Raw genomic sequence first — 122,544 nt, 5'->3', positions numbered from 1 at the left:
CTTGGCCGGCGCTCGCGTTCGAAACCGTCACATCCCTTGGAAAACCCGCCGCCCACGGGGGTCGGAGTTGGGGTCAGGATGCCTTTGCAGCCCAGTGTCTATTTTCCGGGCCTAGAGAACGCCCCATTCCTCAAAGGGCCAGCGTCTTCGGTTACCTAAAAATAACCAGGCCACACAGACGCTTTGCAAAGTACAAGTGTATTTCACGCACCCAGAGTGTACCATTTCACTGAAAGTCTGAAGCATTGCTTTCAAGGTGACAGAGCATCATTGATAATCCTTAAGAATCAACGCTTTCTTTCCCAGAAAAACTGCCATCAAAATGTGCTGCTCTCTAACTCACTCAGACGGGGCCGAACGAAGACCAGGACCTAATAAGGAAACTGATTTCCAGCCCACGCCGCCGTACCTCCCTCTCCTTGCTGCTGTGTGCCAGCCTCAAGACTAAGACAATTGATGGCTCACCCATCGGACCTGCGACGACCTTCTGGACGGCAGGATGGGCTCAGCCCACTCTTGTCTCTCAGAGCTCAAGCAAGGCACTCAGTCTCTCTACAGCTCGGGTTCTAACCTGTTCCAGTAAGAGATTGGACTTCAGTAATTGCAAGATCCTTTGCCCTGCGGAAATGAGATGATTTCGTCCAGCCCCAGACATCCCCGGCATTTTTCTATTTCGGAATACGATGGCAACACGAGTAGAATGTGACGATTCAGTGAGGGATCAAGACGAACGCTGCAGAGCGAGAGGACATGAAGGGCTGTTTTTCTTCATTCTTGTGTGGCATGCGAAAATCTATTTATGAGGGTTAAGGGGAGGATTCAGCCCACAGCTGAGAAGTGCCAGGCCCATTCTCTAAAAGGATTACTAATATCTATTTATAGAACCCGGCAGGTCACATGTCCTGGATCAAGATACACACAGTCACAAGCACAGAATAGGCAGCAACACTCCACAGAGTATTTGTGTAATATTTTATTTGACACTGTCTTAAGCTTTAGAGGAAAAACTTGTAGCTTAAAATTATTAATTGGAGCACACACTATTTAGCATTGGATTTTATTTTTAAGGCAAAGGAGTAGCACAGGTTTTATCTTATTGAGGAGATTGTACATAAATATGCGGGGGGGGGGCGATAAGCCAATAAATAACATTGCTTCAAACGCTATAGAGTCCAGTTTATTTCCTGCAGTACAAAACGAATACAGAAAACACATTTGGAAGGATCACAGTGTTTTGAACATTGGAACAGCCGTTTTAAAGACAGTAAGGTGCATCTCTAAGCTTCTGACTCAACCCTGCTTCCAAAGAGATTTCATTATACACTGCACTGGCTGTGAGCAAAGAAATTTCCCACATGAAGGGAAGGCAACACCCACGGTCTGTAGCACTTCCCCTGCCAGGAACCACCAAAAGCAAAAGCTACAATCTGATGAGCATTGGCAAGTTGATCCTTCTCGGTCTGCACACCGCCTGACTTGCCTCAGTGACCATGTCTTTGTGTATTATCGTTTGCCATTGTGTCCTTGAGAATAATGGATACATTCGAGCTTATGTTTGCTAGTTTCCCTGTCAAATGCCTAGATGGATTTTGACTAAAGATCGATTTAATGACATGTACTGCATTTGACTTTCTTGCTAGGACTGAAATACCCATTATTTTCTTAAAAGATTAAGGACATGATAATAGAGTTCTAGAAAGTGGGTTTTTTTTGGTATAATAATGTCATATTACCAGAGTATTTGAGAATTTGGTTTTATTATAAAATACAGTAGTCTTAACATTTTGTGATATAGTAAAATATCTGACAGAATGTTCTGCCCTAAATTTAGACCTAATGTCTTTGAAAGTGCCTCAAAGTACCCCTAAAGAAATATAATAATTAGCAGTATGTCATAGAACCTGTTGTAGGCAAAAGAGAGGGGGGGGGCATTTCTGAAGAAGCCTCTTGAGTGCAAGACTTACAAAATTTTAGTTATATACAACACATAACTTGGGTTGGATTCAGTGCTATTGGAAATTAGAATTTTAAAGTCATAGTCATCTATGATTTGGTGTCTTTTATAATAAACAGGTTTTTAACTCTGCATTTGTGCTGAGGCGAATGAATTGCCAAGAGTACAATTTTATTAATACTAATTTATTGAGCAGTTCTTCAACATTCAATAGTACATTCATAGTATGTATTCACTTCTAAATACAGTGAATATAAGCAGTTATATTTTATGGACAGATTATTGTTTTGTTTCCACCCCAAATAAATAAGGAATTGCACTAGTTTACCAGTGCATGTGAAATGTATCATTAGGGAGGTGAGTTTTTTCCCTCCAATGATATAGTCATATTTCTGTAAGTATTGTGAATTGTGCAAAAAATCTTTTTTGATGAAGTAAATTCTATTACCCTTGCGAAATGCACATTCCAAAACCAACATGTGGTGCTTGACTATTCCCCAGTATATGGCTCTGCGAAGTGATTTCCCCTAATAATGGGATTCTACTAAATCCATTTAAAAATTTTGTGTTAATTTAGCGCCACTGACTCCATAAGATTCAAATTCAGACTTTCTTTCTTAGTAGAGCTCCCCCAGATGTTCAAAGTCGGGAAGGCTGTTACCTTTTTAGAGAACGGACTGCCCTTCCTAATCAGATAGATTCTACACCCTAACTTTTGCACTTAGAATGTTCGGCTCCTACTTCTGGAAAGTCTACATAAAACTCATGGCCTACTTTGCATTTTCAAGAGCTAAGGGATTCTACCGCTGCTATAGTTTTCAGAAGACATCTCTAATATTGAAATACTAAAGTCCTAAAAAACAGACAGAAGTGATCATTTAAATCACTCTTCTTATTTGAATACATCCACATAGGAGGGTTAACGGGGACCAAGTTCAGCGACAGCAGGTATTTAATTGGCAATTGCCACTTAAGCGCGGATCGTAAGACAAAACTTATGGGGCAGTATCAGAGGTCTCACGAAAACAAAGGCAAAAAGATCATTCGCTGAAGATCAAGAGTCGGTAAGTAGAGTGTGTATCTTCTCTAAGCTGATTGCTAAGTCATAGATAGCTACTTTATGCGGTTTACAATCAGAGGACACATTAAAGCATGGAAATGAACACCACGCACAAGATTTTTTTTGTTTTGTTTTTTTAAAGAGCATTAGCAAGAACGGTATTTACTCTACTCAGGAAACTGGATTCTGTGTTCACACATATCCACATTCAGACGTTTCTCCCCTGCTGTTGGTAGGGTGCTCACCATTACTGAGACAATGAGAGGAAGGTGTGTGGCTCTGGGCCCGCGTGCAAGATATCACAGCCATCTATCTGCTGGTTTCAGTTTAGCACTGGTTGGAGAACAAGAACACATTATCTTGGCTCTCAGGGGATTCTGGATACAAAGAATGAGAAGAGAGAAGCTCCAACAAGAGTGGAGAAGGAGGGCGAAGATATAAAGTTTCTCTTAGGGAGAGATACTTGTGGCAATTTCCAGACGTCTTGTCCCCCAGAGTGTCCTAAAGCATGACCTGGGGTCTTTGTGAGGCCACGATCATTCATAGGACTTGATACTTGGGAACAGAACCATTGTTCTGGTATCTTTCACGGGCCTGGGGCGGGGGCAAGGGGTGTTGAAACACCTCTGTAGGAAAAAAAAAAAAATACTATTCTAAGCATACCATAAATGTACCATGCCGGACCAAGCATGGGTTTATAGTGGTATCCAGATAACAGCCAGGATTGGGAGGTTGAGTCTTAGAGACACGGAGCTCAACAACGTCAAACAGGTTCCTTGACCCAGAAGGATTTGCCCAGGGTGTGTGATACATCAGCGCGCCATGGACCTCTCCAAAAGGGGGTACAGGAATAGAGCCTTCCTAACTTATTTCTCACTGCATCTGTTTCTCCACAGGGCAGCTCTTTGGGTCCCGGTGTTCTGCATTGGGGGAAACCCTGCAGGACTCAAACAGCAAGCGATGTTTGGTTTCCATCACCTCATGGAACCACGCAAACATGCATGTGCTGAAGGCGAACCTTCCGATACTGTGGGACAGCAGAGGGATGCCAGCCCTGCTGTCCAGTGCGGTAGCCACCCCATGGGTGGCTCTTGGGCACGTGCAGTGTGGCTAGTGCGATCTGAGATGTGCAGGACGTGCAAAAGACACACCAGAGTGGGAAGAGTCGGTCCCCCCAAATGTCCAGTATCTCAATAACTGTCTCGCAATGACAGGCTGAAATGATATTTTGGCTAGACTGAGGTAACTCAACGACGTTATTAAAATGATTTTCACGTTTTGGAAACTTCTGCAATGTGGTTACTAGAAAATTTTCAAGAGACATATGCGGCTCACATGTGCGACTCTATTTGTGAAACTCACATCTCTTATTATCGTCTACAGATGGCTATTAATGGCTTTAACCTGGGAGAAGAAGTTTTAATGAAAATGAATGCTTCAGACAGACAACTAGAAGTGTAACTTAGGACCCTCAGTAATGATGTGCTAGTTTATTAGAGAGCAGTTAACACACAATGAAGAGCCCTTCATTCATCACTTTAGGCCTGCATATACCTGTTCACTCAGATATATTTAAGAGTTAAATGCTGGGTTTCGTTTCATCTGTGATGCTGACTTTAACTCCGTCTCTCTTACACACACACACACACACACACACACACAACTTCCTACAGGGACTAACAAAAACCAAACAGGAAGCAAACAGGAAGTCCTTGCAAACCTTGTTTTCACCGTCTGCAACACTCAAGCCTCCTCTATCTTTTCTCCCTCCCTCCCTCTCCTTCCAGGATGTCGTGCGGAGGAGAAAGGCAAGAAGACAAAGAAAGGGTCACCTGCTCTTTGAACCATGCTCCTCCCCAGCCCTCTCCCCACTACCCGAGCATAAAATATGGATGATCTGGTTTTCATTTTAAAGAATTGCTTCAAATTCAGTTCAGAGGCGTTTAACAGGTACACAAAGCAAAAGCAGGTGCAGGAAATTCTGCAGAGAGGGGACTTGGCTGTTTGTGGAAATGTCCCCCCGGAAATGACCAGGTTCAGTCCTTTGAGCAAACAAAAACAAATATATTTTCACCCCCATAGGCATCATCCAGCAGGCCTCAATTCCTTAGCACTTTCAATGAACGAATGACCCAAGGAGAGAGAGGGCACCCCCTCTGTGAGATTTATGATAATGCAGGAGCCCCAGATAGTTCATGTAGCATGAACTTGGGTTTGGGGGTTGTTTTTTTTTTCCCTCCCCCAACAGTACACATGAAATGATCAGGGTTCTTTGTAGAGGAAAAGCGGGATGCCTGCAGCTGCTGCTCTCCTCTCGTGAACAGCTGCACCCTGGAGTGGGCTGACGGCAGAATGGGCCCCACTCCTTCTGCTGCTGACCTTGAGGTCGCCCTTTCCATCCGGAGGGGAGTCCAGCCTTCCTGAGCCTGGAGCTCTTAGCCACCAACTGACATGGATGGCCGAGATAAGGAGAGCGCCTGCCCTCCCGGGCGGAAAGGGGGTCACATGATTCAGCAGACGCGGGGCAGGGATGGGGGGGTGGGATGGGGACCTGTCAGAAAGTACTCTTTAAAGAGGAGGAGGACAAGAAGTTGCTGAATCAGGGGTGGTTTGGGATTAGCGGTCCCAGGAAGTAATAAAACCATGAAGAAGAGGACTGGTTTTGAGCAGCCTTCAACATGCCTCCACAACTCAGGCTGAGATGCTGAGCTGCGAGGCAGCCAGCTTTCCCCACCCACCCCTTTGCCTGCCTTCTCATCTGCTTTCCTTGCCAGGTTTATGCCCCAATCACCCGGCCTTGGTGAATATGAGGCTTAGTCATTTTGCTATTAATTTGGCACCGTGTTGAATAAATAACCCAGGTCCCCAAAGGAAGGCCTTATAATGCAATTGAGAGTATTGTTTCTGTCGCCATAGGTCAGGCAGGCCAAACTCCACCCCAAGTGACGGTATTGCCCAGTTCATTTTTTGCTCTGCCCACCTAGCCTGCACAGCTCCTTTTCTCCAGTTACTGATATTGTAATCCTGTTACCAGTGAGCCAAATAAATATTTGCATTAAAAGGAGCTCCGAGTAAACCAGCCTATTTCCATGTATTCAGCCCCGGTGAGTCAGAACTTTCTCAGGCACAAAGGTACAGTCAAATTTGGTTCTAGAATATTAAAAAAAAAAAAAAAAAACCCTACTTTGTTTTTACCCATCAAGTGATCCAGACTCCAAGCACTGCATTTGGCTGAAATGCTTATTCAAGGTCATAAGTGAGCACGATTTCCTATGTGTGTAGTAGGGACTTAAAATATAGCTTTCCCTTTTAAACACACAAAGGACCTGCATATTACAAAACTCTTTTATATCCATTTTATCACTGACCACCCTGTGGGGTGGGGAAGGTGATGGTGATGGCAATTGCAGTGGGCCGTGGAGGACGAGCAAGGGTTTGAGATTTCCAAAACGAGGCTCTTTGCGTGACGAAGGTTTTTTTCTTTTAATTGTGTGTTCCCTGAACATGGTTATAAGTCACACATTTCCAGTCGCTGCATGGAAATTACTGAGATTTGCTCTCTGCAGAAATGGAAACCATTTGAGCACTGCCTTGATGAAAATCCCGAGTGTGTCAAAGAAAGTTAAGGGAACGAATTGTCAGGGAAGCGCTCCCATTTAGCACAGACCCAGAAAATGACTCTGTTTCTCCAGGTATCGGAAAGCGAATGTTATCTTCATAGTGTAGCCCATTCCCTGAAGAAGCACAGGGGAATGTATGTGGTCAAACCTCTGTTCTCAGTCACAAAGGAAACGAAAGAGGAGTTCCCGTCGTGGTGCAGTGGTTAATGAATCCGACTAGGAACCATGAGGGTGCGGGTTCGCTCCCTGGCCTCGCTCAGTGGGTTAAGGATCCGGCGTTGTCGTGAACTGTGGTGTAGGCTGCAGATGTGGCTCGGATCCCGAGTCGCTATGGCTGTGGTGTAGGCCGGTGGCTACAGCTTCGATTCGACCCCTAGCCTGGGACCCTCCATGTGCCGCGGGAGCGGCCCTAGAAAAGGCAAAAAGACCAAAAAAAAAAAAAGGAAGAAATGAAAGAAGTAAAATCTGATGACTAAAATGGGATTAGGTGAAATAAAGATATATAATATTTGGAGGGTGTGTGTATGTGTGTGTGAAAGAGAAGATACATAATTGTGTTAATGAAACAAAATACACAGGGTTGTAAGATTTGCCAAAACGTTCCGTTCTCTAGGCATGAGGCAGTGTCCCCCATTGCTGAGTCTTTCGGTCTCTCATCAAATTTTTCCACGGCCACCTTCAGGGATTGTAATCGTTCCTGTCACATACCATACATAATATTAAAGTCATACTAGCGGTGGTGAAAATATTCTCACAGCCTCCCAGAGGCAACACACTTCAGCACTATTCACAAAAGAACGTTGATACACTGAAGGGAACGAGCTGGTTAATTCAATAAGAAGCGACAGGCGACGCTTTTCAACAGCAACCCTCAAGGGTCACTTTCCTCCTTCTTGGGAAATAAGATCGATGAGGACCTTCCCTTTAATTCGCCTCTCAGGAAAATGAACACTTTCAACACGTCTAAGTGCTAAACGAGCGTACCCTGGTTTCTCATTTACGGAGATGTCAGTTCCTAAAGACACAAACACAGTCTTTTCTTGGAGCTGACACATGAAAACGCTGGCCTCTTCACAAGGGTCAGCACAACGGCACCACAGTTGCCCTACCGGACCTTAAAAGTGTGGGCGAGCAGGAAGGAGGCCAGTTTTTCTGAAGTTCCTAGACGTGCACCTGGTATGGTGAGCCAGAGGATCACTTCGGAGGGCTCTAGGTTTAGGTGTTAGGTCTTAGCGGTGAACGGTGGAAGGGTCAGCAGACAGGAACAGCGGCTAAGCTAACTTCTAGGTGTATTTTGGTTACTGCTCTACCCCCAGGTTCTAGTCTAGACTTCTGAACAAATGCACTTGGGAAGGGACACCCTGGGTCCGAATCCTCATTCTTCCCCTTCCTAACTGTGAGACTTTGGATCAATCACGTAAATGACCTTGAAGTGTTGCTGGACGAAGAGAAAGGCGCGCGTTCTATGAGGCCCTGTCTATTGAATGCTTATGACCTTCAGCCTAGAGGAGTCAGACGAAATGAATCTGAAACCCAATGGTGAAGACCAGGTACACACACCATCATCTCAAAAGGAGGCTGCTTTGTAGAAGGCATTTTGTCTTAAGGCTTTCCGAGAGGTCCATTCATGAAAGAACTTCCAGAACCCAACTCTGGGAGTCACCTGAAAGCTGCTATTTATGTGGTTCTGCCCCAACCTGAGCGTGTTCAAAGATGAACAATGGAGGCCAATTGTCCGAGCATGTGAAGATGAAACAAGGAGCTCAAAGGGTACGTGCTTTTCAGAAGCATTTTGTCCTAGTCGGTTCTGATGAGTGCACATGTAAACAGAGTCACAACGTATACAAAGACGCTTCCTACCTTTCTTTAGCCACAGGTTCTTTGAGAATCTTAATGAATGCTAGAGATCCTGCTGCCAGAAAAAAGCACGCACACGCACACACACAAACACACACACACACAAACACTCGCCATTTGTAGGCAACAGGGTATTCCCCAATTCCTCCCCAAGTTCATCTATGAATTGAGAAGTCGGGAACTTCTGAACTAGATAAGGGCTTAGGTTTACATGGAGATAGATGCAGAACGAATATATATATATCTCTCTCCCCATGTAAACTTAAGCACTGATTTTATACGTATATATTCTACATCTATCAAATATATCCAAATACTTAATGACTATTTAAATAACTGTTAAATTCATACAGTATGCAATTTCCTCTTCACTCTGATATGTGAAATGGCCGGTGACCCAATTCTAGGAAACGGGTAAACTCGTCTTCTGAGTATTGAAGTGACAGATGTTCCCACCGTATTCTGCAAATCACTATGTACTCGAAGCAGTTTTACAACTTCTGTGTGTTTACAGCAGGGCTGAATTTAATATGGCAACCTGGCTCAGCGAGTATTACAGACAAATTCTAGTGGAGCCTGTGTCTTAGAAGGTAAGGGATCAGCCAGGGAGTTCACGGATCTCTTAATCTCAGAGAATAAAACTGAGCGAGGTTCTTTTTTTCACCATCACGGGTCCTTTTCTAGGCCAGCATGTGCCTGTTCTAGGGGACAGTGTTCCATCAAAGGCAGAAACGACCCACCTTCATAGTAGTTACCCTGATCTTTGAGACGAGTGATTTTTACCACAAGTATATTGTACAGTTCAGCTAATAGCCTCGCAGGGATTACATAGGCATTTTAAAAATTACTAACAATCGACAATACACAGCTGAAGCTTCAGATTGAGAAAAAAGTCGACAGCAACACTTGCTGCAGTATTTGTTAGCCTAGGAATTTTACGATTCTAATTGAGGTTTCAGAAAGAAAAAGGAACCAGGAGAAGAGATGCTCTAATGCCTAAGGAAAGCTGGAAACTGAGGGTTTAAACTAAGTTATGAGATGCTTCCTTAACGTGCCCAGGGTAATGGTAAAAAATAGAGATTCATATGCAAATTTCTCCACTCATTAAAAATCACAAATTTCAATACGCAAAGGCAAAGGACAACCAAGCGTTTCCCTTTTTGTCCTTGGGCAACCTGACGCTTAGCCCTCCTAGCAGTTTTCAGCTGGGCAATTACTTTCGGTTTCTGATTGTCTTTGCTTCTGAATTTGGGGGTGCGGGGCACCCACAAATGGCCACATTCTCCCTCCAAGGGCAAAGGTATTTTGGGCCTTTCATTGCCAGAGCCCGCATTTCAACTGGGTTTTCCACGCCATAAGTGAAAGACAGGTGCTTTCTCTTTCCCTTTTCCCTCTGCTCTCTGGCCTCACACCTATCCCCTGAAACACTCCATCTCTATGAAACCTGGCATCATGTTGCCTTCACCTGCCTGCCCCTTTCCTTCCTTCCGACGGCAATGTTAAGGCTCCTGGCTGTGATACCATTGAATGTGGCTTATGTGCAAACTGCCTTGGGTAGTAGGCTCAGGAAATCTCAGGGACCTTCTGCGGAGCCACGGGAGGGGTGGGGGGGGGAACACGGAGCCTTCTAAACAAAGACGCTGAAGAGCGGGAACTCAGCCTGGTTGGGCTGCAGCAGATCGATCAGGAAGCACACGGTCCCGGAGAAGCCTTCGTACAAGCTGTATATGCTTTCAAGGACCCGGGAACCGGCCTTGAATTCCTCGGTAAATAAAAATTCAGCAAACCTAAGAGAAGAAGAAGAAAATACAGTTTTAACATGAGCGGTTCCATATTATTGGCCTTGGGTGGCTTCTTCTCCTCTCAGGTTCAAGTGTTCGCATCATTCCTTTTCCAGAATCTCTAACATTTCAGGAAAGCCTTTTTCTTTGTTAAAAAAGGGAGAAGCAAGTTCTTACGTCATTGTGCCTGTCTCACGACAAATCACGTGAGCAAGCAAATTCAACTAGTTTCAGCATTTGCAAAGCAAAGCCATTTCTGAGGATTTCATTCCTTGTGCCATTCGATAATTAAAGGTAAAAAAATAAATCCAGAAATAGCCATACTTGTATTTGTCTCGAAGAGAAGCGAGCCGATATACATGCCTGTTCCTTTAAAAGAATAAATATGCTGTGTTTCTATGTGACAGAGAGCAGAGACTGTGAAAATAAATGGGCAAGCGTTTATACAATCTGTGCTCTGGGCAAACAAAAGGATAAGATGAATGGGAAAAGGCAAGCAACATTTTATAATCATGACATCAAATGGCAAACTCAGCTACAAAAGAGAGTATTTTCAGGATGTCTGCCTTAAAAATAAATCACCGCCATCTGAATTCTCTATGAAAGATCTTTTTTTCTTTTACCTGTATTTGCCTCAAATGCTATTCAAATTATTTACAATGGGTAACACTTTTAGTAGGTTACAGCTTTTAAAGTGCTGTCAACCGAGTCGTCTCTTTACTGACTTGCGCTACTCGTCCCCATCAACAACAAACAACAAAAACAATCACCAATTCAGAGGCTAGAGCTCACAGGTTGAAAAGGCCTGACAGCTGGTTCTGCCATAAATTTGGATTACTGCTACTACATAGGCGGTGCTATGAAGAGTAATTACGTATTTGATCTTTTCAGGGCTCTTGGAATTATTACCAACTTAAATCAGCAGGAAACATATTGCCATTCTGTTTGGGACAGTTTTTTATCAGCTGTTCTCCTGAATACGCAACCATTTTTAAATGGAAATTAAAAATGTAAGCAGGAGACTAATGACGCATCTTAAGCGTTCATTCGAAATTTGTCATTACACACTGAAACTTCGTGGTATAGCCTCAAGGAGTCAACCTTTTTAGTGCTATGGATCATTTGGCAGTCTGGATTCCTCAGGAAAAATACATACAAATACATAATACATAAAGTAAAACACACAGGCTTCCCAAGGAAATTAATTCTATTAAAGCATGGGTAGCAACCTTTTTACACTAAATTTGCGATATAATGATACATGGATCCTTTATTAACACATTAAATAACAAGATCTAGTAGTGCGTCTGATAACCCGCCGACATTTCTAATTAGTGATGGGAGTCAAACATTTCACCTGCAACAAGAGTAATACGACATGAGAAAAGCTATGACTTCTACTGGTGACAGAGTCACAGCTACTGCTAATTCAGAATCGGAAGAAATGGTACATTTCAGCTTGAAATGTAATGCTTTTCTCAAGTAGGTTCACAAACCCTAGATGAAGAAGCCCTGGTACAGTAAAAAGAGGAAGGGCTTTGGGGTTGCTATACCCGGCCCTGATAATTTCATGTTAGATGACCTTTGGAAAATTTCTTAACCTGACTTTAAAATGAAGTTGCAGAATTGCATAAGATTATCTGTAAAGATCCAAAGATTAAAGATCCATAAAGATACCATATGGTAGGCTCTGAGCAAATAGCAAGCATTTGATACATGGTAAATATAATTTTGTCACACAGATGCAGTACAGCAGAATATTTGTCAAAGAGACAACCGTTTCCCCACACTTTCAGAGAAATCCGCAGTTAACTCTGCTCCCTCTTCTGATCTTTTTTTCCTCCCAGGGCTTGATTTGTTTGTTATACTATTGAAATGATGATCTGTATAATATTTAGTACCTTACATTTGATTTACTTAAAAATAAATATGATAAACATTATTGTGCTTTTCAAAATAACCTCTAAATGACATATAGCAATTTACAAGAGTACTAGCAATGTGTGAGGGCAACAGTTTCATTGTATTGTGACCTATGGAGTGTGTTATCACATTAAAGTGAAAATAATTGCTTCCAAAATCTAGCCAGTAGGGCAAAATCAAAAGCAGCAAATTTGTTTTTCTAAAAAACTCTGTCAAACAGAAGTCAGAATGGCAATTATGGAACTAAAAAGAATTATAGACACCGAGAACATTACATATCAAAACCTATTAATTACGACCCACTCTGAACTCAGAGGAAAATTCATTGATCTGAGTTGTTATGATTATTAAGATGAAAGGTATTTTAATTAAGCACTTCTAAAAACTGTAGAAAAGAACAAAATAAGGGAAAGGAACACCGTGAAATCAAAAATAAAGGCAGAAAATCATAAATTAGGAAGCAAAAGAGGAAAACAAAAGAATAAACAACAACAACAACAACAACAACGGAGTTCCCGTTGTGGCTCAGTGGTTAACGAACCCAACTAGGAACCGTGAGGTTGTGGGTTCGATCCCTGGCCTCGCTCAGTGGGTGAAGGATCTGGTGTTGCCATGAGCTGTGGCATAGGTTGCAGATGCAGCTCGGATCTGGTGTTGCTGTGGCTGTGGTGTAGGCCAGTGGCTACGGCTCCAATTCGACCCCTAGCCTGGGAACCTCCATATGCTGTGAGTGCGGCCCTAAAAAGATAAAAGACAACCCCCCTTCCCCCGAAAGCCAGCTCCTCAAAAGGAGAGACTACATAGACAAGATGCTGGTGTGTCTGGCCAAAAAGGAAAAGCATTAGGAATGTGAAAGGAGGGCGTGTAATTGCAGACATGGGAAATTTCAAATATTATGGAACTATTCTGTTACATCTTTACATCAAACATTCGAAAATCCCTATGAACTAGATGCTTTCAGATGAATTACATTAACTACCAAAATTAATCCAAAAAGAGATAGAAAACTGGAATGAAATAATCATAGAAGGAACTGAAAAGGTTGTCAAATATTGTTCTGGAACCATAAATTCCATCTCTATGTTAAAAGAGCAATAGACAAGGACCAAGTAATTCCAGGAAGGTACATATTGTTTGACTTTACTGTTCTAGGAACTGTCAAAATTAGGGAAGTCTCCCTAATCTGGGCCACCCCATATTTAACTCTGAGTTATGATGAAACGGAAATTTCAGCACAGTAAACAATTTAGTGCAATGCCCAAACAATGTTCAGATGTTACCCGAACATTTGCTGTCTTTACCTATAAGTGAGAAATTAGTCTGAAGGGCCCGGTAATCCCAGACCTTATAACTAAGACTCTGCAAACTAGGACTGGTCTGCCAGAAAAATAGAGAGGTTGCTCTGATTCTTTTTAATAGGCTTTCTAGAGCATGACAACCTCTGATAAAATTTATCCCAAAGGTGATATCCCATAAGCCTAAATAAGATCCAAAATGACTTTCTTTTCTATATTTGGGAAATAAAGTGTCAGGCTGCAACCTAAATAGATTAGGGAACCATGAATCAAAGTATGTTTTCAGAATCCCTAAACAATACAGCAACAAATATGGGACTCAGTATTCTTCCTTCAGTGCATGCATGCAATGATCATAAAGGGTATTTTACAGTTTTTTTTTTTTTAAAGATTGAAGATTAGATACATTGGCTTGGGAAGGCCTCTCTGAGAAAGTGACTTTTTTTTTCCTAAATGACCTGACCTACAGCATATGGAAGTTCTTGGGCCAGGGACAGAATCCAAGCTGCAGCTGCGACCTATGCTGCAGCTGTGGCAACGCTGGATCCTTTAACTCACTGTGCTAGTTGGGGATCGAACCTGTACCTCTGAGCTGCTGCAGTCAGATTCTTGACTGTGCCACAACTCTTGAGAAAATGACATTTGAGTGATGGGCGGAATGAATGAAGTGAGAGAGTTGGGAGAAAGTGAACATCATTGGCCTTGAGGTAGATCGTACCCAGCACCTTTAACACAATCACAAAGAAGCCATTGTGGTGCAAAGAACCAGGAGGAAGACAAGTAGGGCAAGATGTCAGACGGGGAATGGGAGGCAAGAGCCTGTTGTGTCTTTTGTTTGGAGAACAGGCTTTGGCTTTTACCCTGAGTCATATAGGAAGTCATCAGATTATTCTGGGCAGAGGAGTGCCATAATCTGACATGATACATATTATAAGAAGCAGATTTAAAAGATCACGGTGAATCATAGAAGCACTCCTCAATAAAATCACCATAAAGGCGAGGATGACTACTGGCTCCCTTATTACGGAACATTGTTATGGGGATTCTGACCCATGCAATAAGGAAACAAGCGAAAACAAGAGTATATAGTTGAGAAAGGAAGTAACGAAATTATAATTCTATATGAGAGAAGTGTGTCTAGATTTTGCTAAACTGCAACAATATGTATGTTTTTAAAAGCCTTCCTAGATGCCAGTGATAAATGACCTGAAACTGTATGGAGGAAAAGATTCCACTAACGAACCTGGAAATGTAAAATACATAGGGAAAAAATTAACAAGGAACATACAAGTCCTTCTTCACAAGATCAAAATTTACCTGACGACATTTCTAAAAACTTGAAGTTCCTGTCCTGGCGCAGTGGAAACAAATCCAACTAGGAATCATGAGGTTGTGGGTTCGATCCCTGGCCTTGCTCAGTGGGTTGAGGATCTGGCGTTGCCATGAGCTGTGGTGTAGGTCGCAGATGCAGCTCGGATCCCGCGTTGCTGTGGCTGTGGCGTAGGCCGGCAGCTATAGCTCTGATTAGACCCCTAACCTGAGGAACCTCCATATGCTATGGGTGTGTCCTTAAAAAGACAACAAAAATAAAAAATAAAAAATAAATAAAAACTTAAATAAACGGAAAACACACACATGCTTGGATGGAAAAACTTAATATCCTAAAAATGTTAATTGTCACTAAGTGACATATAAATTCATGGAAATTCCAGTCAAATGGCTATAGAATTTGTTTTTCTGGCCATGCCCGTGGCATGCAAAAGTTCCTGGGCCAGGGATCGAACCTGCACAACAGCAGCGACAATGCCAAATCCTTAACCAATAGGTCACCGGGGAACTCCTCCATAGAATTCTTTTTTAATTTTTGAAAAATTGCTTCTAAAATACAACTGGAAGAATAAATGAAAGAGACCAGCTAAGAAAAATTAGAAATAAATGAACGATGAGATATAGACAGACCAGAAACAAACCCATACATTTATATAAATTCAGTTTGTGATAAAATTGGAATTTCAAATCGTTGGGGGTAAATGGTCAACAGACGTTATGGTAAAGTTTTATTTTTTCGTTAAAAAGCACAGAGATAGGAGTTCCTGTTGTGGCACAGTGGAAACAAATCCGATTAATATCTATGAGGATGCAGGTTCCATCCCTGGCCTCGCTCAGTGGGTTAAGGATCCAGCGGTGCTGTGAGCTGTGGTGACGGCTACAGACGTGGCTCAGATCCCGCATTGCTGTGGCTATGGCACAGGCTGGCAGCTACAGCTCCGATTTGACCCCTAGCCTGGGAACCTCCATATGCCACCAGTGTGGGCTTAAAAAGACAAAAAACTAAATAAAATAAATAAATACATAAATAAAAGTTAAGATAACTTTTACAGGGGCGGGAGCATTGGGCAAAAGGGGATATATTTATTTTAAAACTTAAAAAATCATAAAGTACTAAAAAACAAGGTAAGTTAATATTTTTATAATCTCAGAGTAGGAAAGGTCTTCGAAAGTATAACACAAAAATCTGTAAATCTTGGAAGTTTGCCAACTTCGACAAGACAAATACTTAACATTTTGGTCTGGCAAGAGACCATGAACTAAGTTGAAAGAGAAATGGCAAAGTAGGAAAATATTTACAGTATATATTGCCAAACACTACAGTCCTCAAAATGAGCATCACAATAGGAATAAATGGGCGAAAGATAAAGATAGTTTAGAAATCCCTCTGGTTTTTGTTTTTTGGTTTTTTTTTTGTCTTTTTGCCTTTTTCTAGGGCCGCACCTGCGGCATATGGAGGTTCCCAGGCTAGGGGTCTAATTGGACCTGTGGCTGCCAAGCCTACACCAGAGCCACAGCAACTCGGGATCCGAGCTGCACCTGCAACCTACACCACAGCTCGCGGCAACGCCGGATCCTTAACCCATTGAGCGAGGCCAGGGAGCGAACCCGCAACCTCATGGTTCCTAGTCGGATTCGTTAACCACTGAGCCACAACGGGAACTCCACTTCTGGATTTAAAGACTTCAATTTATCAGTGCAGAGAAAGCTATGTGTTGGATATGTGGAAAAATTCTCTTTGTATTAGTAAAGACCACACATGTACCAAGTGTCCATCACTTAAAGGCTGGTTAAGCACAACCATAGTAAATAACTATATAGTCATTAAAACAATGAACTAGATCTACACAAACTGAAACGATGTCCCTTAACAATTATTCATTAAAAATTAAAAGCTGTGAACAGTATGTACTGTTATAGATATGCAATCGGAGGATCTTATTAATATATACATACAATACATATATACACACATAGATATATGAACATACATTTATGCAAAGAGAAATGTCTGGAATGATATAACGCAAATTTTTAGTAATAATAAAAACGAACCCTTCTGTTACAGTTACTGTGTGCCAGGCACTCTTCTAAATGATAAATGAGAACGCTATGCTAAGTGAAATAAGCCAGTCACAAAAAGACAAATACTCCATGATAACCCTTACATGAGGAATCTACAACGGTCAGACTCAGAGAAGCAGAGAACAGAAAGGGGGGCAGGGGATGGGGAGTCTTTGCTGGTGGGTGTAAAGTTTCTGCTATGCGAGGTGAATACGTTCTCCAGATCTGCTGTACAACACTGTGCCTAGAGCTAACAATATGTTACTGTACACTTTAAAATATGGTCAAAGATCTCCTATTATGTTCTTACCACGATTAAAAAAAAAATCACAAGTATACATACCCTTTGGCCCAGCAAATTCCACGTCTAGGGATTTCCTTTCAGACATACCCGTCCGTGTGCAGAATGATATATGTACAAGGTTATTCACCACAGCACCCCTGGTGATGCAAAATATTGGAAAGAATCCAAATGGCCCTCCATATGGGGCTGGTTCAAGAAATTATGGCTCATTCATAAGACGTAATACTGTGCAGTAAGAAAAATGACTGTTACAGAGGTCCCACTGTGGCACAGTGGGTTAAGAATCCGACTGCAGCGGCTCAGGGGATTCCCCAGCCCAGAGCAGTGGGTTAAAGGATCCAGCATTGCTGCAGTTGTGGCGTAGCTTGCAGCCGTGGCTCAGATTCCCACCCGTGGCTGGGAACATCCATATGCCACGGGTGTGGCCATAAAAAAAAAGGGTTAAAAAAATGAATATTAGGCAATAATAAAAACGTTTTCATTTTAGTGCACGGATTTAGGGTGATCCCTAAGATAGCAAAGTGCTACCATTTGTATAAAAAGAGGGGCAAAGTTATCTTCATATATATATATATATATGAAGATAACTAAGAAACTGGTCACACTGGTTGTCTCCTGGGAGGTGAACTATATTGCTACACTGTACCATGGATATATTTATTTTGACACTTTTTAAACTTTGTGAGTCTATTACCTATTCAGAACATTAATCAGATTAACATTTGGGGAAAAAAACAACAACATATAAAGAAGGGCTGACCTTTGGGCTCGGTAGATGTATTTAGAGTTTCCTGTGAGCCGGTACAGCAGCAGGAAGACGTAGGCACTGCCAGCTACCCCATGGCAAATCCCTGGCCCCTTCTTTAGCAGGCCCTTCTGCCACGTGAGTTCCCCACACCGGATACATGTGTCCAGGTACTGCGGTTTCTTGGAAACCAGATAAGCTTTGGCAAACAGGTAGGCAATTCCTGTGAAAACATCACAGATATTACAGGTGATTTTCAGGTCTTCATACCACAGAACAGAACACCTTCTCAAACTGGAAAAGGCTCACAAATCACCAGTTTATTGATCAAAGATCCTTTCTAAGCTAATGGGTCTGAGGGAGGGCCAGAAATACTGCGTGTCTAACAACTGCCCTTCCGGGGACCACATTCTGAGTAGCAAGGCTATAGAACCTTCTCCAAGGGAGTCTTATGTTACCCGTGAGACTTAGTTTCAGTTGTTTGAACTGTATCGTGATATGGGCCCTGAGACAAAGAGCCCTAAGGAAATAGCTTGCTGAGATCCACAATTCACAAATTGGTTCATATTTAATGGTACAGACCGTGTTAGACATTATGCATATCTGGCTATTTGGAATGGCTGAATGTTTATCCAGTTGGCCCATTCCCCCACAGATGTGCAGAATTTGCACCGTCGAAGTGCTTATAACGCTACACCTTTTCTTAGGAGCTAAACCGGGAGTCCTTCCAGAAACAACGATCCCAAACCACCCGCGTCAGGACTCCTGCTTCAGCTGTCAAGGGAGTCCTTCCCACCTCGACTGTTCCAAGGAAAGAACAGTTCCTTCAAAACCCCGCAACAGAGGGCAGTCGCAATTACACAGGCAGGAACCAAAACAAGAGAAGTGACAGCTACTAATAGAAACGATGTCCCCAAGCTCCAGGTGCTCCTGTTCCGAAAGGAGGTTAGCAACACCCGGTCCGTCTCGCTCCTCGCATGGCCTACGCTTCTCCGACCGAAAGTGGGCGAGACTGGGATGGAGGAGATATTCGGACTAGCTCATTCAGGAGGGTTAGCTCTGCTTTTGCCTTTGCCTAGGCTGTTTTACGGCTCTGCAGAGACAGAAATTACCGGGTAGAAAAGTGACAGTAATGTCAATAACCCCTGTCTCTGGACACTCACACGCTGTCTGGCAGACGCTGGATTGACTTCCCTCAGCCTTCCTGGAAGGAGCTAGTTTTGCATCTATTAAGCAAGTCATGTTAGTTTTTTCTTTTTTTTTTTTTTCCTTAGGGCCGCACCCGTGGCACATGGAGGTTCCCAGGCTAGGGGTTGAATCGGAGCTGTAGCTGCCGGCCTGCACCAGAGCCACAGCAATGCCAGATCCAAGCCTCATCTGCGACCTACCCCACAGTTCACGGCAACGCCCGATCCTTAATCCACTGAGCGAGGCCAGAGATCGAACCCACAACCTCATGGTTCCTAGTCGGATTCGTTAACCACTGCGCCACGATGGGAACTCCCATGTCAGTGTTCTTCATGGTCTATAAATATGTCTGCTCTTTGGATTTTCCTTTGAACCAGTTGTGATACATTTCTGGTTCCCTCATTCATTTATGAGCTAAATGAAATAGCTGACATAGGTTTGCTTTGGATTTGTATGAGAGTCATGATTTGATTCTCTTTTAAAATTTATCCTTTAACTCCCCCCCCCCCATGAACACATAACAACGGGCTCTCCTCAGCTGGTACCACTGACCTGGACACTATGGTACTGCCCTCCTGTAGTTTTAGGAACAAAGTTTGTCCCGCAAACTAATGAATGATTTTAAAAGGACTGGACTTATTTAATTATACATTTGTTCATTCATTGTATCCATTTACTTGAATGCATTCGCTAATGATCTACTATATGCAAAGCACTAGGCAGGACCAGCTTCACAGGCATATGAACTGTGTGGTCTCACAAGGGTCTATAGAAGGCTCCCACGGTGGATTTGAACGCTTTGCTCCTTCCCTCTTGAAATTTTTTTTTTCCCTTTTTTTAGGGCTGCACCCATGGCATATGGAAGTTCCCAGGTTAGAGGCCGAATTGGAACTACAGGTGCCGGCCTAGGTCACAGCCACAGCAACACCAGACCTAAGCTGCATCTGCAACCTATACCACAGCTCACAGCAAAGCCGGATCCCTGACCCAAACTGAGCGAGGCCAGGGATTGAACCTGAATCCTCATGGATACTAGTCGGATTCGTTTCCGCTGAGGCATGATGGGAACTCCCTCTTGAAATTCTCAATCATTTTTTAACGAGGGGTCTGCATTTTTCATTTGTACGAGGTCCCCCAAATTATGTAGCCAGTTCTGGCTCTGGGTGAAATAAGACAAATGCTAAACACGCTTCCTGCCCTTCAGGAAGGCACTGTCTAGAAAGGGAGAGCAAACTATGTCCATGTGACCGACACACAATAGGACATGTAGTTCGTGATGCTGTGGGGGCATAAAACGAAGGGTACTGTCAATAATACCAGAGGAATCAGAAAAGTGGAAGATCCCTGAGGGAGATCCATGAGGGGGAGCCTTGGGCGAAAGAGGGCTTTCTTCAGGACTGTGTAGGATGCCTAGGAAACTCAGGCCCAAGGAGAGATGGAGAGGGAATTCCAGAAATCAAAATCAGCAGGGCAAAGATTCTAAGCCATGACAATCAAGCCTTGTGAAGACCAGTGGGGCAGGGTTCTAACCAACAGGACGATGGGCTGGATGGGTTCACATTTCGGATGGCTTGGATAGTTTTACAAGGGCAGTTGGGCAGCTTGGACTGTATTCGTGGACAGCAGGGAACCAGTGGGAGTGTTTTATTGTGAATTGTTATTCATTTATTTATTCGGGGGGGGGGGTTGGCCATGCCTGAGGCATACAGATATTCTCAGGCCGGGGATCGAACCTGTGCCGTAGCAGTGACCAGAGCCACAGGAGTGACAACACTGGATCCTTAACCCATGGAGCCACCAGGGAACTCCTGGTTTTCATTTTAATGATGCAGTTAGTATCATAGGCAATATGTCCCACTGTGGGGTCAACCAAGACCTAAAGAAGAGCAATGGGGTAGCCATTAGCTGATCCTGTTGGCAGAAGGCTGGTAAAGAAGCAGATGAAAGAGATAGCTCACAGGATTAGTGGCTGTTTAGATTTTCACTGAGCACCTATGATATGCTAGAACATAATACATGCTAAGGTTTTAAAAGGTTCCTGACTTCACAGCATGTACAATCTAACCTGGGGCATTCATTAGGTTACGTGAGGGGAAAGAGAGAGTTTTTGGAAGCACACAGGAAGGTTCCAACCCACGCCTGGAAGTAGGAAAGGCCTACGAGGGGAGTGACACCATCCAACCTGGGTACCGACAAGGAGGAGGAGGAAGGGGCCAGGTGAACCCGAAGTGTGGGATGTTCCACTGGATCCCTTTGACTTTACGGGCAGGCGCCCCACTTCCCAGGTGCTGTGAGTTGGATGCTCACAAAGTTCACAGCTGCCCTCTTCTTGGGAGCTTTGCCCTCAGCCAAAGGGGAGGCTCAGCACCCGCCCCCCCCACCCCCCAGCAGATTTCAGCCAACGACTGACTAACACAGACATACAAAGGGTCAGAGCCCTCTGCCTCAAGACAGACCAACTCGGTGGTGTCAGCTGTGCTTCTTAGCCTCCCTCCCCGTCCCTTCACCTCCGGAATCTGGGTGAGATGAGCCTCCAGGAGAGACAGAGAGCCCTTTGCAACCCAGCTCCTACGCTGTCCAAGTGCCACTTCTCCCCCATTCCCTACATGAAGCTTCCTGCTTCAGTAAAACCAAACCACCCTGTGCTGCGCCCTCCGTCCCCATGTGGTTCCGTGCCTCTGACTTGCCTTGGAACAAACCTGCCACCCTTCTTCGTCTGGCCAACAACTTAGAAGGCATCACCTCCTCCAGGGGGCCTTCCCGGAACCCGGAGGAGGACCAGAAATCCCTCCTCTGACCTCCCATGATTCCTTATACAAACCTTAGCACTTAAACAGTATCGTATTAAAATGATCCATTTTGGGATATAAATAATGTTTAACTGAAGCATATTTGATTTACGATATTATATTCAAGGGTATGGCCTAGTGATTTAGGATTTGTACAGACTCAACTCCATGCAACATTATTATAAGATAATGACTATAATTTCCTGTGCTGTACAATATATCCTTATGGTCTATCCACCTTACACATAGTAGTTTGCATCTCTTAACCCCATGCCCCTCGGTTGTCCCTTCTCCCTTCCGTCTCCCTACTGGCAACCACTAGTTTGTTCTCTAAATCTGTGAGTCTGTTAAGATTACCTGTTACCATGTCTGCTGCACCTTGCACAGTGCCAACTACCCAAGGGAGGTACCGTCTTGTTCATTTTTTCTCCCCTATCTGTGGCACAGCATGTGACACATGGCGAGGCCTCCACAAATGTCTGCTGACTCTCTATGTCCCATTTCTCACTCTGGCACAGGCTGATGCTGAGGCAGAGATGAGAGACGTGGAAGGAAGACGGGCTGATACGGTCCAACTGCTAAATGAGGCCATTAGCCTCAGGCGGCTCAATAGGTATTGATCCTCTGGTTCCGGCCAGAGGGAAAGTGCCTCTTCCTGCAGCCCGGGTGGGTCACAGAAGGATACACGGAAGGGACCCTGAAAAACTCCTAAACCTATGGTCTCCTCGCCCGACCTAATGAAATCCACAGCAAGGCAGCTTAATCGAAAAGGAAAGAACGCTGGATTTCTTTGCTTTTTGATAGGAATGGTGTCATTTCGTCATGGAAACACTGATTCTTGTGCACTGATAGGAAACGCCGAGGCAGCAACGATATATGCCTTTGCCAAAAACAACTGGGAAAAGGAATGATTCCTTAAACATGGTTCGGGAGGCTAAATCTTTGAAAACATGCCACGCAGCTGAGCCTCGTGACAGCCCGACCCGGCACGTGTATGGTTTCTCAGCACCCGGACAATCTGCACGCAGGTCCATTCTGGGATCTGTGATTTCACCGAAGCACGCACTCTAGGGGGTGTGCTACAAGCCTTAGTGACCCAGGACACCTGCGCTGCGTGAGCCCTTGCTGTTCTCTATTCAAAATCACCTACCCAGGAGCCCTCGGGAAATGATTTTAAAAAAACAAAACAAAACAAAAACACAGCCGCACCTGTGTTTCACACCGAGTAAAGGAAATGTACTGTCAGTGTGACCGCAGTAATGATGTAACATAAGGCGACCTAGAGTTTATTTTAGCCACCGCACTTGTTTGAATGATTTTGTAAATGACTTTCATCCGGTATTTCAGAATCATTAAGGCTAGGGACGGATCAGGTGACTCTGCCTGCTCCACCTCCTTGCATCTAGTGAGGAAAACGCCAGGCCGCACTGGGTATTTATACATGCGGGTGTCTGCAAATCTTTTGGAACACATCCCTTAGGAAGGGCAAGGGCCCCCAGGTTAAAAGGGGTCTGTGGCGATAAAACGACGGAGGTTCACTGCTCCATCTCAGTGTCTCACTTCACAGGTGAAGAAACAAAGGCACACGACAACAGTGGCTTTCTCAAGGTCACTTAGCTGGTTAGTGTTGGAACTACAATTAGAACCCAGAGTTATTCGAGTCCAGAAGCATGTCCACACTGTATAAGTGGTAACGAAGCCTGTCACCTGGAGAGGTGGGCTGAAGGAAAGTCAATAGGAAACAATTACAGAGGGAGGAAAGGCATCATTGATGAAGTTCCACATTGTGGATTATCTCTGGCAGGTTTTTAATCATGGAATCGGTCTGCTTTCCCAAACCATCTGCACTGTTCATAAATCTACTCTCAAAACAAAACAAAAAACCAAAAAACAAGAGCCATTTTCCTTAAACCAGGGAAAATTATTTTTCTAGGTCAACTCCCATTTTAGAATTTGGGGAGAGCTGCCTGTTGCCAACTTCAGAGGAATCTTGATGGTCTTCGACCTGCACTTATCAGATTTATAATCACTCTCGATGCTATTTTTAGCCTTTCTCTTAAAAGGAAGACCAATACCCTTGAGATGGAAGTGCAGGTTGGCAGACATAATGGGCTCCATTTGGTTCTGCATCCATTTGTGAATTGGTTTATTTTTGGTAGGCCAGTGAATACGTGAGTTGAATGATTTTGCTTTGCGCCATATGTTTCATCTTACCAAGATACCAAACACGCATGATATATGAGGATAAATAAAGCCCCCAAGGCGATGAATCCAACGCTGTGCTATTATGGTACCTGATTTACAAAGACAGATATAGGGATGTGATATACAAAAAGAATGGAAAAACTGCTCTTCAAGACACCCACAATAATTAACTGACCCAGCCATTCGTTTGAGTGGATTATCTTCCCATTCTTTACAGGGCTTTTACTGTACATTAAATCCTCTTAAAATGTTCTGTATTTAATTTGGGACATCTCCAAAATTCAAGGATCCTGGGGTGTTTGGAAGATATGCAAAGACCATCACTGAAAATGATTAAAGGGAGCGGGAAATGAGAGGGTGGAGCATAACATGAAGACAGAGCATTTCCAGAAGGTAAATAACTGTTGTTTTTCTTCAAAAAGTTCAAAGCAAGAAAAAAAAAAAAGGGCTGAAATTATTGCTGGCGGGAATTAGCCTGGATATAATGCACAATGTCTGGAGCTGGTACAAGTACACACAGGAGCCTTTGATGTCCTTTCTTAAGTAAAGGTAGCAGGCAGAGCAGAAATGGCCAGTGGACTAAGACTTATATTATGCATCACCTCAAACTGTACTAAGAAAAAAAATCAAATTACAGGTGGATTAAAGAACATTAATTAGGCACGGAGGGAAAAGGAAGTAATAAAAATCAGGTAACAAACCAAAGGGAGATCAAATATATTGTAGAGCTGTACTCACAGCATTGAAGCACAGCTTTGAAAATTAAACACACTCCTAATCAAAAATTCGCATGCTATTTTGGTATTTAAAGTCTCTCACTTGCCCCATCGACCAACGTCAATTGTTTGAGTTTAACTTCTTTTGAATTGCCCCTTCTCTAAGGCCTAATTAGAAATATAATGGGATTTTTTTTTTTAAGGAAAAGATGGGGTCTGATAAGCTTCTAGGCTCAATTCCAGAGAGTTCACTACAGATGGCTTCTCATTTCTTTAGACTTTTTATGAGCTAGTGATGGAAACCCTCATTTGAAGAAGAATTATACAACAGTCCAACTTCAACCTTGATGTGCATACGAATCACATAGGGGTCACGAGGCAGATTCCTTCAGTGGGGCGGGGTGGGGCCCGAGCGTCTGCATTTCTAACACGTTCCCAGGCTGCCCCTACCACTGGTCCAGGGACCACATTCGGAACTGCCAGCCTCCAGAGCTGCACTGTCCAATGCAGCTACCGAGCACCTGCAAAGTGGCTAGTCTGCACTGAGATGGGACGCAGGTGTAACACATACAAGGGGGTTCAGAGACTTAATATTGAAAACATGTGAAATCACTCAATTTTTAAATTGGATGCATGTTGAAATAATATTTGGGATAGATTGGGTTAGATCTGTTATGACAATTACCTTCCTCTGTTTCTTTCTATGTTTTGAAGAGGGCTACTAAAAATTTAATTTCCTATGTGGCTCATATATTTTATGGGACAGTGTCAATTTAATTTGTATCTAAATAGATGCAGATCTCATATATACATACATATATATATATATACATATATATATATATGGCTGCAGCAATGCTGGATCCTTTAACCCACTAAGCCAAGCAGGGATCGAACCTGTGCCTCTGCAGCAACCTGAGCCATTGCAGTCAGATGCTTAACACACTGTGGATATACATATTTTGTCATAACACAGGATCATTGTTAGGTATCCTTTACAGATGGAAACTTCGGGGGCTTCAAAAAGTTTCATCTTGACCTTATCTCCCCTGGTAATGGCATAAGGTGGGAAATACCGGCACTGCTCGGAAAGGGCACCTGTCTCTGGCTAAGGCCAATGAAAGGCAATGGCTTCAGATAATAATGTGAGTGAGACCTGGGGCTCCGTGGCACCAGTGTACCAGCTCGTTCTCCCTCTCGATGGCCTCGCCGAGCTCAGGCGGCCAGTTGCAGTTCTGTTCCTGCTCCATCAGGTAGTCCACACTCTGCCACACCAGCTCCTGATCTGAGGGCTTGAGGTGCTCATGGTAAGAAAGAAGCATCTGGAGAATGGACGACAGGCCATGAGCTGCTCCTGTATAGACAAGCAAAGCATCATAAATTCACACAATTGGAAGGAGAACCAGTTTAATTTAGTGAAAAGACAATCCCAATTAAAAAAAAAAAAAGAATGGCAATATTACCTGAAAGTACGCATAGTAATATGATAATTGAGTTGCCTAGGAACTAGGCTTCTGGGGAACATACCTCAGAGCAGGGGTCGGCAAACTACAGCCTGCAGGCCAAATCCTGCCCACTGCCTGTTTTGGTAAATAAAGTTTTATTGAAACACAAGCATGCTCGTTTGCTTGTGTATTGTCTAAGGACTGCTTTTGTGCTACAATGGCAGAGTTGTATTTGTGACAGGTGGCCCACAAAGCCTAAAATATGGACTACTTATCCTTTTAAATTAGAGAGTTGAGTGACTGACCGGTATTTTATTTTATTTATTTTTTTAATTCTTTCCCCAATACAATTTTTTTTTTCTACTGTACAGCATGGTGACCCAGTTACATATCTGATTGCCATTTTAGAGAAAATATATATATATATATATATATACATATATTTTTTAAACTTTGTGGGCAAAAAAAAATCATTAGCTTTTATGAACATGTTCCTAAAGTGCTTGAAAATAATTTTTTTTAGTATCCTACACATTCATTCATTAACATTTGAGAGTTAGCACCTGCCCTGTCCCAGATAACTGGTCGGGGTACTGAAGACAGATGAGTGAGCCAAATAGATTAAATGCCTTCTTCCCTAAAGCTAAACGCTGGTCAATGGCATTCATTTATATACACCTTCACATGTAGCGCTGTGTACTGAACACCCTCCAAGCTTTGTAGATACAGAGGTGACTATGGCTTGGTCCATACCTTGGAGGACCTCCCCATCCGGTCCAGTGAGAAAGCCAGGCTTGTTCATAAATAATTCGAACATGAGGTGAAAAACGCTCTATCAGAGATACATACTGGCAGGTAAAAGAAAACTCAGGAAGGCGAGCTCAAGAGGGCCTCAGGGCGGAGGGGCGCCCAAGGTTCCACACAGGTAGAATCATCTGAACAAAGTCTTGGAGAATTCCTAGGAGTTCTGGCAAGGGCTACTGCACTAGCAAAGGCCTTGCCTGCCTTTGGAGAAGGCGTTAGTTCCACAAAGTTAAAGACCAGCTTGGCCCCTGGAGGAGTCTTGGCTCCTTAATCTTTGTTCCTTTCTATGAGTAGAATGCTGATTGGTGGCTGGTGCTGGGGTCCAGACATTCTGAGGGCTTCCTTTTAAACTCGATTTCTGTAATTGTGAAGCCTGCTCCTTGTATTCGGAACTCTTGACTCCACGGAAATAGCCTTCTAGTTGTATCTAGTCAAAAATTCTACTCCTGAAATTTCCCCAGGAAACTTGTAGGTACCTTCCTTCTGCTGGATTTTAAATTATTAGAAAAAAAATTTTTAAAAAAATCTTTTGTCTTTTTAGGGCTGGGCCCGTGGCACATGGAGGTTCCCAGGCTAGGGGCCAAATCGGAGCTGTAGCTGCCAGCTTACACCACAGCCACAGCAACTCGGGATCTGAACCACGTCTGTGACCTACACCACAGCTCACGGCAACGCCGGATCCTTCACTCACGGAGCCAGGCCAGGGATAGAACCCACATCCTCATGGATACTAGTTGGTTTCGTTAACCACTGAGCCACGATGGGCACTCCGAAAAATGTTTTGCTTTCCAGAAAATATTTAGATGGGAGATAGAAATCTGGTTGATGCTATAGGTGTACGTAAATGGCTAGAACGTTCATTTCTCTAAGAAAAATGAGAAAATGAAAGGAAGACGTCTATTAGGGAACTCCAGCAGACACCGTCATCCTGAGGCTTTCTCTGGCCACAGGGGTGTGTGTGTGCTCAGCCCACAAGGGCAGGGCTGAAATCCTAGGAAAGTACCAGCTCTGGGAGGAGCCTTCAATCCATGAAGCAAGGAGCTGGTGGATGAATGATCCCACTTTCTCCTTCCTTGGGCGGGACAGTTCTGAAGCATGTCCTATACAGACTTGAAGAGTCCCGGGTGGACCTGAGCCTCAGTTATCTACAGCTGCTCTTTATTAACTCTCTATTAACTTCTTTCTCTATCCTGTCTCCCGTCCTCCTCTCTCAGCACCTTCTGGGATCACCTCCCAAATAAACCATGTATACGCAAACCCTTGTCACGAGACCTGACTCTAGGGACACGTGGACAGGAACTTAAAGGTTCTGGGAGAAAACTCTCGGAGAACTGCTAGTCTATAAGCTCATTGCTGAACTTGTTCATCAGCCATTCATTCATTCATTCATTCACTCGGGTACCCTCATTATGTACAGGCTCTTGGTAAAGGTCCAGGGATCATAAAAATAGATGAGAGAAACTCCTTATCCTGAAGGTGCATGGGGCCTGCTAAGGTGATTGGACAGGTAAGCCACTCATTACAGTGTGAGATGATAAGGGTTCCAGTAGAAGTGTGGCGGGGTCACCTGACCCTCATCCACTTTGCTTCTGGGGAAACCTGAATGTTTTCCAGAGAGTTCAAGAAACCGTTTCTCCCTAAACACAAAGTTTCTTAAACAGATCTAATGATATTCGAGCACCCCCCAATTGATGAAGGGGTGGGGGGAAGCCAGGCAAGCTAGGCAAAAGGAACAGGCACAAAGGTTGCAAAAGCATGAGAACACTTTGCTTGCTGGGCACTAAGCCGGACAGAACCAGGGAAGGTAGAGAGAAAGCCTGAGTTTGGAGAAGGAGGCAGGCGAGCTACAAAGGGCCTTGCAAGTCATGCTTGCACGGAGTGATGGGGAGCCATGGAGGGATTCCAAAGGGGAGTAACTAACTTTCCCGTCACATGCCTTGTGTCTCAAAAGTAGCCCTTGTGGGAGTTCCCTGGTGGCCTAGTGGTTAAGGATCTGGCACAGGCACTGCTATGGCTCGGGTCACGGCTGTGGTGCAGGTTTGATCACTGGCCTGGGAACTTCTACATGCCTTGGGCATGGCCAAAAAAATAGAAAAATAAGGAAAAGTAGCCATTGTGATTTAGATTCTGTTATTAAGCCACTGATATTCAAAATCTGAAAATGTCGCTGGCTGAGGCCTGTTTCCCCGTTTCCCTGTGCAGAGTTATAAGGAGAGTAATACTGGCAGTGAGTGCAGAAGCAGCTCACAAACTTTCAGCAAAATGAGGCCAATAAATTCACAATCTAGAAAAAGGATTTTATTTTTTGTTTGTTTTTTTATGGCCACACCTGTGGCGTATGTAAATTCTCGGACCAGGGGTTGAATCCAAGCCGCAGCTGTGGCATAGGTCACAGCTGCGGCAATGCCTGATCCTTTAACCCACTGTGCTGGGGACTGAACCCACACCTCCGCAGTGACCCAAGCTGCTGCAATTGGATTCTTAACCCACTGTGCCACAGTGGGAACTCTTAGAATACGGATTTTAGTCTTTAGTGAAACTCATTGTTAAAATAGCTCCATTTCTGAGAGGGAGACTCTGAAGACATATGGAATTGTGATTTGTAGTATCTATCAACATTTGGTTTTAAATGGCCTTTTAAAGTGCTCCCAGAGAAAGCAATAGTGACGACTGACCTCAAAAGCAAAATCTCCCAGTCTTTAGCCGCCACCGATACCAGAGACTCCCTTCATCCCCCAGGCCTCTGCCAACGTGTTCACTCACCCAAGTATTCGGTTCCATAGTAAGAATACATCAGAGGGAATGGTTTCCTCTTTTTCATGGCATACTGCTTCCCGGAGTCCAGAATCGCCTGGCAAATTGATTTGATCTGTGCTGGCGTCAACACCTGAGTGAGGAAATCAAGAAGCACGAGTCAAGCCAGGATCCTCATTATTCCTCAGACACTGGATTTTCTTTTTTTTTTTTTTTGTCTTTTTGTTGTTGTTGTTGCTATTTCTTGGGCCGCTCCCGCGGCATATGGAGGTTCCCAGGCTAGGGGTCCAATCGGAGCTGTAGCCACCGGCCTACGCCAGAGCCACAGCAACGCGGGATCCGAGCCGCGTCTGCAACCTACATACACCACAGCTCACGGCAACGCCGGATCGTTAACCCACTGAGCAAGGGCAGGGACCGAACCCGCAACCTCATGGTTCCTAGTCGGATTCGTTAACCACTGCGCCACGACGGGAACTCCGGATTTTCTTGCTTAAAAAGTCCATCAGCATATTCTTCCAAACCCCTTTCTGATTTGTAAATAAGCTTAGCCCGCCATAACTTGTTTCCCTTCGTTTTTAAAAATGTCCCCTCCTCCGCCCCCTCCCCCCTTCCATCCCCAACCTGAGGTGGTGCTGGAGCCTCTCAATATCTTTTTTTTTAAAACTACTGATTCTTTGTTGTCAAGTTTTTCTCCCCTCTTCAGAAAACGTGCTGTTTTGATGGGAAATACACATCTTTATCGATACAGGCTTTTATAACAGGCAAAGACCACCTTACAGCTGTTTTTCATCCTTGTCACAGGAACAAGAAGTGGCTCAGAAAAGAACAAAGGCTGCTCCTAAGCAATGATCGTGCTCAACAGAGCTGTTAGTCCTGCTGTAAGGCACGGGTCTCGCCCAGACAATGGGTCTTTAATTTGTGTCATTTAGACTGTGCCTATAAAGCCACAATTCTGTGACAAGCAGCTGCATGACAGACTAGCTGGAGCCTTCTGCAGTCCCTGAGGGAAACCAAAGTCCAGTAAGTTCCAGGGCCAAATAACTCTCAACATCAAAATGACCCTGAATAGAGAATGGCGCAAAGGCAATGACTTGCCGTCTCCCATATTTTATTCAATCAACCCACAGGCAGTTTTAGGACCCCAGAGATGAAAATGGTCTCAAGCCTACAAAAGCATCATTGCGTTTATGCGGATTCGGTTCAGGTCTGCCACGTTCTCTGCTTCCCGCTCTTCCTCAAGGCAGATTACATGCTGCCTTTGGCACACTCCTCAAATAACCGTGACTGGCACAGTATGTGCCACCTAGTGTGTTCTCTCTCTCTGCTACCTAATAAGATGGAAAGACGGTGGCATTTCATCATTTTGGGATCCTTGGTTCCTAACACCGAGCCTGAGGGCACCTTCGGGAACTGAAGAGTAAATGCCAGGTGTACTGACTGGCGTGAAAAGCAGCGCCCCCCCCCTTTCCCTTCCTCACCCCTCCCTCCCTCTTCTCCTTCCTTCTGCAATTATTTCTGAAGCCCTTCCTATACACCAGGAAAGCCTGTTCTAGATGCTGGAGATGTGACAGTGAACAAGATGACAAGACCTCTATTCTCATGAAGCCAACTTTCCAAAATGGCAGACCTCCATAAGACAAGTACTAGTCAGAGTAACCAAAAAAACAAAACAAAACAAAAAAACCAACCAACCAACCAACCAACCAACAAAACCTCACCTAAAGTTCAGCCTTGGCCTGACTGAATGAATCTGGGATCAAGGAACAATCTCTGGGGGGTTAGCCTTTCTTTGAAGACTCATACATCAAATGTTCCTACCTGATATCTGTTATTAGACTTGCCAATTCCTTTTGAAATAACTGACGACTTCTTAAGTCAGAACTCGCCCCTCTGATTTACCCAACATTAGAATGGCAAGATATAGTCCAGGGTTTGGCCTCTTCAAATCCAGCATTGGATTTGGAAAAATAATTACGTGAAGAGGAAAAGGAAGTCGTTAACTAATTCTGCCCATTAACATTACTGAGGAGTTCCCATCGTGGCTCCGTGGTTAACGAATCCGACTAGGAACCATGAGGTTGCGGGTTCGGTCCCTGCCCTTGCTCAGTGGGTTAACGATCCGGCGTTGCCGTGAGCTGTGGTGTAGGTTGCAGACGAGGCTCGGATCCCGCGTTGCTGTGGCTCTGGCGTAGGCCGGTGGCTCCAGCTCCGATTCAACCCCTAGCCTGGGAACCTCCATATGCCGCGGGAGCGGCCCAAGAAATAGCAACAACAACAACAACAAAAAGACAAAAGACAAAAAAAACCAAAAAACAAAAAAAAAACATTACTGAGCTGGTATTCCAGGGAGGCCCTGCATTAGGCATTGTAGGGAAAATTCTAGAAAGCCCGGAACACATTTTCTCCCTGAAGGAAACTTACTGCCCAGTGCTGGAGACAGACATGGACAAAAGTCTACAATAGAGGAACTGACGTTCATGAGCCCAGGGGTGGAAAGATACAGTAACGCAGAGTATGCAACACATCAGCTTCACCCCATCTCCTCATTTTCTGTTTGGTTGCTCAGCAACAATTATGCCCTGGCTTTCAACTTAAATGTCCCTTTTATTAGCCACCTGTCTCTGCCTCTCGGGTTGCCTCCTCCTTTCGGCTTCAAATTCCTGAAGACCCCATCTTTCCACGCCTGCCCGCTGTCACTGTCATTGCAGGGCTCAGCCTTGGGTCGCTCCTTGGCTGAGCAGCACTATTCTCCTAAAGGACGTCCTCCTCTGTGAGCATTGAAATTGCTACCCAAATTTCAGTTGCTCTTAAAAACATCTTACTGTCTCTGTGCCAACGAAATCGTACATTTAGCCTTACTGTACTTCATACCTCGCATCATCAGTGTCGTTTCAACCCCTCCTCCCCCCTGGCCCGTTCTCAGAAACCTGCCAAGAGCCTCAAATGGCATGAACTTAACAGATCTCACCTCCCTGAGAGGTGAGATCTCATAATTCCCTGAGAGGTCCTGTCTGCCGCTACTGGTCAGAGGCAGTTTTTGTGACAGGAAAAGGCCATTGAATTTTCAGGGTACGTGCTCATCATTTCCATTAACTAAAATTCTCCCTATTCAAGTATGTATATTCAAGCCTTGTGTGCCCCATACTTGAAAACTGGATTGATTATTCTTTCCTCGGTGGCCCATTTATTCGTGTCCTCGCTCTCTTTCCATCCCTAGGCCACAGCTCAGAATACAGAATGAGTTTATAAACTATTTCAAAGCCTCCCCAGCCATGCATCATGTCTGGGTGGGTTCCTCTTATCAAGCTGCAACACTGTGAAAAACAAAGAGAAACGGCGCTTGCTGGGCTGGATAAAGACCAGTTATGCGTGCAGTTCTTTATCTCTGGGAACAGACAAGACCTACCCTTGGCTTATTGATGGGCGAAGAAAAAGCGAAAACAGTGCCCACGAAAAGGGTGTGGAGGGGGGCACCGAGGGAGAGGGTGCTGGTCTCACCGCCCCCACCAACAAACAGGAGGAGAGGAAGAAAGGCGAGGAGGCGTGGGGGAAGGGCTGCTGCACGCGCTGTCATTTGGCTGCTGGCTCCGGGTACCCGGGGAACCGGCGCATGCGCACAAGCACCTCCAGGAGGCTGGCCTCCATGCTTCTGAAACACTCTGAGTGAGGCCTTGTGAATGAGAAAATGGCATTTCCACTGGGCGGGGGGGCCGCCGGAGAGTGGCTGCGGATGGGAGGGAGGGGCTTCCTGCCCACTCAGCCTTGATCAAAAGAAACCCAGATAGACAGCAAGGTCCGACGGCAGAGCGCAGGGAACTACAGTCAATATCCGGTAATAGACCGTGATGGAAAAAGAACATGAAAAGGAATGTATACGTGTGATAACTGAGTCACTTTGCTGAACAGTAGAAATTAACAGGACATTGTAAATCAACTATACTTCAATAAAAAGTAAAAAAAAAAAAAAATTCCCCTCTCCTGTAGTTGTAACACATAAAGTTATGCATGTGGGGGTATCATGGATGGATTTGGTTCTTTGCCTTTTTTTTTTTTTTGACACTGAATTGAAGTAAACAGATATCTCAGAAATACAAACCCAGCCCATCGATGGTGGTTTGGTGTAAAGAGTTTCATTAGTTTAACTGATTCCCTTTGCTGCTCCCCAAACTGAAGTGTTTGTTGTGAAACGTTCCCATGGGGCTGGGCTCTGACTGTGAAGAGATGAAAAAGCAATAAAGCCCGAGCTTTGTCTCTTGGCCCCACCTAAAGGTCACGCTCTGATGGAACCACCTCCCTGCCAAGGAGAGGTGACCTTTGTTACGGAAATGACTAAAATGGGCCAGGCCGCAGAAAGCTGGCCTCCTTCACCGACCCCTCTCCAGGGTTAGCCTTCCGCCCACAGGCCCTCTGAAGTGACCGTCTTTGCTAGCTTAATATCAAGGCCAGCCAACAGTAGCAAGCGAGAATCCAAAAAAGCCCTGCGTATGTGACTGCCTATCTAGAAAGAATGCAGCTCCCTCCAAGATTGTGCCAGACATACATGCAACAGAGCCAGAATCTGACATGAACTTAGGTGTTTTCCTCCAGCAATTTATTTCACCCCTCTCCTTTGCCCCACCATTCCAGGGGTAGCAGAAGCTTCTGCTGGGAGAAAGAAAGAAGCCATTTGATGACCAACGCCCATCAAAATGACTTCTGATGACCATGGGGATAACAGCTTTGAGGAAAAAAGGCTTTGGGATTGTTAGAACCTGAGTATTTAGCACCTAAAGTTGATAATCTAAACAACAGACTTGGAGGAGAGGTGGAGTCAGAATGGAGACAGAGCTGCTGAAGGTGGAAAGAGGTGACATGGAACGGACACCAGAAAGTTGAAGGTCAGGGTGGAGTTCCTGCTTTCCTAGCTACACCCCCTTGCGCTAAGCATTTGGGGAGATCCTGTAATGCCGTGGAAAGCTTTGGGGACCTATATAGATAGGATGTGTGCCCCCCTCCCACCTGGAATTTGGGGAGATGGTAGCCTCAAAGATGCAGCTCTTGCCTCAGGATCTGGGGCCAGTAAGAGATGCTGTTGACATCAAGACAGCCAGAGACAATCCCAAGTTTCCTGGGGGCACCACGGTGGAGCAGATGAGCATCCCACACCCCAAAGTAAATTTTTCTATCGAATTCCCAGTCCAAATTTAAATTGAGGAACATTTGGGGGTACAAAGTCAATTGAAACAAATATTTTCGATTTTTACTTTTGCTGCCTCTTGGGGGCTTTGATTCGGTGGGAACCCCCTAGGTTACAGGCAAGAGCCAGGCCTCCGGGACATCTCTGGAGCCGTGGAGATTTCCTTCAGGTGCTGGGAAGGCAAAAACTCATGGGAGCTGCTTTGCTAAGGGAACGTTTTCAAATAGGAGACAGACCTTGATGAATCAGTCAAGTCATATTATGGGCAGAGCCTGTGCCAGGCACTTTGAGAGAAGCTATAATCTTAATAAACAGACTTAAGTTAACATCTGAATCATTTAAATAATGAACTGTTTAGCATTTGTTTAAATTCTAAGTCATGACTTATGGGGGTCAGGTGGAGGGAGTAGATATTAAGGGCTTCGCAGAGGGAGAGGGACAGGAGCTAAGCTTTTTTTTTTTTTTTTTTTTCTTTCCTTTTAGCAGCCTCCCTTGCGACATATAGAAGGAAGTTCCTGGGCTAGGGGTCGAATTGGAGCCTACGCCACAGCCACAGCAAGGCCAGATCTGAGCTGCATCTACAACCCACACCATAGCTTGTGGCAACACTGGATCCTTTACTCACTGAGCGAGGCCAGGCATCGAACCCGTATCCTCACAGAAACTACGTCGGGATAGTCCCAACTATGTCGGAACTCCAAGCTAAGCTTTGAAGGATAATTTGGGGGGAAAAAAAAAGGACAATTTGGAAGTGGATAAATGAAAGTAGTGGCGTGGGGGGGGGGTGACGAGAGGGCATTTTAAGTGGTGGGATGGTGACAGAAACCCTGGGTATTAGGACAATGCTCCTCCAACTGCCATGTGCACACAAGTCACCTGGTGCTCTTGTTAAAAATACAGATTCTGATTCAGTAGAGCTTTGATGGGACCAGGATTCTACATGTCTAACAAGCTCCCCCCAGGTGCTGCTGCTGCTGCTGGTCCATGGACCACACCTGAAATGGCAAAGGATTACGGGGGCAAAGAGGCTGGTTGCTGCAGAGAGTTTCTCCTGGGAAGGGTGAGACCTTAGATTCAAGGAACTGTAGGTGTGCAAGGCAGCAAGAGGGAGCACCTGGCAGGAATACTGTACACCGTAATTTCAATGACCAGGTTACCAAGAAAAGAGAAGTGGCGACAACGGGAAATTCTCTTCCAGTGTGCTTGCTGTGTGTAGGGAGAACGTGGCCACATCTGTAAACCCCCGTAGGGAGCTCTCGTAGCCAGTGTGGCCAGGTTGGTTATTTTCTTAATTAGGCTCCAAAAGTGGCACGAGGGCTGGTACAGAATGAGCAAGTCCCTTCCATCGGGATTTCCTGATGCCCCTGAACCATGATTATGCTGGAGGAATGGCAGGCGCGCTGCTCTAGTTCATGATTATCTTCCAATCATTAAAGGGATTCAGCAGGGAATTTCAGTTATAAAACATATGGTCCCAGGCACTCTGAGAGAACTTGCTTCTTTTCCCGTCTCGTGTCCAGAAACCCAAGCCAAGAAAACGCTAGAAACCAGAAAAGGAAAACAGGTTTTACCCCATTCTTGCAGACTGACTGTTGGCTTTCAGGATTTATTACAAGTAGCTGGTAACCCGGGCTGCACCAAGTGTCACTAGATGATTTCATTCTGTTTCCTGCAAGACAATGAGTGTCTCAGAGCCGGAGCTTGCTTTCTTACAAAATGGGGATCACAGTAATTGGCCCCACCTACCTCCTCAGGTGATGATGAGACATTTAAAAAAAAAAAAAAAAAGCAGTTTCCAACGTCTGGCTGCCCACTTGTACACTGCCATCACCTAGGGAGATTTCAAAATTCCCAGTGCCCTGACCACACCCCAAATCAATGATATCAGCCTCGCTGGGGGTGCGACCCAGGCGTCAGTATTTATGCATATGTTCCAGGTGATTCCAGAGTGTGGTCCAGTTTGAGAATTCGCTTCCCCACTTTCTAGCAGTATGGACTTGGGTGAGTTACTGTTCCTCTCTAAGCCTCAGTTAACTCATTTGTAAAAAGTATCAATTATAAACCTGCCTACCTCACTGGTTTTACCCCATGCTGTGAGGATTCCGTGTAAGACACGGAGCACAATTCCTGCTATAAGGCACAGGCGCCCGGCATGTAAACTACGGTTGAAATAGACATCCCAATCCAGTGGTGACTCAGTCCCTCCCTTCAGCACCACAGGCCTTGCAGGTCTGTGCTCCGAATCTTGCTCATAAAATAACCCTACTGTTGCTCACTTCCCGCCCCCATCCTCGACCCAAGGATCAGCTTGCACCCCTAAGTTGTGGTAACTCAGGATTCATAAACTAGTAACGGATGGCTCTTCCCGTCTGCTTATTTACTGTTCTTTGCTCATCACTCCACTTTGGGCCTTGCACTGTCTGACTAGCCCTACATCACATTGCTTTGGTCTTTCAAAAATACCTCTCAAGTTTATCTGGTTTCTAGACAAGTCTCTGTCACTAGCTGTGTAACTATCACGTAACCTTTCTGGCCCTCACCTGAAAAAAAACAAGGAATTAGGTGGAGGGGGTCTTTTTTTAAATTTTTTTTTATTACTCAAATGAATTTATCACATCTGTAGTTGTATAATGATCATAACAATCTGATTTCACAGGATTTCCATCCCACAGCCCAAGCACATCCCCTGGAGGGGGTCTTTATCGGGCCTTTCAGCCATAGGATTTTGCCATTTTGTGATTCAACACTTTATGGCCACCCTTTGCAAATCTATATATATATTTATCTAGGCACTGATTCTGGGATCTGGACAGGGTAGTATGTTTGGGTGGTTTCGTTTCTTACAGGCCTGGCAAAAAGTCCTTCGCAATGAGATTATAGTGCCTGTTTAACTCGTCCTCTATTCTAGGCACTTTATTTTATCCAGATGCGTATTCCCTTGTGTACGTTCTTCCTAGTAGGAAGCTTAGGGAACCCGAAGTTCTCTTAGCCTCTTGGCATTTGACTATCCACCATCTCTGGCTCCTGAGGCTTCCAGAGTGAATGACTGCGTTATTAAGGCCCAATGCGTAACTGACCATTTCACCTCAGACCCTCTCCTAGGCCCCTGTTGAGGGACCAGGTCACTGCAGTCTTCTCAAGCCACGGTTCAACAGACATTTTTCAAGTGCTTTCTGGGTGCAAGGCACTGCTAGGAATCATAGGAATGTAGAGATGAGCTGTCGAGTAGAATCAGCTGTAAACGCCTTTCCGATGTGGAAAGGTCAATTCTGATTACACATCTATGGCTTATGCTATGAGTTAGCCAGTCAGCATCCATTCTCCCCTTAGTCCTTGCTAACTGGATCTCAATTGTATTAGGCTGACAATTGTGGTTAGCGCTAGGTGAGAGTGATTATCAGCCTCAGCCCATCATGTTAATCTATTGTCTCTGGCCAGATACTCCATTCTCAGCCTTCCTGGCAGCTAGAGTTGGCTATGTGACCTCATTTTGATCAATAGGGAAGCTGCTGAGGCGGGAGCATCTCGGAAAGCTTTTGGTTTCGTGATAAATGGAAATAAAATGGACAGACTTGGCTGTTACCTGCCTTTCCTCTTTTTGGCACCTTGCGTGTTTATGTGAGGCCGGGAGCTGCAGCAGCCATTTTGCATCCTGAGGCAATGAGTATGAGGGATGAAAACGTTAACATGCAAAGAATGACAGAAGAGAAATATCCTTGTGGACATCATTGGGCATCTGTATCACCACCAGGACCACCTATCTCTAGACTCTTGTTATAAAGAGATAAGTTATTTCCTTATTTATTTATTTGTCTTTTTTTTTTTTTGCCTTTTCTCGGGCCGCTCCTGCGGCATATGGAGGTTCCCAGGCTAGGGGTCGAATCAGAGCTGTAGCTGCTGGCCTACACCACAGCCACAGCAACGTAGGATCTGAGCCGCGTCTGCAACCTACACCACAGCTCACGGCAATGCCAGATCCTTAACCCACTGAGCAAGGCCAGGGATTGAACCCGCAACCTCGTGGTTCCTAGTCGGATTCATTAACCACTGAGCCACGACGGGAACTCCAGTTATTTCCTTTTTTAAAGTCACTGTTCATTGAGTTACAAATTCACACCAACTGGGCAGCCATAAAGTGCCAACCTAATAGCACTGTAAGCATTCGTTTCCGGGGAAAGCAATTTTTGCCCACATCTTCCTCTGTTTCCACAGAAACCTCTAGCTCCGGAGCTCTTTAAAGTGAGGCTGTCTGCCTGCGTGGACGAATTCAAATGCAGTTTGCAGTTCTGGCTGTACTCACAAGGCTGTGATTGATTTTTCTTGTTAAGTGCTATCCTAGAGCCCAGAGGCAAAGCCTGGCAACCCCACTATCACCTAGCTGCCACTGTCGTGAGTGACCTCCCTACTCCTTCCACTTATCCCATTCCAGGGCAGGGACAAGGGACACGCTCCAATCTGCCATCAGAAGAGCAGATCCTCAGATCCTCCAAGTCGATTTGCGAAGACAGAGAGGAGACTTGTGGGAGCCTCAGCAACAAGTGCTGTGAAGCAATCACCTTCTTTACCAGGAACCGCTGTCACCTCACCTTAAGTGACTGTATTATGTACTATCTACCCTGTCACTTGAGAGAGCTATTCACGAAAATGGTCTTAGAAGAACAATATCCGAGCCATCTGTGACATTTTAAGGCTCAATACCTCTTTCACCTAGATCGTTTTGACAGAGTAAGCTGAAAAGGTTTCTTTGCCATGCGCTTTGCCAAGCGCCTCTGGGGACGATGGGTGCCCTGAAGGTCAGAAATGGGGGCAAGAAGGCAGAGATTCTTTCCAACGGCATAGATGTTTTTGTCTTCTTTTCTTCTCCAATACCTTAAAATGCATTGGAATAAATGTGTTCCTTGGGCCCAAGGGATGCTAAAGCCACGAACAGTACCTTCGCTGCCTGCAAAAGAAAACCTAAAGCTGGGGCAGGGGGAGGGGGCGGGTTGGGTGACCACGGTTGGGAAATTTGGAATGTCTGGCTGTGTCATTATACGACCCTGAGCAAGTGATTCAACCTCTCTGCCTTCACAGTCTTCTACAAAATGAGGTAGCTCGGAGTTCCCATCGTGGCGCAGTGGTTAACGAATCCGACTAGGAACCATGAGGTTGCGGGTTCAATCCCTGGCCTTGCTCAGTGGGTTAAGGATCCAGCATTGCCGTGAGCTGTGGTGTAGGTCGCAGATGTGGCTCGGATCTCATGTTGCTGTGGCTCTGGTGTAGGCTGGCGGCTACAGTTCCTATTTGACCCCTAGCCTGGGAACTTCCATATGCCATGAGAGCGGCCCAGGAAATGGCAAAAAGACAAAAAAAAAAAAAAAATTGGTAGCTGACCAAATGACTTCCCAAGACCTTTCTGGTTCATGATGGTTTATAAATATGTGTCTAGGGAGTTCCCTGGTGGCCTTGCAGTTAAGGATCTGGCGTTGTCATGGCTGTGGCCTGGGTTCGATTCCTGGCGTGGCCACGAAAAATGAAATGAAATAAATATATGTCTCTAACTTTCCTTCCTCCCCTTGGAATCCCTGGGGTACTGTAGGGAATCCACTGTGTGATCGTGTCCAAAGTCGTTTTGGTAGGATGACGCTGGGCTTTCAGGTACTCACAATGATTCTGGTTTGTGGTTTTCTGGTGTCTTTTGGGAACAGTCCTAGCCAGGGATCTTTAGGAGAGCTAGGTTATGTGATTCTGAGGGAATCACTTTCTATCTAACCAACACATCAAAAAAGGAGATTTGGGGTGACCCGGGCATGCGGGAGGGCTGAAGGGCATTGCCAGCCCGCCCCCTTGACTGGGGACCAGGCAGCCGCGATGAACAAAAGCATCACTGTGGCGGCTTTCAATGTTCATTTCCAGCCTAGGGGAAGGAGGAGGAGGAGCAGAGAATCTCAGGAGGAGCCGGCTCATCTGTGGCTGCAGAAGAAGAGAAGCGCGAAGTGAGGGGACACCTTTACTCCGTTGAACACCAGGAGCTCCCCAAAGCCGCTTCCTTAGGTTCCAGCTTCTGCAAGTTCCAAGTGGTTGCCGTGCAATGAGCGCGGCTGGGGAGGCTTCGTCCTGGTCCTTACAAAGCCTGGGCTGAGCCACGGGGATATACAACCAGTGCTACGCGAAGCAGGATTCATAGCCCGTAAGTGAGTAACGGAGGTCCTTGTCTTATACCAGGCTCATCTGTAAATCTCGAGCCCTACTATGCTCACCAGGAGAACGTCGGTCCACAAAAGAGAGGAAGATCCCTGCCACTGTGGGGATGACACGCTAGCCTGAATCGATGCCTGCTGTGCTCCATATTTTATGATGCCCAATATGTCTATTTCAGCCACCGTCCATAATTTGTTATTATTTTAATGGCGCTGTCTTCCCAAAGAAATCAATGTTAAGTAAATTGTGTGCCTCGTCTCATGTTGCCTGGGGAAATTTTAGCAGGAGATGAAATCCATTCACAGGCGCCAGTGCTCAACTGAGGGTCATCACCAGAATTATTAGGATGGACATAGGAAGGAAATGGCCGACTGGCCAGTTGCCACAGCGGATAATTACCTGGAAAGGTTTAAAAACGGAGGTCCCACTCTAGACCAAGATTTTAGAGGGGGCAGGACTGGGCATTCGTCTTTTTGAAAAAGCTCCACTCATGATACTGGGACACAGACCTTGCTGTATAGGGCTTTGCATTGCAAATCCAGCACTATTTAGTATTGCAAATAGCACAGGTGGTTGGAACAAGGAACTCAGCTTATTCTTATGCGGTTCACGTAAGTTTTGCTGTTTTTATTGCTGGTCACAGAGTCAACTCTTAATTATAACTTAATGCCGGGTACTGCCTCTGTAAATATGCTTCATTGGCTGTGACACAAAATACTACTGACCATTTACCAGTTTTTCAAAAGTGTGTATCCCTGTGATACTGAGAGAGCAGCCCCGTGTTTAATATGTAAAGGCGGAGATACATTAAATACATAATTAGTAAGTCAGAAAGAGAAAGACAAACACCATATGATATCACTTATATCTGGAAACTAATATATGGCACAAATGAACCTTTCCACAGAAAAGAAACAAACTCATGGACATAGAGAACAGACTGGTGGTGGCCAAGGGGGGGGAAGGGGGATGGACTTGGGGTTTGGGGTGAGTCGATGCAAACTATTGCATTTGGGGTGGAGAAGCAATGAGATCCTGCTGGACAGCCCAGGGAACTATATCTAGTCACTTGTGATGGCACAGAATGGAGGATAAGGTGAGACAAAGAATGTATATATGTGTATGGCAGGATCACTTTGCTATACAGCAGAAAATGACAGAACACTGTAAATCAATATAAATATATATATAATTTTTTTTTGTCTTTTTGCCATTTCTTGGGCCATTCCCGCAGTATATGGAGGTTCCGAGGCTAGGGGTCGAATCAGAGCTGTAGCCACCGGCCTACATCACAGCCACAGCAACACCAGATCCTTAACCCACGGAGCAAGGCCAGGGATCGAACCCGCAACCTCGTGGTTCCTAGTCGGATTCGTTAACCACTGCGCCATGGCGGGAACTCCTAGATATATAATTTTTTATAATCTACTATAAAAATAAATATATCATTAGTTATGAAGAGGCACTTACAAAATAAGGTCTCCTAATTACACGATGAGGGAACAACTCCAGACAAAATTTACCCAAGTGATAAATGCCTGTGAGATAAGAGAGATCTACTGTGAAAGGTGAATCATTTGGATTTGTACGACAGAATATCGGCATCCAAGGCAGAGAAGTACCTAGGGTCCACTTGTATAAGAATATCCACAGCAGCTTCAATCCTCAGAGTTTATTCATAAGCTTTTTTTTATATATAACCTGGAAACATCTTAAATGGTCATTGACAGGAGAATGGATGAATAAATCTGGAATATTCACACAATGGAGCCCTACTCAACCATATGGAGAACAAATCACGGATACATACGACAACAGGGATGGATCTCACGAACACGTCAAGCTAAGGACCTGGCCACAAAACACTGCTTGTTATATGATCCCATTTAGATGAAGTTCAAGAAGAGGCAAAATCGAACTACAGCGACAGAGGTCACATGAGTGGTTACCTCCTGTATCCTGTGTGTGCGCGCGCGCGCGCGCGCGTGTGTGTGTGTGTGTGTGTGTGTGTGTGTGTGTGTGTGTGTAGCAAGTGGTACTAACTGGGACAAAGGGACTGCGTGGGATGATGGAAGTGTTCTTTTTCTTAATCTGGGTAATGAATATATGAGTCACACAGTGACATCATTGAACTATGCACCTAAAGTCCGTACATTTTGCTATCGGTAAACTACACTTCAATTTTCAGTAGCAAAATAAGTCAAGTTATTCAACAGCGTCTCTCTCAAATGAAAGAACAATGGTCTCGCTGCTCATTAATAAATTTTGTTTGAATGTCAAGGTCCTTTGGTTGGAAGAGACCAACTTTACTAGGTTTCTTGCAGAAGGGCCTTCCCAAGTCTTGTGTGAAATAATAATAATAATAATAATAGAGGTGGGCCCCTTTCTGAGCAGATGAACTGCATACACCTGCACGTCACCTCCGGGCTGCTGCAGCCCCAGGCCAAGGCCTAGCGATCAAAATGCTGAGGCTGCCTTCACGTCCCTTGCCCTTTCGGCCAGGTGTCCTTGTGCAGGGCACAACCCTGCTCATCACGCGGGGCTGCCTGGTTCTGTGGAAGGAAGCTAAGAGCAGCTCCTGGGATCTGAGGGCAGCCAGGCCTGAGAAGGGACTCACACTTGAACCCAGTGAGCTGCCAGACCACAGGCAGTTTCTCTCGCCTGGTGACCCTGGTCCCTGCCTCTCTCGTTCGCTTTCTATAGACCCATTTTCTCTGCTTCTCTATGACTGAAGGTGACCTGTGTCACACCATAATACACACCAGCTCTCAAGTTTCATAAGGTCCCTCAGGTTTAGTCACACTTCAGGATCAACTGAAACCAGTGAAGCCTAATTTTGAATTCCTGAGAGAGAATCTGAGAGGCTCATCATAAGGCAGGTGCATTTACCCCCAATGCATCAATCAGTGTGCAAAAATCCACCCAGAGAGGGAGCGGGATGGTATTTACGAAGAACAGGGGCTACTCTGAGCTAGGCAGACTTCCCCCAAAGGGTCTACTGCACCTGCAAACTACTAGAAAGTCTGACTTCCAGTGGCCTAATCAAATAAAAGGGTTTTTTTTTCCTCACCTAACAAAAAGTCGAGAAGCGGCTGACTGTCCATACTGCTTACTGGCTTATGATGTCAGAGCCAGGATGTCACAATTCTCGCTCCTTTCCCTCCCTCATGGTGGCACAAAATGGCTGCTGTATTGCCAAGTGCCATATTTATATTCAAGTCAGGAAGAAACGGGAAGGGCAGCACCAGTCTTGTCCGTTTTCTTTCTTTTATCAGGAAAGCGAAAGGTTTCCCCAAACTCCCGAGCAGACGTCTAGTGACATGTCATTAGCTGGGGCTGTTTGACACAGCCACCCTGACAGAGAGGTTAGAACACCCAGTAATTATCCGAGAACACTGTTATGCCAAACAAGATTAGGCTTCTGTTCGTAAGGACAACGTGGAAAATGGCCATCTGGTGGGCAACAGACACGTGTCTGGCACTGCAAGAACTACGGGAATCCACATTCTCTGAAAAACTTAGGGTAGCCATTCAGGATCATATCTGAACGCTTCATTCTCCTTTTTTAATCCCTTGCTTCTCCCCACACTCTAAGCCATTATAGATTCAATTCTGCACTCCACCCCCCAGGAGCCTTTGGCTAGGATTTGCATGCTCTCTCAATGGCTGTCTTGGAGGTAACTGGTCAAGGCGGGTTTGTTGGCTCCCAGTTCAAGCGCTACACAAATGTCTTTCCACACCAACAGACCACAGAGGATTACAGGAAGCATGATTAAAGGACCTCCACTTTCCCTAATTATACTGCCATTTCAGAAGTGATCGCAAAGATACTTATTTCAATATACGCAAATAGATACGGCTCCGTTTTAAATCCGTTCCTTAGTGTGAAACAGGTGCAGGAGTGGAGGGGAGAGTGAGGAGCCAATTGCGGGCAGGCTCACATTTCAAAGGAATGGGCAGGACTAGACGGCTCCTCAGCATCCCTACGTGCCTCATATCATGTTTTCTAAATGGTCAGCAATCCGTCTCTCCCAATCACGAGCGGTATTGCTCAGCATCACGTGTAGATTAGCGTTACCTTTCGACTGACAGGCGAGGTATTCCATGAGGTGAGAAAAAGGCCACCGTACAGGACAGGATGTACCTACCCACGAGGTAAATTAAAATCTTCTGGTTGATTTTCACATATAAATAAAATTGCATTCAAAGACCATCTACACTGCTTTTTATGTGAAAATAGTCGATCTTGTATACATTGAATGATGAAATTGGGGGAGAACCACGTTAATCATGGGGGGATCTTGTTTAGATAATTGTTCATAGAACACAGATTCCTGTGACTGCATATGCTTATGTTAATCTTCTTACTTCAACTCATATCCTAACTTCAAAGTGGAAGCAAAAGAACAAACTCTGGGGATCCATTTATAAACCAATATGAAAAGGAAGGCTTGTTTGTTTGTTTGTTTGGGCCACACCCCCAGGATATGGAGGTTCCCAGGCTAAGGGTCAAATCAGAGCTGTAGCCGCCGGCCTACACCACAGCCACAGCCACACCGGATCCGAGCTGAGTCTGCGACCTACACCGCAGCTCACGGCAATGCAGGATCCTTAACCCGCTGATCGAGGCCATTCATGGAACCCGGAACCCGCATCCTCCCGGACACTATGTTGGGTTCTTTACCTGCTGAGCCACAACGGAAACTCTTGAAAAGGAATTCTAAAAGTCTACAGTTGGAAACTGAGTGAATCATCTGTGATGCCCTGGACAAGTCATTTTGCTGTCTGGATCTCAGTGTTTTTATCCAAGAAATGGAGATATTAAAGGACCTTAAGTATAGCACCAGGGACTATATCCAATCTCCTAGGACAGACCATGATGGAAAAGAATATTAAAAATGTATATAGGGGAGTTTCTGTCATGGCTCAGTGGTTAACAAACCCAACTAGCATCCATGAGGATGCGGGTTCAATCCCTGGCCTCGCTCAGTGGGTTAAGGATCTTGCAGTGAGCTGTGGTGTAGGCCGGCGGCTACAGCTCTGATTCGACCCCTAGCCTGGGAACCTCCACATGCCATGGGCGCAGCCCTAAAAAGACAAAAAACAAAAAAAATAAAAAAAAATGTGTATAGGAGCTCCCTTCATGGCTCAGCAGTTAACGAACACAACTAGTGTGTATATATATGTATATATGTGTGTATACATACGTGTGTGGCTGAATGCGCTGTATAGAAATTAGCACAACGTCGTAAATCAACTAAACTTTAATTTTAAAAAAAATCTAAAAAATAAAGGACCTTAAAAACCCTTGCTTGTTCCAGTTTTCCAGATTTCTATTACCAAGGTCAGAGGTTGCTCTGTTGGCTACAAGTCTTCACTTGGAGCTCCTGTGGTCCCCACGCTGCCCTGAGTCTTACATCTCTTCATTTACTTCTGAGGTGCCCCCGTATTCTGCGAATAAGCCCCTCTCTTCATTTTATTTTTGTAAATGTGTAGCATAGATTTCCAAAGGGTCATGAGAATGCTACAAAATGTCCCCTGTATCATTTACTGTAGTCGCCTTTAGTTAACAATTTGTCACATTTGCTTTGTCATGGCTTATTTTGGGAGGAGGAATTTTTAGAGTGAGTTGCAGACATGATGCCTCTTTACCTTGAAACACGTCAGTGCCTGTTACTTATCAACAAGGACACTTCCTTACCTAAGTGTAATTATCAAAACCCAGGACATTTCACATCGATACCCTATGATTATGTAACCTATCCCTTATTTATTTATTTGCTTTTTAGGGCCAGACCTGCAGCAGAGGGAGGTTCCCAGGTGGGAGCAGTTACAGCCGCCAGCCAACACCAGAGCCGCAGCAACGCAGAATCCGAACCGCGTCTGCCACCTACACCTCAGCTCACCGCAACGCCGGATCCTGAACCCACTGAGCGAGGCCAGGGATTCAACCCACATCCTCATGGAGCCTAGTCAGGTTAGTTCACCGCTGAGCCCTGATGGGAACTCCTATAGTCCATATTTAAATTTTCTCCAATAATTCCAATGATGCCCCTTAGCAATGTGTGGGTGTGTTTTCTGTTACAGGATTCCATCCGGAATAACACATGGCATGTAGTTGTCATGCCCTTTAGACATCATTAATCCGGAACAGATCCTCAGCCTTTCTTTGTCGTTCTTGCCTTTGACATTTTAAAAAGAGTACGGGCAATTTATTTTATAGGATGCCCCTCCGTTTGGATGTGTGCAGTGTTCCTCGTGGTCAATTCAAATCATGCATTTGGGGGCAGAAAGAGCCCGGAAGTGACATCATGATATCTGAACCAATGGTGTCCACCTTCCTCCTTTAATGTATTTATTTTTTATTTTTGGCCACACCCATGGCAGGTGGAAGTTCCCAGACCAGGCATCGACCTGGCGCCAAAGCAGCGACCCAAGCCACTGCAGTGACAACACTGGATCCTTAACCTGCTGTGCCACAAGAGAATTTCCACCTTCCCCCTCTTAAAAATCAAGTTACTTCAAGTTGAATTTCTATAGTCTGAGACTTTAAAATGTTTTTATTGAAATATAGTTGATTTACAATGTTGTATTAGTTTCTGGTATATAGCAAAGTGATTCAATTACACATATATTCTTTTCTTGTGTGTGTGTGTGTGTCTTTTTAGGGCTGCCCCCATGGCATACAAATGGAGGCTTCCAGGCTAGGGGCTGAATTGGAGCTGCAGCTACCGGCCTGCGCCACAGCGACAGAAATGCCAGATTTGAACCACATCTGCAACCTACACCACAGCTCATGGCAACACTGGATCCTTTAACCCACTGAGCGAGGCCAGGGATCACACCTGTGTCCCTCATGGATTCCAATCAGGTTTGTTATCGCTGAGCTGCTATGGGAACCCCTATTCTTTTCTTTTTAAAATATTCTCTTCCATTATAGGTTGTTACAAGATATTGAGTAGAGTTCCTTATGCTACACAGTAGGTCCTTATTGTTTATCTATTTTATATACAGTAGTGTGTGTATATTAATCCCAAACTCCTAATTTATCTCTCGCCACACCATGCTATCCCCTTTCACAACTGTAAGTTTGTTTTCTATGTCTGTGAGTCTATTTCTGCTTTGTAAATAAGTTCACTTTTATCATTTTTTAGACTCCATATATAAGCAACATAGTATTTGTCTCTGTCTGGCTTACCTCACTTAGTATGATCATCGCTAGGTCTATCCATGTTGCTGCAAATGGCACTATTTCATTATTATTTATGTAATTTTGTCTTTTTAGGGCCGCTCCCACGGCATATGGAGGTTCCCAGGCTAGGGGTTAAATCGGAGCTGCAGCTGCCGGCCTACACCACAGCCACAGTAACACTGGATCTGAGCCTCGTCTGCAACCTACACCACAGCTCACAGCCACACTGGATCCTTAACCCACTGAGCGAGGCCAGGGATCAAACCGGCATCCTCATGGATACTAGGTTCTTAACCTGTTGAGCCACAATGAGAACTCCTTATTTCATCATTTTTTTAGGGTTAGGGTTGAGTAATTTTCTATTGCATATATGTACCACATCTTCTGTACCTATTCCTCTTCAGTGGACATTTAGGTTGCTTCCCTGTCTTGGCTATTGTAAACAGTGCTGCTATGACCAATGGGGTGCCTGTATTTTTTTCAAATTATGTTTTCTCTGGATATCTGCCTAGGGGTGGAACTGCAGGACCACATGTTAGCTCCATTTTTTAGTTTTTGAGGGACCCTCCATACTCTTCTCCATAGTGGCTGCACCAAGTTACATTCCCACCACCAGTGGAGGAGGGCGCCCTTTTTTCCACACCCTCTCCAGCCTTTGTTGTTTGCAGACATTTTGATGATGGCCATTCTGACAGATGTGAGGCAAAACCCCATTGTAGTTTCGATTTACAAGTCTCTAGTAATTATTGATGCTGGGCATCTTTTCATTTGCCTTTTGGCCATCTATTTGTCTTCTTTGGAGAAATGGCTTTTTAGAGCTTCTGGCTGTCTTTTGATTGGGTCGTTTATTTTTTTATTTTGTTTATTTTTTTGATATTAAGCTGTCTGAGCTGTTTGTATATTTTAGCGAGCAATCTCTTGTCTGTCACATCATTTGCAAGTATTTTCTCCCATTCTGGAGGTTGCTTTTGGGTTTTTGTTTATGGTTTCCTTTGCTGTGCAAAAGCTTTTACGTTTAATGAGGTTCCGTTTTTTAATTTTTGTTCTTATTTCCATTACTCTCGGAGACAGATCCAAAAGGATATTGCTGCAATTTATGTCAGAGAATGTTCTGCCTATGTTTTCCTCTAGCAGTTTGATAGTATCCGGTCTTACATTTAGGTCTTTAATTCATTTTGAGTTTATTTTTGTGTACTGTGTTAGAGAACATTATCATTTCATTCTTTTATCTGTAGCTGTCCATTTTCCCCAGCACAACTCATTGAAGAGACGGTCTTTTCTCCCAAGATTGAGCCAAGAAGAAATAGAAAGTATGAACAGACCAATTACAAGTACCGAAATTGAATCTGTGATTTACAAACTCCCAACAAACAAAAGTCCAGGACCAGATGGCTTCACAGATGAATTCTATCAACCATTTAGAGAAGAACCAACACCTATCCCTCTGAAACTATTCCAAAAGAAATTACAGAGAAAGGAATACTTCCAAATTCATTCTGAATGATACCAAAACCAGACAAAGATACCCCCATAAAACAAAGGAAAATTACAGGCCAATATTACTGATGAACACAGAGGGAAAAATCCTCCACAAAATATTAACAAACTGACTCCAACAAAATATTAAAAGGATTACATTCCATGATTAAGTGGGACTTATCCCAGGTATACAAAGATTTTTCAATATCTGCAAATCAATCAGTCTGATACACCACATTAACAAACTGAATAATAAAAACCATTTTTAACATCTCAATAGATGCAAAAAAATCTTTTGATAAAATTCAATATCCATTTATGAAAGTGTCTTCAGAAAGTGGACACAGAATGAACCTACCTCAACATAGTAAAGGTCATGTATGACAAACCCACAGCTAACATGACTCTCAATGTTGAAAAGTGTAAAGCATTTCTGCTAAGATCAGGAACATGACAAGGAGGTCCACTCTCACCACTTTTATTCAACATAGTTTTGGAAGTCCTAGTCATGGCAATCAGACAGGAAAAAGACATAAAAGGAATCCAGGAGTTCTCATCGTTGCGCAGTGGATATGAATCCGATTCAGAACCATGAGGTTGCCGGTTCCATCCCTGGCCTCGCTCAGTGGGTTGAGGATCCAGCATTGCCCTGAGCTGTGGTGTAGGTCTCAGACACGGCTTAGATCCTGTGCTGCTGCGGCTGAGGCATAGGCCAGCAGCTGTAGCTCCGATTAGACCCCTAGTCTAGGAACCTCCATATGCTGTGAGTGTGGCCCTAAAAAGAAAAAAAAAAAAAAAAAAAGGAATCCAAATTGGTAAAGAAATAAAACTGTCGGGAGTTCCCGTCGTGGCTTAGTGGTTAACGAATCCGACTAGGAACCATGAGGTTGCGGGTTTGGTCCCTACCCTTGCTCAGTGGGTTAACGATCCGGCGTTGCCGTGAGCTGTGGTGTAGGTTGCAGACGCGCTCGGATCCCGCGTTGCTGTGGCTCTGGCGTAGGCCGGTGGCTACAGCTCTGATTCGACCCCTAGCCTGGGAACCTCCATATGCCGCGGGAGCGGCCCAAGAAATAGCAACAACAACAACAAAAAAAAAAAAAAAAAAGAAAGAAATAAAACTGTCATTGTTTGCAGATGACATGATACATAGAAAACCTAAAGATGCCACCAGAAAACTATAGAGCTCATTAATGAATTCAGCAAAGATGTAGGATACAAAATTAATACACATAAATCTATTATATTTATATACACTAACCAGGAAAGCTCAGAAAGAGAAATTAAGGAAACAGTTCCATTTACCACTGCTTCAAAAAGAATAAAATACCTAGGAATAAACCTACCTAAGGAGGCAAAAGACCTGTACTCCAAAAACTCTAAGATGCTGATGAAAGAAATTGAAGATGCCACAAACAAATGGAACAGTATCCCATGTTCTTGAATTGGAAGACTCAACATTGTCAAAATGACTATACTACAACTCTACAGAATCAATGCAATCCCTATCAAATCAATGACATTTTTCACAGATCTAGAAAAATAAATTTTAAAATTTGTGTGGAAACACAAAAGACCCCCTTTAGCCAAAACAATCTTGAGAAAGAAAAAGAGTTGGATGAATCACATTCCCTGACTTAAGACTATATTACAAAGCTACAATCATCAAAAGAGTATGCTACAGGCATAAAAACAGACAACATAGAGATCAATGGAACAGAACAGAAAGCCCAGAAATAAACTCACACACATATGGTCAATTAATCTACAACAAAGGAGGCAAGAATATCATCTGAGATTTTTTTTTTTAAGTTATGACCAATTTAAGGCTTTAGGTGCTGAGAACCCACAGGCTCTTCTAATACAGTCTCAACAGTAAGGTGTGTCATCACTTAAGACTGGCTACATCCCAGCTAGAAAGGACCAGAACTTAGTAGTTTGGGCCAAAGAAGAACACCTGTTCATTAGACTATGGGAGTCGCCTGAGTCAGTTAAGTTAGTGAAGAGTAGACAGGTGAGTCCAGGAAGTCAGAGTCCACGAGGTCAAAGTCAACATGCACCAGTCAACGAGAATAGTAAACACTGGTGGCAGGGCAGGGGTTATAGGCTGAGTGCCTGGCATTATAGCGCTGATGGGTGGAGCTGGCCTGGGGCCCATGGGTATTAGTCACAGACCTCAGTGGAGGGCAGGAGTAAGCTGTTCCTGGTTAGGGCAGATTCTGAGATGCCAGCACTCTCTCACATAACTCGCCCTTGCCATCACTGTGCCATTTCCCCTGACTCTAGACCAACGCTTCTCAAATTTTAACACGTGTCTGAATTCCCTGCAGATCTTAGGAACGGGCAGAGTCAGATTCGATAGGTCTGGAGTGAGGCCTGAATTTGTGCATTTCTAACACAAATGGTAGACACTGGTGGTGCTGGGGGAGAACACTGGCTTTGGCTGTGGCAGAAAGGGAAGTGCCAACACAACCACACGTACTTTGGAGGCGGCATTCCTACGAGAGTCCTCTCCCCTCTAAATACCATCACTTAGAAGCATCTTTGAGTCTATCGATTCAGAATTCACTCAAGACATGACCATGACATTTAGTTCCCAAAAGGGACTCCAAAAAGATGAAGGGGTGAACAAAGGAGAAGAGCCAACATGTTGGGCACACTGCCAAACCTAAAATAAAATGAAGCTCCATAAACATTAAGCAGTGAACCAATGGCTTTATAAGAAATAAATTCACAGACAATCTTGTTTTGATGGCCCTCAAAACATGTGTGTCCTGAGAAAGAGTGGCTCCCTCTGGCACGGGACATCTTGGCTTTTTTTCCTCATTTTTTCTGTAGAAAATGATAGTCTACCTCCATAACATCACAAACCTGAGGCTAATTTCCTTTTAGCAAGCACCTCTAAAGAGGCCTGTCACAGCCTTCCCATAATACTCCCAGATGTTCTAAAACTGAGGAGGTTAGAATTGAAGTAGCAAGGGCATTACTCACGGGAAACAAGAACCTGCTTATTATTAAGAATTCACATTTCTGGCCAATTCTTTAAAACCAGCCTCTTTTGTAAGGCTCTGTTTTGAAAAGCCAAGAAGCACCCGTTGGTATTACAGCTCTGTGATAGGTTAATTTAGGACATGGCCGCAGAAACACCATATGAAAAGCAAGTCTAGCAATGCAGCAAATTGTAGATTGCGTTTGCTTTCAATTAAAGGGAACGATCTTCAAGTCCTGAGGATGAAACATGCCATTTTACTCCAGCAGAGGGAGCCTATGAAACAGCCAAAAAAATCGACCCTAAAACACCAGTGTTTGTATGATCTTGGCAGAGTGAATTAAGGGTCATTTGCCAAAGGGGGGGGGGGGGGAAGATGGTTACAGTTTATTGAAGCAGGAAAGCATGACATTGACCTTGAAATAATGATTTCAGGTGTTCAATGAATGCTTGTTTAGTGAATAATTGGTTTGCCTTCTCCCTTAGGGAGCCTTGGAATTGGCGACTTATCCACTGATCAACCTCATGGAAAGCCAACACACCACACACCACACCTGACCTTGGGGAGGACACAATTAGTAAACAATTGTTTACTCATTAGTAAATGATCAGAATTTGCTTGGGGACGGAGGCCTAACTTTGGTTAAGGACCACCTACGGTACATAGTTTATGTTTGATCTTCACAGCAGTCCAGAGAGAAGAGCCCAGTGCCATCTGGAAGGTGAGGAAACTACGGTTCTAAGAAGCTAGTGATTCGTTTCTAGGAAGCATCTAGGACATGTGAAAGGCTGGATTCTTACTCTAAATCTTCCTTCTACTCTTCCAGGGTTGTATATCCACACCTTCGCCATGTAACTGCAGTACTTCTCATTGTGGGCAGAGCATATTTTTGCTGCCTCGATGGTCTTGGCCGTGTGAACTGCTTTGGTCCAAGAAATGTCACTGATATAACTAGAAGCTTTAAATATGCTCGCGTAGTTTGTTTTGTCCTGAAACACATGAAGGCTGTGCTAAACCCTATCCACAGCCTGAAGCAGAGCCACCTCAGCCCCTCCAGATAACCTGCAGACCATTAGCAAGCAAAATCAATATATGTCATTCATTAAAAGTTACTGAGGAGTTCCCGTCGTGGCGCAGTGGTTAACGAATCCGACTAGGAACCATGAGGTTGCGGGTTCGGTCCCTGCCCTTGCTCAGTGGGTTAACGATCCGGCGTTGCCGTGAGCTGTGGTGTAGGTTGCAGACGCGGCTCGGATCCCGCGTTGCTGTGGCTCTGGCATAGGCCGGTGGCTACAGCTCCGATTGGACCCCTAGCCTGGGAACCTCCATATGCCTCGGGAGCGGCCCAAGAAATAGCAACAACAACAACAAAAAGACAAAAGCCAAAAAAAAAAAAGTTACTGAGATTGGCGATTGTTTGCTACAAGGTACACTTGACTTACATGACAACTCTATGAAATATATCTCGCTCTGACTTGCAGGTGAGAATTCTGAGGAGTTGAGAAATGAAGTGGATCGCTCAAATAGGAAAATAATTTCCCATGGGCACCCAGCAGGCTTCTCCTGATGTCTTGCTGGCCAGAACTGTGTAACATGGTTACCTATAGCTGCAAGAGACGCTGGAAGAGTATCTGGCCTTACAAGCCCCCACTGGGGGACTGGTGTCCACCATCTTGGGTTGGTCAGGCTCCAGGGTCCCTTATCTTTACTAGTTCCCTATATTACGTTCTATCAGAGGTAGGCAGCAGCCACTTGAAAGTCCCGTCAACTCGATCTTGGTGAACTCAACACGGAAACGTGAACTGGCCTGTCCTTTCTCACTTCCACACTTGCCTTGAGAAGAACATCCTCCAGGGAACTGATGGTCCAAGGAGAATGAGGGCATGCACAGAGCCAATCTGAACCTATACAGAGATGCCCCAGGGGTGAGGAAATAGAAACGTCTGTTGCTGTAAACCCACTGAGATTTACGGGTGTCTATAAGAAAGTTAAAAATGATAAGTGTTTTGAAGTTCACTTAGCCCCACCTGGCTATTGATTCTAGACTCCAAACTAATGGCAGAAGTGAGCTTCGATTGATAACCACCCAGGGGTGTCTGCATGTAGCTACCGTAGACGAAGAGCATTCCAAAGCATCTTCTAAGGCATCCTCTTCTCCCCACTGCCCTAGTTTGGCTGGTATACAGTACTGTGGGTTTTCTTCCATTCAGAGGCAGTTGAAAGGTGACTAAATCTCACCTGGGGGCGCCAGGAAAGTGCTGAATGTGGGGAGACACAACTGGGGTGGGGGGGGTCTCTGAGGCCCTTCATGAGGAGGAAGCGATAGAGGCCAGGGCGGAGGTTGACTCCTTAACCACTGCTGCCTAACTGCTCATCTTTCAGTAAAGTATGCTATGGCTTAGTCGTCCCAGACATCAGGTCAGAGAATCTTTTGAGAGAAAGTGGGTTGAAAGAGCAAAGAAAATGACAGAAATGTGCTGCCCATTATCTTTTGGCTGCAATTGGTACTACATGTATCGGACAGCAGGTATACAACAGCTCATCAAAGACCCAGCCTCTATTCCCATGGAACGTCCAACAATCATTGAGTATAGTACAATAATTTCCAGATGGATAACATATGTAAATAGAATTTAAAACATAATCATAAAAACTGTCGATGAAAACACATAGGAATGATTTTACATGTGTTGGCAAAACATATGACAAGGCGACATTAACACTTAACATCCTAAAAACCAATCAGAGAAAGAGTAACACTCCAGAGGAAAAAGGAAAAGGACCCGAACAAGGAATTTGCATATAATGATATGCAGAAGACTTAAAACTTATGCAAAGATCATCTTCATACATAATTAGAGAAATGCAAATTAAACACCACGGACCGGGACCTATCTTTTTGGTGGAAGGTGGGGGGGAGGGGATACAGTTTAACTGGCCACAGCTGCTAAGGCAGGTCACGAAGTTGGTAAGGACAACGAGGGCCAAGATGCCCACATTACTGTTTTGCAATGTCCAGGAACAAAGCCACGTTAACTGGAAGAAAGTGTTTTCTTCATGTCAGACTAGACTGGGTGACTGCCTAGATAATAACGTCCGTGGCAGCCCTCATTGCTGTGGAGTCTGAACTGGAGTAAAACACGCCTCCCCCCCATAGGTCCTGCACTAGAGCCCAGCTTCCTTGGAGAGGAAGAAGCAGACCCACAAAGACACAGAGTGAAGGCAGGGAGTGTCCTGAAGCCTTGGGCTCCTGGTCCTAAGATGTGCCTAAGGCTGACTGCCCCGGTGCCAGGCCTGGAGCCCTGAGTTTGCAATCTTCCTTTTTGCTTTTCGTTTTCACCATTCCTGCATTGCCGTGGTTGGGCAGAGGAGAGGCTCTGTGTGCATAGGATCATGTGAGCAATGCCTGAGGTGCTAGATTTTGCCAGAGGCGTAGGCACGAAATGGGACACCCTTCTGGGGCTGGGGGATGGAGAATGGGGGGTGCTAGTGGTGGTCGGAGGGTTCACTTCCTACAAAGGAGAAGGGGCTAGGACACCAGGCTGCAGGGGTGTGACAGGAGACCCTTTAAGTAGAGTGACACAGTAGAGGTTGGGAGAGAGGAAGTGTCCACACAGGACACTGTCCTACAGACCTGCATCTCTGAGATGTCCTCCCTAGAGGGGACACAGAAGTGAGTGAAACACCCCCGCCCCCGGCACTGCCCCTGACCCCACCATTAGAAAAACATCCCTACCCCTTTCCTTGTCTGGGGTGTATTTTTGCTCTGGGGAAGGCTGGTGAGGCAAGAGGCACCCAGAAAAGGGACAGAAGTCCCTGGCCCCATCACTAGGGAACGTGGAGGGGACTGTGCCACAGCTCTGGCAGAGGTGGGGCTGTGCCATAGCTCTGAGGTTTCCGGATCCCCCACCCCCACCGCTGCCCTTCCCTGCCCTCCCAGAGCCCTGTGAAAAGGGGGAGTCCTGACGATCCCAGGCAGAGCGCCCTTCAGAGGGAACTTGGCGTTGTACAACTCCAGGAAGTCAACAAAAAATGCTAGGACTTCACCATAGCTCTCATGGTGTCTGCGGAGAATCTGAAAACCTCTGAATCTGGGAAATCTTTAGGCGCCGTGGGGAGTGTTGGGAAAGAAATACAAATAAATAAAAATTAAAAATAATAAAACTAGATACTAGGAGTTCCTGCTGTGGCTCAGCATTAATGAACCTGACTAGTATCCATGAGGATGCGGGTTCAATCTGCCCTGGCTCAGTGGGTTAAGGATTCGGTGTTGCCATGAGCTGAAGTGAAGGTCACAGACACAGCTCAGATCTGGCGTTGCTGTGACTGTAGCTGTAGCCAGTAGCTGCAGCTCCGACTGGATCCCTAATCTGGGAACTTCCATATACTGCAGGTGCAGCCCTAAAAAACCAACCAACAAAAAAAATTAGATACTATTTGGAAGTTCCCGTGTGGGGCAGCAGGCTAAGGATCTGGCGTTGCTGCAGCTGCAACTTGGGCTCAGTCCTTGGCCCAGGAACTTCCATGTCACCAGGGCAGCCTAATAATAATAATGTAATAAGATTAGGAGTTCCCATTTTGGCTCAGTAGGTTAAGGACCCAACATAATCTGAGTATGCAGGTTTGATCCCTGGCCTCGCTCAGTGGGTTAAGGATCCCGCGTTACCAGAGTTGTGACATAGGTCACAGATTCAGCTCAGATCCGGAGTTGTTGGCAGCTGTGGTGTAGGCCCCAGCTGTGGCTCTGATTCGACCCCTAGCACGGGAACTTCCATATGTCGCAGGTGCGGCCATAAAAAGAAAAACAGTGAATACCGTGTTTAATCTAGCATCAGAGCAGAAATGGGTAAAATAAAATCTGTTGTACAGGCACCTTACAGGGAAACACGCTCATACACTCTTAAGGGGGAAGGTAAACAGGTGCTGCCTCTTGGGAAGGAACTTTGCGACACCGATCAAAAACTGTCTTCATGATTTCAAGAAATATTTGTTCCCAGGTGTACAAAGACAGATGTATAATGCTCTGCAATGTTATATGCAATGACCAGAGACTAGAAGCAGCCCAAATGCCTGTTACCAGGGAACTAGCGAAATGAAGTGTATCATCCATACGATGAAATATTGTTCAGGAATGAAGGGTATAAAGTAGATCGACGTGGGCTGTTGTGGGCAGTTCTCCGACATATCTGTTTGGATTTTTAGAAAACCGAGTGCGTAACACTGTTCGTAGCATGTTCCACCCACACATGCATGTGTGTGGTGGATATGTGAAAATATTCCTGAGAAGACATACAAGAAATGAGGTGGGGCTGACTAGAGACTGGGCATCTGAGGCGAGACGAAGACTGACTTTTCATTTGATGTGGTCCTCCCCTGGTACCCGCAGGGGCTTGGTTGCAGGAGCCCCTGCAGATACCAACATCCTTGGATGCTCAAGACTCCATTGCAGGAAGGGGACCCTTCCAAGGCCCAGGGATGGGCTCTTGTCGAACACTCGGAAATGAGTTGTCTGAGCAAACAGGTGCTGACAAAGCAGGAGACTCTATTGGGCAGGGCTGCCCGGGCAGAGAGCAGCAGGGTGAGGGAGCCCCGGAGAACTGCTCTGCCCCGTGGCTCGCAGTCTCCAGTTTTATGGGCGTGGGTGGGGTGAGTTCCCAGGTTGTCTCTGGCCCGTCGTCTTGCTCGGCCTGTCCTTGGTCTGGCTCCGGGTCCTTCCCGGTGGCGCCTGCGGCTCTCGGCCAAGAAGGATCCGGGGAGGCTGGTCGTCTCCTCCCTCCTATCGGCCCCTCCCAAATGCTCCCGGTGAGTCTTCAGGGCAGCAGCCTATTCCAGCTGTGGCACAACTCCTGCAAGCGGCTAGTGTCCTGCCTGGCCCAGGTGGGCGATTTCAGTCAATGGTCCCCTAACAAAACGGTGGAGTACACTGAGTACCTCCGGCCCCCTGTATCCCTGGGTTTCCCATCCCCCGATACAACTCGCTGACCTGCAAATCCACGGATGTGAAACCTGTGGATACGGAGGGCTGAATGTATATACCCTTAGCACATTCGGATGTGTGTGTGTTACGAAGTACGTGCAACACTTTTTAAAACAAAAATCTAGTTAATCAGAACAAACACTGAACAGTCCCTAAAGCTGTACAGGAAAAACAAAACCAAAACCTAACTGCCTTTCTGTTCCTCTAGAAAAATGGATGCATTTCAAAGGCTAAGTTGTTGTTGTTTTTTTTTAAACCCATGATCTAGCGATTAGACTGCGGAAGGTTGAACTTCCAAGGACTATTGAATTTCATCCAGTAGACAGAGAATGACCTGAAAAGCAAACGAATGACAGTTCTTCAGTCAGTAAGGAAGGTAGCGTTATTGACATAACTCTGAGGACACAGGAAAGATAATGTCTGCATTATCTTCACGGCTCATCTTCTACTGCAGAGAGGCGGAAGGGACCAGACTCTCTCAAGCTACCACTAGGGAAAGCCTGGCCTAGGAAAATGAAGTGGTTGGGAGGCAACGGAGCCATGATGAAATTTCTATGGCATATTTTCTATTAGATTGGGTGGGGCGGGGGGTGGGGGCGAAGCCCACAACATTCATTCTCTCCTTAAAGTAGACGTAAGTGTGCTGGGCTTTCATGGGGGTAAATGCAAGCTGGCTGTGTTCTTAGGAAGAACTGAAGTGTCCCTGGTTAAGGAAACCACAGCCAAGGCCCAAACCACTGCCAATTCAAACGTGCTGCTCCTATGATGGAATGACCAGCTTTGTTATCCATCGATCAATGAGGAGGAGGCCAGTGCATTGGTCACATCCTCAAAAGAAGCTAAGGAGACATATGGAGTTCCCGTCAGGGCTCATAGGTTAACGAACCCAACTCGTATCCATGAGGATGTGGGTTGGATCCCTGGCCTCGCTCAGTGGGTTAAGGATCCGGTGTCGCTGTGAGCTGCGGTGTAGGTCAAAGATGCGGCTCGGATCTAGGGTTGCTGTGGCTCTGGCGCAGGCTGGCAGCTGTAGCTCCAATTAGACCCTTAGCCTGGGAATTTCCATATGCCGTGGGTGCAGCCCTAAAAAGACAAAAAAAAAAAAAAAAAAGCAGCAGCCGCTAAGGAGAAATAGTGCAGCTGGAGGTGACGGGCTCATGCCTAAGGGGAAGGTACGGCAGGGACGGAATCAGGTTCTAATTGATGCAGTGCTGGATACAAGGAGGATGGGCAGGTGGAGAAGCTGGAGGGGGTTTCCTGTGGTATTTGGAACATAGGCTGTGCCTCAAGGTGAGTATCCAGGTGGGTAAAAGGCACGAGCGACAGCCTAGAAGGTAGACCTCCAGCCAAGAGAGAAAATGACCCCAGTGGAATCGCACATCGGGTGGTAGAGAGACAGACAACGTTCCGGCTGAGCAGAGCAGCTTAGTCCAGTGCGCCGCAGGCTTGGGAACCACGCAGAAGCACGCACCTCCTATGCTACCCAAGTGTTTACAAAATTCTGCCCGACCCGAGGATAACAATGATGGGGAAGGGAGGATTCCTGGTCCTTCTGGATAAACATTTAAGAACTGGGAAGTGTAGGAGTTCCCGTCGTGGTGCAGTGGTTAACGAATCCGACTAGGAACCATGAGGTTGCGGGTTCGGTTCCTGCCCTTGCTCAGTGGGTTGACGATCCGGCGTTGCCGTGAGCTGTGGTGCAGGTCGCAGACTCGGCTCGGATCCCGCGTTGCTGTGGCTCTGGTGTAGGCTGGTGGCTACGGCTCCGATTAGACCCCTAGCCTGGGAATCTCCATATGCAGCGGGAGCGGCCCAAAAAATAGCAAAAAGACAAAAAAAAAAGAAAGAAAGAAAAAAAAAGAAGAAGCGGAAGTGTAAAAAAGAGTTTGTTTTTTTTCCCCCAACATAGCCTTTCTCAGTGTAGTATGAGTCTCCAAGAGAGCGTTAGGGTTTGTGAGGAAAAATCTTTGGCGAAAGTGCCCCTTTCTGCACCACCTCCAAGGAGATCCCAGCTGTGGAGAAAACCAGGGAGGCCACAGGGAAGCCCTTGCCGAGAAAGGAAGCGAGACGGGCACGAGGACAAGGTCTCTAAACCGTGGCTTGTGAGATGAGTTAAAGCTCGGATGTGGAAACACGGCAACTTGAGTTCTCTCCAACTTGAGTTCCCCTCTGGCATCTGCATGATCCTGACACGTTTGCACCCACGCTAAGAAGTGGGGAGAGGGCCATCCGGTGGGGGTGGGGCTCTTAGAAGAAAGAGGGAGCTGAGAATTAGGAGGTAAAACAGATGCTGAAGAGCAGCAGTGGCTCTGGCAATGAAGGCTTGGGGAAGATGAAGGAAGATGTGATCGGCCTTGGCCTCGGAACTGAACGCTCTCCCCAGCGGCACCTGGGAGATGCCTGTGGAGCGGAGGAGCTGACAGCAGGGGCCCTAGCTTGACCTGCGAGGGTAGGGCCAAGGGGATCCCGCCAGCTAAGGGGGGGTTGGGGGCAGGCGCCGAGGGGGATCCACCCCAACAGAGTTTTTATCCGCATCCAACCTCCGAGTGCCTCCACATCCCTGGGATGCGGTGGTTCACGAAGGTGGACCCCCAGATGTTCAAGGTCAGCCATTTTAAGTCCTAAAGTCAGAAAGCCTGACACGCTGGACACAGGGCCAGACGCAGGCCCAAACAGGCGATGCACACGTGACTATTTTCTGAAACAAAGCAAATCATTTTCTTGAAATTGGAGAGAAGACATACTTCTCATGCGAGCTGAAGAAAACAGGAAAAAAGAATCGCCACATATGAAGAATCTATACCTGTATGTGTGACTGGGTCACCATGCTGTACCGTAGGAAATTGACAGAACACTGTAAACCAGCTATAATGGAAAAAAATAAACATCATTATATAAATAAAAAAAATTAAAAAAAAGAATTACCACATATTAAGGTGACAAAATGGTAGTGGTATTCTACTTAGAACGTCGCTTTTAATGTTTTATTTCAGTGACTGTGAAAGTAACTGTAATGGGTTGCCATTGGTCCACCCACCGTCACCGTCACCTCCGCCATAAAGGGGACCTTCGACTAGGATTTCCTTTAGCCTCTGAGTGTCCTGGAACTTACCGCCTACAGCTAGAGAAAGACTACACAACCGATCTTCAGAATCAACCAAGCACCTTGAATTTACGTGTCAAGCAATAGTATCTCTGAGTTCTGCAGACGCTGTGTCAGGCTCTGTGTAGAAGCTGAAAAACTACTAAAAGACACGGTGCATGACCTCAAAGTACCTCTCACTGGACCAGAAAGGCAAAGTACACACATACTGCACGAACTGCCCAAGCTGCAGAAATGGCCTCGGCAGCAGAATAATGGCCTGAAAAGGACAAAAAGGTGCTTGTTACTGCGTTATCCAAGGCCAGCCTGGTCTGATCTGGAAATGACATAATCTATTTATCAAGATTGTCTTTATTTGGACTTTAGTGAGACAGGGGAGCCACGGATGTGACAGAAACTAGGATGTCATCTGCGGGGATCAATGTCGAGACGTCGTACGCTAAGAGTCTGGTGCCACTTCACCAGCCCTCTAGGTTACTCCTGGAGTGCACTAGAACAATCCATGCGACGGCGAGGACATCAGAAGCATCTTTAGCAAAGACACGCGTTTAAGTCAGACACGGGGGGCTCAGTGTTGAAGAAGAGCCGAGGGTCCAAACGTGCTGGAGAGGAAATCTCAATTATCAGCTCTCAACAGTCGTTATCAAGGGCCTGAGCGTGTTGAGGAATATGGCTGAACCCCTGTCTTGGCCACGGTCTCACGGTTAGTGCCATGGTCTCGGCCCCATGTGCAAGTGCCCGGCAGCCTTGGGAGACAAAATGGCCATAGGAAAGCTGGGATCTCTGGTTCTTGAAGTGGAGCCACCGGCAATTAAGAACTGCGTGGGCAGGGAAGTGTTTGTGTTGGGGCGGTACCCTCAATTCAGGCCACACTGGACATAAAGCCTTGGAGCGTGCCTGAAACCTGCCCCAGCTTCTATCAGACCACATAGGCTCTGGAGCTGGTCCTGGACTCCCCAGACCTGATGGGAACCCGGTAGATGGAGTTCACTGACTCCATCACAAGTCTGAGGGTCTGGCTTCTTTTCTTCTTTAGGAGGGGTTTCATCCTTCAGCAGCCAAAGTGGTACCCGAAGCTCCCTGTGTGCCCTGTGGCTTGTAGTTGTCTCCCCATGTCTGAGACCCCCCAAGAGGCATCTGCTCTAGTGCCTTGGGTCTTCTTTCTCTGGAGACACCCCCCCGTCCCCCCCCCACCCCGGCACTCTGTATTTCATCCTGGAAGTGAGCTGGCCCATCTTTGGAAAGGAGAGGTTCGCCAACCCCAGCTGGTCAATAACGCTGCGCAGGAAGTGTGGCTGATGAGGAGGCTGCAGGGACAGACGAGGAAGCCAGGCTGGGTCCCCTCGGGATGTGTTCAACCTGCCTCTCTGGGGGCTTCCTCGTTTTAGGCCTTCCTCGATGGGCCCCAGGACGCTCTCCTCAGCCAAGTATTCCAAGAAGAAAGGGATATATTCCGGCAGAAAATTAAGAGGGGAAAAGCCTGCGAGGCAGGCGTGGCAGCGTAAGCCACGGCTTGGGGTCGCGCTCCAAGGGCTGCGCAGCAGAGACACGCGCTTGCTGATGGACGGGCATCAAGGAGGGAGACGACGTGATGATGCTTCTAAGAATCTCTGAGTACAGGGACCGCTGAGTGGAGGGTCTGGGCAGCCGTTTTCCATTTCCGGGGAAAATGGGATAAAGAGGAAATTTCCACCGAGTTAAGAAGAAATGATTGTGCTGTCTGATAACACGGTTGAGTACAACATCGTGGAGCGACTGCAGCCAGTGCAGCAAGTTCTTTTTTTTTCTTTTTGCTTTTGCTTCCTCGACCAAGGGCAGATTTTACCCCTCATAACTAGTACTTAATTAGCTAGTTTACACGTTTAAAAAAATAAAGCATGTCACCAGATGAGGACCAGATAATCTAAAAATAACTTGGCTCCACCCCCTTTTGAGCGCACCTTTGGCGGTGCCCTGACCAAAAAGAAAGTGATGTTTTCCTGTAAATGCCTTTGCAGGTCCCCTCCGTTGCATTTCCCTTCTCCCTCCATCTTCCCTTGCTTGGGTTTCGGCTCGGTGTTGCGTGAATTCTGCTACTTTTAGGAAGATCCGGTTACGTCTCTAAGTAAAGGGTTTTCTGCAGACCATCCTGCCAGAAAGCATCCTCGAGGAGAATTTATTACGCGGTAAAAGGGGACGGGAACAAGGGATCTTGATCCGTGGCAGAAAAGGGATGTGCTTCCAAATGAGAATCCGTGTGAAAGTGCTGTACACATGATCACAGTGGTAAAATTATAATAATTATTACTCAGTCTCTTGATTCCACTTTTTTACTCCAACGTAGGGTCTCACGCACAAGACGGAATAGAGGTATATAATTTAGGGCTAGAGTTTCTTTGCACATCAGCATTCGACACCATTATCTCTTCAAACAGAACGGGAAGGGGGGGACCATTCCTTGAAATAACCCACCTTCCCCAATAAACTCTACGGCTGTGAGAGTTCAGTGACGAGCCTGTGGCCACGGGGCTCAAGAGTGGGAGGGAAAGGCCGTCAAAAAGAGAAGCGAAGGTCTGACATCTGGCATGTGCTGTGGATTAAATAAGAGTGCTCCCAGAGGAGGGGCTGAGGTCCTAACGCCCCATACCTGTGGACGTGACCTTCCTCAGAAAGTGATGATTACGCTGAGGTCATTACCAGGGTGGGGTGGGGGGGCTCATGCAACTATAGCTTATCATTTGTGATGGAACACGACGGAGCATAATGTGAGAAAAAGAATATATATATACATATGTATATATGTATAACTAGGTCACTTTGCTGTGCAGCAGAAATGGACACAACACTGTAAATCAACTATAATAAAAACATTAGGAGTCCCCGTCGTGGCGCAGTGGTTAACGAATCCGACTAGGAACCATGAGGTTACGGTTCGATCCCCGGCCTTGCTCAGTGGGTTAACGATCCGGCGTTGCCGTGAGCTGTGGTGTAGGTTGCAGACGCGGCTCGGATCCCGCGTTGCTGTGGCTCTGGCGTAGGCTGGCAGCTACAAGCTCCGATTCGACCCCTGGCCTGGGAACCTCCATATGCCGCGGGAGCCGCCCAAAGAAATAGCAAAAAGACAAAAACAAACAAACAAAAAAAAAAACAAAAAAAAACATATATACACTACTATATATAAAATAGATAAATAATAAGGACTTCCTATGTGGCACAGGGTAATCCACTCAATACTGTATCTACTGCAATAACCTATATGAGGAAAGAATCTGAAAAGGAACAGATATATGTATTACTGATTTACTCTGCTATATACCTGAAACTAACATAGCTTTGTAGGTCAACTATACTCCGATAATTTTTTTTTAAACCAACCATATTTGAATAAAATTTTGTAAATCAAAAAATGAAAAATGAGTTAACTAAAAAATCCCCCAACAAACAAACAAACCCATTGGCCTTGGATTCCTCGTATCCATGGAGGGTCACCTCCCCTCTGATGTCCCAGTGGTCAGAGGCCCCAGGCCTAGTCAATGAGGCAAGGGGCACAGGTTGCTAGGAGGCCTCTAGGAAACAGTTGCTTCCTTAATGGAGCAGAAGGAGAATTCTCTGTCCCAGGCCCCTCTGGGGGAGAGGATGGGATTCTCAGAGGATCGCAGCCCTCTTAGGATGCTAAGGGGTAAAAAAAGAAAGAGGGCTGGCAATCTGGAATGGAGGCTATCTACTTCCGGGCTACTTCTATTTTTTATTTATTTATTTATTTAATTTTTAAATTTTTTGTCTTTTTTTTTGTGTGTGTGCTATTTCTTGGGCTGCTCCCACGCCATATGGAGGTTCCCAGGCTAGGGGTTGAATCGGAGCTGCAGCCACCAGCCTACACCAGAGCCACAGCAACATGGGATCCGAGCCAAATCTGCAACCTACACCACAGCTCACGGCAACGCCGGATCCTTAACCCACTGAGCGAGGCCAGGGATTGAACCCACCACCTCATAGTTCCTAGTCGGGTTCGTTAACCACTGCGCCACAATGGGAACTCCCCGGGCTACTTCTTATGTAAGAAGGAACCACCCCTCTTCCTTACATCTCTTTCAGTCGGGTTTTGTTACTCACAGCTGAGGGCATGCCTAACTGACGCATTTACTACCCTCCGAGGCCCCCCCCCCCCCCCCCCGCCCCAGGAAAGAAAGATTCCTGCCGTCCAGCAAAATTTCTCTACCTCCCTTCCTTCTGTGTCCTCCCAGTCATGTCTCTTAATGTTCCTTATCACACCTGATTATATTCAAATTTCACCTTGTCTTTGAAATGACGGGTCCTTGAGGGCCAGACCTTAACATGTTCTTGCTCTCAGGGAAGTGATCTTTTAAAACAGGGCTTCTAAAGTTTTCATGTGCATGCAAATCACCGGAAGGCTGACCTTCTGATTCCGTGGGGTCAGGGCCCAAGAACCTGCATCACCAACAAGCTCCCAGCTGCTGCTGCCCCACAGCCCAGGGCCACTCTCTGAGGAAACACTGCGCAATAAAACCGTGCAGCTTTTGTATCATCCTCGTCACACGCCAGCTCTTATTGTTAACGTCATTTCTTTTTGTATCGTATCCTCAGCGATTTTGTGAACTCCTTAGAGGGCAGGCACCCTGCTTCCTGCTCCTTGGTACCTGCAGAGTACCTAACACGGTGGCACTCAGCTTCTACTGAGTAACCGAATGAAATGAATGAATGCGTGAAACGAATCCAGCCACTAATCTTCAGGTCTCATTTCTCTCTCTCTCTCTCTTTTTTTTTTTTTTTGGTCTTTTTCCTTTTCTAGGGCCGCTCCCATGGCATATGGAGGTTCCCAGGCTAGGGGTCGAATCAGAGCTGTAGCCGCCAGCCTACACCACAGCCACTGCAACGCAGGATCCAAGCTGTGTCTGCAACCTACACCACAGCTCACGGCAACGCCGGATCCTTAACCCACTGAGCAAGGCCAGGGATGGAACCCACAACCTCATGGTTCCTAGTTGGATTCGTTAACCACGGAGCCACGGACGGGAACTCGTCATTTATCATTTTGATAAATAGGAGACACGCTAGTACCGCAACTGACATGTCTGCAGAGAGAGAAACAGCCTCAAGAATCCTAGTCAATCAAATACAGCCGAGAGTCTTCTGCTCGGCATTGAACCCCCTCATCGATGTAGAGATGCTAGCATTTCGCCCCTGATTTCTGTTGCACGAAGTCACATGTTCTTATGAGTCACAACATTTTCTATTACACAGTTTGTTCCCTCCAGTTCTCTGAGCCAAGAAGTTCCTCTTAAAATAATCGAATAAAGGCAGTAAATTTTCTCCTCTTTGTCACATAGACAGTCATCCCTCGCTATTCACGGGGCATTGATTCCGGGACCTCCCACGGACCCTCAAATCCGAGGATGCTCAGGCCCCTTACAGTCAGCCCACTTTATCAGCAGACACGGAGCCCGCCGACATGCATGCGGACTGGAGGCATTACCCAGTTGGAAAACACAGTCCCGGGGGTGGCAGTGTATCAAGAGGTCTTCCCGGGACCTGTAATTGTTGAACGGTGGCAAGGAACATGAGCTTTGATTCGTACTTTGTTCCGATGGCCTCGTTCTCAAGAGGCCCCTCGTGGAGGAAATCTCTGTTATCAGGAGAGAGCGGCGGATGAGAGCTGGAATCCAGCGCACAGCGCACAGCGCACAGCTGTATTGAGCCTGGGGTTGGGGTTGGGGGGCGAGGCTATTGGCGGAAATATTTTCTTTCTTCCCCAAAGTGGGAAAGAATCTCTTGGCTGCTGACAAAAGCTTAAATGGTGGCATGGTATCTGAGCGAGTGTTGCTACTATATCTTCTGATACTGCTGCTCAGTTTAATAAGAAATATTCAGTGTCAGCAGGGAGCCAGGTCTGTGGCACTTTTCCCAAAGCAAGGGCGATGGTGAACGGATGCACGATAGGACACCCCCAAGGAACACTTGCTGAGATGTTTCCTTTATGTCCCCTGTCAAGAGCGGGGGTGGGGGTGACCCATTGCGGCCACGAGAAGAAAATGTGGTGACGATAAAAGCTGATGGCAAATTCGTTTCCGAAGTGAAAAAAAGCCCTGATGAAAGCTACATGATTACCTCGGTTCTATTCATTATATTCCAACCTTTGGCTACACCCCGGTGATCCGGTAGACTCAGCACCCGATCTCAGCTTCCTTATTCAGTCAACAGCCACAAGCCAGGCACTCAAGCACTGTGCTTAAGCACTCGCCTTGGAGACCCCACTGCAGGAATTCTAATTACAGCTTCACTGTAATAGTTTCTGCAAGAAGCTGGTGAAACTGTTGTCCTCTCTGAGCCGCAGAGGATTCACCCGAAAATGGAGACGGTGACAGATATTATCTCACAGGGCATGTCCTTGCTACCCAAAATGTGGAGCATGAACCTGCAGCCTGGGAGCTTGTTAGAAATGCAGAATCTTAGGCCATACCCCCAGGTCTAGGGAGCCAGAATCTGCATCTTTAAAAAACTGAAATACAGTTGATTTACAAAATTGTATCCGTTTCTGGTGTACAGCCAAGTGATTCAGGTATACCTAATATACCTATTCTTTTTCAGATTCTTTTCCATTCCCGCTTATTATAGAATATTGAATACAGTTCCCTGGGCTGTACAGCAGGACCCTGTTCTCAGTATTTTATTCACAGCGGTGTGTGGGGCTCCTCTCATTCATCCCTCCCCCGCCCCCTTCCTTTCCCCTTTGGTTACCAGAAGTGTGTTTTCTATGTCCATGAGTCTGTCTCTGCTTCCTACATAAGTTGGGTTGTGTCATATTAACATTTGAGAAGCACTGGATAGATGAGGAGGAGACAGTCTCCAAAAGCCCAAACTGCTTGAGTCCTTACTCCAGCACTGAACCAATTTGTGCGTCGGTTTCTTAACCCACAAAATGGAAATAATAAAAAACTCACAGGGCTGTTGAGAAGTGTAAAAGGATGAATACACGAAAGTTGCTTAGCAAAGGGGGTGGTACATAGCGTTCGATAAGGTTATGCGTCATGGGTAGTTAGGGTGAGGATTACTTGAATTCCAAACGCCAAGTGCAGTACATAACAAGTAGAAAGAACAGGATAAATATTAGCAGCACTGGCAGTTCCCACTGTAGCGCAGCGGAAACAAATCCGACTCGTATCCATGAGGACGTGGATTCGATCCCTGGCCTTGCTTAGGGTGTCGGGGATCCGGCATTGCCGTGAACTATGGTGTAGGTTGCAGACACAGCTCGGATCTGGTGTTGCTGTGGCTGTGGTGGAGGCCGGCAGCTGTAGCTCAGATTGGACCCCTAGCCTGGGAACTTCCATATGTTACAGATACAGTCCTGAAAAGGAAAAAAAAAAAAAAATACTACCAGCAGTGGCCAAAATACTGCTGGGTATTGTCAGGAAAGAAATGATTTAAAAATAGACCCTGACCTCATGACACACACCTGTAACCTGCTGGTACTCATTCTGTTTTACAGGGTGCCCACTTGAGAAATAAAGAATCACAATTAAGAGTCTTTCAGAAGCACCCATCCAGTGGTAGTCAAGGCGTCTCTGCCACAGCCTGGAGTTTAAATCGTGGACCTCAACTGTAATACATGAGCCAAACTTGAATTAGTGCTGCTCTAGACGCTACAGAGTGACTAATATGGTGAAAGAAAAAGCCACATTCCTCGACTTCCTCGTTTTCAAGCAGTGCTAATACAAATAGCTCTCTGCAATTTATAAAGTTGACAGCACACAAAAGAGCCCTAGCCAGTCAGTCGTGTGAAAACAAGCTGATTCCGCCGGATGGGGGGGGGGCGGGAAGGGGGCTGAGTTGATTCTACACATTGGCACCATTTCCGAGGATAAAAAGCATCCTGTGATGGTTTTCAAACTTGGCTGCCTAGTAGAATCATCTCAAAAGGATTTCAATAACACTGACCCCTGGGCACCAGCCCCCAGAGACTCTGCTCTACTTGTTTTGGAGCGGGGCTCGGGCTAGATGGCAACCAAACGTCCCCAAACGACTGTAAAGCGCAGCTGTGGCGGAGAAGCCCTGCTGTAACACATGGGAGGCGCAAGGGTGCCCCCCACCCCTGTTAGTGGAGGGAACTAAGAGAATCTGAACAAGAGTCAAGGACAAGAGAGGAAGAGAAGGGAAGGCAATCAGAAGGCAGCGATAATCACATATTGCTTCTATGCCTTGGGAACAAACCACCGGCAAAGTGGCTGCGCTCCTCCAGGCCACCTAGGGGTTTTGTAAATTTCACCTCGTTCCTGACAGACCTCGCAGGTCCAGACAGAAATCAGAACCCAGAAGGGGCAGGAAGGGGAGGAGAGTTCCAGAAAGGTAGGACTGAGACAATGGGGTAACGAGTAAACCATCCCCAAGAGTGGCCGTACCAGTCATACCCTCTAACTTCCAGACCCTGATAATTCTGCCTGATGCGGGGAAAGGGGCTGAGTTGATTTTGCACATCTGCATCATTTGTTAGGACATGAGGGTGTCCGGCAATGGTTCTTAAACTTGCCTGCCCATTCGAATCATCTGGAAAGGGCACCAGCCCCCGGAGACACTTGCCAGGCCATTCTCAAAACTCATTTTCCTTTTCAGCCAAACCTGGCAACACTCCGTGTGGGAGAACGGGTTAAATACATCACAGTAAATTCACCCAGAACATTGCAAACGATGAACTAAAGCAGGAACTGCCGCTTCACTCAACAGTACAGATGAAGCCCCCGGGCATAATGTTCAGAAGGCTGACACCTAAGGGCACAGACTACAGGATTACATGGAAACAAGATTCGAGAATGAGCCAGACTAATCAATGGCGGTAGAAGGCAGAAGAGCGGGACCCTTCTGGAGGGGGCACACCTGGGCGGGGTCTGAGGGAGCCTGCTGGGTGGGTGCCCAAAATGCTCTGTACCTTGCTCTGGGTGGGGTTACTGTGTGGGCACATGTACGTACACGAGTCTCGAGGTGAAAACATAAGATGGGTGCATTTCACTGCATGCAAGTTGCACCGCAGTGAAAAAAAAAGAAAGAAATTGATTTGCTATTATTACTGCTCACGCAATATTTATTAAAAATCTATTCTGGGAATTCCCTGATGGCCTCGAGTTTGAGCATTCAGTGCGGTCACTGCTGTGGCTCGGGTTGGATCCCTGGCCTGGGAACTCCTGTGTGCTGCAGGTGAGGCCAAATAAATAAATCACTGAAGGCCAAAACAAACGAACCAACCAACCAACCCTCTTCTCGTTCCAGGTGCCTTCTACAGAGGGGTACTAAGTTCACAGAGCCTCTTGCTACTTACACTCTAGTGAAGAAGGCAGATCACTGAACATAAATACACACATGTAACATGTCATCAGCTGGTGACAAGTGCCTGGAAGAAAAATCAAGCAGGTAAGCGGCTGCAGACTGGCGGGGGTGGGGGTGTGTGTGGGGGAAATGGGGTATGCTATTTTATTTATTTATTTATTTTATTTATTCTTTTTACAGCCACACCGGTGGTATATGGAAGTTCGCAGGCTAGGGATGGAATCGGAGCTGCAGTCACCGGCCCACGCCACAGCCACAGCCACGCCAGATCCTTAACCCACTGAGCGGGCCCAAGGATCCAACCCGCATCCTCATGGATCCTAGTCAGGTGCCTTACTGCAGAGCCACAATAGCCACTCCAGGGCTGCTATTCTAGACGGCAAGGTCAGAGAAGGCCTTTTGGAGAGGGCATCGTTCCAGCAAGTTCAGGGTATCCAGCAGATGAGAAGCAGTGCATTGGAGGAGGACAGGAAATGGCATCTGAAGGCAGGCAAATTGACAGAAGCAAAGCTTGTCAATTGTCAGCCGGGCGGGGTGGGGGTGGGGGGGGCAGGAGCTATCAGCTAACAGGCCCAAGCACACGGAGGGCTCAGCAGGAGGGCCACAGACCTCCCCACTTCCGCTGCCTTTAGGACATCCCCGGGACAAGCTCAGAACAGGCTTCTGTCCTATCGCTCCTCTTCACGCCATTTCCTGGCCTTTCCTTCACTAGACAGGGAGCATGGTGAAGGCAAGGCTTTGGTCCTGTGTGTCACTGTATCCTCAGCAGTTACCACGAAAAGGGGACACATGGAGGCAGTCAATAAATATTTCCTATCCGCCTGTCTTGATGACCTTGAGTCACCTCCGCAAACATCGCCACATGACTGTTTCCAGAATTCTCTGTGCAAGCAAGCATGTACGAGAATTTCGACTTCAGAATGAATAATGCATCGAGTTCTAACGTTTATGACTGGGTGTTTAACACAAGACGAAAATGTCAGCCATCTGGAGAGCTCACTTATAGGAAACTCCTCACTTCCCAAAGTTGCTGGGAAATGAGACGCTCCTGAGCAAATCAATCTCGTCTTGACATTACCTCGTCTCGCTCGCTCTCGCCTCTCAGCCTAGAGCAGTTGTGTTCAAACTGCAGCATGCATATGAATCACACATGAGGGGCTGGTTAGAAACGAAGGGTTTCAGGCTCCATTGTCAGAGACTGGGATTCACTAGGTCTGGGGCATGGACAGAAAGGATGATAAAAACAACAGCAAACATGACCGGACACTCGTAAGTGCCAGGCATCATTCTCTCTGCATTTCATGTTTTCTCCCGTCTAATCTGCAAAAGAGCCACATGACACACTTTACAGATGAGGAAAATGAGGCACAGAAGGCTCGGGTCCCTTGCCCAGGGGGGCAGATGACTTGTGAGTAGCTCTGGGATGCAAACTCGGGCAGCTGGACCCAAAGCTCTGAAGCGCCCCCTTCTCCTGCCACCCATATTTACATCAAGTGAGCCAGTTAGGTTGGTGGTCGAGAAGCTTCACTTGAAAAACACAGGCCTGTACAGCAGGAATGGGCACAACATTGTAAATCAACTATCCTTTAAAAAAATTTTTTTTGGTGGTGGTGGGGGGGCTGCAGGTATAGCACATGGACGTTCCCAGGCTAGGAGGGGTCGAACTGAGGCCTACGCCAGAGCCACAGCAACACGGGATCCAAGCTGCATCTGTGACCTACACCACAGCTCATGGCAACACTGGATCCTTAACCTGCTCAGCGAGGCCAGGGATCAAACCTGCGTCCTCATGGGCACTCCTTGGGTTCGTTTCCACTGAGCCACAATGGGAACTCCCTAAATCAACTACACTTTAATAACAAGAATTAAAGTAAAAGCGTGGGCCTCTATCAGTCTTTTCTTTCACCTCCTGCATCCTCTATCTATGAGTACCATGACCTTGATCCCGGCCACTCAAGGAACCCTTCCGTTGCCCCCATCGGAAGGGGACCACAGGCCCGATCCTCCTTGTTTTAAATGAGAGGAAGGCTAGGCCTTACCTCCACAGGCGGGATGGACTATGACACCGATTGTGGTAAGACAGGTAAGCAAAGGTACCCGTCTAACTGTGGTTTGGGATGAGAGACAAAAAAAAAAAAAAAAAAAGAGAGAGAGAGAGAGAAACTACCAGAACCTCGGAGCAGCGGAGCCGGACAAGGGATGCAGGGGTGTTGTGGGGGAAACGGGAAGAGAGAAAGCGACTCGGCGTTCTGCTGTGTGAGTGTGCTCACTCTGGGCACAGGGCAGGCAAGAAGTGTCAGCGTTAACTAGCGAGAGACAGGACCTGGTGGGTCAACACTGTCCTCGCTGCTCCTGCGGGACAGCTCTGGGCTGTGTTCTCTACCGTCTACCAAGAAGTCTCCATGGGACGCTACCCCAGATGCCCACAGGGGGGCGCTTCTCCTTATCATACCCTTTATTGGCTCTCCGCCCTTCCTCGCCCTGCGTTCTGTTTCCTCGCTGTGCTTCTGGAGGTCACCAGTGGAGAGAGACACCAAGGCTCCCAACCCCAGATGAGCTCTCAGCAGAACACCGGCACCAGCCTGCCACCTGTGGGAGTGAGCCATCTTTCTTTTCCTGCCTTTTTTCTTTTTAGGGTCACACTGGAGGCACATGGAGGTTCCCAGGCTAGGGGTGGAATCGGAGCTACAGCTGCCGGCCTACGCCACAGCCCCAGCCACGTGGGATCTGAGCTGTATCTGCGACCTACACCACAGCTCACGGGCAACACCAGATTCTTAACCCACTGAGCAAGGCCCGGGATCGAACCCGCATTCATGGATACTAATCGGGTTCTTAAGCTACCGAGCCACAGTGGGAACTCCGTGAGTGAGCCATCTTGAAAACAGTCCCTCTAACCCCAAGTTGAGGCCTCCCAGCAAATGAAAAGAAGGAGGGGAAAAAACAAAAACAAAACAAGCCCTCTCTGGAGAACCCTATCCAGATTGCAGATTTTGGGGGGCCAAACAAAAGACTGTGGTTAGTCTGAACTCCCGAGTTTTGAGGCAGTCTGTTGTGCAGCAAGAGGCAACTGATACATTCAGTTTCTCCAGAATGGAAAGCTGACTCGGAGTTTTTACCAGAACCTTTTTTTGGTCACCAGTATATGTTTCCCCCTTTGAGGCCTGTAGTCTCAAGCTCTCCCCAAGACCCCCACGCCCCTCTCTCTTTCACCACTTGGGCGGGAGTGGTACAGGATGCTTCCCTACTCACCCCCAGCAAGAGCCGTCATGTGACTGTAAATATTTGTTAATGGATAGACAGGCGTAATGTCCCTCTTATCCCATCCAGGCTGGTTTCCTTGGAAACCCAATTTTCCATGGATTCCCTTGATTCCCTCTTGCAAACAAATTTTATTAGAGCAGAGATTGAATTGTGGGTACTTTGAGTAAACTTAATAAATCCAAGGACCCATGTGGTCCAACCTTGGAGCAGTGTCTCTTTTAGCAGCCACAGCCCATCAAAACCGCAGCTCTCATCCTTGTCTTTCCAAATGCGGCAACGGCAGTCCATCCGCAACCCACCCAACACTGCCTCGACCCCTTCGCCCTGCACCAGTTCCTGGGTCCCTCACAGCTGCTTCAGAAGAAACAAACGATTTCTCAAGCCCCGGAATCCATCTGGGCTCATCTTCTCCACTTTCTCTTTCCTCTCCCCTTCTCCCCAAACCCTGATTTCGTCTCTAGGTCAGCAAGGAATCATTTTACCTCCTCCAGGAAAGTGAAAGGGACAGCTAAGAGGGATTCTGAGCCGGTAAATGCAGGTTTCTTTTTAGCAGGCAGGAGGTTTCTGATAAGAGGTGGGAGGGAAAGGTGCGACCACCAGTTTTAATTATGTCCTCAGGCTATTATAAAGCATCTGCCTTGGAGTTCCCTTCGTGCTGCAGCGGAAACGAATCCAACTAGGAACCATGAGGTGGCGGGTTCGATCCCTGGCCTCACTCAGTGAGTTTCGGATCCCGTGTTGCTGTGGCTGTGGTGTAGGCCAGAGGCTGTAGCTCTGATACAACCCCTGGCCTGGGAACCTACACATGCCGTGGGTGTGGCCCTAAAAATAACAAAAGACAAAGAAAAAAAAAAAAAAAAGCATCTGCTTTAATCTAACCAGCTAATGGATACTGACAAAAAGGTGAAAATAAGAAATGTGATCCACTTTATGTTAATGCAAGATGTACTTGGAATCTACCACAGAACTTAGTTTGGAGATTTAATCTGATCACCAGGAAGGCTTGTCATTTTGTATCACCAAGGAAAGTGCAAAGCATGTTTCTGGCAACAAATTTGCTAACTGGCCTAGAAAAATAAAATTTGGGGGTAAGGGTGGGATTCAATTCCTGCTTTAAGTTCAATTCTCTGTCAACTCGATTAAGCAATTTTTATTCATTTGTTCATAGTCGCCATTGCTGGCTCTCTTTTTTCCTCTGTTAATGGGAATATTTAAGATGAGTAAAGCCAAGGTGATGATTTCCCAGTAATGACTTGGATTCTGCAGAAGTATTTACCATCAGCCATTATTCTATGTTTTAAAATAGCTCTTAGGGATTTTTCCTTTCCTTGGCATTCATTGGCCATGATCCCCTTCACCCACTATCCAGGCCCCTGATGGGTCATAATTCTGAGCCAGGAAAGAAATTTACCAGGTACTTGGGCTAACAGTAGAAACCTTATTTAACAGTAATGAGGAGTTCCCGTCTTGATGCAGTGGAAACAAATCCAACTAGGAACCATGAGGTTTCGGGTTCGATTCCTGGCCTCGCTCAGTGGGTTAAGGATCTGGCGTTGCCGTGAGCTGTGGGGTAGGTCGCAGACATGGCTCAGATCCTGCATGGCTGTGGCTGTGGTGGAGGCCAGCAGCTGTGGATCTGATTCAACCCCTAGCCTGGGAACCGCCATGTGCCGTGGGTGTGGCCCTAAAAAAAGACGAGTACAATCGAAAAGTAAAATTACTACCAGACCTTCGGTTCTCGGAGTACAAAGATACTCAGGACTACCTCAAGTCAATCAGCCGGTCATTCTCTCTTCCCCTGCAGAAAATTCTACACATACTCATACTTTACTCTCTCCTCCAACCCTTAGCCCCGTGGTTTTCCAAGTGTGGCCCCTGGACCAGGACCAAGAGCATCCCTGGGGCACCTGACAGATATGCAAATTCCTTGTTCCCATCCCAGACCTATGGAGACAAACTCTGAAATCAGGGCCAGCAAGCTGGGTATGAACAAGCTCTCCAGGAGATCCCGACACCTGCTAGGTTGCTGGAACCAGTGCCTCACACCATGTCCCTGGATCAGCAGGGCACAGTGACCTGCAAGAGAGAGAACCCGAGTCCTGTCCTGTGCGTTGCTATTACGTGACTGTGTGGCCTTTGTCAAGCTGCTGGACCTCGGTTTGTCCTCTATAAAATGAAGGACGTGGGCCAGAAATTTCTTTAGGTCCTCGCCAGCTCTAGAAAGTAGCAAAGTCACTGCCCTCAAGAGCACTGGCCGAGGGCTGTAATATCTTGCCGTGTGATTCCTGCCCCCCCCCCTCCCAGCTTTTTTTAAACACGTCTTTTTTTTTTTTTTTTTTTTACGTTTCAGGAGAGGCTAACCCAATCTTGTCAAGATGACTAAATACTTTAAACATCTAGAAGCTGTACTGAAAACGCTTCTGTCAAGACCAAGTCGTTTGGTGAAGTTGCTGCTGAATGCTCCCTGACAGTTTTCTCCCTCAGAATTTATCACTTCTCGGCCAGAAATGTTAATTCATCTGATCAGTCCAGGGATCCTGATGGGCAATTATTTTTTATTTGCACTAAGAATAGATTCATAATTCCCCTTCCATTGAGAAGAACAGTCTCCCTGTACAAAAGTGACTCAGCATTAGTTAGAATTATTATTAATATGCCAACCTAGTGTCTTCCATTGGTAGGAGGGATGGGTTAACACATTCGTGCCATAACATTCAAACTTAATTTTGAGGAGTTCCCGTCGTGGCGTAGCAGAAACGAGTCCGACTAGGAACCATGAGGTTGCAGGTTCGATCCCTGGCCTCACGCAGGGGGTTAAGGATCTGGGGTTGCCGTGAGCTGTGGAGTAGGTCGCAGACACGGCTCGGATCCTGTGTTTCTGTGGCTGTGGTGTAGGCCGGTGGCTACAGCTCCGATCAGACCTCTAGCCTGGGAACCTCCATATGCTGTAGGTGCGGCCCTAAAAAGACAAAAAGACCAAAAAAAAAAAAAAACCCTTAATTTTGATGACAAATGTTACATGAGATTTATATTCTCCGATGGTACTATGATATTCATTTTAAATCCTTTCATTTTTTTTCCCCCCTGCGGATAAATCCAATTTAGCATTTGTGAGCTGAGACCAATCTTCAGCAGAGACACAGAATAAGGGCTGGGTGCTCTTTGTTGAATTTCAACAAATGATTCATCCCGTCAATTTGTCAAACTTCAGAATGTGACAGGCAAGCCTCTGATGAAAGAGACAGACCTTCCAGATCCTGACACAAGTAGTTTTGAAATTAGCTTAGTCTCTCTATTGCTGAGGGAGTGGGGAATGAAAAAAATGAGGTTTTTAACCTGAAGAGTCACTGCAACGAAAGCGCTTACAGAGTCACGGTGAAAAATGGTTCCGGATCCAGAAACAGAGAAGGAAATGTATTTCGTGTGAGGGCAAAGTCCTCTCGCACGGCATTTTTGCCTTTCAAAATAAACACCGGAGGAAGAAGCTAAGACACTGCTTGCTTAAAGATCACGACCAGATGCAGGTAAAGTCAAATGGTCCGCCTAGGCTAGTGTTGAGTCCAACCCAGTTAATAATGTTTGAAGACATGATGTGTACTTAGCGCCACACTAGGCACTGTGGGATGGAGAAAAACAAACGCAGTAGAGGAAAACCAGGATCAAAAGACCTGGATCCTCCAGCAGAAATGCTCACAACACTGGAAGCCAACTATAACTTAAAAAGAGAGAGAGCCGGATCCTCACCAAGCAGCCAACCAGGTTACTCTGGACACCTGAGTCCTGGACAAATGAACTTGTGAGGGTGCGGAAGCCAGGCTTGTTTCAAGTCTCCTAGACAGGCATTTGTCTGGATGGAAGTCGCATATGGGTCTGCTGCTTCAGGTAAAGCCTGGTAAAGGTAAATCAGAAGACTGCTCCTCCTTTGTATAGTGTTGTGTGTGTGTGTGTGTGTGTGTTCTTTTTTTTTTTTTTTGGCTGCACTCACAGCAGCACACGGAAGTTCCCGGGCCAGGAATCAAATCCAAGCTGCAGCTGCAACCTATGCCACAGCTGCAGCAATGCTGTGGTTCTTAACCCGCTGGGCCAGGCCAGGGATCGAACCCCTGGCACTGCAGAGACAACGCTGGATCCTTAACCTGCTGTGCCACAGCAGGAACTCCCTTTGTGTACTATTTCTGCTCTAGAGAAACGGGTACCCAAGGGTCTGTGTTACTTCTCTTCTTCATTCAATAAATATTTGTTGGAGTCCCTATTGTGGCTCAGCGGGTTAAGAACCCGACTAGTATCCATGAGGATGTGGGTCTGATCCCTGGCCCCACTCAGTGGGTTAAGGATCCAGCATTACTGTAAGCTGTGGAATAGGTCGCGGATGCGGCTCGGATCTAGTGATGCTGTGGCTGTGGCATAGGCCCCAGCAGCAGCTCCGACTTGGCCCCTAGCCTGGGAACCTCCATGTGCTGTGGATGGGGCCATAAAAAGAAAAGAAAAAGACAAATATTTGTTGAGCATTTACCATGGGTCAGACAGACACTGTTCCAGGGGGTGCATCATAGAACAAAACAAAGATCTTTGGCCTCGAGGAGCTTAGATTCTTGCAAAGCTTGGAGCAAAGCATTATAATCCAAGACTGCCATTCCTAGCGGGGCCCGTTTGCAAGGTTGGCCTCGGCTGGCATCTGAGAACCTGCATTTCTGGACGACCATGCCCGGAGAAGTCAGGGTGTGCCTTGACTGTGCAAACAATATGGTTTATTCTGAAGAGCTGTTGCCCTTCTGGGAGTCTGGACTTTGGATACGTGCTGGGCTGTGGGTGCCTATGTGACCAGAGCCCAGTAAACACCCTGCATGCTGAGTCTCTAATGGGTTCCCTGGCAGACAACATCTCACACGTGTTGTCAAGACACGATGCCAGAGGAATCAAGCGCATCCTTTTGGACTCTGTGAGGAGAGGACTCTTGGATGCCAGTGCCTGGTTTTCCCCCAGATTTCACTCCAGGCGCCTTTGCCCTTTGCTGATTTTGTGTCCTTTCCCTATGATAAGTCATAGCCATGGTTATGACTATGTGCTGAGTCCTGTGAGGTTTCTGAGTCCATCATCGATCTTGGGGCGGTCGTGGGGACCCCCAACGCAGGAGGCAGAGGTTCAGACAATAGGCGATTAATCTTATAAATGAGTCCATTATCTAGTACAGGGAAAGGAGATCAGCATTAAGGAAAGGAGAACATGCAGAGCAGGGAAGGTGGGGTGGAGGCTGTGGGGCAGGGGTGCAGTGTTCTGTATTAAATAGGACGGGCAGGGCAGGTCCTGTAGAAAAGGTGCCATCTGACCCAAGACCCGAAGGAGGTAAGAATATTAAGACAAGGTGATGCATGAGGGAAGAGCCTTCTAGGCAGAAGGCACGACTTATGCAAAGGCCCTAACGTGGGACGGTACCCGAGTGTTTAAGGAGAGTAAGGAGGCCAGTGTGTCTGGAGCAGTGAGAGCCAGGGGGACACAGATGGGAGATGCGGGCGCAGAGGTGAGGCCAGGAAGGGCGGATGCTCATCATATAAGGCCTTGTAGGCCACCATGAAGATAACGAGACATAAAAATGAGTAGGATGGGAGCTCCCGTCGTGGCTCAGTGGTTAACGAATCCGACTAGGAACCATGAGGTTGCGGGTTCGATCCCTGCCCTTGCTCAGTGGGTTAAGGATCTGGTGTTGCTGTGGCTGTGGTGTAGGCTGGCGGCTAGAGCTCTGATTCGACCCCTAGCCTGGGAACCTCCGTATGCCACGGTTGTGGCCCTGGAAAAGGCAAAAAGACAAAAAAATGAGTAGGACAACTAAGATGCAGTCGAGGAGTAAATACACAAAAATACGTGCACTGTGGGCCTCTGCAGTCGGTGAGGAGGCAGTCTATCTGCCTTGGTCTAAAGGGAGAAATCTCAGGTGTTGAGTCCCCGCCATTTCAATGTTTAGGCGAGACCTATGTTGAAAGCAACCAATATACGGTTGACCCTTGAACAACCGGAGGCCGAGCTGGGCAGGTCCACTTAGACACAGATTTGGTTCAATAATTATGAACCACAGGACAGGACCTGCAGCTGGTTGTGCAACTATGAATATGGGGGACTAGCTATCAAGTTGTAGGCAGAGCTCTGGCGGTGCAGAGGCAACCCCCACCATGTTCAAGGGTCAAGTGTAAGTGTGTAATAACTGGGTTCCCGCCCAAGTGCAGTGCGTTAAGGATCCGGTGTTGTCTCTGCAGCCACTCAGGTCACTGTGGACGAAGCAGGTTCGATCCCCAGCCTGGCACAGTGGGTTAACGCTCGTGGCATTGCCGGAGCTGTGGTGCAGGTCCCTGCTGCAGCTTGGATTTGATTCCTGGCCCAGGAACTTGCATATGCTGCACGCGTGGCAAAAAAAAAAATAATAATAATAATTAAGTAAATACATCAGGTTACATGATCACTATCCGTTTTTGCCTTTTCATGTGACTAGCAAACAGCAAAAGCTCATTACTGACCCACGCCACACAGTTCTGGCCTCGCTCCGTAGTTACACACATTTACTACCTAGCATCGACCTTGCGGAAGGGCAGGGGGCATAAATGGTCTGTTATAGCTGTGAGGTGAAGGATGCTGTTTGCGATTATTTACTGCAGGCCTGATGAGAGAGGCTGAATGGAGAGGAGGTGTGGAAAGCGTCTCGGCATCTTCCCACCCCTCCCCAAAGTCTAGAACCCTGAGAACACACAGTCACACCCGACACTCGACTTTGAATGGCCTCTGCCATCACCCGCCGTGAAAGACTGCAGAGCCGGCCACAAAGGCTTTCCCGCTCAGCATCCAGGCCCGTGAGATTTTACTCGGGAGTAAACTCCAGAGGTGGAATCCAGCTGTCAACCCCTTGCACCACCCACGTGGCTTTGCTTCAGTCACGGTGCCGCGGAAACGGTGATGCAGCCGGCTTCTGTTCCCACTCTTGGAACTCGGTCATCCCATCGCCCCTGCCGACAGCTGACCAACAGAGGCCACCCCCAGACCAGGCTGTTCTGGGGACCTTTCGGCTACGTGCAGACACATGAGCAAGCCCAGCCAAGGTCGGTCCAGCCCAGCCCAGTTCAACCGAACCACTAGATGGACTCAGGGAGCAATAGTCATAACCAAAACGTGAGCCCGGAGATTTTAAGGCAGTTCGTTTGGCAGCAACAGATAACTGCCACACGCGCCCAAGCTTGAGGGTGTCTGAAAAAGTTCTCCAGCTGCCTCCTAATGGGGGCTCTCAAGTTAAAGCCACTGCAGAATCTCTCTCAGGACCCCTGGGGGCCCAGGCAGGTCTGATGACCATTTCAAAGCCGGAAGGACCTGGAGGGAGGCCACTCCCTTCCAAGATGGGATGTTTAACTGCAGAAAACCTGGACATTTGGGCTCAAGAGCCCAACACTTGTCACACGGCTTCTCTCTCTCTGTCTCTCCCTCCCGTTCCCCAGGAGAAGAGCAATTGAAATGTTGGAAACATTCTCTGCTCAAGTACAACAAAGGGCAGATTCTCCCAGGGCTCCGGGAGGCTGGCCTTTGGCAAATCGGGAAACAGCAGGAAGGGCACAGATGCCCAGGCAGCTGAGAGAGAAAGAGAGCGACTGGGTGAAAGGCAGGCAGGCTGCCCAGCGGGGAGGCTGGCATCGTTTCAATATCGCAGCCTCATTTGGTAGGGCTGAGAGAATATTTTCAGCTCCCAAGAACAACAGAGCTGCCCATTTCCTCGTATGCTTCTCAGACAGCAGCGTGTAAACCTAATTTAAAACCCGAGTGGAGCTGTGCCTGTCAAGCTCCACGCTTTTTTTTTCCATCCTCCTCAACTCTCTCTTTTCTTTCTTTCTTTCTTTTCTTTTTTTTTTTTTTTTTTTTTTTTTTGGCTCTGCCCCACAAGGCATCCCCTCTAATCACTGTGCTTTGAAAAGGAAAGGTCAAGATATTTCAAGTGCCTTTCAGAGTCATACCGAGAACTCTCTCGACACAAATCAAAGGAGTACAGTGAAGGCAGGTCCCCTTGAAAATGGGGCCCCTAAAATGAGAGCCAAACTGAGGTTCCACCTCAGCGGGCTGCTTCGATCCTGCATCCATGATGCTTGGTACCAAGCACCGCAAGCACGGCGAGGGGCAACACAGGACACACCCCTTGCCCTCTGGAGCCTGAGGTCTCGGGTCTGCCCTCGAAGAGCCCTCAGCCCCGGCGGAGCTGGGGACACAAAGTGCCAATGTGCTATGACAGATGTGCGTTCTGAGCTCTAGGCCAGTGCAAACGAGGGAGTTGTGCTCACAAGTCTGTCAGTCAGGGCGGAGGCACTGATGTGGAGTTAGTTGCGCATGCTCCGTGGTTCGCCTCTCAGGGTGTGTGAGGTCGGGTGGCTCACTTGGAGGTAGACACCTAAAAGCCCGAAATGCGACTTTGTCTTCTCTCTGCCACGTGATCCTGCTAGGACCCCGCCTGTCCTTTAGACCCTGCCACAAACTATTTCTCGCTCCCTTCGGAAAGCAGCGGGAAAGGGAATTCTCTGAAAGCACTAATCTCCTGATTCAAGGTAGATCAAAAGAAGCCCACCCGTCTCTCTTCCCAATCTCCATCTTCTGCCAGACTTGCTATGGGAATCTGCGAAACACGTCTATATCCTCGAGATGAATGAAACAAAGAGAAGAGTGGTCTTTTATCTCGCTTTTCTCCTCCAAGTTCTGAAATCTGCACAACGCAGACATCGTCATTGCCTTTCATCCAGTGATGAGGCAACAGATAAAAATGTACGAGCTGATTCAGAGCCAGAAAGCACAGAGAAAGAGGATTAAACAAGGCAATCACCTTCAAAAATGTTACAAAGCCAAGCTGCAAAGCCTGCTCTTGACCATACACTCGATGCTTTTCATCAAGCAAGACATACACCCCCTCCCCCACCCCCCACCAAACTGTATTTTCCTTTATCTTCAAAATAAGCGTTAACTCCAAGCAACTAAATGAATAAGGTTAAATGAAGAAGAAAAAGAAAAAAAAAAGTGGTTACCTAGCTCAACAGTGGACAAAACCCTCATCTTAATGCAGGTCTAATTAACTCTAATTGATGCAAAAGGCTGTCTAAAAATCAACAGGAAGTACAGAGTAGCTTCATTGGAAAGATATTCATTATTTAAGAATCAATGCCCAAGGAACAATTTTACAAGGACTATAATAGCCCCAAGATTTTCATGTTCCATGCTGTTTCATTCTTTATCCAAAGACCTTATTGATTGCTCCTTTTCAAGAACTGAATCTTGAAGTGTCCCAAGAGGCATTCTAATTATAATTAATAGTACCAGATTTTCTTTGAAAATCATTAGGGATTCATTAAGCTGAAAACACAAGCCGTTTAATGCTTGAACTTTCTAATGAAATTGCTACCACCATGTTTAGGGCTTTGCAAATTCCATTGTTGAACGTCCAGACTACTTTGTGTGCAAAATGTGATGTCCATTTACCTTTCGATTTTAGGTGTAATTTGTGCCATTAAAACCCAGGATGTGCATGTATCTCACTCCGAGGAAATGGAGTTCGGATGTTGAAAGGCTGTTTGACCTCTGCTTCTTCCCTCTGCCAAACCCACTCCCACGCTCAGCACGTGCTCACTCTACTTCCTAGTAGTGAATATCGGGTTCTGCTAAGAAAAGAACAATGCTTAATCACACAGGCAGGGAAATTTTACTTTGAGTTAATAATTCCGGTGTGGCACACAGTTGGCCGTCTACCCAATATCCATTCATCCCTTCTTTCTTCCTAACAGAACCCCAGGGGTTTTCAAGGCGGCCCAGATAACTAACTGCAAGCTTTCCTAGTCCCCCTTGGGCGACCATGCAATAGTCCTGGTCAACAGGTACAAGGAGAAATTTGGAAATGTCTTGGACAGCTTGGGTTTCCCCGGTTAGTTGAGACATAGCACATCCTGCCCTCTGCTTCCTGCCTGGAGCACAGACGTGGTATCTGGAGCTTCCACATGGCTTCTGCAACCATGACCTTGAGAAAGACCTTGACCTCACCTACTCATTGAACAAGTACCAGCAACCATCTAATGCCAGACTTCTCTACATGTTCGAATCCCCCCCCCCCCCCAGGCTGTTGAAGCCACCCTAAGTCACGTCTTCACAGCTAAAAGCTTTGGTGACTGATCCGCTCAGCCAGGAAAGGAGTCCAGCTTTCACCGTCCAGATCCGAGTAGATGTTGTTGTTTAAAGTAATCCCTGTTAGGTTGCAGTAATTGCTCTGCTCCTTGGGAGTAGAAGCATATGAGGGCTTCACAGTGAGCGATGGCCACACACAGGCTCTAATAATCTCTCTCATCACTCCTGTTTCACCTAAGACCAAAGCAAGCAATGAAACCATTTCATTAAAGCAGTCCTCAGCCTCTCGCACCGCTGGTCAAGTTGAAGTGTGCAGTCGAAAGCTCTGGCCTTCTGATGACATCATTAAGCAGCAGGCACAGAGCAGAGTTGGCTTTGCATGCCTCTCCTTGGGATTTGGGTTTTCTCCTCTGATATGACGCTATGGCATTACCTTCAATTGACATTAGTGACAGCGCCTCCCCCAAGAGCATTTTCTGACAAAAAATACAGTTGACCTTTTTAATGACCAAGGGAAAAAGTTCAAGGACACAGACATAAAAGGAGTGCTTTCCAATATGAATACTGTCCACAGAGTCAGCAGAATGTTTTCACCGAATGAACATAAGCAGGCAATGGGAGTTCCTGTTGTGGCTTAGTGGGTTAAGAACGTTACCACTATCTGTGAGGATGCGGGTTTGATCCCTGGCCTTGCTCAGTGGGTTAAGGATCCGGTGTTGCTACAAGCTGCGGTGTCGGTAGCTAATGCAGCTTAGATCTGACATGGCTGTGGCTGGGGCTGGCAGCTGAAGCTCCGATTGGACCTCTAGCCTGGGAATTTCCATATGCCACAAGTGCAGCCCTGAAAAGGAAAAAAAAAAAAAAGGCATGCAATGATTTTAGGTGACCGGGCTAGAGTCCTGGGTGATGAGCTCTGCTAATACCCTACTTGAGAGTTTGCAAGAAGGAGTCCTCTATGAAAGCAGGCTGTTCACAAGTGTTTAGCAGAGGACCCCAGGAACAATGGTGTCCCCTAGGAGCTTCTAAGAAGTGCAGAATCTCAGGCTCCCCCCCCAGATCTTTAACAGGCTCCGGGTGATTCAGATGCATTAAACTTTGAGAAGCACTGGTTCAGAAACACTTAGGCTATGTTCCCAACATATTACAGCACCTGAAATCTGGAGGCACTGCCTAATATTCAGAGGGCCGTAAATATTGCCTGTGGACCCGGCAAGGAGGTAGAGCATTTGTCACGGGCAGTAAGGAGGATATTTATGCTGCCGGCGGCACCAATGATTAATATATTGGACTCACCTCAAGATATTTATTTTTCCCTAAAGGGTCATTTATCAAGGTCTCTGAGGTTAATATATATTCTTCAAAATGACACTGATCACGACAGCTGTTGCTGGGAATTATGCTGTGGAGGTGCGGTACCAATTTTTCATAAAGATGCTTCCTCCTGTCACCTCAGCAAGGCAACGCAGGTATCTCAGAAGTCTGGTGTGTGGTCCACTTTACCCCCCTGCGAAGGGTTATCTTGGGCACGAGTGTTATGGGATCGGACCCCACAAGGCTGTCAGCAGCTTGTCCCTGGTATCATCAAGAGAGCTGAGAGCGGAATCTAAAATACAGCACAGATGATCATATCAACTACAGAGACAGACTCACAGACATGGAGGACAGACTTGTGGATGTCAAAGGGGGAGGGGGAAGGAGTGGGATGGACGGGGAGTTTGGGCTTAGTAGATGCAAACTATTACATTTAGAATGAATAAGGAATGAGGTCCTGCTGTACAGCACAGGGAACTATATCTAGTCTCTTGGGAGAGACCAGGATGGAAGACAATATAAGAAAGGGAATGTATATCTATGTATGACTGGGTCGCTTTGCTGTACAGCAGAAATTGTCACAACACTGTAAATCAATTACACTTTAACAAAAAAAAATTTTTTTTTTTGTCTTTTTGCCATTTCTTGGGCCGCTCCCACGGCATATGGAAGTTCCCAGGCTAGGGGTCTAATCAGAGCTGAAGCCGCTGGCCTACACCAGGGCCACAGCAACGCTGGATCTGAGCTGCACCTGCGACCTACACCGCAGCTCACAGCAACGCCGGATCGTTAACCCACTGAGAAAGGGCAGGGATCGAACCTGCAACCTCCTAGTCGGATTTGTTAACCACTGCGCCACAACGGGAACTCCCTCTATCCAATTTCTTGGGATAGAACATGATGGAAGATAGTATGAGAAAAAAGAATGTGTATGTATATATATACATACATATACATGAGTGGGTCACATTGCTGTACCCCAGAAATTGGTATGACATTGTAAATCAATTACACTTTAACAAAAAAAAAAATTTTTTTTTTTTGGTCTTTTTGCCATTTCTTGGGCCGCTCGCATGGCACATGGAAGTTCGAAGGCTAGGGGTCGAATTGGAGCTGTAGCCACCAGCCTCCACCACAGCCACAACAACGCCGGATCCGAGCCTCGTCTGTGACCTACACCACAGCTCACGGCAACGCCGGATCCTTAACCCACTGAGCAAGGCCAGGGATCGAACCCGCAACCACTGAGCCACGAAAGGAACTCCCCCCCCCCAAATTTTTAATTAAAAAAAAAAAAAAAAACAGGAGTTCCCGTCGTGGCGCAGTGGTTAACGAATCCGACTAGGAACCATGAAGTTTCAGGTTCGGTCCCTGCCCTTGCTCAGTGGGTTAAGGATCCGGCGTTGCCGTGAGCTGTGGTGTAGGTTGCAGACGCGGCTTGGATCCCGGGTTGCTGTGGCTCTGGCGTAGGCCGGAGGCTACAGCTCCGATTGGACCCCTAGCCTGGGAACCTCCATATGCCACACGGGAGTGGCCCTAGAAATAGCAAAAAGACAAAAAAAAAAAAAAAAAAAAAAGACTTCTGCTTCCAGCAGTATGGTGGTCTGGGCAGTGGTTCTGGAAGGGCGGTTCCTTAAAAGAGCAGCATCAGCATCATCTGAGACCTTGTTAGAAATACAAATTCTCACACTCTACCCCCAGACCCACCTAAAGCACAGTGACCTGTGTTTTAATCAGCCCTCCAGGTGATTCTGCCAGAAGCTAAACTCTGAGACTTTTGAAGAACAAGGCCACTTGAACTCTCGTTGGTAAAAGGATAAACATTGTTTTGTTTTGTTTTTTAAAGAACTTCTATGTTTTGGCTGCCCCCCAGCATGTGGTGTTCCCAGGCCAGGGATCAGATCTAAGCTGCAGTTGCGACCTATGCTGCAGCTGTGGCAATGCCAGATCCTTAACCTGCCATGCCAGCCAGGGATCCTTAACCCGCCATGCCAGCCAGGGATCCTTAACCCGCCATGCCAGCCGGGGATCTAAGTTGCACCCCAGTGCTCCAGAGACATCGTTGATCTCATTGCTCCACAGCAGGAACTCCTGTTGTGTTTATTTCTAATCCACCATGGACTGATTGATGCTTTGGTAAAATACCATATGGATACATGGCCAGAAAATGAACTGAACAAGACATATGAAATATAAATTCAAATTTTATTATTAGAGCCAACTGACAAAAAATTACTTGGTGTAATTACGTAAGAAGTTCCTAAATGCTTAACCCTTCATTTCTGTACTGACACCCTTTTAGACCAGGAACTGATTTGCAGAAGGCCACTGGCCTGCAGGCCACACTCTGAGTAGCGCTCACCTAGATGGCCAGAAAGGCCTTTCCCTTTATAACCAAGGAACTGCATGATTTTATTGATTCTAAGATGCACTTTTTTTTTTTTTTTTACATTTTAACACCTCTGTAATTAGACTGTATCTCAGACGGACAAGAACAGACTCGTGGTTGCCGAGGGGGAGGGGGAATGGGAGAGGGATGGAGTGGGGGGCTATGGTTAGCAGACGTGAGCTAGGATACAGGGAGGGGATCAACAACAAGGTCCTACGGCAGAGCACAGGGAACTATAGTCAACGTTCTCTGAGAAAGCATAATGGAAAAGAATATTTTAAAAAGACTATGTGCTGTGTGTATATGTATGTATCACGGAGTCACGGTGCCATACAGCAGAAATTAACACAACAGTGTAAATCAACCACAGGTCAAAAAAAAAATATATATATATATCTCCAAATCACTATCCACCCGGAGGCAAGAGGACTTAGCTCCCCGGGTCTGTGCACAGTGCATCAAAACCTCCAAAACGGCTGTCAAGCAATGCCAGAGACAAAGCGAGACACTTTTTAAAGAAGTGCTGCATCACCAATGCAGTAATGGACTGTTATTAGGACAGGATTAGCGACTCCTATCGCTAGTGTTTTACACTTACCACAAGCGCTCTGCAAGAGTTATTTAGACAGTGATTTTTAGCATATACCACTCTGGTGCAGACCTCAACGAAAACTACAAGCAAAATAAAGTGGTTATGATATTCATATCACTTTCTCATATTCACACTCCAATAGGTATTAGTGACGCTAAGGAGAAAGTAATTAAATGATAACCTGTTGGAGTGTGAATATGAGAGAGTGATATGAACATCATAACCACTTTATTTTGCTTGTAGTTTTCGTTGAGGTCTGCACCAGAGTGGTATATGCTAAATATCACTGCCTAAATAACTCTTGCAGAGCGCTTGCGATAAGTGTAAAACACTAGTGATAAGAGTATTATGTCAGTTTAATGGACTGTTTTTTCTCTTTCTTACTGGAACACACACACACAAAAACACATCTTAATTGGCAGAATCTTATAATGGATTAAATACCGCACAGTCTTTATAAGACTTATTTACCAAGATACAGGTAGGCTCAAATACAACAAGGGGAAGCCTCGAGTCCCCCTAAAAAAGCAAAATGGAAAAAAAAAAAAATCTTGAGCTGAAGCAAATGTGATAAGCAAGGCAAGGTTGCCCTGAGGGCAAATGCTGGTATCTCCTGCATCAAGCTGGGGAAATCCAGGAAAAAGGCTAAAATGGTTCTAGGCTGGCAATATCCCTGAATCCCAGAAGCAGCAAACACAAATCTCTGTAAGAAAGCATACTCGGTTTAGACATGACATAGTAAAATCAACCAAATGTGTGTGCATGGTGGAAGATCAAAGACCCAAGGAAACAAGCCCTTGTTAAGTGACAGTATGCAGAAATAACAAACAAGGAAATTCCACCATCAAGGACTTCCAACATTTATCAGATATGGATCACCCCCTAAAATGCATTAAATTTCTCCAGAAAAGGTAAAAATCACAAAATTTAACAAGCTCAGCTGAAACTTACTGGAAAGAAAAATAAGATTGATAGATAAAAAACTCAAGAGATGGGTTAAATGGCAGGTGAAACACTGTTCAAGGGAGAATTGGTGAACTGGAAGATGGCTCTGAGGAAGTTATCTAGAGTGCAGCACAGACAAATAAGCAAAGTGAAAGCATAAAAGAGAGGATAAGGGGCCTGTATCCAGAATATATAAAGAAATTTTACAATGCAATAATAAAAAACAAATAGCAATTAAAAATTGGCAAAAGATCTGAAAAGGTCATTTTTCCGAAGATGCGCAAGTGGCCAAACAAGCACATGAAAAGATGCTCAAGATCATTAGTCACCAAGAAAGTGCATATCAAAGCCACAATTATATACCGCTTCACAGTCACTTAACTTGGCTATAATCAAAAATCTGCTAAGTGTTGGTGAGGGTGTGGAGAATCTATAATCCTTGTATGTTGTTGGTATTGAAGGAAAATGGTGTACCTGATTTGGATAACAGTCTGAGAGTTTCTCAAATGTTCAACATAAAATTACCATATGACCCAGCAATCCCAATCCTAGGTATATACCCAAGAGAAATGAAGACAATGAAAACAGTTGTCCACAACAAAACCTATATAAGAATGTTCACAGAAGCATTTTTCATTGTAGCCAGTTACTTTTAACAACCCAAAGTCACTTAACAGATGACAGGAGTAATAAAATGTGATGCATCCATTTACTACATGTCAATAAAATTTTTTAAAAAAGAAGCTAAAGAGCCAGTCTGAGAAAAATAAACAGATGTTAAGAGAAAAAAATATGATGCATCCATACAGTGAAATGTTATTTGACAATAAGAAGGAATCAAGTACTGACACATCATGCTATAACATGGAGGGACCTTTAAAACATTTTACTAAGTGAAAGAAGTGAATCACAAAAGACACAGAGTGTATTTATTATTTCCCAGAATAGGGCAACTCCATTAAGACAAAAAAAATAGACTAATGGTTGCCTAGAGCAGTGGTGGAATAGAGAAATGACTGCTAATGGCTCCAGGAATTACTTTGGGGTGATGAAAATCTTCTAAGGCTGATTGTGCTGATGGTTGCACAACTCTTTGAACACAGTAAAACCACTGAATTGTATACTTCAGATGTGTGAATTGTATGTGAATTATATCTCAACAAAATTGTTAAAAAATGAAAAAGCAGTATTTGAAGGGATAGTGACTGAAAAATTTCCAGAAATGATTAAAAACACAAATGCACAAATATAAGCACTACATAAAACAAACAGGATTATTAATATGAAATCTACTATCAAATTTTCACACTGTGGTGAAATTGCAGATAGGCAAAAGCAAGGAAATCTCTGGCAATCAAAATTTAGAGGGCACGGAGAACATACTGAAAGCACCGTAGCATCTTTTTACTTAATTAAAGTATAGTTGATTTACAATGTTGTTAGTTTCAGGTGTACAGCAAAATGATTCAGATATATATATATATATTTTTTCTTTTCCACTGTGGTTTATTATAGGATCTTGAATATAGCTCCCTGTGCTAAACAGTAGGTCTTTGTTGGTTATTTATTTTATATGTAGTAGTCTGTGTCTGCCAATCCCAAACTCCTAATTTCTCTCTCCCTCACCCCCTTTCAACTCTGGTAACCATAAATTTGTTTTCTATAAGTCTGTTTTTGTTTCATAGATAAGTTCATTTGTATCATATTTTAGATTCCACTTATAAGTGATATCATATGGTATTTGTCTTTCTCTTTCTGACTTCCTAAGTATGATAAGCTCTAGGTCCATCCATGTTGCTGCAAATGGCGTTATTTCCTTCTTTTTTATGGCTGAGTAGTGTTCCACTGTGTATATGTACCACATCTTCTTTATCCATTCATCTGTTGATGGAGACCTGGGTTGCTTCCATACCTTAGCTATTGTAAACAGCGCTTCTATGAGCACTGAGGTGCATGTACCTTTTTAAATTAGCCTTTTCTCTGAATATAGGCTCAGGAGTGGAATTACTGGACTGTATGCCAACTCTATTTTTTGTTTCGAAAGGAATCTCCATATTGTTCTCCATAGTGGTTGTACTGATTTACATTCCCACCGACAGGGTAGGAGGGTTCCATTTTCTCCACATCCTCTCTACCCTTGTCATTTGTAGACTTCTTAAGGATGGCCATCCTGACCACTGTGAGGTGGTACTGCCTTGTGGTTTTGATTTGCCCTTCTCTAATAATTGGCAATGTTGAGCATCTTTTCATGTGCCTGTTGGCCATCTGCCTGACTTCTTTGGAGAACTGTCTATTTAGGTCTTCTGGTTGCTTTTGTTTATTTGTTTTTGTCTTTTTAGGGCCACACCCATGGCATCTGGAGGTTCCCAGGTTAGGCATCAAATCAGAGCTAACGCTGCTGGCCTACACTACGGCCACAGCAACACAGGATGAGCTGCGTCTGTGACCTACACCATCGCTCACGGCAATGCCAGATCCTTAACCCACTGAGTGAGGCCAGGGATCAAACCCGAGTCATCGTGGATACCAATCCGGTTCGTTAACCATTGAGCCACAACAGGGACTCCTGCTTGTTTTTTGACTGGTTTTTTTGTTGTTTATGTTATTGAGCTGTATGAGCTGTTTGTATATTCTGGATATTAAGCCCCTGTCAGTCACCTTTGCAAATATTTTCTTCTATTCTGTGGGTTATTTTTTCATTTTGTTTACGGTTTTCTTTGCTGTGCAAAAGCTGGTAAGTTTGATGAGGTCCCATGTGTTTATTTTTGTTTTTATTTCTATTGCCTTGGGAGATTGACCTATGAAAACACTGGTATGGTTTATGTCAGAATGTTTTGCCCATGTTCTCTTCTAGGAGTTTTATGGTGTCGTGTCTTGTATTTAAGTCTTTAAGCCATTTTGAGTCGTCATAGCATCTTAAGTGCCAGAACCTTAGGACAACAGTCTACTCAGAAGGTACCACTTTGGCCTGCCATCTCTAGAAAACACAAAACACTAGGCGGTAACAGAAACCAAAACGGTATTGTTCTGACTTGGATTCACATTTGGATGGGAACACAGCTTGCCTGATGGAAAACAGAGTGCCTCAAGCTTGAACGCTAAATGTTAAAAGCCGTTTTACACAGGACTTTTAACCAGAATCTCTAAGAAGTCATCTGCATCAAGAAGAACTGGGGATTTTCTCTGACTGCTAAAAATACTGATGGAGAGGTCGTTACAGTACATGTGGGTCAATAGTCAGCAGCGTAAATCAGCAACAGCTGTGCCACACAGGGTACCACCTTGCTAACTGGCAGCTCATGCTATCTAAGATGGAGAAATATTAAATTAAGTGATTGTATCTTGTAAAAAATTCTGAGGGCACATTCTTCCTTCAAGTTTCTGATTTAATTATCCCTTCAGGTATCTGTTTATTCACTATGGGAAGGACACGGTGAGGTCGTCATTTCTTGGCAGTAGTAAAAGTATACTGTACTGAAAACTGGCTTTAATTCTTCTATTGTACATATTGTTATTCATAAATATTTACCTTGACAAATGTTTGAGGAACAGTATTTTAATATGCAATCAAAGGAACAGTTTTCTATATTAAGTTCTCCTTTACAGGGAATTCCCTGGTGGCCTGGTGGTTAAGGATTCAGCATTGTCACGGGCTGTGGCTTGGGTTCGATTCCCGGCCAGGGGAATTTCCACATGCCATGGGCGCAACCAAAAAAAAAAAAAAAAACACCCAAAACAATTTTCCTTCATAGGAAAAGCCTGTCCTTCCAAACAAACAGAAATGATAATAGTTGATGAAGTGTCTACATCTGTCAAGGGTTCATTTATTAAGAGTAAATGTGAGTTTTAAACAGAGGACCATAGAGGCGGCAACACACACACGAGAGTTTATCACCTGCATGAATATAAAAGGAACAGATTATTTTAAAAATCCAAAGGAAAACCTTTTTAGACGTCAGGTATTGTACAAGCCCCATCTTAGAAATTCCTAAAGGGGATCCTTAATGTTAACGATCAGAGAGTTGTGTGTGTCAGCAAAGAAATGCATAAGTGGATCATTCTGACCTGTCACAAGCTGGGCACATTTCTCATCACGTAACGTAAAAGCAGTAGCAGTAGAATTTTGCCATCCTTGGGCGGTCACAAGGCTGACGGCAAATGAAAATGTGACAGTATTCATGACCAACCAAGTATCCCGTCCATCAAATATTTAATCCTAAGTGGCTCTGCTGTCAGACCCATAAAAGCCAAAACACATTTCGATAGGAGCGCCTTTACAAACGTGGGCTGTCCCTTCTTGAGTCTCAAATAAAGGGAGTTATTGAGCTTTGGGGCATTAAAAACCTTTCATTGGCATTCCTTTCTTCGCTAAATCTGTATGAAGAATCTGCTATTTGCCAGGAGTGTGCCTATGATTCAGCTCAGTCGTAAAAAGGGAGTGGAGACGAACAGCTCAGAGCAGCCCCAGTCACACGGCAGGAAAGGTTCCCTTGGAAACGTGTAGGATGGAAACAAACACAATTAAGTGCAGTTAACAGGTACACCCCAAAGGGCAGCCCGAGGTGCCCTGGGAAAGGGATGGATCAAGAAAAAAGGGTGTGAGAAAAAATAACAAAAGAACCTCAGGGAACAAAGGTGCTGTGTTAGAAACTTCCTGCTAAAGGTTCTTCCTCGCAGAGTTTGCTGTCTACCTCACACTTAATCATCCAGGCTTGTCTCCAATATCACACCACAGTTCTTTTACCATTGTTCCATTTGGGAACTTGTCACCTGTACCCGAAAGCCTTCCAGACACCTCCTTTCTGAGTTGTCAAGCTACCGTGTGGACGCTGGAGTGAGAGTGAGCCCTGAAGCCCCAGAACCCATTCAGAAGCTCCACCTACCCCTTTGAGAGTTCTCTCGTGGCCATCTACCGGTATACATACTTAGGGGATGGGGGATTTTAACACTGATGGTACCGCCAGCCCAAGGCAGCAGAAAGATCACAAGTTTGCTGAAGAACTTGAGTTCTAGACTAGATTCCATCTCTTATCAAGTGTGGACCGCAAGTCCCACAGGTGAAGTCCTGGTTCTCTCTCGTCTTAAGATTCTCAGCTGGGGAGTTCCCATCGTGGCACAGTGGTTAACGAATCCGACTAGGAACCATGAGGTTGCGGGTTCGGTCCCCGCCCTTGCTCAGTGGGTTAACGAGCCGGCATTGCCGTGAGCTGTGGTGTAGGTTGCAGGCGCGGCTCGGATCCCGCGTTGCTGTGGCTCTGGCGTAGGCCGGCGGCTACAGCTCTCTGATTCAACCCCTAGCCTGGGAACCTCCATATGCCACGGGAGCGGCCCAAGAAATAGCAAAAAAAAAAAAAAAAAAAAAAAGATTCTCAGCAGGTTGGTTCCTACCAAAAGTATGCTGTTTGGGCAAAAAAGGCCATCATGATCCTACTTACCAAGCCTACATCCTAGGGAAAGTCACTCTCTGCAATGTTTTCTGTTTTCTAATCTGAAAATAGTAGTAATAAGAATGTCTAACTTGAAGAGATATTGTGAGAATTAAATGGGATAGTTTATGTAAAAAGTACTTAGCCAACTTAATGTTCCATATAATTATTAGTTACCACTGGTTGCAATGACTTGGAAGCATTTTAGAAACTTGGAGAAGCTTAGAGCCATTACCACGAAAAAAAAAATTCTTATTCTGCTTTCCATAAGTGGTTCAATCAGACTTCATTGTATTCCAACCATCTATCTTTCCACTTTTACTTATTTTAACTGGGTTCTCTCCTCCTCCTTCCCGGGAAGAAGCTTAATATAGCTCTGATCCCTGGTATTTTACTCACTACTTCATTAAGGAAGGCACAACTATTTAAATTAAACCATAGGAAGATTTTAATTGACACAGAGCTATTCAACCATTCAAACTAATAAAATGTCATCATTAAATCCTAATTTAGTATTACTTATAAAGATATAGGGAATATATCAAGTTTTTTTTTTTTTTGTCTTTTTAGGGCTGCGCCAGCAGCATATGGAAGTTCCCAGGCTAGGGGTCCAATTGGAGCTTCCACTGTCAGTCTAAGCCACAGCAACAGCAATGCAGGATCTGAGACACATTTGCAACCTACACCGCAGCTCACGGCAATGCCGGATCCTTAACCCACTGAGCGAGGGCAGGGACCACAGCCACGTCCTCATGGATACTTGTCGGGTTCGTTACCGCTGAGCCACACTGGGAACTCCAAGCCATATTTTTTTTTCAGCCATGCTTGAGGTGTGAGCAAGTTCCTGGGCTAGGAATTGAATCGCTGCCACAGCAGCAACCCAAGCCACTACAGTGACAATACCAGGTCCTTAACTCATTGTGCCACAAGGGAACTCCTATCAAGTCATACATATATATATATATATATTTTATGGCTGCACCTGCAGCATATGAAGTTCCCTGGGCCAGGGGTCAAATCAGAGCTGCAGCTGGGGCCTATGCCACAGCCACAGCCACACGAGATCCAAGCCATATCTATGACCTACACTGAAGCTTGTGGCAATGTTGGATCCTTAACCCACTGAGTGAGGACAGGGATGGAATCTGCATCCTCACAGAGACAATATCAGGTCCTTAACCCGCTGAGCCACAACAGGAACTCCATCAAGCCATGTTTTTGATGAGGAAATAATTGTTGATGAAATTTCGTACTAGCTAACATTCCACAGATGTTCTCTAAGAACATTTTTAAAACCATTGCACAGGAATAAGATACATGTGGAGAACTGAATATGGAAAAATCACAGCTAAAAAACACAGGTGACATGAAGAAAAGTTATTTTCTTGGTATTTCTACTTCTCAACGAAATCCATGTGCATAAGTTAAAAAGTGAAGAGTTCCTTAAAATAATATTAAAAGTGAAGAGTTCCTCAAAATAATATTAGGCTCTTGGCCCACCTCACTCCATCCATTCTGACTCTAAGGCAAAAACTGAAAACATTTTTGCCGCATTTTTTTCCTACTTATCTGCATATTTCAAAAGGGCATGCTGGTACATCTATTGCTTGACTTTTCCATTTTAGGTGTTGTCTATTAATCTCTGAATTAGAGGATGAAGATTTAGCTCTCTTATAATCTCTCCACACATACATATCCTTTCCCCAACACCCCAAATAGTTGTATCACTTTTTTTTATGAAAACAATATTAGGTTAAATCAATATTCATTCAGCAAAACCATGTGCAATGATTACCATTCCCTCTCTCCCTCTACTCACCCAACAAGTTAATCATTTCTTTTTCTTTTTCCTTTTTTTTGGTCTTTTTGCCTTTTCTAGGGCTGCTCCAGTGGCTTATGGAGGTTCCCAGGCTAGGGGTCTAATGGGAGCTGTTGCTGTGGGCCTACACCCCAGCCACAGCAACGGGAGATCCGAGCCACCTCTTTGACCTACCCCACAGCCCACGGCAGTGCCAGATCCTTAACCCACTGAGCAAGGCCAGGGATCGAACCCGCAACCTCATGGTTCCTAGTTGGATTCGTTAACCATTGAGCCACGACAGGAACGCCTCCTTTTCTTTTTATATTGTGTGATTTTCTATTTGTCTCTGCCAAATTCATGCCCAAACTTTCGGACAGACTTGCAAAACTCCCCTAGGTACAGCCAAACCCATCAGGTAAGGCTCTCACTTTTTTTTTTCCCCTCTTAGCCACAGCCCAGCTGGAGCTCTGCTTGAGTACTTACTAGAGACCTTGGAGGCCTGATACCCACTGTCATCCTGGGCTACCCTTTACTGTCACCCTGCAAGTTTTCTGATTCCACATGCACTGGAGCTCCAGGTTTGGAGAGCGCATATTTTCCTATTTCTTGGTTCATTCTCCCATTGCAGTGGACTTCCCTCAAAAATGTTTTACCAGCTGTTGCAAGGTTCCAGATGGTGGCTGGTTCATTTGGAGCATCTGGACCCTAAGTTTTTTTTTTAACATGTTCTGTAAGGCTAGATCACCTCTATCTTATGCTTTTTTTTTTTTTTTTTAAGGGCTGCACCCGTGGCATATTTAAGTTCCCAGGCTAGGGGTCCGATCGGAGCTGCAGCTGCTGGCCTAGGCCACCGCTGCAGCAGTGCAGGATCCAAGCCGCGTCTTCAACCGACACCACAGCTCACGGTAACGCCAGATCCTTAACCCCACTCAATGAGGCCAGGGATGGAACTTGTATCCTCATGGATCCTAGTTGGGTTTGTTAACCACTGAGCCACCAAGGGAACTCCTGTCTTATGCTTTTGCAAGAAAAAACTATTTTAAAAGATTTGAGGACTTGCAAAGATTTTCCTTCTATTCCCACATTTGATAATTTTGGCTGCTATGGAAGTCTAGTTAATAATTTTCTGTCTGGATTTTGGAGGGCTTGCTCCATTATTTTGCTTTTTTTTTTCTTCCTTTTTAGGTCCTGTGGCATATGGAGGTTCCCAGGCCAGAGGTCAAATCAGAGCTGCAGCTGCTGCCTACGCCAGAGCAACAGACATGCCAGATTCGAGCCGTGTCTGCCACCTATGCCACAGCTTGTGGCAATGCCAGATCCTGAGCCTACTGAGCTGGGCCAGGGATTGAACCCACATTCTCATGGATACCGGCCAATTCTTAACTGGCTGAAGGGAACTCCTGTTTGCAGCTTAAGTTGCCATTTAAAGTCCAGTGTAAATCCTTTTATGGAACCAGTGTTTTCTTCTTAGAAGCCTTCAGAATCTCTTCTTTAGTCTTTCTCCATCCAACATGCTGGTGGATCCCTTAAATCTAGCAATTCATTTTTTTCACATGTGAAAGATAGTTCTTTTTTTTACAGTGCTTCCCTTTCATTTATCTTGTCCTCGTTCATTGCGACCGACCACCGGACGGACCAGCTTTCACTAATTGGTCTTTTCTCTCATCAGCAACCTCATTATCTTTTGGTTGAACTTTTGGGCGCATTTCCTCAACTTAATATTCCAATCCTCCTGAATTACTTTTATTTCTATCATTTTTAATTTCTAAGAGTTTCTTCTTCTGAATATCGCTTCAATAACACCCTGCTTTTACTTCATACTGCGATTGCCTTCCTCTCTAAGCACTTAGGACGGTTTCTTTTGCTCCCTGTATTACCTATATGCTCCAAATTCGGGTTTTCCTATTTTGTTATGATCGCTGTCTTTCACGTCAGATGCCTTCCTGAAATGTCGTTTGACTGACAGTTCCTATTTAAGAGTCTCCACTTAAAAAGCTCCTTGGGAATTCTGGCTGTGGAAGAGGGTTAGCCAACTGGTGGGATTTGCTGTAGGGTAACAAACGAGGCAGTGTAACTGCATTGGGAGGGAACATGCCTATAAAAGTTAGTATCTGTGGTTCTTTTCTGTTGAAGCTGACAACCGCAGACCCTCCTTCGATCTGCCACTTGATGGATGAGTGTGTCCGCCAGTGTTTTGGGAGCTGAGGCAGAGGCTAGGGATGTGTGGGGGCTAGGGGTGGGGGGTTAGGCGCACGTCTTATCACTCGGGATGTAATGCTGCCGTTTTCAGTGAAGCACCTCATCTCTGCTCTTGACTGTGTCTTGAGCCTTAAAGCCCAGTGCTTCTTTCATTCAGTTTATTAAGTCAATGCATTTCAAGGCTTCTCCGAAGGTCTGGAGGGCCCATGTATGGAAACTGTGGGTGTCCCTATCAGATCCCCTCAGATCCTTCCTTTTGATTCTATGGATCCACCCTCCAGTGTCCATGTGCTTTGCTTCTAACCACTCTCACCTGCAGCCTTCTTCCGAGTCCTGCTCTTGGGGTGAGGAGCCACTCTGGCAGCAGGACAATGGGGCTGCACCTACCCAGAAGGTTACAGCCCCACCTAGCTCTGGTGAGTCACTGGAGAGAAAGCTGCCTCCAGTGAGGACAAACTCAGAGGTGTAATTTACACTCCCGAGCTGCCCTACAGGATGAGACGGAAGCTGGGACTTAGCCTAAAATCACACCTTTGCTTGGCTTCCTACCCTACACTGTGTCCCCCTCTGGCACCTTGGTTTCTCCTGAGAAGTCTTCCTTAAGGAAGCATGTCCAATCTCAGAGGCAGCGTGGGGAGAACCCGGCCTGAGCCTGAGACTATCATCGAGTGGCTCGGGCTTGGGAAAGGATCTGGGAGCCTGGCCACTCGATCAAACTTGTAACTGACAAAGTTGAAGCTGAAACTCACAAGCTTCCGGAACTGTGCAACCAATGGAGAGCACTCTCCTGCACTGCCGATGTTTAAAAAAATCTTTTATATTTATTTATTTTGTCTTTTGTTTTTTGTTTTTTTTAGGGCTGCACCCTCGACATTGGGAGGTTCCCAGGCTAGGGGTCTAATCGGAGCTACGGCGGCTGGCCTACACCACAGCCGCAGTAATGCCAGATCCGAGCCTCCTCTGCGACCTACACCACAGCTCGCCAGATCCTTAACCCGCTGAGCGAGGCCAGGGATGGAACAACCTCATGGTTCCTAGTTGGACTCGTTTCCACTGCGCCACGACAGGAACTCGTGTATTGCCATTTTTGCTCAATTTTAGGCTCAGGTTCAGAAACCCCCTGAGGTTTCCGGAGTTGAGTTCAAGCTATCCTTCCACATGTGTTGGGGGTGCAACTCACTCTCCTCTTGGCGGTGTGGACTTCAGTGGGAAAAACTTTTTAAGTCTTACCTGACTTAAATCTTGAGAAAATAAGAAGCTCTACAGTCAGACAAATGTGGGTTCAACTACTTGACCAGCTATGTGATGACAGGCAAGTTACTAAACCTAAGTCCCAATTTCTTCCCCAGAAATGAATATAATACGTCAGTCACAGTGCTTGTCATATAGGAAGTCCTATCCTTTGAGTTCTTTTCTGGTGGTGGTGGTAGGTTTGTGGTACTACCACCCTATGCCTTCACCCAAGTTCCACATTTCAGAGATGTTTGGTCAAGGTCAAGGGTATAGTCTAAGGCAGTGGTTCTAAAAATGTCATCTCCAGATGAACAGTAGCCTCACTGGGAAACTGTCAATACTGCCGAGTTTTAGGCCCGACTCCAGACCTACTGCATCAGAAACTGGGGATGAAACAAGTGCTCCAGGGGATTCTAATACCCACTCAACTGTGAGAAGCACTGAGCTGAGGCCACAGATCAGAGGAAAATATAAGAGACCTGGATGGAGATGAAGGGCCCGGACCTAGAGCCCGTTAGTGTTGTATTGAAGATTCTAAGCAGAACTAATGAATACACATAATGACTCAATGATTAGGGATAAGAAGGAGTCATAATGATACTTTAATTATTAGAGAGCTGTAGTTATTAAAATCATCATGTCATAAAAGAATATGAAAAGGAGCTACAGAGTAAACTGTAGATGTAAGTTTATAAAGGAGACAGGGAGTCTATATGACACAGCTTTGAAATGCAAACAGAAACGTGCATGGATGCAAGAAAAACATAATTTCTGGGCCCAGAAGCTGAAGCAACTCTTGACAGAATCTTTAATTGTATTAATCCTTTCCTACTGACTATCCTTGGGCTGGAACATTTGCTGAGGAAAACTCATTTGAGGTCGTTGCTTAGTCAAAGACATAACCACTGAAATTCATCTGGAATTCTGAATCAGTGCCATGCAAGCAAAGCAAATGATCTTTAGAAGCAAAGAAGAGGACTGAAGAGTGAGAAAGAGCTCCTTGAATCTACCACTCAGATTCTGGGGGAAAAGAGCAACAACAACAACAAAAAAAACCCCAAACATTCCAACATCACCTGCATAGCAATTTACTGCCGATAAAGCCACTTAGGTGATTTACTCTGAGGAGTACAAATCAAACACAGGAAAGCCAATTCCTAGATTAAGTCTGCAGAGAGCCTGAAACTTGAAAATGAGAAAAGAACATTCTTTTCCTGGAGGAGGCAAAGTGCCGAGGGGGGACTTGCTCAGGTTTGTGTTTCAGGGCTGATGACCAGCCATTCAATTTACTTTGACACATACTCTCTCTGAGCTGCTCAGCTTCATCTCCTGCCTGGCAGAGCAGAGAGTATTTCCCTCCAGCCCTTCCTGGCCTGTGTGAAGACCTCAAAGCTTTGCTGTTGTGATGAGGGGCACAGCAGCTCTGAACACCACCACGGGGAATATGAGACTAGCTGAATGACCAAAAAACACCTGTATTATTTAGTCAACAGGGTCTCATTTCACATTAATGACAATAACACACAAAATACTAATAAGACAAAGGCTGCCTTATGCAGAGAGTCTTTGTGCCTAGCAGACCCTCTGCTAAGCACATTCTATGTCCATTCTCAGTGGATATTTCTAACACACCCATGAGGCGGGTACTGCTTGCATTCCATTTTGCAGATGACGAAATTAAGCCTCCGAGATGCTCAATAGCCTGGCTAAGGTCAACCAGCTACTGTGGTGGAGTCACGATTCAGTCCCAGGGCTATCTGACTCTGAAAGCCCTGTTCTTAACCATGATCTTTCGATGCCTTCACTGAGATTCTATTTCAACAGTGGCAACTGGTGATGCACGTGCGATTCTCTTTGCCTTGCAAGGAAAGAACACGTTTCAAATAACAAAATTATGTTACCAAAATGTGCAGCAGAACAATACTCCCTTTGTGGTTGAACACTGGATCTCTTCAGCCTCAGAGAGCTGTCAAGTCTGTTGGGAACATGGCTCCCTCCTAAAGTCACTCTATGAGTGGAAATTCAGCTGGTCCCCATAGTACTTGCTTTGAGACTAGTGATGCTTCGGTTGCCATGGTCACCAGACTTCAATACACGACTGAGCACGGGAATCCATTCCATGCAAAGCAATGGAACCGGTAGATGGGCACAGTAACAGCTAACTGCACATAATGCTATGACCAATATTTGCTTTGCCACCTCTCATTTAGATGATGTTCTCACCCTTGACATCTCTAAGACTGCCTCTCATCTGGGAAACAGCTTCTTCATGGCCCAGGTAGCAATGCTCACACGTTCATGTGTCAAAGGCATTCATCTGTCTGGGTTGCTGAACGGGTAAAGCTATTCAGAAAAGGAAATGTGATCTTAGACAAAACACTTCTTTGTTCAGCTTGCTCAAAGAAAGAATGGATCAAATGACTTCTTGAAACTTCCATTTGTCCAAGTGGCTAGCACCCCAAGAATAATGAGTCTGTTAACCTGGGTAAGTTTCCTTAGTAACGAAATCCAAAAAGAAAACAATTAAGATAAGAGGTATTTAGATATATATAAATAATGCATAAGAACAACCTGTTTTTCTTTGAGACAAACTGAACATTCTACATCTAAGGCATCGTACTTAATTAGTGAATGTAGGTCAGAGATCAATCAGATGAGTGAATAATGAAGAGAAACACCTATTTGGACGCATCATGGACTGTTGGCTGGTTTACCAAGAGCCGATCACCATGTGGGGGATATGAAAGGACCCCTTGCCACATGGAGGAAATCCATTGTGTATTGTGTACAGTGTAGGTGCCAGTCGAGTGACAAATATTTCTCATTAACTAGCAAAAAGAAAATTAGCCAATTTAACAAGAAATTAATATGATCTATCATTTTCACATTCAGAAGTCAATAACCATAATGAAATTCCATGAAAACCACCTTCTTACGGAACACTGGGAGGTCAAGTTACTGGCAAAACAAATAATTCAGGACATTTAAAAGGTTTTTTGCTATGCATATTCCCCCAACAACTTGTTCAGTAATAAGAAAATTATGAACGACGATCTCTCCAAATAATTACAATATGAATAATCAGTTTAGCTTTCAGTGGAACATATATTAATAGATTAATTAAAAGGTATATGCAAATTCTCTAAGGAAATCTGGATTGTTATCAGTGTTAAATCATTATATCAGGGAAAAAAAACAAAGAAAAAAACATCTAAGCATCTTCAAGTTAGAATTGGGGCAGCTCTACTTTATGTACCTTTTCACACAGGTACGTTTAATTGAATGATTCTAAATAGGGGAAGGTTCCATAAGCATCAAAATGTTTTCAGTCTCACCTGGCAATGGTTTTATTTTTATGAAATCATTTAAAGCTGCTGCAATGTGTGGTCTATTTGGGCCTTTAAAGAAATTCTAAAAAAAAAAAAAAAAAAGCCCTTGTGTATATAGTGCAAAATTACATTTATCAGAAAAAAGACATCCATGCATTCACTCAGATGGGTTTTTGTTTGTCTTTTTGCCATTTCTTGGGCCGCTCCCGAGGCATATGGAGGTTCCCAGACTAGGGGTCGAATTGGAGCTGTTGGAGCTATAGCCACCGGCCTACACCAGAGCCACAGCAACGTGGGATCCGAGCCGCGTCTGCGACCTACACCACAGCTCAGAGACGCCGGATCATTAACCCGATGAGCAAGGCCAGGGATCGAACACTGCAACCTCACGGTTCCTAGTCAGATTCATTAACCACTGCGCCACGACAGGAACTCCTCACTCAGATGTTAAAGAGAGTTCTTAAACCTGAAAGAAGATGTGCCAGGCAGTGAACCTTTCCTTCAGCATCAACTAGGAATTGAGGGGTTGATATCCTGGCATTTGGGGAAGAAATCACTATCAGGACAAAGGACAAGTGATGAAAATCATGAAGTCTGGGGAGGGGGAGGGCTCAGTCAAATGTGTTGAGAGGCCATTTCCATAAAACTGAAACAAAAAATAGTGATGTCGAGCTTTTTACTCAAATCTGCTCAACGAACCAGAAGCAGCATCACCTGGGAAACTGCCCGAGGTTCAGTACCTTCAGCCTCACCCCAGACCTGCTGAATCCAAACCTGATTATCAACAAGATTCCCCAGGAGGTCTGCACGCATGTTGAAGGGTGAAGAGCGCTCGCCAAAAGCCCAGATTTGGTGGCTAGCCTATAGCGGAAGGACCTCACCCGCCTCTGCCAAAGACTAGCTGTGGAACCTGGAATAAATTCCATACCCTCTCTGTGCCTTGGTTCCTTCCCTGGGGAGGATGGCATCATAGTACCTAGATCCTATGTATTAAATGACATCATATACTTCAAGTGCTTACAACAGTGTCACAGTAAGTGTTCAAGCAGTACTAGTCCATATGTCTTTCTAGCCATCGCAGGGTTCTGGGTCACGAGCAACAAAGGATTTAAGCTGCAGCGTATAGAAGTGCCCCAATTCCTGAGAGGTCTATAATCAGGCAATGAGGAACTGGACTCAGCATACAAAAATCCCGCTTCCCCAACCTGCTGTCATTTCCAGCCCATCTGCAGGGTTTACTTATGCAATGCACAACACACAGCTGCTTATAAAACAGGCACCACTCAAATTCAGACTGAGTGAAATCTTGCATATGCATTTTGTTCAGGGAGGGCTGAATGGAACAGTAAGAGGATGCATTTTCTATCCTAGCCATCTCCACCCTCATTTTTTACCCATCGGTTTGTCATCTATTAAAAAGTCTGCTGAAACCGAGTATTGAAAATAATGTGGGAATACAGGCACACCCAAACGCTTGGCAATGGAAAGGGATGGAACATTTTGAGAAAGCAGTTCGATCCTCTTTATCAAGTGAAAAATATCTATAAACCTTGACTCCGAAATTGGGTTTTAAAATTTTGCCCTACACACATACTTGGAAAAGAAGACAGAGATACACATACAGAAAGATGTGTATGTATGTACATATTACATGCAAATGTTGTATATGTATATATGCATGTTATATATATTAGTGTGTATGCTTTATGGCATTGATTTTTTTTTTGTCTTTTTGCTATTTCTTTGGGCTGCTCCCGCGGCATATGGAGGTTCCCAGGCTAGGGGTCGAATCGGAGCTGCAGCCCCCAGCCTACACCAGAGCCACAGCAACATGGGATCCGAGCCACGTCTGGGACCTACACCACAGCTCACGGCAACGCCAGATCGTCAACCCACTGAGCAAGGGCAGGGACCGAACCCGCAACCTCATGGTTCCTAGTCAGATTCGTTAACCACTGCACCATGACGGGAACTCCAATGGCATTGATTTTGATAGCAAAACCAAACTTGAATCGTGAAGTCAGCCATACAATGAGACACCAACACCAAATGCTTTCACTGACATGTGGAATCTGAAAAAAGGAGAGACGGAACTTTTTTGCAGCACAGATGCTGACTCACAGACATTGAAAAACTTAGGGTCTCCGGAGGAGACAGTTTGGGGGGTGGGGGGATGTGCCTGGGCTGTGGGATGGGAATCCTGTGAAATCAGATTGTGACGATCATTATACAACTACAGATGTGATACATTCATTTGAGTAATAAAAAAGTCAATAAAACAAAACAAACAAAAACTTGAATGAACTTTATGTCCATCGGTAATGGTTAAATGATGGTATACCCATCGAATCAAACCAGTATAAAAAATGAGAGTACTCCATGCAGTAATGTGCAAATATGCACAAGACACATAAGAAAATAAGCTGTAGAATATATATACACACTAAAATGACATGTAAATGGATAAAAATACAGATATTTTATATAACCAGAATATTTCTTTTTTTTTAATTTCTATTTTTTTCTCTCTTTAGGGCCGCACCCATGGCATATGGAGGTTCCCAGGCTAGAGGTCAAATCAGAGCTCTAACTGCTGGCCTACACGGGATCCCGCAGCAACATGGGATCCAAGCCACATCTGCGACCTATACCACAGCTCACAGCAACGCTGGATCCTTAACCCACTGAGCAAGGCCTGGGATCAAACCTGGGTCCTCATGGATGCAAGTCACATTTGTTTCTGCTGAGCCACGATGGGAACTCCAGTGTGTACATTCTTGTAGACATAATGCTATTGCACACTTTACAGGCTACAGTATAAGTATAAACATAACTTATGTGCATTGGGAAACCAAAAAAATCATGTGAATCACTTTATTGAGATATTTGATTTATGCAGTGGTTTGGAACTGAACGCAGAACATATTGAAGTACGCCTATATATCTTTATGTATCCTCTAATTGTGTTTACTCTTGTGAGTATGACAAAATAATTTTTAAGAAAAATAAGGGGGAAAAAACCCTCAAACAACCTAACATTTACACCTCCAGGAACTGGAAAAAAGAAAAAAACTCCAAGTTAGCAGAAGTAAAGAAATTATAAACAAACACTGGAGCCAAAATAAATGAAATGGAGAATAGGAATAGAAAAGAATCAATGAAATTAAGAATTGGTTCTTTGAAAAGACAAACAAAATTGACAAACTTTTAGCTAGACTAAGACAAAAAGAGAGAAGATTCAAAAATCAGAAATTCAAGAGGAAATATTGAAACTGATACTACAGAAATACAAAATACCATAAGAGACTACTATGAACAATTATATTCCAACAAACCGGACGACCTAGAATAAATGGATAGATTTCTAGAAACATACAACTTACCAAGACCAAATCATGAAAAGGACAAGTCTAAACAGACCAATATTGAGTAAGGGTACTGAATAAGTAACCAAAACCTCCCCAACAAAGAAAAGTCCAGGACCAGATGGTTTCCCTAGTGAATATGACCAAATATTTAAAGAAAAAGTAATGTCAATCCTTCTAAAACCCTTCCCAAAAACTGAAGAGGGAGAGAACACTTCCAGCCTCGATTCATGAGGCCAGCATTATCCTCATACCAAAGCCAGACACAGACTGTACAAGAAAAGAAACCCACAGGCTAATACTCCTGATCAATATAGGTATAAAAATTCTTAATAAAATACTAGCAAACTGAGTTCAAGGGCATAGTAACAGGATCATACACAAGCATCAAGTAGGAGTGATCCTTGAGAGACAAAGGTGGTTCAACACACGCCAAGATGTGAGCTGATGGATATGTTAATTAACCATATGGTGGGGATCCTTTCCCAACGTATACGTATGTCAGATCACCATAATGTATGCTTTAAACATCTTACAATTTTGTCAATTATACCTCAATAGAGCCGAAAAAAAAGAAAATAAAAATGTATGCATAGCACAAAGGATACTGCCTAGCATACAGTCTGTTTAGTAAGGAACTGAATGAGTAAATTAAAAAGTAATTTTTTTCTTTAAACGTGGGATCAATTACATTAACATAATGAAAGATAAAAATTATGATCATCTCTCCTTAAAAATGGGATACATCACATTAACATAATGAAAGATAAAAATCATGATCATCTCAATAGACGGAGAGGAAAAACTGGTCAAAGTTCAATATCCTTTCCTAATAAAAAGCGAACAAAATGGATTTGGAAGGGATACACCTTAACGGAGTAAATATCTTATGCCAGGCCCACAGCTAAGATTGCACTCAATGGTGAAAGGTTGAAAGCTTTTCCTCTATGATTAGGAATAAAACACTCTCACTCTTATGCAACACAGTACTTAAGTTTTAGCCAGAGCGCTAAGGGGATAAAAAGAAATAAAAGGCAAGTTCCTGTTGTGGTGCAGTGAGTTAAGGACCTGGCATTACTGCAGCTGTGGCATAGGCTGCAGCTGCAACTTGCATTTGACCCCTGGCCTTAGAACTTCCATATGCTGGGGGTATGGACAAAAAAAAAAAAGAAAAAAAAAGAAAAAGTATCCCGATCAGAAAGGAAGAAGCCAAACTGTCTGTTTGCGGATGACACAGTCTTATATAGAGAAAATCCCAAGGCTACCAAAAAACTGCTAGAACTAATAAAAGTTGCAATTTACAATATCAACATACCAAAATTAGTTGTGTTTCTATAGGCTATGAAACTAGCAAACTACCTGAAAAGATAAATTCATTATAATAACATCAAGAACAATACTTCAGAATAAATTTAACCAAGGAAGTGAAAGATCTGTACACTGAAATCTTTAAGACTTTGATGAAAGAGACTCAAGACAAATAAACAGAAAGACAATTTGAGCTCCTGGGTCAGAAAAATTGCTATTGGGAGTGCCCTGGAGGCCTAGAGTTTAAGGATCCAGTGTTGTCACTGCTGTGGTGTGGGTTTGATCCCTGGCCCAGGAATTCTGGCGTGCCACAAGTGTGGGGGGGGGGGGAAGATATTAAGATGTCCACACTACCCCAAAGCCATTTTATTTTATTTTATTTTATTTGTGTGTGTGTGTGTCTTTTTGCTATTTCTTGGGGCGCTCCCGCGGCATATGGAGGTTCCCAGGCTAGGGGTCGAATCGGAGCTGTAGCCCCCGGCCTACGCCAGAGCCACAGCAACGCGGGATCCGAGCCACATCTGCAACCTACACCACAGCTCACGGCAACGCCAGATCGTCAACTCACTGAGCAAGGGCAGGGACCGAACCCGCAACCTCATGGTTCCTAGTCGGATTCGTTAACCACTGCGCCACGACGGGAACTCCCCAAAGCCATTTTAGATTCATATAGTCACTATCAAAATTATAATGGCATTTTCATAGAAATAGAAATACAGTCCAAAAATTCATACGGAACCAGAAAAGACTCTGAATAGCCAAAGTAATCTTGACAAAACAGTGTGGTACTGACATAAAAAACAGACACAGAGACCAATGGAACAGAATCGAGAGCCCATAAGTAAACCCCTACATATATGTCAACTAATACTTGACACGGGAGCCAAGACTACTCAACGGGGAAAGGGTAGTCTCGTAAATAAATGGTACTGACAAAACGGGATAATCACATGCAGAAAAATGAAACTGGACCCTTATCTTATAGCACTCACAAAAATTAGCTTGAAATGGATTAGAGACTTTAAGCATAAGACCTGAAAATGCAAAACTCCTAGAAGAAAACATAGGGGAAAAGCTCCTTGACATTGGTCTTGGCAATGGTTTTCGCGATTTGACAGCAGAAGCAAAAGCAACAAAAGCAACAGTAAATGGAACTGCGTCAAACTCAAAAGCTTCTGCACAGCAAAAGAAACAATTAACAAAAAGAAAAGGCAAGGTATATAACAGGAGCAAACATTTGTGAACCGAAATCTGGTAAGAGGTTAATTTCATAATATATGAAGAACTTACTACAGCTCAATAGCAAAACAACTCAATTTAAACATGGGCAGAGGGTCTGCATAGACATCCCCACAAGGAAGACATACGAATAGCCAACAGTTAGATGAAAAGGTGTTCAGTATCACTAACCGTCAGGGAAATGCAAAATAAAACCACCACAAGGTACCACCTCAAACCTGTCACCAGGGCTATCATCAAAAAGGCAAGAGATAAACAAGTGTTGGCGAGGATGCAGAGAAAAGAGAATGCTTGTGCCCTCTTGGTGGGAATGTAAATCCATCCAACAACTATGGAAAACAGTATGGGCATTCCTCACAAAGGTAAAAACAGAATTACCATATGACCCAGCATTCCCACTTCTGGGTATCTATCCAAACGAATGAAAACAGGATCTGGAAGAGATATCTGCATCCTCATGTTCACTGCAGCGTTATTAACAATAGCCAGGGAAGTGAGAGGTCACGAGACAGACCTTGGTGAGGGAGCCAAGGGGCAGACACTTTGGTGCCTGCCCCAGAGCCATTCCCCTCTCCTTTCATCTTGTCTGAATCTGCACTCACCGACACAGGTGCCACATGAAGGATACTAGCTTTTCTGGCCGCTCCAGAAACCGGAAGTGGCCTGTGCCGCGTAGGGGATCCAGTGCTGGGCAATGAGGCAGAATGGAAATTCTTCAAGGATACAATGTTCCATGTGATTAGAGAGAATTCAAGGGGGCGGGGGGGGGGGGAACCCCTCAGACCCAGTTTATGAGAACACAATGCTTGGAATGGTAGCAGCCATCTTGCACTTTTGAAGAGTGATTGACAGCTCACACCCTCAGCAGAGCAGAGAAAAAGGTTTGAAAGGGCTTGGGTTCTGATGATTTTCCTGAGTTGCCGAGCCAATCCCGGAGTGACCTAGCTCTATACTCCTTGTTAAGTGAGGTGATAAGTGTTCCCATTATTCAAGATCACTTTCCATTGGACATTCTATTACGTGCAGCGCAGCTAAAAGCATCCCCACTTACACAGCTGTCAACCAGCTGCCTTAGGAATGAGCTAAGGGCCCAGGTAACAGTCTAGCAAAAGGTTTTTTTCTCTCTCTAATCCCGGCAGGAAGGTAGATTCCCTGTATTGGGTATTATTTTCTCTGTGATGTTCAGAATCACTTTGGACTTTCTGTTCGCATACGCAAAGGGAATCCCATACATTTCATTAAGCAACGACTTCGTACCAAGGCACTATTCTAGGCACGTTACCTAGGGGGAGTCATGACAGCCACTTCCAGATCTGTCCCCCTTGGCTGGGAAAAGAAACTCCCACCTCTATTTTCTCCAATCCAATTTAAACAACTTGGCATTTCCTTTCATTACGAATGCAGACCACAAACCATCAGTAGTACTTGTGACTTTGCCACCTATAGAAATCCCAGAAATAGTCCTGTCACACTGCAGTTGTTGAAGATCTCTCGAAATATCACCGACCCTCATCTCTGTTGCAAATGTACCGAAATCCTTCGGCCCGCTGCAAAACCTTATCGAATGTGTTAATAAAGAAGCACTCGTGGCTGCGGCAGCACCCATTTCTGAAACCTTTTGGTAACCGAATGCTAATAGAATTGGCTTCCTTCGTAATCCTAGGTGTTTTATTCCAAGTGGCTCGAAGTGTTCTAAAAAGAGATATTGGAGTTTCTATGACATTTACCACAGGGTCTTCTTTGGCATGAAAGGGCTGTAGACCCCCTCCAGCCAGTTCCCCCTTGGGACCATCCTTAATACTGTTTGATCCATTGTCTGTATAGACAACCGGGGTCATCTTTTTTAAAAGGTAAATAAGATGACAACATTCCCCGCTTGCAACTGGAAACAAATGCAAACTCCTAACTTGGACTTGCTCTGGCCCTGCGGCATCTGCTTTTAACCTGCTTGCTCCTACCTGGCCTCAAATGCCCCCCTCCCCATCTCTGGCCCCTTGCTCACTCTGCCCCAGCCAGGCCGACCACCTTCCTTTGCTTGGAAATCTCCAAGCAGTTTCCCACCTCGCGGGGGCTTTGTCCTTGCTGTCCCCTCGTCCTGGAATGCCTGCTCTTAAAGCAGCCACTTCCTTCTCATGCTCCAGTGATAAGCTAGGGCATCACATCCACAGAGAATCCTTGTCTGCTAATGTATGCCAGGCAGCACCTTGCCCCTCTCCTGCCCCCCACCCCCACCCCGCGCTTATTTCCTGTTTACTTCCTTCTGAGCCTTTATGACAACATAACTCTATTGATCTTTGTTCACTGCTCAATCCTGGCATCTAGCAAGGTGCCTGGCACACGTAGGAAGCTGGCATTCACCGAATGAATAAAGGACAGAATAGAAGCAAAGGAGGAAGCTATTATTAACCCATTTGACAAAGGAGATAATCAAAGCTTCAAGACGTGAAATCCTTTGTCCAAGGTCACCGAGTGGCAAAGGCATTATTTTAATGGTGGGTCCTCAGGCTTCCCCAGGAACCCCTCCAGCATTCTGACTTCCTTTTCCCTGCTACATTTCCAACAGTCTGGAAAGCAAAGTGAAACCCAACGCAACTTGTGAGAGTGTGATAAGAAGACTCTCGTGCGCCACTGCTCAAGGCTACCTGCCTAAGAAACTCTCTAAGCTATTTCCCTTGAGTATTTCCAGGAGAGCCAAATTAACCAAAAATCTACTAACCAGATAGAATGGTTCTTCCTTTGTCTGTCTCCCTACATATGCACATGTTTTTTTCATCTCGAAATCTTATAAACACAAATACGAAAATCAAACAGAAGGAAGAAAATTCAGAAAAGGATAAATGAAGGAACAGGGGAAAAAATTAGATAAAAATAGGCAGACTTTGGCATAGAAAAATACAGCTGCTAAGGTATTGTCCACAAGCTGTGTGGACCATAGTGCTAGCCAGGTGATTCCCAGCAGCCAACAGAAAGAGAGAAACACAGTTACACAGTTTATCCTAAAAATTTTTAAATGTCAATCCATTTCCAGGAGAAGCACAACTCTTCCTGTTTCTGAGCCCTGAGGGAAATGCCTCCTGTGGGTCCTTGTATGGAAAGCATGGTTGGAGAGAGCAATCAGTATTCTACACTGCATCCTGATAAATAAAATATATCGAGCTTCACAAAACAGTGTCTTAACAGACGTGGCTGGTTTAACGCCAAAATCTACGCCACACTGTATTACGTTGCTATTCAAAGCATGGTCCCTGGACCAGTGGCATCAGCTTCACCTGGACATCTGTCAGAAATGCAGACTCTCAGGCTCAATCCCAGGCCTGCTCAATTCGAATCTGTATTTGCTTAACAAGATCTGCAGGTGATACCTATCACGTTAACGTTTAACCCACACGGGTTTAGTGGTTAAGCTTGATTTGAGGTACGATTTGTAAGAAACGAGTATTCATTTGTTCACACATTCAACAACTATTTCCTGACACCTTGGCAGTGGGAAAGGATTTTTTAAAACATAACATCAAAAGCACCGCCATAAAGGAAAATATTGATACATGGGATGCTATTAAAACTGAGTGACGTAAGAATACCTTTCACACATACACACTCTCTCGCTTTCTTCCTTTTGTCTAAAAAGTGTACTGATCTTCCCGTGGAACTTCTCCATTCATCTAACTGAGTTTGCAGACATGTTAACCGTTAGGACGGAGTTTGGGCTTGTGTTTTTCTGAAATGGGGCATTAGATTAACAACACATGTTTTGTGTCCAGAACGTCTTGTCAGAATCCGGGATATCTGAACAGGAAAAAAACCCGAGTGATAAAGCAAGCCATAGAGCAGGCAGTATCTGCACTACCACCACTGAGCAAAGACGAGTATCCAGACAGGTACCAGGCACTGTCTTAATGCTCAAATACAGCAATGAAACAAAAACTCTCTACTCTTACGGAGCTCACATTCGAATGAAAGAAGATATACAAGAGGTAAAATGAAGCCAGAAAGGGGCTTCCTAGGAGACAGGTGGCAGTTTGAAACAGGGTGGACAGGGAAGGCCTCACGGAGCAGGTAACCTGTACAAGGTCAGAGAGCTGGCTATAAAAATAGCTAGAGGAAGAGTATTGCAAGCAGAGGGAACAGTGAGTACAAACACCTGGAGACCATGAACGCCTGAGACAGCAAGAAGGCTGGAGTGGTTGAAGCAGAGGGAGCACAAAGGAGACCAGGTAAGCAGGGGCTAGATCACGTGGGGTCTTGTCAGCCATTTTAAGTATCTTAGCTCTGAGAAGCCACTAAAGAAAAGGTAATAGGGAGCCATGGCAGGATGTGGAGCAGGGTAATGACCTAATGACAAGCGCTTTTAAGAAGCCTGGTTTCTCAAGAGGCACATGGAATGGCCCCGGCAAGGGGAGCCAGCTGGGAGCACCTATGTATATTGCACTAATCCCAGTAAAGGGTGGTGCATTCATTCAGCTATTTGTTAGGTGGCAAAGAGGTGCCAAGTAGGGCGGGGAGGAGCTAGACTTAGGGGGATAAGTGAGGGCACTGTCGGAGGAAAGGGAATATAAATGACATTGGAGGGAACGAACGGCAGGACATAACGACAGATTATTTATAGAGAAATGACAGAAGTTCGCATTCAATTGAAGCAAGGTTTATGGATCATCTATCGAGCGCAAAGCCACATGCAGGCTGGGATGTGGGGGCGGGGATGGTGCCCAAGACGTGTATTTTCCCCTCAAAGGGCATGTGGCCAGGACATACTTAGCCTCCACCCTGCACCTTTCAAGCCTGAACTTCTCCAGCTGCCACAGAGGAGACGGGCACTGAGACTGGTTTTGCTCAGGTTAAGAGTTGTTTTTGTTTTTTTTTTAAAAAAACCTTCAGAGCTTGTTCTGTCTCCTGGGAGCAGGGGCCAAAGCACCTCAACTTGATTAGTATAAAGAGACAGATCTGGTTTGGCAACAGAGCACAAGAGAGGTCGTGATAAATGTCATTGTGGGTCAGCACTGCAGACTGGCCCAGAGGCCCCCAGCCTTGGAGCCAGGAGTCCTTTGGATCTGTTTCCACCTGCATGGCCTGATGGGCCTCCCGCACTGCCATTCCCTTCTGGAGAAAATCGTACGAAAGGCGGAGAAAGAAGTTTAAGGAAAACCGCTGGGGGGGGGGGGGGATCAGGAATTTGAAAACTGCCTACAGCCAGACAGCAAGGTCTGAGGGAGCAGATGCAAATATCATGCAAATGATATGTAAATAGCCCCGTGGCCTTCTCAAAAGGTTTTCTACAACTGGAAGGGCCCTTGGGAAACTGCTAGCAGGTAACAGTGACTCAGAAGCAGAGTGAACTATTTCAAGACAACTTTGTCACACAGCCCTGTGCTGCCCTGCTAGTACAGTGCACAGTCTTCAGTGATCTTTTTTTCTCACTTGATTTAGCCTCACCTGCTATTAAAAAAAAAAAAAAAAAAATCAAGCCTGCCTCTGCAGAGGTTAATTACACTTTTATTAAAACACTGTGTACCTTTAATTTTTTCTTCAAACGCCTCTCTCACCCAAATAGAGCCAAGTTAAATGTGTCACTTCCTCCCTAGCATAATATTTGGCTCCACTCGGTTATGAATGAAAGTGCCTCTCTTTCAGTTCTAGTTGCTATGATCCTTTGGAGGATTTTTTTTTCCCTACTCCACAGGAACTGGCACATTCTCTGCTAAGGTCCACATGTTGTATTCAAAGTGAATCCAGAAAAGAAAAAGAAAAAAGACCCCCACATATAGTTGCAAAATCCAATTCACTTCAAGGGGCCACTGGAAAGCAATTCATTAAGCAAACCTGCCCTGTCAAGTGTGCTGTTGTCTTAACGATCCTAACGACGCATTTCAAAAAAAAAATCACATTTGATTACAGAATTTTGTAGGCAAAATTCTGTCTCCATTTATGTATTTAAGAGAGGACACCACCATCAGATATGCATTTTACAAGGGCCTTGAAATGAACTGAATAGACAGCAACAGAGTAAGCACATCAGACCTACAGCTGGGCAGTTATTCTGGGTCACAGGCCCAGGGGTGGCAGAAGCAACTTACCTTCACCTAAATGATGGAAACAATACTAGCATCACCAGCTCTCCCAAACTTCTGTTATTTTATAGTATTCTAATATTCGAGGGTGAGTCTGCTTTTGACAGGAGGGTCAAAGGAAGGTAAATCTCTTTCATTTGAGACTTAAAAACAAAAACACCTCACTTGAAAGGGCCTCCAGAAAGCTACCGGGCAAAGAGTTGTCTGGGGAGATGCCACGTTCGCCTTAAAATGCAAACAAAGCACAAAGGCGCAGAAACCCAACTGAGAAACTGAAAAAGGTGTGTGTGGGGGGGTGGGGGTCGGGATACGGACAAAAGCAGGAGATAAACCTGAAGAAACAACAGTGTCACACAAGGAGTAACAGAGAGAGATGGACAACAGCCGGGGCGCTGCTCCCCGAGCCGGGAGTCCCGGGCAGGGCGGCGGGGCAGGCGGGCGGCGAGCGCCCCCTCGCGGCCGGGGCTGCCTCTTACCTCCTGGGCGAGTTTCTGCTTGAGCACAAGCGCCGCGCACAGGTAGCCCGCGCGGCCCACGAACAGCTCGTCGGAGCCGCATTCCAGGAAGGAGACAGGCGCGCAGACGGCGCACAGAGCCCGGAACTTGCCCAGCGGCTGCACGTAGTCGGACCGGCCCAGGGCGTGGTACACGAGCGTGGCCACGGCGTACACGCCCGCGCCCCCGAGCAGGAAGGCGGCCCGGGTGTCGGCGTCCGGTTCGCCCCACTCCTCGGCGCGGGCGCACGCGTCGATGAGGCGCTTGGCCGAGCGCAGGTAGCGCTCCCGGGCCCCGGCGAAGAGCGGGCTCTGCGAGACGTGGTAGAGCATGTAGGCCACCCCAGCCACGCCGCCGTACAGTCCCCCCTGGCAGCTGCTGGCCGCGGCCGCCGCCCCCCGGCCTTCGGCGCCGCCCCCGAGCGGGGGCAGCTCCTGGAGGATGCGCTCGATGGTGGCCGTGACCAAGGGCGCCACCGCCTCCTCGCACTGGCCCGCCAGCAGGCTGCCCTGGTAGTCATCGAAGCGGTTGGCGAAGCAGCGCTTGGTGTCCATGCCGCTGCCCGTGCCCCCCAATGCCGAGCTGGGGTCCGCCGGAGGGCGCGCCCTGCAGTCCGGCGCACCACCTCTCGCTCTTGGAGACTCTCGGCTGGCGGTGGATGCAGCCGGGATGGAGTGAGGAGGCTGAGACGGGAGGTGACAAGAGGAGGCGGGCGCGAGGAAGGAGCACAGAGCGGATTGCCAAGTGGGGCAGCGGACTGCCGCGAGGCTCCCGAGCGGCCCGGGCGAGCGCCGGGGATGCGTGTCGTGCGCCCCGCTCGTAGAGGCCGCGCCCTCGCCGAACCCGCCCCCTCCTGCGCCGCCGCAGCAGCTCGGCCGCCTCTCCAAGGGGCCGAGGTGATCTCCGGCAGGACCCACGCGGGGACCGCGCCACTCCTCCCGCTCCGCCCCCGGCTCCTCCCCTCCCGGCGGAAGGCCAGGGACGCGCGGGACACCGATCCGGAACGCTGAGGCTGGGCATAGGCACACCTGGCGGTGGCGCGTCCCTCGTGTACTCCTAGCGTGGCCCTCCTTGAGCCAGCACATCAGCATCACCTGGGAGCTTGCTTGAACATGCAGCAGCTCAGACTTCGCCCCAGACCTAGTGCCTCAAATCAGCTTATGTAGCGAGATCCCCAGGTGATTCGCGTGCACCTTAAAGGTTGAGAAGCCGCTGAACCAGGGGAGGGTGCTGGGAAAAAGCTCAGCGTGCTCCTGAAACTTGTCTTTCATCTTGGCCACTTCGGAGTTCGCGTTCTGAGTGTTTCCTCCCAAAGGCTGAGAGATTTGAATACACCACGTTTCATGCAGTAAAACGCTGAAATGCCCCATAGGGAAGCTTCTCCCCCCGCCCCCCACCCCGGGACCTGGCTGTCGTGTTGCTTTTCTTGAAGCGTACGGAAGCAAAAGTTCAAAGAACCACACCAGGACAAGGTAAGGAATCGGGGTTCTGTTTTTCGCCTACCCTCCAGCCGGCCCCGACCCCCATTCTTGCATAGGGAGGCCCCCATAAATATCTTGAGATCATTAACTAGTTAATAGGAGGGTAAACGCTGCTGAGAATTTTAATTAGGCGTTTTGACCCTTTTCTGTGTGTCCTGAGTTACTTCCCTCCTTTTCTCCTACCTTCCCCTGTGTCTTCCCTTCTGCTCCCCCACCCCCACCCCCGCAGGCAGGCGTATTGAATGTCTTCTAAACGCCCTGGACCCTGAAGATAGATGGATAAACAAAATAGACCTGGTCCTAGACCTCTTAGAGTTTACAGCCCAGTGGGAGAGACAGAAAACCAACTATTACACAAACAGATTGCCTTTCTTTTTTTGCTCAGCCGTTTTGAAAGAATTCTTCCTTTCCCAAAGTGTTGACCAGGGAAGGCCAAAGAGGTCACCTTTCCCAGGGGTATTTGCATTTTGATAGGGACTTTGGTGCAAGACACAAAAGACTAAGTGACTCATGGAAAAGTTTCTGACACTTGGTGGGGAGAGCAACTGCTCCACTTACTTGAAAGGCCTGTTTTGCTTGGAGGTAACTTTTTTTTTTCCTCAAAAGTGGTCATTGTCACAAGGATGTGGAAGCCAAGATTAAATAGCCTGCCCCTCTGTCCTTGCGCATTGTGTTCTGGAGGAGGAATTCAGTTTGGCAAGATTGCTTAGTGCCAGAAGTGACACATCCACGGAGTGAATGGAATGGCCTCCATCCTCCTGTAGCGTGCCAAAACAGGCTGCTTTTTCATTAGAAGGATGAAAAGCTAAGTCCCCATTTAGGCGGGGAGCGAGATGGCCTAAAAGTTATCCAAGGATCACCTGGCATGTTTGGTTTCTCATTGGGGCTTCTTGCTCATCCCCCAGTCTGAGGAGGGGTTAGGAGTGATTTTTGCCTCTTTTGGCAAGAAGACGTTAAATGCCAACCTTCACAAGCAGAAAGGAAGCCTTATCCTGCTTTATTCCTCCCCAATTCACCCTTGTCATAAGAATAAGGCAGCTGTTGCTGGTTAGCCTTCCACACAGCCTGGCCCCAAGGTGGTAGCAGCCACAGCAGCACTGGCAGGGGCTCGGGCTGAGGGGCTTCCAAATGAAACTGGAAGCAGGTCTCTGAGAGAAAGAGCTCTGATTCCCCCCCCCCCCCGCAAGTTGTGTGCCCTCCTCCCTCTTGCCAAAAAAAAATGCTGCATAACAAGCCAAATCTTAGAGCAGTTAACAGTAAGTGTATTGCTTACGCGTCTGGGATCCTGGCTGGGCCCCGGGGATGGGGCTGTCGCTCGGAGAGACTGGGTCGCCTGGGCTCTAGGCCGCAGGTCTTAGCCTCTAACGCTTCAACCCCAGCGTGGCTGAGTGGCAGTGGCAGAGGGGGCAGGAGCACAAGGGGGAACACACAAGCCTTTTTCAGGCCTGATCTCAGAGCGGACCCACTCTTGCCTGCCGTGTTCTCTTGGCAGGCCACCTGGGGAAATACAGGGTGCCTTTATGGAATGCCAAAGCTGCATGACGAAGGGTGTGCATACAGGGTGGGGTTTCAGAGTTCCTAGTGGTTTCTTTTGGACGGCGATGGTCACAAGATGGACGTGAAACAGCCCAGTTTGGGAGAAGCAAGAGCTGAGCCATACTCAGAAAAGCCCTCTTAAACTCAGGACAGGTTAACCCCTTTACCTATAAACCTCTTTCCCAAAGACCTCGCTGCCTTGTCCGTTGCACGATTACCTGGCACAACTTTGGCGCAGAACATTCTTCAGGGTGGAGCCAGCCATCGAGACCCCGTGAGGCCTCACCTCCCATTGCCATGTACTTAATTTTCAAGCCGTGTTGTTGAGTGTAATATCGCTGACGCCGCTAGAACGCCCTCTCCATGAGGGTAGGGCTTTTGGCTACGTTCATTGCCGCGTGTGCGCCAAGAGCCTGGCATCGTCCCTGGCAGCTGTGGGAGGCGCTCCTTAAACGTGTGTGAAATGATGAATGAATCCAGGCACCATTAGCAAGGTCACCTGGAGTGTAGCATGCAGGGGGAAGCCTTTGTGGAAACTTTCAGCCTGACCCGATGACACTCACGCTATTGTCTTGGATCCTTGGGGCTCTTGTGAAGGCAAGAATGTAACCATTGTGCAGCAGCTGCCTCCTTCCCTTGACTGTTTCTGCACCAAGTCTGGTGGCCTCTGTTCTTTACCTTGAATTCAGTGACTTCACACGTTCTGTTTTTCATAACGAACCCCGTGTAGCTGATTATATATTCCAACTATGGCCCCAGCAGTATCCGCTCTGCCACCTGCTCCTCTACGATGTGGCCTCGATGGTCCTCTTATCCGGAGGTGAGGTGTGTGCCCCCTTCCTCTTGAGTCTGAGTGGGCTCGTGACTGACTTGTAACCAATGGAATGTGATCAAAATGACCCTGCATGGCCTGCAAGAGTAGGTCATAAAAAATGACGCAGCTTCCATGTGCCATGCTGGAGCCCTCATGCTTGGAGCATCGAGCCCTTTTGTAAGAAACTGTGTGATGCTGCCATTTTGCAAGGAATTGCAGACAACAGGAAAAGGCCACTTACGGGTGCTTGGGTCAGTAGTCCAGCTTCGAGCATCAACTGACAGGTGAACAAGCCGCCTGGGATATAGAGCCCAGTTAAGCCTTCGGATGACTGCAGCTCCATGACCCTCCAAGCCCTTCCAGAATTCTGGACCCACAATAGCATGAACAATATAAAATAATTGTTTGAAGCTACTGAGTTTTAGGGTGATTTGTTATGCAGCAATGGGAACTAGACTATCCTGCTAGCTTCCCATCATCCACTGCCATCAAGCCCCTATAATCAATAATAGTGCCCACTCAACAGCGCATCCAATGCCATCAAGTTCCTGTAATCCATAAGTGCACTCAAGAAGCTTATTATGGAGAAACCTGAGCAGGGAGACAGCAAGTATACAGACATGCGGAGAGCTGGGTTGCAAAATAATTATTCTAGTTGGACTTCTTTGAAGTAGCAATGACCCCACGAGAAACATGCAGCCTGTACGCAATTTGCCAAAGCCATTTATTTTGCCCTTACCTGCAAGATTTTTCCTGCTATTTACAGAATCTCTAGCAGCATTCGCTGACAGGCAGCTCCCAGCACATGGTTTCTGGGATCTTGCTGACTTGCCCAGCTCCTAGTTCTTCCTCACAATTTCCTTATGCAGATTATGCAAAACTATGGATGGAAAGTACTTTTAGTGGGTTCATCAAGGAAATCAGAACATTTATGCAAAACTATCCAGGGAAAACATATTAAAATTAAAGGCTTCCTCTTAGGCAAATCATTGCTATCTAAGGGTGAATATGAAAAAGAAAATCCGAAATTGAATAACTATCAAACCTCAGCACTTAAGGTTTAGTACATTTTAGGGGATAAACCATCTTAAAAAGACTTTCAGAAAGTTTTCCAAAGTTTTGCTCAAAGGGTGTATCCTGGAAGTGGGTTTGATAACTCTCTAGTCCTTATAGCATATTTTGAGATGCAGCTCTGTTTTATTAGAGTATAGTTGCTTTACAAAATTGTGTTAGTTTCAGGTGTACGGCAGGCAGAGTGATTGAGTTATACATAATTTATTCTTTTACAGATTCTTTTCCCTTATAGGTTATTGACAGAATATTGAGTGGAGTTCTCTGTGCGATACAGTAGGTCCTTGTTGGTTTTCTGTTTTATACATAGTAGTGTGTATATGTCAGTCTTAAACTCTTCCTTTTTCCCTCCCCCACCCTCCACCTTTCCCTTTTGGTAACCCTAGTTTGATTTTGAAATCTGCGAGTCTGTTTCCGTTTTGTAAATAAGCTGATTTGTATCATCTTAAAAATGAGACTCCACATATGAGTGTTACCATATGATATTTGTCTTCCTCTGTCTCACTTCACTTAGCATGGTAATCTCTAGGTCCATCCATGTTGCTGCAAATTGCATTATTTCCTACTTTTTATGGCTGAGTAATATTCCATTGAATACAAGTACCACATCTTTTTTCTCCATTCCTCTGTTGATGGACAGTTAGGTTGCTTCCATGTCTTGGCTATTGTAAATAGTGCTACAGTGAACATTAGGGTGCGTGTATCTTTTCAAATCAGGGTTTTCTCAGAATATATGTCCAGGAGTGGGATTGCTGGATCACATGGAAGTTCTATTTTTAGTTTCTTAAGGGACCTTCCTATTGTTCTCCATAATGGCTGCAGCAATTTGCATTCCCACCAACAGTGTATGCAGGTTCTCTTTTCTCCACCCCATCTCAAGCATTTATTGTTTGTAGACTTTTTGATGTTGGCCGTTCTGACCAGTGTGAGGTGAGGTGATACCTCATTCTAGTTTTGATTTTTATTTCTCTAATAATTAGTGATGTTGAGCATCTTTGCATGTGCTCTTGGGCCATCCGTCCATCTTCTGTGGAGAGATGTCTATTTAGATCTTCTGCCCATTTTTTTATGGACTTGTTGGGTTTTTTTGATATTCAACTACCTGACCTGTTTGTGTATTTTGGAGCTTAATCCCTGGTTGGTCGTTTAAAACAGCCCACGGGATGGGAGAAAATACTTGCAAATGGAGATGCCGCTTTGATTTCGTAGCTCAGCAACCTAATTGATTTGTCCTGCACCTGCTCTTTCGCCCCCTATAGGCCATTCTCAAGATAGCAGCCAGAGGGATAGCAGCCAGATTATCTTCCAACTGAT

General features: G+C 45.7%; 1 protein-coding gene across 1 annotated transcript; it reads right to left on the bottom strand.

Moving 5' to 3' along the window:
* Positions 1–8,994: 8,994 nt before the first annotated feature.
* Positions 8,995–117,170, bottom strand: LANCL3 (LanC like family member 3). The gene is made up of 5 exons (XM_047765753.1): positions 116,310–117,170; positions 29,843–29,966; positions 25,987–26,184; positions 17,948–18,155; positions 8,995–10,278 (listed from the first exon to the last, which is right to left on the bottom strand). Exons 1-5 carry the CDS (start codon positions 116,880–116,882, stop codon positions 10,119–10,121), a joined length of 1,263 nt encoding a protein of 420 aa, XP_047621709.1. The 5' UTR covers positions 116,883–117,170; the 3' UTR covers positions 8,995–10,118.
* Positions 117,171–122,544: the final 5,374 nt, after the last annotated feature.

Source organism: Phacochoerus africanus, chromosome X, assembly GCF_016906955.1.
Source record: "Phacochoerus africanus isolate WHEZ1 chromosome X, ROS_Pafr_v1, whole genome shotgun sequence".
NCBI classification, from domain to species: domain Eukaryota; kingdom Metazoa; phylum Chordata; class Mammalia; order Artiodactyla; family Suidae; genus Phacochoerus; species Phacochoerus africanus.
The sequence above is the reverse complement of the archived record's forward strand: the minus strand, read 5'-3'. Positions and strand labels throughout refer to the sequence as shown.

Bases quoted from the DNA above. Each gene is read 5' to 3' on its own strand.
- LANCL3 (XM_047765753.1), bottom strand. From the start codon at position 116,882: ATGGACACCAAGCGCTGCTTCGCCAACCGCTTCGATGACTACCAGGGC. The intron at 29,967-116,309 runs GTAAGAGGCAGC...TTCCTCACTCAG, and splicing joins AGCAGAAACTCGCCCAGGAG to GTGTTGACGCCAGCACAGAT. The intron at 18,156-25,986 runs GTCTCACTCACA...ATGTTTTCACAG, and splicing joins CTGGTGCCACGGAGCCCCAG to GAATTGCCTACCTGTTTGCC.